Raw genomic sequence first — 133742 nt, 5'->3', positions numbered from 1 at the left:
CCCCGAGTTCATTCAAAATACTTCAGGGAAATCCGAGGGCGGTTAGTCCAGATGATACAAAGGGCTGGCTTGTGTGACATGTCCCACTGGCTGTCTTAGAGGAAAATATTCTCCCTTTGGCCCGTAGAAGCTCAGTTTATTCTAGGGCTGCCCCCCCTCCCCCGCTAACTTGAAAAACAGGAAAACGTCCCCTTCGTGTTGGCCTCGGGTTACCACCCTCCTCAGTGGACCTGATGGCTCAGTACGAAATTGTTCACTGAATGAGGAAATTAGTTGATAAGTACTTGTTGCCATTATCATATACCGTGTTCGCTCTTTTGCCCCCAAAATTTGGGAGTACAAGAACAATGACCAATCTTCTTATGGAGGACTGGCCTGTACAAGTGAATACCTGTTTGTAATTTTAGCCAGTATTATTAACCATCAAAGCATAAGCATTTATGGAATAAAACTATAAATTACATAAACAGTATGATACACAACTAACTATGTGGGCATTTCCTGGTTTTAAAACTTAGCGTTGGTGAGGTCTGATTCACTTCAAGTTGCTTTTTCTGATTGACTGATTAGCTCAAAAAGAGGAAGACAGGACACTACAAAATAATACCTCACTTTCGGGTAGTTCTTTATGGTTTGCAAGACCCTTTGACATACAATAACCCCCTTAATCCTTCCCAACTCTGTGAGGTAAATCTCTGCAAAGCTTAGAGAGATTAAATGACGTGTACATGTTCACACAGCTGGTATGTGGCAAAGTTGTGCTCAAATCCTGGCCTCCTGACTCCAAATCCACCTCTAGCTCTACGACAATATTAGTTTTGCAGTCATAGAATTTTAGAATTCAAAGGCTCTTTGGAAATCTAGCCCAATTCTCTTTTATATATATATAAAGATTGTAAGAGATTTATCTAGGGGCCTAAAGCTAATTATTGGCCACATTTGCACTAAACCTCAAATTTCATTCCAATGCCTTTCCCACTTGGCCACCCTCCTCCCACCTTCTGGAGATATTTTTAAAGATTATACAAAATGGGATTATATTAAACTAAAAAGCTTCCACACAGCAAAAGAAACATTAACAGAGCAAAAAAGACAACCAACAGAGTAGGAGAAACTGTTTGCAAAATATGCATCTGACAATTAATTAATATCCAGAATATACAAGGAACTCAAACAACTTAGTAAAAAAACAAGTAACCTGATTTAAAAATGGGCAAAGGAGCTGAATAGGCATTTCTCAAAGGAACATATACAAATAGCCAACAGACACATGAAAAAAATGCTTAAAATCACTAAGCATCAGGGAAATGCAAATCAAAACCACATTGAGATATCATCTCCCTCCAGTTAGACTGGCTATTAACAAAAAGACAGAGAATAACAAATGCTGGAGAGGATGTGGAGAAAGGGCAACCCACCTTTGCCCTTTCTGTTGGTAGGACTGTAAAATGGTGCAGCCATTATGGAAAATGGTACAGAGGTTCCTCAAACAACTACAGATAGAACTGCCATGGGCCGACCCTGTGGCTCACTCAGGAGAGTGCAGTGCTGGGAGCACAGCGGCGCTGGGAGCACCGAGGCCGCGGGTTCGGATCCTATATAGGGATGGCCAGTGATCTCACTGGCTGAGTGCGGTGCGGATGACACCATGCCAAGGGTTGTGATCCCCTTACCGGTCACAAAAAAAAAAAACAAAACTGCCATATGACCCAGCAATCCCACTGCTGGGCATCTACCCAAAGGAGTGGAAATCATCATGTTGAGGGGACACCTGTACTCCCATGTACCTTATGGAAGCTCTATTTACAATAGCCAAGAGTTGGGGCCAACCTCAATGCCCATCATCAGATGAGAGGATAAGGAAAATGTGGTATATTTACACAATGGAATTATTACTCTGCCATAAAAAAGAATGAAATTCTGCCATTCATAGCAACATGGATGAACTTAGAGAAAATCATGTTAAGTGAAATAAGCCAGGTACACAGAAAAAGGAACACCGCATGTCCTCAATTATATGTGGGAGCTAATAAAAAATAATAATAAACTAATAAATAAAAAAAGAAAAATATAACAATCACAATAATGTCGAGCTTTTTAAGAGAACAGAACTGAGGTTGCTGGGAATGGGAAAGGGGGAGAGAGAGGAGGGAAAGAGAGGAATTGGTAAAGGGACATGAAAATCTGTTACATTGTATAATGATGAATATACTAATTATCCTGATTTGATCATCACATACTGAACACTGGTATTGATATTCAATACTGTACCCCACAGATATGTACAGTCAACTATGTCCCAATAAAACATAAAAGTAAAAATAAAGAGGGGTTATACAAACTAAAAGCTAACAGTATACCTAAAAGGAATGGATTTTTATTTGGCTGTCTTCTTTAAAAAAAAAAAAAAAATTCTAATAATGGAGTTATCTTAAAAAGGAGATCTGTGCCTTTTGATCTGATGCACTTGGAAAGGACACAACATCACTTGCCCAAATGCCAAGAATGTTTAACCTGAATCTGATCATGAGAAAACAATCAGACAATTTCAACTGTAGGACAAAGTAACTGCTCTGGACTCTTCAAAAGAGCAACATCATGAAAATAAAGGTAGTAGAGCTGTTCTAGAATAAAGATGACTAAAGAGACATAACAGCTAAATATCATGTATGATTGTTGTTTGGATCCTGAATCAAACAATAAATAAAGCTACTACAATGACAATTGGGAAATTTGACTTTTTATTAGGTTGTGTCATTGTACCAATGTTAAATAATGAGGATATTTCAAACAGTTCATGGAAAGATTCGTATTTTCATTCTATTTTCCCATGAACTTTTTGAAGTACCCAGGTATGTGGAGTGTGATATCATGGTTGTGTAGAATGTCCTAGTTCTTGGGAGATACATGCTGAGGTTTTCAGACATAAATTATCATTCTGTGTTTGCAATTTACTTGCAAATAGTTGAAAGAAAGAGAAAGGAAGTGTGGCGATATGTTACCAATCACTAAAGTAAATGTAGCAAAATATTAATAATTGTGGCAACAAATGTGGCAAACTGTTATGGAGATAATATATTATTTAACTTTTAACATTCACAATATTTAATTTTGTTATTTAACCTATTACTCTTGTTTTCAAATTATTTATCTAAATAATTCACTTTTTCAGCACCACACTCTCCTGAGTGAGCCATGGGCCGGCCCTAAATAATTCACTTTTTAATGAATGTTTCTCTAGTACAGTATATTTTTTTCCTGTTTTCATCTCTTAGTGAAAAAAATGTAGGTAAAGGAACATGATAATTTTACTCAATATTCAGCTTATTATTTGGATATTTCATTTCTCCTAAAGCTAACAGTCTTATCTCCTATTCTTTGCAAATGTGCTAGACAGTGTATGGATGAGACAGACTTAAGCTAGTTTAAGAGCATAGACTTAGGAAATGGAAGATCCAGAATGATTCCAAATCCATTGCATTTTTTAAATTATAACATCTTGTTTTCCATCAAAGTTTATTTGCATTCCCAAAGACAGTTTTCTTCCTTTCTCCTAATGCTAAGCCCCAATTTATACTGTTCATTCATTTCTTTCTTTCTTTCTTTTTTTTGAGAAATCTTATACTCTGCTTACCATCTTCCTATCCAATATCATTGTTCCTTACCCCTACTTTCAAATAGATTTTTAATTTTTTAAATTTTATTTATTTATTTATTTTGTCTTTTTCGTGACTGGCACTCAGCCAGTGAGTGCACCGGCCAGTCCTATATAGGACCCGAACCCGTGGCGGGAGCGTCGCCGCGCTCCCAGCGCCGCACTCTCCCAAGTGCGCCACGGGCTCGGCCCTCAAATAGATTTTTAAACTTCTGTCTTGAAACATCTTTATTTAACCCAGCTGTTTCCTATTGGCAACAGTTGCATTAACGTATCCTTCTCCTAATGGAAAGTGCTTAGCTTCTTGTAATGACAGAGAAGGTAAATCAGATAGATACCTCTCTGAAGAAAACCAAAATGCTTGACAAAATATCTTTTTAAAGCATCGTCCCTGTACTGGCCAGCTGCCAAAAAACAAACACATCTTTTTTTAACGCATCCACAGCATCAAAGAACTAATAATGTAGTGAGAAATCACTGGGCCAAAATTTGACCAAAAAACTGAAAAATAAGGAGATGAGCCTACTATTTAAAGTAAAGGAAAGCATTTGCTAATGCTGAAAGGCAACCAATATATAGCACATCACACTTTAGAGTGATTTGGGGAGCAAAAGGTAAAAAAAGCTGAAGTCCAGGGTCTGCCAATGAAAGATGACCTGGTTAGCCATCTCAAGCTTAGTTTTGAGACACTAAAGGACTGCTCTCTAGAAGAAAAGGTGAATTTGAAGTAAGAAAACTCTTGTATGGACTGCAGCCATGCTTGATATTATGTTAGTGACATGAAGTCATATTCTAATACTCATGTCATATTAGTGCCACTGCTACCTGGCAGAAGCAAATGTAAATTATCCTTGAAGGAAGATAGGAAAACATTACCTATACACACAAATTATTTCCACAAACATTTTTAAAAATTACAGTGCATAGCATTCCATGAAGCTCACAAGGAGACAAGATCCCATGAATGGAAATTAGCACAAACAACAGACAATAAAAACAGGCCTTAGGTTCTTCAAATACTAGAAATACTAGATATGGGCTGCGAACAAACAAATAACTAAAACTAAAAAAACAAAAGAACTTGAAATTATAGAGTGCCATTACAGATTTGAGAATGAATCAGTAGAAATCCTAGAACTTAAAAATGATATAAATAAAACTAAGAAATTAGTGAATTTGTTTTTCAGTAGACTAAACACAAACAAAGAGAGAATTAGTGAGCTGGAGGATGGGCCAGAAGAAACCATCAAGAATGAACCATGGAAAGGCAAAAATATGGAGAATATAGAAGAAAGGCTCAGGGTCTTAGCAGGAAAGAGACTGCAAGTTCAAACTAGATAATTTAAGAAAAGTTTAATAAAGGGATTATTTGCAAAGGTATAGGCAGGGCTCAGTAAAATCATGAAAGACAGTGCACTTGGATTAAAATCAGTGCAAGCTGTTACTACCTCTAAGCCTGAATAGGCAAGGAAGGAATGATTACCAGAGCACAGAAAGGGTAGTTCTATGGAGAGGCATACATGACAGGCCTATGGCTCCAACAGAGGGATACAGGCAAGGTAACCTCACAGCAAGGAAGCCATGGGGGAGGGGGAAGGGGGTAGCAATAAATACACAAACTTCAATATTCTTTCACACTGTAATTTTCTACCAATGCTCCCATTGGCCAAACCCAGCTGAAAGCCCTGAGGTGAGAGTAAGAAAACCAATTAATTTGGTCCATAAATATCTGCCCTTTGAAAACCAAAATAGAGGATAATGGAAGGTGGAGACGAAATATCTTGCATAGAGAGTAAGATACAGAGAGGATACAGAGAGAAAGTGCAACATAATTTTAGTTGAATTTTCAGAAAGAAGAGAGAGAATGGGGCAGAACCAATTTCTGAGGAGATAGCTGAGAATTTTCTAAAACTTATGAAAGAAATTGATCCATAGATTCAAGGTGTTCAACAAAGCCCAAGTAGAATACATTTTAAAATCATATATCAAGTAGTATGGATTGAATTTTGTCCCCGCAAAAGTTTGATGTGCTGGAGGCTTGGTCCCAACTGTGACAGTGTTAAGAGGGTGGGAAGTCCTATTATGCTAATTGAAAGGTGGAGCCTTGAAGAGGTGATTAGATTGTAGGACCATGACATAGTGAATGGATTAATAGTGCTGGTCAGGGGCATGGTTCTGTGGACTTTAAAGGAAGAGTGCATGAGAAGTTCTCTCTCTCTGCTCTGCCATTTTCTGCCATGTGAGACCCCTGCATTTCTGAAAAGCCAACACCAAGAAAGACCCTCACCAGATATGTTGCTTGGACTTTGGACTTCCCAGCCTCTGAAACTGTAAGCAACAAATTTCATTTTCTTATAAATTACCCAATTCAGGCATTTTTGTTATAAGCAACAGAAACAGACTAATACTGAAAATTGGTACCAGAGAAGTGAGGTGTTGCTTATAACAAATACTTGAAAATAAGGAAATGGCTTTAGAACTGGATGTTGAGGAGAGGCTGGAGGAATTTGGAAGAACAGGCTAGAAAAAACCTAGATGATGGTGAAAGTTCAGAAGACAAGAAAACCGGGGAATGTTTTAGAGACTGGTTAAATGGTGGTGACCAGATGCTTATGGAATTGTATATGGAAAAATGGTCTGTAAAGACTATTCTAAGGAGGTCTCAGATGTAAATGAAAAGGGACTTATTGAAACTGGGGCAAAGATCACCCTTGCTATGAATTGGCAAGGTACATGGCTGCATTCTGTTCATGGACAAAAGTTTTATGGAAAGTGAAACTTAAAGGCACTGACCTAAAGTATTTGGCAGAAGAAATTTCTAAGTAGCAAAACATTCAGGAAGCTGCATGGCTCCTTGCAACAGCATATGCTGAGTTATGGCAGAAAAGGCATGACATAAAGCCAGAATGTATAATTAAAAGGGAAGCAGAGTGTAAAGATTTGGAAAATTTGCAGCCTGACCATGTGGTAGAGAAGCAGAGAGCATTTTCAGGAGAAAAATGCAGTGGTGCAAGAAGATTAGTACAAAAGAATTGTACAAAAGAGATTATCAAGAGAAAGGGGGAAAGGCCCTGAAAGCATTGCTTACATCTCTGGGGCCAGCCCCTCCATTACAAGCCCAGAGGTCTAGGGAAACAGAATGGTCTTGGGGAACAGGCCTGAGGTGCCCTCCATGGGCTCACTGCCCAGGGTGACCTTGACATGCTTCTCCCTACACCTGCACCCTAGCTGCTTCAGCTGTTCCAGCCTTAGCTAAATTGGCCCCAGGTGTGGCTGGACCTGCAGCTTTGGAAAATATAGAATGGAAGCCTTGGTGGCATCCATGTCATGTTAGGTCTGCAGGCTCAGAGAACGCTAGAGCTGTGGAGGTTTAGGAGCCTCTGCCTTGATTTCAAAGGATGTAAGGAGAAGCCTGGGGACCCAGAAAGAGTCCCAGGGATGGAGTCACCACATAGAGCCTTTGCTAGAGCAATGCTGAGCAGAAACGTGGGGTCAGAGTTGCTGCAGAGAAATCCCATCAGCACCATGCCAAGTGGAGCTGTGAGAGTGGGACTGCCATGGAGACCCCAGAATTGTAGAGCTACCAGTGTACAACACCAGCCTGTAAGAGCTAAAGCATCATCTGAGACCAGGAAAGCCATAGAAGCAGAGCTTACTGAGGACTTCGGGACCCAACCCCCACACCAGCATGCAGAGGATGTTGAACATGGAGTCAAGGTACATGATTCGCCAGCTTTGAGATTTAACACCTGTCCTGCTGGGTTTTAGACTTGTTTAGGACCTATTATCCATTTCTTTTGGCCTATTTCTCCCTTTTTGAACAGGAATATGTACCCTATGTGTATTAGACCATTTTTGTGTTGCTATAACAGAATACCTGAGACTGGGTAATTTATAAAGGACAGAAGCTTATTTGGCTCATGATTCTGGGACAGATGCATCCAGTGCCGGCCTCAGGCTGCTCTACTCATGACGGAAAGCAGCAGGCAGCCAATGGGTTCAAGCAGATCACAGGGCAAGAGGAACCAAGAGAGAGAAAGGAGGTGCCAGGGTTTTTTAACAACCAGCTCTCACGGGAACTAATAGAGTGAGAACCGACTCACTACCCCCACCCTCCGGGGAGAGCATTAATCCATTCATGAGGGATCTGCCCCCATGATTCAAACAGCTTCCAACAATGCCAACATTGGGGATCAAATTTCCACATGAGTTCTGGGAGGACAGTACATCCAAACTCCATCACTATGCTTGTTCCACCATGATATCTTGGAAGTTGATAATTTGTTTTGATTTCACATCTGGGACTTTGGACTTTGGACCTTTGAATTGAAACAGGTTAAGACTTTGGGGATGAAATGAATGTATTTTATGTGAAAAGGACATGAGTTTTGGAGGGTCAGGGGTGGAATATTATAGATTGAATTGTGTCCCCCGAAAAGTTTAATGTGTTGGAGGCTTGGTCCCAACTGTGACAGTGTTAAGAGGGTGGGAAGTCTTATTATGCTAATTGAAAGGTAGGGCCTTGAAGACGTGATTAGATTGTAGGACCATGCCATAGTGAATGGATTAATAATGGTAGTCAGGGGCATGGTTCAGAAGGCTTTAAAAGGAGAGCACATGAATAGTCTTTCTCTTTCTGCTCTTTCATCTCACAATACGATACCCAGACATCACTGAAGTCACCACCAAAGAAAGCCCTCACCAGATGTGTTCCCTGGACTTTGGACTTCCAGCTTCTGAAACTGTAAGCAGTAAATTTTGTTTTCTTATAAATTACCCAGTTCCAGATATTTTGTTATAAGCAACAGAAATGGACTAAAACACCAAGACTCATCACAATGAAACTACAGAAAACCAGAAAGAAAATCTTAAAAGAAAGCATAGAAAAAATTAGATTGCCTTCAAAGGGCTGAATGCTGACTTTTCAAGAGTAAAAATAGAAACCAGAAGATAGTGGACTGATCTCTTACATGTATTTAAATAAAATAATTGCTAATATTAAACAATAACTGAGAGAATTAACTATGAGTAAATCTGCAGTAAAAGAGATACTAAATGGTACCCTCAGATAGAAGAAAAAATGATCCCAAGAAGAACATCAGAGATGCACACCATATTTTCTAGGGTAACCACTAATCAAATATCAAAAGATTATATAACTTCTAAACTAACAGGAAAAAAGAAATCAATCCTAAAGAAAACAAGACAGAGATAAGAGGGGACATAGAACCAGTGGGAAAATAAAAGCATGCTAAAGAATAAATGTTTAAATCCAAACATAAAAGTAATTACATTAAAAATTAATGGGTTAAGCATTTCAGGTAAAAGATGATTGTCAGTCTAGATTTTTAAAAAACTATATGCTAGTTAGAAGAATACATTTAAGAATCATACAAAAATGACAGCAAAAGTTTGGAAAAGACACACTTTGCAAACACTAGCCAAGACAAAGCTGTCATAACATTTAAGGGGGGAAAACCACTAAAGATAAAAGGCTTACTTCATATTGATGAGTAATTCCCCAGGAAGATGTAACAATTGTACATTCATGTGCACCTAATAACAAAGACTTAAAATACATAATTGACCTGTACCAGCCAGCTGCCAAAAACAAACAAAAGAAACATAATTTAATATTTGATAATTCTACAAAACAAAAAAAATCAACAAATCCACAATCTTTGAGGGAGATTTTTAACACTCCTCTCACAGTAACAGTAACTTATATAACAAGTAGGCAGAAAATCAGTAAAAACATAGATTTGAACAACATGGTTCACAAATTTGACCTAATAGAGCATTGGTCCCAACAAATGTAGAACAAACATTTTTTTTTTTTTTTTTTTTTTTTGCGGCTGGCTGGTATGGGGATCCAAACTCTTGACCTTGGTATTATAACACCACACTCTAACCAACTGAGCTAACCAGCCAGCCCAGAACATACATTTTAAAAAATATCCACTAACAGTTATAAAATTTGGTCATATACTTCCCATAGAACAAACCTTACTAAATTTCAAAAGACTGAAATCAGAGTGTGTTCTCTGACCACACTGCAATTTAACTAGAGGTAACAGGCAAAAAGATAATTAGGAAATCACCATATGTTTAAAATTAATAAATACACTTTGAAGTAAACCAAGGGACAAGAAGAAATCACAATGACAATGAAAATACAACATATCACAACTTGTGGAAAATATCTGAAGAAGTGGTTAAAGGGAAATCCATAGAATTAAATGTATTTATTAGCAGAAAAGAAAGACTGATAATAAATCAAGCACACAAGTCATTAAATTAGGATAAGAATGGCAAAATAAACCTAAAAGAAGTAGAAGGAGGAGAGAAAAGATAAGAGCAGAAATGAATGAAATATAAAATGAAAATGCAATAGAGTGATCCACAAGGCCAAAAGCTGATTCCCGAGTAAATTAATAAAATTCAGACTGGCAATTTAAAGAAAAAAAGAGAGACAAGGCAAAAATAATCAATATTAAGAATAAGAAAGAGACCTATACATGCTGTAGACACTAAAAAATAAGAGGATATTAGGAACAACTTCAGGCCAAGTTTTTGAAAATTTAGGTTAAATAAAAATACCTAGAAAAATGCAATTTACAAAAAAAATGATGCAAAATATTAGGAAACTGAATACTGCAATATATTTAAAAAATAATTCATCATGGCCGGATTGGCTTTATTCTAGGAATGAAAAGTGAGACATTTGAAAAATCAGTCAATGTCATTTGTCACATTAACAGATTAAAGAAGGAAAATCATATTATCATTTAAATAGATTAGGAAAAGTCTTTGATAAAAGCCAAATCCATTCAAGATTTAAAAATCTCCTAGCTGGATCCCCATACTGTCCAGCTACCGAAAAAAAAAAAAAATCTCCTAGCAAAGTAGAGGAAAACTATTTAAATCTGATAAAGAATTTTTTAAAACACCATAGTAAATATTATTAAAATTATGATTTTTTCTTTGATATTGGCAACACAACAACTGTCCTGCAGTACAATGGGATATCCCAGCCAGTACAATAAGGCAAGAAAAGTAAAAGATATAAGATTGAAAAGAAGAATTAAATCATTATCTACAAATGACATTATCTACAGAAAAATTATTAGAAACCATAAGAGAGTTTTGCTAGTTTTCAGGACACAATATCAATATACAGCAATCAATAACACTTCTATGTATCAGTCATAAAAAATGAACTTTTGAAAAGATTCATTATTTAAAATTATTAATATTCATTTAAACTTAAACTGGTTATATATTTCTATACCACAAAAGAAAAAAAATACATTTATAATACCATCAAAAACGTCAAGTATCTGGAACAAATCTGATAAATATGTAGATGACTCCACATGGAAAACTACAAAATTACAAAATAGTTCTCTTTATTGGGAGAATTGAAAAATACCTGAATAAACCGAGAGATAGAGTAATGGATTTAAAAAACTCAATATGGTAAAGAAGTTTGTTCATCCTAACTTGATTTGTTTATTCAATGCAGTCCCAATCAAAATGCTAACCTTTTTTGTAGTGGAACTTGAGAAATTCATTCAAATTTTATATGGAATGCAAATGTCCAAGAATAACCAGTAGCTTTGGAAGAAAGAAAACAAGATATCACCACTTGCTATAGAGTACATCAAGCATTATTTCAAAGTGTGGTATTAACAAAGAGATCTACAGATGGACCAATGGAATGGAATAGAGGGACTCAGAACAGATCTTGGTTTTTGACAAAACCAGCCCTGTAGAGCAGTGATGTGAAGACGGTGTTTTCAATAAATTACACTGGGATTGCTACTTTACACCAAGCACAAAAAATCAATTTCATGTGAATTGTAGACCTGTGATGCAAAACAATAATGTTTTTAGAAGATTATCTTGCAAAGAATGCATGGACACACATACCACTAGTATAAAATGGAAAATACAAGTGGAAAGACATACAAGGTCAGAAGTAAGCAAAGTGCACACAATGAACCATGGAATGGAATCTAGTAGGAAAGGACATCATCATCTTAATACTTCACATTTTTCTAGGGCAAGTGGGGACAGCAATTAGGCTACTGTGTAACAGTGGAGGGTTTTTTTTTTTTTTTTTTTGGTCTTATTTTGCAAAGGAGGATTCCTTGGAGTTCAGTCTTTGATATCAGCTTGCTTTTCCATTGAACTAAGTTACCAGAGGGAGGAGTAAATGAGTCTTCAGCTTTGTCTTTCCTCAAAGATAATATTAGGAGAATATTGTCAGAAACTTGGATTAGGAAAAGATTTATTTATAAGGATACAAAAAGCACCAACTACAAAGGAAAAGATTAATGTAAATGAGTACATTAAAATTAAGAATTTCTACTCATCAAAAGATACTGTTAAGGTCAAAGATTCAGATCCCTGTACCAGCCAGCCAGAAAAAAAATAAAAATGATACCATTAAGAGGGTAAAAAGGGAGATATTTGTAACACAGATAACCAACAAGAGATTTGTAACCAGTGTATACAAAGAACTTCTATAAATCAAAAGAAAAAAGTCTAGTAGAAGAAAATGGCCAAGACTTGAAAAGGCACTTCACCAAACAAAAACTTCAAATGGTATATGTGTGTGTGTACAATAAAAAAGATATAAATATGAACAATGATCAAACATTAATAATCAGGATATTGCATATTAAAACTGCAGTGATATGAGGGTACCTCAAAAAGTTTGTGAGAAAATGAAATTAAAAGATAATGAATCCTTCTATGAAATTTTTGAAGACTGATCATGCATCTTTATACCCCAGCAGAATGCCTAAATCAGAGAGGTTAACAATACCAAGTTCTGTCAAGGGTATGAAGTAATTGGAACTCTTCAATAATGGGAGAAAAAATGGGTACAACCACTTTAGCAAACAGTTTAGAATCACCTGATAAAGTTACAGAACCACATATTCTTTGACCAAGAAATTTACTTCCAAGTATATGTGCTAGAGAAAAACAAATAGACTTAGTAGCAATATTTGTAATAGTCACAACCTAGAAACCACCCAAATGCCAATTAACAGTAGAATGGATAAATAAATTGTGGTATATTCACAAATGCAATACTATGCAATAATTAATATGTAGCTATTATAGTTTTATGCAACAATGTGGATAAATCTAAAAAATGATGTTGGAAGAAACCAAATGTAAAAGCATACACATTGTACCATTTCATTTCTATGACCGAAATATAAGCAAAACTAAATTATAATAGTTATGGATATATACTTAAGTGTTAAATCTACAAACAAAAGCAAGGAAGGGATTGCCATAAAAATCACAAAAGTGCTTAATTTTTGTTGGGAAATTAGGTCTGGGATTAGGAAGAGTCATGTCTTCTGGAATGCTGAAATATTCTACTTCTGATTCAAATGGTGGTTATATGGACACCTTATAATAATTTCTCACTCTGTACATTTATGTTTTCTAAAATTTCTCTATGTATATTATATGCATAATACAAAAGTTTAAAAATTGAAAGCATGGGCTCTGGGACCAAGTAAACATGGATTCAAATTCCACTTTTCAGCTTAACACAGTGATATCCTCTTATATTAAAAAACTTATGTAAAAATGTCTAACATCTAATGAGTGCTCAACCATTGTTACTTCTTGTTTCCATTAAACCTCTGACAGGATAAATGCTTGTATGCTAATCTTCAAAGAGGGTGTGATAGTCAGCCTCTAAGACGGCCCCCAGTGATCCTTCTCTCTGATATTCACACCTTCAAGTAGTACTGTAGTTCTGTCCATGTTGAATAGGGCTGACCTATGCAGCCAATAGGATATTGAGGAAATGATGGACTGAATTCTAAGCCTAGGCCATAAAAGAGATTGTGGCTTTTATTTTCTCCTCTCTTGGATCATTTGCTCTTGAGGAATTCAGCTGCCATGTTGGGAGGATACTTAACTAGCCCTAAGGAGAAGTCCACATGGCAAGGAACTGAGGCCTCCTGACAAAAACCTGTACTAAGTCCCCATCTGTTTGTGTCAGCTATCTTGGATGGGATTGTTCAGCCCCAGCCAAGCCTTAAATGACTGCAGTCCCAGCTATCTTGACTGCAATTTTATAAGAGATCCTGAGCCAGAACCACCCACTTAAGCCACTCCCAACCTCCTGAGTCACAAAAATTGGGTAAGATAATAAATTTTTATTTTTGTGTTATGTTTCTAAGTGATTCGTTATGCAGCAATAGATAACCAATACAAAGTAGCAAGAAAGTAGGGAACTGATTAATCTGTGACTTGGCTGTAATTGTGAAACTTGGCTTTAGAGGAGAGGATTTCCAAGGAATAGACTAGGGAGCAAAAAGTATAAAGGCTCAAATACTAAAGCAAAGAAAGAAAAGGAGAGTTCTCAGAGCTGGACTGGGCTAAGAAAGGGCTGTGCATTGGGGATGAGAAGAGTCTAGGCAAAATTCTCCAACAAGGCTTTATCAAGAATGCAGCATTTGTTCTCAAGATAGGTTATTGGAATGCCAACTCCATACCAGGCATGTACCAACTGATAAAGATATAGAGATAAAGACATATGAGGCCATGAAGGACACAGTCTGGTGGAGAGACAAGCAAACTAATATTTACAATACAATATAAATGACAAACTACTATAAAATGACAGAGATAGAAAAGAGCTATGGGCCCGAAAATAAATTTGGGACACTTCCTCATGAAAATGACATCTAAGCTGAGTTTTAAAAGATGAGCAGAATGGAAGTGATGATGGAGGAGGGAGCAGAAGAATCAGTGTATGGGACTGTAAGGAGGGAGTATGTTGCACTCAAGAAATTGCAAACAAGATGCAAGGGGAGAGGAGTGTTGAGAGAGAAGACTGGAGAATTCACCTGAAGTTTCCTGTGTGTGCTGCAGTAAGAAAGGAGGCAGATGGACCAGTTAGGGAGCTACTGGTGTGTTAAGAGTGAGGTAGAGTAGGAAGGGATGAATTACAGAGGTAATTGTATAGGTTTTAGTCATCAGATGGATATGGGATCATGATAATCAGTGAGATGCAGAATACAGAATGAGGAACCAATTCATGATGAGGAAAGGATTGTAGTTGAAGTTAAAGTTAAGAACCTTAAGGATCAAGACTATGCAGGGAAAGAAAAGAACTGGCAGGGAGAGGAATTCTGAACTTCTTTTTCTATTCCTGTCTTTCCTTTGACAGTTAAGCTTTCTAAAAGAGGTGTCTACCTTTGGTTTGCTGTTTCTCCTTCCTCATCTCACATTTCCATCTTAACCCACTCTGGCACGGCTTTTCTCTCTACCACTGTACTGAATTTGCTCTTCCTAACTTCACCAATGACCTGTTAACTGCTCAATCCACATACAGTTGACTTACAAAATCCATATCTCTGTTCAGACCTCTTTGAGTTTTGGACCCATATATTCAATTGCCTACTGAACATTTCCACTTGGATGTCTGCACCACTGAAGTTCAATATATGCGAATTTTCTTATGCCTTCCAGCTTAAAAATGACAAAATTGATACATTTTTAAAGCATAACACTTCAAATAATAAACATACGTAAGTTACTTCTAGACAAAACACTTAAATGAATATTCTAGATCTGATTTTTACTCAATTACCTCTAAATTTTCTCTAAGCCTTCCCATGGTTATAAAGTCACTCACCCAACAGTGGCGGTGGAAATTTGCCATCTCAGGGAAGCAGGAATTTCTGGGTAGGAGAATATATGGCTGTAGAATTGTTACTTACTGCCAAAGGTTCTGATTGGGATGTGGCACCTGAGGACTACACGCTCGTAGGATGATTCTGCCTGACTCCCAGAAAGCAGACTGTCCTTTCCTATAATTACTATCTGAGTAGGCAACCTTAATTCAACACATCTCAGCTGAGATTTTTATCAGCCACCTCTTTTTTGGGGGATGGGGGTCTGGCTCTGCTACAACTGTATTGCTATTTTAGAAAAGATACAAGCTTGAATATTTTAATTTAAGACATAAAAATGTTCACCAATCTTTTGATGTATGATTGAACTAGCCTGAACTGAAAGGCTTGTCTAGGTTCAAAGATTAATGAGAGTGATTACCTAAGTGATTCACTATTCACTATTAAACCTGTGAAAAAGCAGTGAACAAATAAGTACAAGATCAATGATATGAATAAATGTGGTTCCCCAAATCCTACCTTTATTTTTCATGGTGGTACACACAAAGATCAACAGTCTGAGATGCCCATGGAAATGAAAAATCTGCCAGGTCAGGGATGCCAGAACAATGGACTAGCTGCCTTTTATGTCATTTAAAGCTGGAGTGAGGCCAGGTGAGGCAACCACAACCATGCTCAAGAGTCCACCCTATTACCATCTGAGGAAATCCCTGCTGTGCCATAATTTAATACTCCACATTCCAGTTCATATGGCTTCAACTAGTCTACTCAAAGTTTCAGTATATCAACCCTAGCCATGGATTTTCAAAGAGGTAAAGCCTTTTCTTTGAATTTTAGAACTCATATTTCTTAGGCTTGACTAATATTTAATTAAATTACATAATTAGAATAACATGCATAACTGGAATAACAGGTTCTGGAATAAATCCATCTGACTCATGGCAAACATACAGCCCAATTCTTTTTTTTTTCCTTTGGTAGCTGGCTCACAGGGGGATCATACAGCCCAACTTTGGCAACAGAAGTACATGGCCATGCTTGAGAGTAGCCTGCTAGCTGTGTTTTGCCATGGGTATCACCCTGTTTTCCAAAAGGAACAGTGACTGTAGTTTAATACAGTAAGTTAGGTAAGAGGAGGTAGGTCAAAAACACTTCTCTATGTAGGTATGTAAACAGTATGAATTTGTTCTATATTGGAGTTTGGGAGGATCTCTCCAACTGTCCCTAGTTTCTGTAATTACTTTGTATAGCTGCCATATCCTTAAAGGGAACTTCCTCCATTGTTATCATGGATTCCCCATCAATAACCTTAGGTGGATACCCATGGCAGAGATAATGCTATATGACTCTTCCTGGGTGCCCAGGAAGTTAGGTTGCAACCTCTCTAGCAATTTGGTTAATGGGGTGTGGGTGTAACTGATGTATGCCATTTTTATGCCTGGCCCTTAAAAATTCTTGGGCAGTCTTCCATTCTTGTCTGTATCACTGTTACCTTGGAGACCTCATGATCCTGATGACATAGCTACAAGATGGTGGAGGGCCACCTGAACCACAAATCTGTCACAGGACTGAGAAATAAACTTTTGTGGTATTAAGTCACTACAATTTTGGGGTTTGTCAGCTGTGGCAGACAATGTTGATTACTGTGAATAATACAACAGCTCACATAATACCAGAAAATGGTCAGATTGGTTACCTATAGGGAGAACTGGATCATTACAGGACAGTTGTGAGATGGAAAACTTTCATGACATGCCTTTTGTGATATAAATATATATATCTGTGTAAATATACCCAGATCATGATACAGAACATTTTTTGCATTCAGGAAGAATCCCTTATGTTACTTTCTAAATCAATACCCACCCTCCCCAAGATAATCACTATTCTGACATATAATGATCCATTAATTTTGCTTGTTCTTGAAGTTTCATAAAAATCAATTTATACAATATTCACTCTTTTTCTGGTCTCTCTTATTTTATACAACGTAACATCTGTGAGATTCATTCATGTCGTTGCATGTATCAATAGTTTGTTCTTTTTAACTTGCTGTGCAATATTTCATTGTATGAATTTACCATATTTCTTTGTTTTGCTCTTAATGGACGTTTGGGCTTGTGATATTGTGAAATATATACAGTTAAGTGCTGCATAATGATTTTTCGGTAGATGATGAACCACATATATGGTGGTGGCCAGAGCAATAGTCTAAACCATATAGCCTAGGTGCGTAGTAGGCTATACCATCTAGGTTTGTATAAATTCACTCTATGATGTTCACATGACAAAATTGTCTAATAATGAATTTCTTAGAAAGTATCCCCATCCTTTAGCCACCCATGACTGTACAGTATTTGGTCTTACCAGTTTCCTGGCATACAATTCCTAAAATCCTTAAAATCTCCAAAGTAATAAATGTTTTTGGGGGATGCTAATGATTGATTGCTGGCTGGCTGCCCTAGGTAGTTTCAGGGTGGGGCTGGTCATTGGAAAGACCAAGCCACGATTAAAAGATTGGAACTTTCAGCCCTACCCCCCAACTTCCAGGGAGGAAAGAGGGGCTGAAGGTCAAATTGATCACCAATGCCAATGATATAATCAATCATGCTTACGTAATGAAGCTTCCATAAAAACCCAAAAAGACTGGGTTCGGGGAACTTCCAGATAGCTGAACACATGGAATTTCCTGGACAGTGGCACAGGAGAGTGCATGGGAGTTCCCCACCCCTTCCTTCATGCCTTGCCCTATGAATCTCTTCACCTGTATCCTCTGTAATATCCTTTATAATAAATCAGTAAATGCAAGTAAAGTGTTTCCGAGTTCTGTGAGCCGCTCTAGTAAATTAATCAAACTTAAGGGGGAGATCGTACAAATCCCGATTTATAGGTAGTCGATCTGAAGCGAAGGTAAAACAACCTGAAGCTTGTGACTGGCATCAGAAGTAGGGGTCAGTCTTATGGGACTGAGCCCTCAACCTGTGGGATCTAACTCTATCTTCAGGTAGATAGTATCAAAATTGAACTGAATTAGGGCCGGCCTGTGGCTCACTTGGGAGAGTGTGGTGCTGATAACACCAAGGCCACAGGTTCGGATCCCTATATAGGGATGGCCGGTTCGCTCACTTGGGAGAGCGTGGTGCTGACACCACCATGTCAAGGGTTAAGATCCCCTTACTGGTCATCTTTAAAAAAAATAATTGAACTGAATTAGTGGGCACCCAGCTGGTGTCCTCTGCAGAACTGGTTGGTTGTTTGGTATGGAAGGAAACACCCCCCACACATCTGGTCATAGAAGTATTCTGTGTTGAGTATTGAGTGAGAGTATAGGGAAAGCACTTTGGTTTGGTTTTTTCCCTATATTCTCAAAGGGCTATTTCAAGTTTGGGGCTCTTACGAACAAAACTAAGAAATAAAGTTATGGAAATTCTTGTATATGTCTTTTGGTAGACATAACACACTCAGTTTTTAAAAATGTATCTAGAAGTAAAATTACTGGGCATGGAGTAGGCATATGTTTAGCTTAAGTAAACTCTACTAAACAATTTTCTAAAATGGTTGAAACAATTTACACGACCACCTGCAGTGCGTGAGACTCCCTATCCTCTGCATTACTTGGTATTTAGCCATTCTAATAGTTATGTAGTAATATCTCATTGTGATTTTAATTTGCATTTCTTTGATAATTAATGATGTAAGCACCTTTTCCTATGCTTATTGGTGATATGGATATTCTGTTTTGTGAAATACTTCTCAAGTCTTGAGCCAATATTAATTTTTTTTCCTTTTTCTTATTGATTTCTAGGAATTCTTTACTTATTCTGGATTCAAGACCTTTACTGTAGTTATGTTCTCTCAATTTGTGACCTCCCTGTTTGCTTACAGACATCTTTTGATGAACAGAAGTTCTTAATTTTAATGAAACCCAATTTATTATTATTGTTTTCTTTTATGGCTAGTGCTTTCTGTGTCCTGCTGATGTCGGAGGTAGGGTCCGGGGGCGCCCGATAGTCGGCCTCAACCCACCCAGACCTCTTACCAGGTTCTTGACTCTGCCACAGGAAAGAATTCAATGGCAGAGTCACAGGAGAAAGAGAGAACAAGTTTAATATAACAGATAAGAAATACAGGTTCCACAGAGACAGTGTGGCATAGCTCTAGAGACTGAGCAGGGCCTACACAAAGTTTAACACAAAAAATAAGTTCAGAACACACATCTAGTCTCACAGAAAAGCAAGAAAAACAAACTCAAAGTTCAGTACAAAGTGCAGGCAGGCCTAAGAGAATGAACAGCTGCTTGCTGAAAGTAAGTTAGATACAAAGTAAAGTACACACGCCTCAGCCACTGAAGTGCGGGTTGCCTCCAGGAAAAGGAGCAGCAACAACCCTGCCTTCAGCTGGGATTCAGCTTTCATAGTTTCTCTAGCAAATATTCAGTTAAGGGGGTGGTTCCCAGTTGTATGCACCAGAACGTTCTGTGCTCTCTATTGAGCATGCCCAGCCACTGATTGTATAAACCAGCCCCCTGCAGTCTCATTTCCCCCCTGTTAGTGCTAAAAATAGGTCTAACTGGTAAGTGTAACTTTCCCCCAGGGGCCAGCTCAGAGGAGGGGACCTGAGACCTCAGGGAGAGGCTGGAATCCAAGAGGCATGTCCCCAAACCAAGCCCAGGGAAACTGACCACCTTCTCTATCACTAGTAGGAAATTTTTGTATCATAAGAGCATGATGATACCCTCTTTTGTTTTCTCTACAAGCTTGTGTTACCAAACCAAATGGAGTTTGTTTGCCCGCGCAACACAAAGCCAAACACCAAAGCACCAGTCTTTGCAGCAGAGAAAAAGGTTTATTCAAAAGGTGGCCAAGTGATAAGACAGGAGATAAATCTCAAAACCGTCTTGTTTGCAGCAGGAAAGGAGGCATAAGTATGGGGAAATGGATGGGGGTGGCGCAAGGCGTGGGGATTGCAACTGGTTAAAAGGTGTGAGCCCTCTGCATGCCTCTGCATGTTCAGAAAATGGTGATGTTAGCAGGATCTGGCACCCATCAGACATTCATGCAGGCTCGGTAGAGAGGTTTGCGGGCTCAACCAGCCTTGCCTGGTTTGCAGAAGCTCTAAAGAATCTGAAAAATATCATAGGTGCACAACTCCTGACTTCTGTGCCAGAGGCATTACTTCTAAAAGGCAGACAGGAGGAAACAGAATGAGAGTATAGTTATGGAATTTTACTGAAAGAAGGAGCAACTTAAATAGGGAATACATTTTAACTGAAAAGCCACGGTTACACTTGGTTGTTTTAGATTTCACATTTAGAGATGATTGAATTGTGATCTATGATCTATATTGAATGAATTTTAATATGGTGTGAAGTGGGGATTAGGGTTCATTTTTTATCCCTTTGAACATACAAACTGATCCAGTCTCATTTATTGAAAAGAGTATTCTTTCTTTGAATTGTAGTGGCATCTCTATTGTACATCATATGATTGTACATATGTGTGCCTTAATTTGTTCGTGCTACTAGAGCAGAATATCTGAGACTGGATAATTTATAAAAAAACAGATTTATTTCTCACAGTTTTGGAGGCTAAAATTCCAAGACCAAGGTGCCAGCAGGTTTAGCGTCTAGAGAGGGTCTGGTCCCCACTTCCAAGATGGTGCCTTGTTGCTGCCTTCTTCAGAGGGGGTGAACAGTGTGTCCTCACATGGCAGAAGGGAAGGAAGGCCAAAAAGGGCCTACCTAGTTCCCTCCAGCCCACTTTACAAAGCACTAGTTTTATAATGTGGAGCCCTCATGGCCTAATCACCTCTTAATACTGTTGCGTTGGGGATTAAGTTTCAATATGATATTTGGTGGAGCCACAAACATTTCAGCTATAGCAATGTGGGTCTATTTCTGGACTCCCAATTCTATTCTGTTTTTTTTTTTTTTTTTTGTCTTTTTGCCAATACCACATTATCTTAATCATTATAGTTTTATAATAAGTCTTATCTGCTAGCATGGGCCTTCTAGCTAACGTCTTTGCAGTCTAATCTCCCAATCCATTCCGAACATACACACACAACTTGCTGGGATTGTGACTGGCTTTCTTGAATCTGTAGATCAATTTGAAAATAAATGTCGTCTTAAAAATATTGAGTTTTCTGATCCTTAAAAATGGTATCTCTTTCCATTTATTTAAGTATTCTTTAATTTCTTTCAGTATTTTTTGTAGTTTTCAGTGCAGATGTCTTATATATCTTTTGTTAAATTTATTCCTGGGTACATCATTTTCAAATGCTATTGTAAATGGTATTAAGTTTCAGTGTCAAATTGTTTGTTGCTATTTTATAGAAATATAATTGATTTTTGTACATAAACCTTGTATCCAACAACTTTGCTAAAATCAGTTGTTAATTCTTAATTGTAGGAATTTTGAAATTTCTGCATACAAAATCATGTCATCCATGAATAAAGACAGTTTTGCTCCTTTCAGTCTTTATGCCTTTTATTTCTTTTTCTTGCCTTATTTTACTGACTAGGATCTTCAGCATAATGTTGGAAAAAAATAAATGGCAGTGGACATTAGTATTTTATTTCCAATATCATGGGAAAAGTATTTAATAGTTCATCCTTAACTATGATATTAGTGAAAGGGTTTTTGTTAATACCTTTTCTCAGATTAAGGAAGATCCTTTTTATTCCTATTGCAATGTAGTTTTAATTTGTATTTTTATGAGTGAGGTTGAGTAGATGTCTTCAAATATTTTGTCCTATGTGTATTTCCTTTTTTGTGGATTGTCCTTCTTATCTCTAATAACTGTTTTATAGGTTGTTGAGCTTTTTCCTATTGTTTTATAGGAACTATTTATATATTAGGAAATTCTTTATGATATGAGTTGCAAATATTTTATCCTAGGCTGTCCACATGGTAGAAGCTTTTAAAAAAACTTTTAAAATAGTTTTTTAAAAAACTTAAAAAAATTTTTTTAATAAAGATAATTTTTAAAAATGTTGACAAAATGAAGACTAAACATAGTTTTATCAACAAATGTAAAAGGGGCTAAATATATTTAATTTTAAAAAGCCTCTGAAATTGGTTCACAAAGTTAAACCCATCTGTAATCTGTTTATAAGAGCACATTTAAAATAAATTACTAGAAACGTTGCACATAAAAGGAATAGTGTGCCAGTTTGTCTGAAAATATGGCCACCATTAATTTCTTTTCCCCTTATATATGCACAACACTTCTCCATCAAGAGGTGGCATCTATTCCTCCACCTCCTTTAATGTGAGCTACTGTGACTGCTTTGATGAATAGAATATGGCAAAAGTGACAATATGCTCATTCTGAGCCTAGCCTTTAAAAGGACTGGCAGCCTACACTTCTTTTCTTGGTACACTGGCTCTAGGGGAATGCAGCCACCAGGTAAGATGTCTGATTACTCTGACAGTGCCATGTTAAGAGAAAGCCCAATTTTGGTTAGCCCCCATCTACTTTTTAAAAATTGAAATGACATTCACATAACGTTAGCCATTAATCATTAAAGTGTGCAATTTAGTGGCATTTAGTACATTCTCAATATTTTGCAATCACCTCTATCTAGTAACACGACATTTTCATTGCCTCCTGCAAAACAAAACAAAACAAAAACCCATACCCATTAGGCAGTAGCTCCGCATTCCCCATTTTCTCCTATTTCCAGCCCCTGGCAATGACTAGTCTGCTTTCTGTCTCTATGGATTTACCTATTCTGGATATTTCATATAAGTGGAATCATGGAATATGTGATCTTTTGTGTTTGGCTTCTTTTGCTTATCTTAATTTTTTTGAGGTTCATCTACACCTACATTTGTTTTAACTATCCTACTCTTGTCACCACACATGTGAATAAGAAGCCATCTTGGACATTCAGTATAGTCATGTCTTAAGATGACTCCAGCTTTAACTACCATCTGATTGTAACCACATGAGAATCCCCAAGTGAAACCTGCTTGGCTGAGCCCAGTCAATCCACAGAAAGATAAGAGATAATAAATTGTTATTTTAAGCCACTAAGTTGGGGGATGGGGGGACTTGTTACACAGCAACAGGTAACTGAAACAAAACAGAAGTATCTAAGGCAAATGTAAACAAAGAGGGACTGTGATCTTAATAACCAACCAAGTTGAATCAGGAAGTAAAACTAGATAAATAAGAGAATTTCATAGTTATCATAAAGAGTAGAAATTATAACCCAAACTCTAGTTTTGAGTATTTATGCACCAAATAAACATTCTTAAAGCAAAGTCATTAGGAAATATAAGGAGAAATAAACAAAAATGTGTTATTATGAAATTTTCCAAAATTGGCACGAGTAGAGAGAAATTTTTAAAAGATCAATTGTCATAGAAATAATATAGAAAATAGTTATTAAAAAGTATCCCACAAGGGCCGGCCTGTGGCTCACTTGGGAGAGTGTGGTGCTGATAACACCAAGGCCACGGGTTAGGATCCCTATATAGGGATGGCCGGTTAGCTCACTTAGGAGAGCGTGGTGCTGACAACACCAAGTCAAGGGTTAAGATCCCCTTACTGGTCATCTTTTTTTAAAAAAAAAGCATCACACAAAAAATATTAGATTCAAATGGTTTCACACAGAAATATTATCAAATCTTTAAAGAATGGGTAATTCCAATGTTACTTAAACTATTCCATCTTCTTTTTGTGGAGGATATCATTGGTTCTCATATCTGAACAAAACTTGTCTCAGTAGAAAACTACAAACCAACCTCTTTTATGAATATGATGCATGAGTTTTAAATAAAATGTAAGCAAAATCCAACAGCATATTACAAAATCAGTACGTTGTGATCCAGAGGAGTTTATGCCAGGAATTCAAGGGTATTTTCTTATTAGAAAATTCATTAGTGCAATTCATTATATTAATAGCACTAAGGAAGAAAAGCATGTGATCATTTCTATAAGTGCGGAAGAGTATCTGACAAAATTCAACACTCCTTAATGTTAACACTCTAAGTAAAATAGGAATTGATAGGTACTTCCTCTGTATGACAAAATTTATATGCCTCAGCCCAAAAGACAGCGTCTACTTAATGAAGAAACTTTAGAAGCATTCCTCCTAAAGTCAGAAACAAAGTAAGAATGCTCACTATCTCCTCTATGTTTAGCAATATGTAGGAGGTGTTAATAAGAGAAAGAGAGATGAAGATTGGAAAAGAGAAAGAGGTACAACTACCTCTATTTGTATATGATCTAATTACATGTCTGGAAAACTCAAAAGAATCAACTACTACAAACAATTGTATAATAAGTAAAACAACATGTTATAAAACTAATACATAAACCAATAGCTTCATATATACAGACAAAAGTCAGTTAGGGACTGGCTGGTTAGCTTAGTTTGTTAGAGCACAGTCCTGATAATCACCAAGGTCTGGGGTTCGATCCCTGTACCACCCAGTCAGCCAAAAAAAAAATTTTAAAAACCCTCAGTTAGAAGACATAATAGAAGACCTTCTTTGCCATAGCAAAAATAAATAAATAAAGACTCAAGTTTAAACTAAACAAAAACTATTAATACACATATAAGGAAAATTATAAATGACTCTGAAAGACTCATTAGGTGACTTAAATAGAAAGGCTTAACATCAGAAAGATGTCAGTTTACCCTATATCATCTCCTGTATCATAAGTCTTTCTTCCTGGAACATGACAAATTGGTAATCAAGTTCATTTTGAAGAAGATGGAGGTTTAGGTTAGTATGGAGATAAAAGTTTGTGAAGTTGTTGTATTGCCAAGAATATATTGTCAAGATATTCTCGTGCATTGTGAATTGAAGCACAAGGCACTTCAAAAAGTTCTGGAAAGATTTGTTATTATCTTTTAATTTGGTTTTTGCACAAACTTTTTGAAGTACACTCAGATAAATGAACATTTATGGAGATCAATTTGAAAAGTATATAACAAAATTACAATGCATAGACACTTTGACCCAGAAATTTCACTCATAGATAATAATGTATTCTAGGTAATATTTATGGGAAATAACATATACACCAAGATATTTATTGCAACATTGTTTATAATAGCAAAAGTGATGGAAATCTAAACTTTCATCTATGGTCATATGGTGGAATACTCTGCACCTATTAATAAGAATGATGGATCAACACATATACTGCTATAGAATGGGCTACAAGATATATCTTAAAAATCAAACAAAGTTAGATGCCAGAGGATAGTGTGTATGGTATGTTATTATTTGCAAGGGAACAATAATATGGGTGATTATATATATAAATATATAAACATATCTGGAAGAATACACAAGAATCTGTTGATAATGGTGACTTCTGCAGAGGGAAACTCAGAAGCTAGGGGATATAAACAGGACAGAGGCTTTCATTTCCCTTAACAATTTTGTACCTTTTCAATTTTTTAACATATACATGTATTGTCTATTAAAATAACTAAATATATTTGTGGCTTTTCTTCAGTAAATACTAACAGCAAATATCTCCCATTAGTGTGATTTTTGTCAATTTCTCTTTTGTAGTTCAGTTTTTGCTTTATTGCTTTATATATTTCAAGATTATTTTATATTTAATACAAATAAATGTTTGATTTATGTGGCTTGTTCCTTTGATCATTGTGTACTGCCCCTCCTTATCTCTATTTTTGCCTTAAATTCTATTTTATTTGATATTATTTACTGTTAGCCACCTGTTCACATGTATTTCCTGTTATTTATTATTGTATCCATTTTATTTTCAATCTTTCTATGTTGTTTTAGGATTATCTTCTGTAAGCAGTATGTGGTTGGATATTTTATATTTAATGTCTGACTTTTATTTTTTAATGGGTGAGTTTAATGCATTTGCATTTATTATGATTACTGATATCCTTATATTTTATATAAGGATTTATATTTTGTGTTTATTCTGTGATTCTGGTACTATCTTTTTCTTTCTCATTTTTTCTCTTTCTCTGCTTTATGTTGGATTGTTAACATTTTTTATAGCTCCCCATTGTTTTTCCTCTGCTGGTTTGAGAACTATAAACTATATTTCTATTCCTTTAGTCATTATCCCGAGATGTTTAACTCACCTATTTTTATCAGTTATCCATTGCTGCCTAATAAATTACCCCAAAACTTATAGGCTTGACACAACAATAAACATCTATTATCTCATGCAGTTTCTGTGAGTGAGAAGTTCAGGAGCGGCTTAGTAGGATGCTTCTGGCTGGTAGTGTCTCATCAGGTTGTGCTGAGATGTCAGCTGGGTTGCAGTCATTCAAGACTTCACTGAGGCTGGAGGACTCACCCTCAAGGACCCACATAAACGGCAACTTGATGTTGAGGCAGGAGGCCTTAGTTCCTCATCATGTGAACCTCTCCATGGGCTGTTGGAGAGTACTCACAACATGGCATCAAGCTTCTCCTAGAGCAAGTTTTCTCAATCTTAGTTCTATTGACATTTGGTACTACGTAATTCTGTGTTGGGGGAGGGAAAGGTCGTTCTATGCAATTTAGGATATTTAACTGCATCCTTGACCTCTACCCACTAGAGGGCACTAGCATTCCTGGTTGTGACAATTGAAAATGTCCTTACATTGCCAAATGGCCCCTGGGGTGAGAATGGGGGACAAAATCATCCCCAGTTGAGAACCATTGCCATAGAGCCAGTGATTCAAGAGAGAGACCATGTTGGAAATTGCCGTTTCTTTAATGACCTAGCCTCAGAGGTCAAAACCCTGTCACTTCTGCTATATATTATCAGGTACATTGTTGCTTTTCCAGTGATTCAGTGATATGAACACCAGGAGGTGAGGATATTGGGAGCCATCATTGGAGCTGGCTACCACACTACTTAATTATAAATTTTTCCAAAAGTCTAAAGCTCTTCAGTATCTCTATCCTTCTCCTGAAACTTTGCATGCTGTAATTATCCATTGAACACTTCCTATCCCTACCCATCTTCTTGTTATTTTTGTCTAGTGTTTTATTTAGTTTTTCTGTTTGCTTGTTTTAGTTTTAGTTTCACCTAAGAAATTGTTATTTTTATAGCTAACATTTAATTAAATTTAACAACGTATTTTACCAAGTTCTATGTTCTATATTGTGTCTTGCATCGCACTCCTTTTAATGTTCACTTTTCTTCGTAACTTACACTCTCTGATAGTTCTTTTAGTGAGACTCGGAAGAGAATACTCTCCTATTCTTTGCATGTTTTTATTTGGCTCTTACTCTTGAATCTATACTTAGCTACGTATAGATTTTCAGGCTGACAGTTATTTTCTTTCAGCAATTTGAAACAATTATTCCTGTAAGTCTAATGGTCTTTCTTTTAGAGATCCTTTCTTAGAGAGGCTTTTTAAAATTTCTCTATATCTTTGACGTTCTTCAGTGTTACTTATATTTGGATATAAAGCTGTGGATTCTTCTTTATCCTGTGGAAGTGCCCTTTCAGTCTGAAGATTCATGTTCCTTCAGTTCCTGAAACTATTCAGCTATTAGAACTTTGAATGTTCCTTTGTTCTCTTCTTCTGGAACTCCTACGAATCGTATATTAGGAGTCACTGGAACTCCTATTAATTGTGTGTCACTCTTTCTGCCCTGTCTCATATTTTTATCTCTTTTTATGATGTATTTTGAACTAATTTCTCAGCCTTCCAACTCACTAATTATCTCAGCTTTCTCCAGTCTTAAGTTGTTCCTGTTTTTTAAATTTACATACTGTTTTAAATGGATCCAATGATTTTTAGTAAGTTTATGAAATTGTGCAGCCACTATCACAATACAGTTTTAGAACATTTTTGTCATATCAATATGATCCCTTGTGCCCATTTGTAAGTCTACCTTTGTTCCCATCTCTAGCTCTAGGCAACTTACTAATCTACTTTATGTTTCTATAGATTTGCCTTTTCTGGACATTTCATATAAATGGAATTACATAATATGTGTTATGCATCTAGCTTCTTTGAGTTTCACCCTTTTTGTTCCTTTATATTGCTGAAAGTATACCATTTTATAGATATACCACATTGTGTTTATTCCTTCACTAGTCATTTGGATTATTTCCACTTTATGGCTATTATGAATAATGCTGCAATTAACATTCATGTACAAGTCTCTGTGTGGACTCTATCCATTTTAGAGTGTTCTAAAATGAAAAAATGAAATATATTTTCATTTTTTTGGTAGATATCTAGGAGTGGAATTTCTTGGTATTATTATAAATTTGTTTTGTTTTGTTTTGTTTTGGAAACTGCCAGAGTTTTTCATAGTAGCTGCACCATTTTACATATCCACCAGCAAAGTATGCAGGTTTCATTTCTCTGCAACCTAACACTTGTTATTTTCTTGTCTTTTGTATTATAGCCATATTAGTGGGTGTGAAATGGTATCTGTGGTTTTAATTTGCATTTTCCTAATGACTAATGTTGAGTGTCTTTGCATGTGCTTATTCCAGTCATTCATACATCTTTTTTTTGATAAAATGTCTACAAAATTTTTCCCCATTTTTAATTGGGTTGTTTTGGGGTTTTCTTTAAATTTCTGTCACTATTTTTTTTATTTCTGGAATTTCTAATTGGGACATTTCATATCCATCTACTCTTGTTTTTGTCGGTCTGTCCTATAATTTTGTTATTTTTCATAAGTGTTACCTCATTAATCTCTTTGAGGATCTTCAACAAGATTATATTTTCTTTCCTTTTCTTTGTTTTTTATTATGGAAAATTTAAAACATATTCAAAAGTAGAAAGAGAGTATAGTGAACCCTCATGAACTCACCACTCAGCTTAATATCTCCTACCACTTACAGTTGATTCTCTAAAAAACCTAGGCTACTCAAGACATACCTAATGAAATCTTTCCCATGTATTACAAGTGTCTCCATGTTTATGGTACTGGTGGAATAGTAATGCTTGTTTATGTCATGCAACAACTGGTCTCTTTATGACTAGGTGTAGAGTATTCTAAAATCCATGGTCTTTGTCTTACCTCGCCTCTGGATCTGGGAAGTTATATTTGCAGGAAGTTATATCTATCTACTGAAGAATATTTCTTGCAAAGCTCCTGTCTTGACTTGGTGAGAAAGTAGAAAGATGGCCCTCAACCTCCTAGAAGGTTTTTGTAGGAAGAGGTTATAAGAGGGTTTATTACCAGATTCATACTTTGGCTTCTATATCAGCCTCCTCTCATACCTTTACTTTTAGTTGGGCTCATCTTTTTTCTTAAGGAGTTATAGAAGGATCTCATTGTGAAGATACCTCAAGGTCTCCTCAGCTTGCTTCCCTTCATGAAAGTCACCATGATAAGTATTGTAGGGATGTTGTTACAAATATTGTTTACTGTCACACAGTGTCCCTTTAATGATGACATTTCTTTCAGGTCTCAACGTAAAGAAAATTTATACATCTTCTGAGACATGTTACCTTATTGACACTGTGAATCTTGTAACTGATTACATTTCCCTGTTGGCTTTGGCTAAAAGGAATCTGAAGCTAAATTTGTGGCTCACATTAGAAATTGCACAGGATTCTATGGTATGTATTTTTGCGCCATAATTACCTCTGGCTGAATTTTGCCATCCTGACTTCGTTTTCTTTTTTTTCCCCCCTAAAGTTTTAATCCATTTAGATTTTTACCCTAATGATTGCATGTGTTCACGTAAGCTATCACAAATACTGTTACAGAATAGGGTTGAGAATGTTTGCATAAATAAGCAAATATAATAAAAGATGATTCATTCAAAGTGGCACTTGTGGCAAGGAATTGGTGAGTATTCCATATTTTAAAATATGGGTATAGTTCCAGATCTTTAGATTGTGTCTCTAAGCTCATTTTTCTCATTGTTAATAACTTAGGTTTTTGTTCCACAAACCAAAAGTGAATCAGTGGAAAATATTCTTGCTCCAAGAATTAAAAAGAAAATTTTTTGTGTGTGACTGGCTGGCACAGGGATCTGAACCCTTGACCTAAAGATGAAAATATTTTAAATGTGAAACTTCTTGTCTTTGTATACTCTTCACTTTAACACTTAATATTGACCTTGGGCAAGTAATTTAACCTTTCTTAGCTATAATTTTCTCATTTATAGTGGGAATAAAGCCTATTTCATTTAATGATCAGTTCAAGGAGGCAGTACCTCTTGATGAAAAGACACAGTTGATTACGATTGCTAACTAACTTGCTGTGGGATATTGAACAAGTTACTGGACCTCTCTGAGAATTGCTTTCCGGCTAGAGGTGCCGTTGGTCCTTGAGAAGCCACTGCCGAAAGGTGAAGGGAGTCTTCTGGGACCCTGGCCACGGTCAGGCGTCACTGGGTGTGATCTACCACCTGGGGCCTAGTTTCTGTCCTCACTTAAGCCACCAAGCTAGATTGTAGCCCCTGGATTTTAGGCTGGGAGATACACGCAGCAGCAGTGAACTTGGGAAGCTGGGCTTGTAGTCATGAACCAGTTAGGATCCCAGACCTTGGACAAGTGACTCAGCCCCTCAGAATATCAGTGTGCTTACTGCTCGATAGTGCTAGCACCACCATATAGGAGTGCTGCCCTGTGGCTTAGTATCCCCAATAAATTATAGTCTCCATTGTAAAAAAAAAAAAAGATGGCATCCCAGTATCATTTGGCTTGCATTGTTTCTAATGAGATTAGGCTATCTTGTATTTTTTTCTTTTGTATGTCTTTTTCTCTTTCTTCATTAAAGATCAAATCATTGGTTTTTAGCAATTTGATTTTATGTGCTTTGGTGTGGTCTTCATATATCACTTGCTGAGGGTTCATTGAACTTGTTGAAGCTGTGAGTTTATATTTTTAGTCAAATCTGGAAAATTTCTGGGCCACTACTTTTTCAACTTCCTCCATCCCATATCTGCTTCTGGGACTCCAATTATATGTATCTTAAGCTGCTTGATATTTTCTCGCTGCTTATGGTTGCACTGTTACTTTGTTTGTCTGTTGCTTTTTAATTCTTTTTTCTCTCTGTGCTTCATTTTGGGTAATTTCTATTGCTTTGTCTTCAAGTCTACTAATCTTTTATCGGGTAATGTCTAATCTGTTGGTAATTTCATTTAGTGTATTTTATATTTCAGATATCGTGTTTTCATCTACAGAAATTTGATGTGGGCCTTTTTTAAATTTCCCATTTTGTTCTTTGTCATGCTCACAGTTTTCTCTACCTTCTTGATCAAATGGAGGTTACAATAACTATTTTAATGTCTACTAATTGTCTACTAATTCTATCATTTGTGTTATTTTGGGGTCTGTTTCTGTTGACTAATTCCCCCCTTCCTCCAGTTATGGATTCTATTTTCCTGTTTCTTTGCATGCCTGGTAATCTTGTTTAGACTCCAGACATTGTGAATTTTATATTTTGGGGCGCTGGATTATTTGTGTTGTTTTAATAGTTTGGGCTTTATCATAGGACGTTGTTAAGGAAATTCGAATAAGTTCAATCTTTTCAAGGCTTGCTATTAAGCTTTGTGAGGATGGTTCCAAACACTCTTTATTTGGGGCCCAATTTGGCCCCCATACTGAAGCAATATCTTTTTGAGGACTCAGCTCTTTGCCCCCACATGTTTGGAGGTCTTTGCATTCCAGCTGATGGAAAAAGAAGTGTTTACAGCATTGTGTGAGCTCTGGAGATGCTTTGCCTACTCTTTTCTGATGGTTCTTTCTCCATCTTCAGTAGTTTACTCATAAATATGTGTAGATGAGTACCCAGTCAAACACTGAAAGAGTCCCTCTGCAATTTTTGTGAGCTTCCCATCTTTCTCTGTGCAGCTTTCTCTTCTCTGATTGTATGTCTTACAAATGCTAGCTGCCTGGGCATCTCTGAATCTCTGTCTTATAAACTCATTAAAAACCACTGGGGTCTGTTTGGGCTCCCCTTCTCTATGCTGCAGCCTGGAAACTCTCAAGACAGTGAACTGGAACACCTGAAGAGCTCTTCTTGTTTGTTTCCCTTTTCCCAGGATCGCTGATTTGTGATGCCTGTTGTATAGTATTTGAAAACAGTTGTTTCAAATATTTTGTCTGATTTTCTAGTTGTTTAAGGCAGGGCAATGATGCCCTGTTATTTCATCATTGCAGGAAGCAGAAATCTAGACCTGGCTTTTTAAGTACAAATTTTGACTTTGGGAAAATTACTTATGCTTTCTGTCTCTTTCCACAAATCTGGCAAGACAGCAAATGAAAAGTATTCAGTCCCAGTAGGGATCAGGAAAATACAAACTAAATTTTTGGAAATAATCTGTACCTTAAAGATGTAGACATTGAATCACTGACACATAGATATAAATCTAATTCTATACATGTTGGGTTTGGGGTTCCAATGAAACATTCATGTGGAGATGCAGAATGGGCAGTTAAACATTAATATCTGGTACTCAGAAGAAGGATCTGGACAAAGACATAAAATTTTGAGATATCAGCATATACATGAGTAGTATAAGAAATTACTTAGAGAGAGAAAATACAGTGAGAAATAAAGGGGAGCCTAAGACTAAACATTGAAGTAAGGACATCTGGGATTGAATTATGGTGGACTAGATAATTTATACCTACCTTCTCATTGAACGTAACTAAAAAATCTAGATTACCTATAAATATATCTTCTAGAAATCATGAAACAGATTTTAGTGAGAAATGACAAGGCAAGTTATGGGAGAGGACTGGGGCCCAGAGAAGTGAACCATTCAGAAGCATGTTTGTCCTGGGTATATATGCCAATCCTAAGAAGGCAAATGAGAGACTGAGCTGCCCCTTTAAAAGCCTAATTGGGTCAAAGGAATGAGGGTTGGTATATGGTGCCTGCCAAGGATGATGACCCATCCCCAACTTTGGGCAGGGCCATGAAGGTCTGTCCTCTGGGAAAAAGGGCATGCATTGTGGTCTTCCTTCACATCATGTTGTGATGCAGCAAACCACACCCCTCGGTCCTGCACTCCTGGCCACCTTGAGCCCCTGGCAGATACAAACAAAAATCCTTTGTGGAGGAAGTTACAGTCATAACAAATCTCAGATGATTCCCATAAATTAAATTTCAGGCACAACGTTCTAAACACGAATAAAGACAAAAAGAAGCACACAAAAAGACAAAAAGTCATGAGTCAAAACCAGCAAGAAAAACAAAGAGCAGAAGAAATTTCACAAGGACTCTTGAAATTGGAATTATCAGACATAGAGTTTGTAAAACAACTATGATTACCATGTTCAGGGACAAAACCAAGCTTGAAAATTTCAGAAGAGAACTGTGAACTGTAAAAAAGTGACATAGATTTGGGAGGAAAAAAAAGAAATCCCAGAAGCGAAAAAAGATGACAAAGTTTTAACAAATGGATTAGTAGATTAATCAACTGAAGATAGAATTAGGTGATTGGAATAAAATTCAGAAGAAACTATCCAGAATGAAGCAAGGAGTAATTTAAAAATAGGTAATACAGTATAAATGGCAAGAGACATACCAGACTCAGTGAGAAGATCTGTTTAACTGAAGTCCCAGAAGAAACAGAGAAAGAATGGATCTGAGGGAATATTTTGAAATTTTGAATGATAACCCACTGATTCAAGAAGCCCTACAGAATAAATAAAGCCTGTATTAGTCCATTTTGTGTTGCTATAACAGAAATACCCGAGACTGGGAATGTATAAAGAACAGAGGTTTATTTGGCTTACGATTCTGGGACAGCTGCGTCTGGCACCGGCCTCAGGCTGCTTCTACTCATGGTGGAAAGTGGCAGGCAGCCAGCGGGTATGAGCAGATCACATGGTGAGAGGAAGCAAGAGAGACAGAGAGGAGGTGCCAGGGTCCTATAAACAACAAGCTCTGGCGGGAACTAATAGAGTGAGAACTCACTCATTTTCCCCCCACCCCCAGGGAGAGCATTAATCCATTCATGAGGGATCCGCCCCCATGACTTAATCAGTTTCCAACACTGCCACATTGGGGATCAAAATTCCACATAAGTTTTAGAGGGGACAACATGTCCAAACTCCATCAAAGCCCAAGCAGAATAAACACTCAACTAAATACATCAAAATGAAACTTTATTGTATACACGTATCAAAACATCACACAATGCTTTATATACTTATTATGTGTCAGTTAAAAAATTTTTAAATAAAGTAAATATTTTTAAAAATGAAGCTTCAGTGAATCAAGAGAAAGAGAAAAGTAGCCAGAAAAAAAGACAGATTAACTATGAAGAAGCTACAGTTACTTTCACCACTGACTTAATAACAACAAAGGTCTCAAAAGACAGTGAAATATCTTCAAGGTGCTATGAGGAAATAACTACTACCATTCTATAAATACTTCATTAATGAAGTCAAGTTCATACATTTTCAAGAAAAGTAAGAGATATTGCCAACAGCAGATAGCTAGTAAAGGATATTCTACAGGTTGTTCATCATGCAGAAAGAAAATAATTTTGCATGAAAGATCAGAGATGTAGAAAGCAATGAAGACCAAAGAAAATGGTAATTATGAGGATAATTCTAAATCATATTGACTGTAAAAACGGGGTATGAAAAACAAAAATAATGTCTTGTGGGGTTTAAATGCTATAGAATTACAATACATGACAAAAACATCATAAATGGGTTATGAAAAGGGTGGTGGTCTATGTGGTAAATGTTGTTAAACCATTTATAGATTCTTGCCTACAAGGATCATAAGATAACAGTATTAGGTTTTGATACGTAAGGATGACTGTGGCGATTTCTAAGGTAATCACTAAAAGAATAAAACACAGTGTGACAATGAGATGCCACTTCATACCCACTAGAATGCCTGTAATCAAAAAGAGAGACAATAGCAAGTGGTGAGGAGATGGAGAAGTTGAAACCCTCACGTATTGTTGACGAGAATGTAAAATGGTGCAGCCACTGTGGAACACAGTTTGGAAGTTCCTCAAAAACGTGGTCACAGAATTGCCATTTGACCCAGCAATTCCACTCCTAGGTATATGTGCAAAAGAACTGAAAACAGATACTTGTACTCAAATGCTCATAGCAGCATTATTAACAATAGTCAGAAGGTGGAAACAACTCAAGGGTCAGTCAATGGATGAATGAATAGACGATCTTAGAATTTTAGAACTCTTTTTCAATTTGGGGAAGTTTTTGTTATTTCTTTCATAATCTGTCTCTCCATTTTCCTTGTTCTCCCTTTCAGGAACTTTTTTTTTTTTTTACGTTTATTTATTTCTTAATTTTTTTTTACATTCTATGATGCTGTTGCGGAGGAGTTGGTGGGGAGGGGGAGAGAGGAAGGGGGAAGGAAGTAGGGTGGGAGAAGGAGAAAGGAAGAGGGGTTGAGGCCTGTGGCAGCCCCATCATTCTCGCAGGGGAGACCAGGGGGCTTTCAGCAGTGGCTCAGTGGTCATCGCTGGGCTGGTTGTGGGTGTTGGGGGGCATGGCCCAGCACACTTCCTTTCGGGAACTTCTGTTCGATATTTTCCTCTACTATTCGGCACTCTGTATCTCTTACTTTTTCTTTCATTTTCCTTTCCCTTTCTGTCTTACATCCTGGAAGATTTTCTTGCTTTTATCTTTTAACCCTTCCATTAAATTTTAATTTCAGAATCATAATTTAATTTCTAAACAATTTTTCTCCCTTTTTTCGTAACATCCTTTTCCTGTTATAAGAATGCAGTGTCATTTAAAATTTCTGAGCATATTAGAGGGATTAAAATATTTACCGCCTTCTGTTTGTTGAATTATTCCCATTTTCTGTAGTCATTTTAAAAAGCGTTTATCTTGATCTCTTTCATGTTACAGGTTTTTAATCAAATATCTCTGCATTTCTTGGTTTTCAATAAATATTTTAAAACTACGTAAAAACTAAATGTAAAGTCTGTGTAAAAGGGTGCTGCTTACTGCCCAGCAGGTGTGGGCAGGTGGGACCTATAAATATTAGAATGTGACATGTTTATTGCGTCTTGTCACACCAGCTGCTCTAATTCTCCTCAACTAGTTCAATTTGTTTTTTTACAGAATTCCCTGCCCCTGTTTTCAGCCTAGGACTTAAAGGTCTAGATGCTGTATATCCTTTTTGTGGTGAAGAGAGGAGTGGAGAGGTTTGACTCTGCCACAAAGAGACTTAAAATTCATCTTCTTTTTCATTTCTACATTTCAGTCTTGCCTCACTTGTGTTCTACAAGGCATAGCAGCTTGCTCATTGGTGCAGCCCCTCTTGTAGTAGTTTATGGTGTAGTTTTTTTTCATTCTGCTATAACAATCACTAGTTCTTTGATTTTTATCTTCCAGATATTTGCTGGAATAATTCACTTTCTGATGACCTGCTCCCATTTTCTTGTTGTTTTGGGTTTGTGCCTTTTAAATTCCTTTATCATATGTTGGGGTGATATTGGAAATGATAAACACATATGGCCAGCACGTTATCTTCTGCTGGAAGGGAAAATGTAGTTCAGTAAAATAGTATTTGCTATATGAAGATCCTCTTAAACGTACATCTCTGAGAAAAAATTGCTAGAGCTTTACATGTTCTGCAAAATGAACTTAATGTTGAGATGTTTAAGTAATTTTGACTCAGTAGGTGGCACTCTTTCATAGTCTAACTTAATCCTAAATTAGTGTTTGAAGGGTTCAGAGTAGAAAGATTTCATTTATCTGTATAATTCAAATAAAAAAGATTTCAGAGTTTGAGCATCATCAACTTTAATCAGGTGATATTTTCAGGATTTAAAAATAGTTAAGCAAGAAGTGGGGAGGGGAAACATAGTTAAGCAAATTTTAAAACTAAGAGATTATACTAAAATCTGTAAATAATCATTCCAATTTTGTGAAACATTAGCATAATAGTGACTTATGCTCTATCAAAAGCTAAAAATAATTAAAATCTTATCAGAATCCCTGAGGCATTCAGATTGAAGTTGTCAAATCAACAAGTTGAGTTTGAATTGAATTCAAGTTGTCAATTCAAAAAGTTGTCAAATATTTCAAAAATCCCCTTTTGGTACATGGTCAGTTTCATTTCATTCTCTTATGCCTTTTTCTATATCTTTATTTCTGAACAGTTCCTAAATATATGTCTTTTAGCAGCCCTGTAGTCCATAATCATACTAAAGATACACTTCATGCACTTAAACTATTAAACTACATTAAACAATTAATATAGTTTAGAGAAAGAATGTTTTTGGAAAACTTTGTATGATCCGTAAATAATAAGCAATGCATAGAAACATCTTTACCTCATTTTGAATTTGCAAATACCTGTAATTACCCAGTTTGTATTTTTTTTTTTTTTTTTTTTGTCTTTTTCGTGACCGGTACTCAGCCAGTGAGTGCACCGGCCATTCCTATATAGGATCCGAACCCGCAGCGGGAGTGTCGCCGCGCTCCCAGTGCCGCATTCTCCTGAGTGCGCCACGGGCTCGGCCCCCTAGTTTGTAAATTGCACTTGAAATTGTAATATTCACAGGGTTCACATAAATCTAATTAGGTCTGAAGCAAAACATGAAATCTTAGAACTCTAAGGGACTTTGGAGGTTATCCAGCCTAACTTTTCAATGATCAGAAACTTATGAATTTTTTATTGCTGACAGAGGTGAACACTTTAAAGACAGCATTGCAAAAGCATTGTAAGAGTTAAAGCAACTTAATGTAAAAGTTGCTTTTACATGGCTAACTTTGACCAAGTATATAAAAAATATTGGTAATTCATGGACTAAACTATTTCTGAGTATGATTGTCAATCTGTTGGGACTCCTCAGTTGCATCCTAGGCTATGTCACCAGTGGTCAATGATGGCTTTCTCTTTCATCTTTCTGTAGTTTTATTTAAAAACATACTTACGCAGAATGAGATGGCCTCAAATGCCCAGAATTTGGTCAGAAATATTTCAGGATATTTGAGGCTTCAATTACTCGTCTACAAAATTCCAGGCATTTTGTGTCCCTTGTTAGTCTGTAATTTATGTCACCTCAGTTTTTCAGAAACTGAGTCACACAGATAGTATAAGTTATTGATAATTTTAAATATATCTTGAAGGTTGCATTTCAAAGATAATCAGAGAAACTTACAAACTGATAAATACTCATCAAACTGTAGTGTCTTTTGAGGTTATCCTTCTACCAAACAGCTCAATTTTTAAAAATCTATGATTCTGTTGACTTCAAAACAGTTTAGTAGTAAGAAATAAAGGATGTGACTAATGACTCTTTTCTATGTCTCTTTCTCTGTATGTATAATAAAAATTACATATATACTACTATGTGTAGTATATGTTAAATCTGTGGACTGAACAAAGACTGTTTGCAATCATGCTAGCTGAAATCACATTTTATATATGAAATCTTACTGAGGAGCTGTGCTACCTCAACTAAACCAGGAGTTGTGGAATTTATAGCATTTTTCTTTCAGTTTCAAGTTCCAGTGATATCTTGGAATATCAATAAGAAAGTAAAATGTTGTGAACCACTGAGTGTTCTGATTAGTGCATCTCTGAGATCCTTTTAATTCTTTCCAGAGCTTTACATCTGAGGGAATTGTTCAGGAAACATTTTCAACAAGTTCCCAAGATCTCTCTGTTTCATTGCATTAAATCTCCAAACTTGTCTTCATTTTCTTCCAAAGAACTCACAAAGCTGACTACATAATTAGTTACTCTCACTTGCAAATTTTATACAATTGTGAAGTATGCAGTGGATGGGGGGCATACCAGTCTTTCCTTCTGAGTTTGATAATTTGTAGAAATTTCCTTTTTTCCCATTCATTGCAGGGAATCCATTAATCCAACTCAGTATTTCCATTGTTTAGACCAAACTCCTCAAATTTTTGCCTGGCAGATAGTTAGACGCTGCTGGCACATGTATGCAGGCTAATTTGGTAAATATTATTTTGCTGCAGTTTCTGGAAGGCAGAATTTGGTGTGGAGTTTATTTGGATAATCCTGATCTTTCCACAAGTGAGTAAAATTAATTTGCAGAGACTTCAAGGGATTTGATTAAGATTAAGGATTTCTGGTTTCTTAGCACAATTGAGACTAGAACCCCAATCTCCTTACTCAGGATAGTTCAGAAAATATGGAGTGCTATTTTTCTTCTAAAGAGAGAAAGACCTTTTCTTTGATTTTATTGTTTTAGAGGAGACAGGTATGTCTATAAATAATTATAATACTTATAATAAAAGTGTATGCAAGGACTGAAGAGAGTACAAATGTGGGAGTGATTATTAATTCTATTTTGGGTGGTGAGGAGAGAGGTAAGGAAATGCTTCATGGAGTAGGTTTTGGAGGAATGGATAAAGTTTACTAAGCAGATAAAGCATGGGTGGGAAATGTGAAGGGGGGGAGAGTATTTTGAGACAGAAGATTCAGTAAGTGCAAAGACAAGGAGATGGAAAAAGAAAGAGAGACACATATATAGCAGGATATTGAGTCAAGAAAGGGTAAGATGAATCCTATAGTTATGCTGAAGGAAAAAAGCCAGTAGAAAAAGTGGTGAAAGATAATGGAAATAAAAAGATGTTCAGTGGAGGAAAAATTCTTGTGGAGGCAGAGAAAATGAGATTCAAAGCTTAGATGGAAGGATTAGACCTGGGTGGGAGAAGGACCCTTCCAAAGAAACCAGTGAAAAGGAAGAAGTGATTGCACAAATGAAGTTAGGTTTGTCAGGTTCAGGGGGCAAATCAAGGGATGTATTGGAACAATACAAATTTTTTTCTGGAAAACTAAAGGAAATTTAAGAAGTTCACTGAAGTCTAAGCAGGGGCAGAGGGCAGGATTGTGGGAAAGGTGTGGTGTGAAATGGCACTAGAGAATATCAATTTTGAAGGACTTTATTTGCCAGACTAAGGACTTAGGACTTTAACCTGAAAGTGTAGAGGGTCACTGAAGGATTTTAAGCAATTTAGTGTCTCAATCAATTTCCACCATACTCTGTGTTAAATTGGGGGTGGTGTGGTGATGGTGTTGGGAGTGGAAGCTTGGGGATCAGGAAACTATTATATGTAATTCAGGTGAGAGTTATCTCCCACCCCTGTAATCTACCGTTATTCCTCTAAATTCAATTTGCAGCACCTGTCCTCTCAATCTCACCAGTTTTCTGCTCTGGGCTTTGATTTGTTGCTCTTCAGTCATTATGGTAATGACTGTTCTGATTTTTTATCTTTCTCTTCTAATCACTCTCCACCCAGCCACTTCCATGTGACATCTTAGTAGAAGGCCCTACTTCATGTTTGATAGAGAAACCAAAGTCATTCCATGAGCAAGCATTCAATTTATTTGTATAATCACTTCTTCTTTCTCACCTGTTTCAGTGGAAGGACTATCCCTTTTCCTATCCAATGCTAATTCTTCAATCTGAGATTTGAATCTCATTTCCTCTGCCTCCATAGGAATTTTTCTCCATTGAGCATCCCTTTATTTCCATTATCTTTCACCTCTCTTTTCATACTCATTCCCTTTAGCACACCAACAGGATCCAAGTCTCACCCTTTCTTGACTTCATATCCTACTAGATATGTGTCTTTTTTTTTTTTTTTTTTTTTTTTACCCATTTGCTGCCAATTCCATGAAATGGTATCAATTCTTGTCTAACTACGCTATCCAGTCCTTTCTAAACCAGGACTTCTCAACTTCGGTATTAAGAACATTTGGAGCCAGATAATTTTTTGTTGTGAGGGTCTGTCCTGTGTATTGTAGGGTGTTTAGCAGCATCCCTGGCCTTTATCCACTAGATATCAGTAGCATTTCCCTGGTTGTGACAACCAAAAACATCTCCAGATTTTGTCAAATAACATCTGGGCATCAAAATGACCCCTCATTGAGAACCTTTGTTCTAAACTAGGTATGACAGTTACTGAAGTAAACGGCTTACAGATCTCCTTATTGCCAAACTAACGGACATTTCATGTCTTTGATTACCCACTTCACTATTGAAATTCTTCTCTCTTGGCTTAGTATCTGTCTCGTGTGTGCATGTGTGTGTGTGTGTGTGTGTGTGTGTGTGTGGTGTTGTGTTCTGGCCCATCCATCTCCTGCTGGAACTTCTTTTCATTCTTCAGCTCTTAAAATATCAGACTTGTAGGCATCCATCTCCTCTTACTTAAACTCTGGGTGACTTCACCAAAATTATTGTTTCAGCTATTACATATGTTGAGTCCAAATCTCTGTCTTTTGCCCACACCTCTCTCCTGAGCTCCAGACCTGAGCTCCAGACCCATGTATCCAACAGCCAAATAAAACAGTCTATAGGAATCTTTTTCTTGGGTAAATCTTAGACACTTCAGACTCAACTTGTCCAGAAAAGACAAGTTTTACCCCAACAAAAAGTCCCAAACCCCAAAAGTTGGGTTTTGCAAGCCTGTCTTTTTCTTGAACAGCATCACCAATCAACCAATTACTTAACACTGTAAATATGGAAGCCTGAGTTTCTCCTTCTCCTTTATCGTCTATATTCAATTAGTTATTCAATCTTATCTCTTGTATTTGTTCCCTCCCATTTTCATTTCCACCATCCTTATCATTTTTTGCCTGTCTTCCCAATTGGCCTTCCCTCCCCCATCCCTGACTCTAGCCCTTCTCCAACACACCTTCTACTCTGCCTATATAATGGTGTCTCTAATAGTCAAATCTGATTCTTACTGCTCTGATTCATTTCCTTTAATGGCTTTCAATAGTTTTAAGCATAAAATAGCTCAAACTCCTTCTCCCAGCAAAAAGACCTTGTTTAATACATCTCTATCTACTTTCCCCCCTTCATCTCTTGATGATTCCCCAGCATGATACGTTCAGTAGATCACAGTAGAAAATTTGCTTCATGCTGTTCCAGGTACAGGATTCTGTATCTCAGCATGTGCTGATCTTTCTGCCTGGGATGCCATCTCTGTTTGCTTTATTTAACTGTCTTCTCTTATGTTGCAAAATTTGATTTAAGCATCACCTCTTCTAGGTTTGACTACAGCATTCTATCTTTGTGTTCTCAGAGCATAATTACACCATCTTAGCCCTTCCACATTGTAGTGTAAATAATGAATTTACTTTCCAAGTCCTGTAAAAACTCTGCAAGTCGGCGAGTAATCATGTATGTAGTACTTGCAGTGTCCAGGCCAACATCTAGCACATAGTAAATGATAAATGTTTACTAGACAAATGAACACTAAAGACACTGAAGGTGTCGACTGGTGCAGAATATGCAGAGGAAAGGGTGGAATTGCAATATTTGAAATATTTCAAAGTCAGAACTGGAAGGACTTATTGAATTGATTGGAGTTAGGGAATGAGGAAGAGAGTAGTCAAGGATGATGTTTAGTTGGATAACTTGGTGCTATTGAGTAAGTCAGGAAAAACTGAGATGGATGGGGCATAAATTTAATATACCTACTTTATTTCTTTTTTTAAAGATGACCAGTAAGAGGATCTTAACCCTTGGCTTGGTGTTATCAGCACCACATTCTCCCGAGTGAGCCACAGGCCAGCCCCTAATATACCAACATTTATTCACTTATTTTGTAAATAAGTAAATGTGTTAGAGAGGTCTATGTCCAATAGAAATATAATGTGAGCTATAAATATAATTCTTAATTTTTGAGTAGCCATATTAATTTTACCTGTTTCTTTTTGCTGTTTTAAAATTTAATAATATGGGCCGGCCCGTGGCTCACTCAGGAGAGTGTGGTGCTGATAACACCAAGGCCACGGGTTCGGATCCCATATAGGGATGGCCGGTTAGCTCACTGGGTGAGCGTGGTGATGACAACACCAAGTCAAGGGTTAAGATCCCCTTATCAGTCATCTTAAAAAATAAATAAATTAATAAATAAATAAAATTTAATAATATATTTAACCTGGGGTTTCTCAGCTGTACTATTAACGTTTTGGATCAGATAATTCTTTGTTGTGGAGGACTATCCCATGCATGTAGGATGTTTAGCAGCATCTCTGGCCTCTATCCACTAGATGCCAGTAGCCACTCCACTCCTCTCTGAGTTGTGACAACCAAAAATGTCTCTGGAGGGTGCTGAATGCCTCCTGGGGTGGGGGAAATCATCCTGGTTTGAGAACCACAAATTTAACCTAAAAAATCCACAATATTATTTCAACATGTAATCAATATTAAAAAGTATTGAGATTTTCACAATCTTTTTTTTTTTTTGTATTGTACCTTTGAACTTGGATGTGCATTTTTCATTTAGAGCACTTCTCAATTTTTACTAGCTGCGTTTCAAGTGCTCAACAGCCACATGTGGCTAGTATCTACCTTACTGAAGAGCACAGGTCAAGAGCTTTAGAAAAATGGTTAGGGCTGGAAACGTAGGTTTGAGAAGTCATGAGACGGTAACAGTTAAAACCATGGGAATAGATAAAATAGTCCAGATGGAATTCTATATTTAGAGTGAGAAAATAGGAAGATTGAGGAAAATCCCAGTCCAATGCTCCTTCAGTTTCTCTGCACAATCTGCTATCATTTCTTGTTTATCTTCATAATTTCAAAATATTTTCTTCACTGAGCGACATGGAGAACATGAGAGAACAAAAGAAAGAGTACTGAGAAAGATGAGTTGATGGCAAAGGCAGGGAATTAATGTTTTTTGAACACTTGATTGGTAAGTAATGTTCGGAGCATTATATAAACTGTGTCATTTAATCTCACAACAACCTTCTGAGATAACGTTATCCCAATTTATAGAGGAGGAAACTGAGATTTATAAAGGTCTAATAAATGAGACAGCTGTTAAGTGGCATCTTCGGGCTTTTGAAAGGAAGTCTGCCTGATTGACTTCAAAGCCCATGCTCTCTCCTTACATCCTCCTAACGCACATAATGAAGCATCTGCTATCTACTGATTTTTATAAAATAATTAAGGTTTATGAGATTGTATAACCAGAGTTCCCAGGATATCTAATACTACTTTTGATCTGACTCCGCAAGCAAATTCACCTTAACACTGAGGTGCCATGATCTTTGTCATTAGCGCGTATGATATGGGTATCATTTGTTGTGAAAGACACTAAACCATAGTTTTTGTTTACGAGTACTGTAAATAAAGTCAATTCTGAAGTTAGTTCTGATTTTTAGTTACAAACAATTAATCAAGATGTAGTCAAAATTTTGCTTAAACATTGAACGCATAATCACAGAAGAAAACAAAATAACGAGCTCTGTGACACCGTTCAGTTCCGCAAACAGACAGATAAAGCGAGTACAAAGGGGCAGGGCCGGGAAGAGGGGGCGGGACAGTGAGAAACAAGAATCTGAGCAAGCGCAGAAACAAACAGATGTTACTAGAGGCGTGAAGGCTATTGCGCTCTCACTTTCCCAACTGTCGTAAAGGCCCTGGGTGTCGTGATCGCCCAGTAGGGGAGGTATTGGTTAGGCGGCGGCAGCGGCAGGAGAGCAGCAGCCGTGGCGGCGACGGTGGCGAGGTGTTCGGTCTGCGGAGCACAGAAACGCTCGCAACTTCGGAGGAGGCGTTCCTGTGGGACCAAACTAGACATTCTTGCACCCAAGCCGGGTTAGCTGGGCCGAGTCCAGGCGCTGCCGCACATACAGTTTGACAGTCGCTGCTCTTGACTATAGGGGCCTTTTAGGCCGAGATCTGAGGCGCAGATCTCTGGCTCTCGACGCATCCTCTTCCCCCCTTACATTTCCTATCTTCCTTCCTGGGTCGGTGATTCCCGGACCCTGGGAAGAGGGTGGCTAATGATTAAGGTGAGGGGAACCGGGGGGAGGGGATCGATTGGAGGCCGCGCGTGCGCGCGACGGGGGAGGGGCCGGCCTGGACGCGAGAAAGAGGAAGGGCTGCGGCCGCGGAAGGCTGGGGTCGGCGACCGGGTGGTTGTTGCTGGCTCCACAGTGACTTAGGGTCTGGGTCCCCGCGGAAGATTAAATTGTGTTTGGGCAAAGCTTTCGTCTACCGACACACCCACAGCTTACACGGAGGGTGTGTGGGTGAGGGGATTTCTTTTCCGACTCTCCCCAGAGTCTTAGGATGGGGGCTGAGGACTGAGGCGTGGGAGTCGATTTGACAATGGAACGATGAAGGTAACCTGGACCCGGGAGTTGGAGGGCGCTAAGTCAGCCCTGACGGTTAGGGAGTTGTCTTCTTTGATCAAGGAAATGTAGTCCACGGAACAGCAGAAATACGGACGCGTCAGATTTTGTATGGAGTTGGCTTTTTGGTCATTAAAAAAGAAGCTTGATATTTCTATTATTGTCCTTAGGTAATTTATCAGAGCCAGTGGCAGTGCTGTAGTGGAAATATCTGTTCTGTACTGCAGAAATAGAGGTTTGTCACAATAGTTCTTAAATAGGTTATAGTACATCTTTACAGATATTTCTCAACGCAAGTGTAAGTTAGAACGTTTAAAAAAATACCAGGAAGTATAAGGTACTCATTTAATTTGTTCATGTTTGTAATATGGGGTGACTCCATTGTATTGTTGTAAGCTTTCCTGTTTCTTGATGTATAAAGTGCGGTGTGAATTTAGAACTCTTGAGTTACCGGTGAGATGCCAGCTGACATAGACTTCATTTTATGAGGAGTTTGAACCTGACTTAATCCAGACTTTATTTCATTTGGTATTTTATCTTTAATTTTCTTGTTTTAGGGGCCTTTTCAACCAAAGAGAACAGACTGGGGAAAAGATAAGCTAAGGTTTCATTTCCTTTCCCATTTTTGTTGTGTGTTTGTATGTTTGCTTGAAAATGCTAGAATGTGATTTTGAGATTACATACAAGTTCTATAATACTGGTTTTACTTAGCTTTATTAAGGTGAAGATCTACATTTAGATAGTTTGTTACTATATGTTGTTTCAATAAAAATGTTCATGTCAATATAAACCGTGATGTTTTTCATATTAAGCAGTAGTTTTTGGTTACATTTGTGAAACAAAATAGATGGGATAAAGAGGCCCTTTTACTCTGTAAGGAATCTTAAATTGTTTTTTTTTTTTTTTAAAGCCTTGAATTAATTTACTTTTGTCACTCTCTTGCCATTTAACATTGAACAGATGACTTTATTTTCTCTCTCCTGCTCATTTGTTTGCCACCGAATAGTAGTGTAAGAATTGGTTTGAACATTATTGTAGGAAAAATTGGGAAGAGTAGAGTCCTTGTTTATCAGGGGTGCTTTATCATATGTGTGTGGGTCCTACTGTCACATTTTTTCTTTTGTGTCTGTTGGTCACTTGTTAGTTATTTCACTAGAAATAGAGTTGGTTTTTGAAGAAAGGTATAATCAAAATAGCTTCATTTTGATGAAAAATGAATTACAGTGGAAGTTACACCTTAATGAATTTCACTTTGGTACTCCATTTCTGCAGATAATTGAGAGCTATAATGTTGAAAATAAGAGAACAGCAATTTACTTGTTTAAAGCAATAGGATAGTCATTCAGCAGATTTTTCCTAAATAGTTGTTTTTACTTTAAAATTAAAAATGTGTAATAAAAACTCATTGAATCAAACCATTTAGGTTTTTAGGCTTTTTTATTGTTGTGAAAAGATATTGTTGTTCTGTCTCATGCTTTACTTAAGGCATAATTATATGTGCCCCTCTTTTGACTTTTTTCCCGCCTACGGACTAGGACCTAAATAGAAAAAAAAAAAAAAAAAAAAAAAAAGTGATAGTCCTAAAAATTGATAGTAATTAAAATATGTTATAATTTGACATTAACATTGTGTGGGTGACGTTATCTTTTGAAAGAGTGTAAGGCTGGAGTAGTTGATCTGGATTTTAGATCGAGCTCTGCTTGCTGTACATTAGATCTGTGAGTTTATTGCTAAACTTCCCTGGGTTTCAGATCTCTCTCAGTTGTTAAAATGAGAAGTGTAAGATAACTCTGGTTTTCTCTAGGTCCCAAATTTAATGTTTTTTTTTTTTTTTTTTTGGTTAGGTGTTTTTCATATTCATTGTATTCATCATGATCAAATCTCTAGAAAGAAATGCTATACCGAGAGTAAATTCCTTCATGATATATACAAGTGTGTGTGTGTATGTAAGAAACCTATGCCGAGGCTATGTTTGTTGTTCCAGGTAATATTGCTGTCCTATTGTAGATATTACTCAAGCTTTAATAGCTCTTGGATGTACTAAAAATGAAACTTTCTATGACTGCTGGTAACGTTCTTTAAATCATCCCGAATAGTTTGTTTTTCTTTCAGAAATCTGTAATTGTTCAGTAAAAGTCCAGAATTACATTTCTTTCCTGTAATCCCACAGATTCTTGGTAACAGCTGGTCCAGGTTTCTACAACTACTCAATTTATACCATTACATGAGAAGTGAATTACAAATGTTTAAAAACACAGCTGAGCTTACGTTTTTAATAGAGGTACTACTGCATTATTATTTGATCATTCAATAAGTATTTATTGAATGTCTCATGTTCTAGGCACTGTCATTGGTCTTCAATGAAGGTGGCGCTCTGCCTTTGTGGAGCAGACATTTTATTGGGGGGAAACATAAACAGAATAGTTTCAGGTAATGGTCATGAAAAAAATAGGACAGTGTAATAGAGTATGAAGAAGTGGGTTTCTGCTATGGACTGAGTGTTTAGGGAGGGTCATTTTTTATAGGTAATAATATGATTTGTGATTTCAGTGACTACAAAGAATCAGCCATAGTAACAATCTGGAGGAAGAGTGCTATAGACAGCAGGAAGAGCAAATGCATTAGATTGGGTTTGATTCTGGAGAATCTACAAGTGTAAATTAATTGGTTTGTCTGTTACAGGCTTTTCATAATCACTGACAGACAATGTAAAGAGAAAGATTAAAAATATTTTATGTATAGTAACCAAATATAATATGTTGGCCTTGTTTAAATCCTGACTGAAAAAAAACCAACTGTAAAAAGTAATTTTGGGGCTGGTTCCAACTCTTGGCTATTGTAAAGAGTGTTGCGATGAACATTGGGGAACAGGTATACCTTCGACTTGATGATTTCCATTCCTCTGGGTATATTCCCAACAGTGGGATAGCTGGGTCGTATGGTAGATCTATCTGCAGTTGTTTGAGGAACCTCCATACCATTTTCAGCCCAAATGTCCATCATCAGATGAGTGGATACGGAAAATGTGGTACATCTACACAATGGAATACTACTCAGCTATAAAAACGAATGAAATACTGCCATTTGCAACAACGTGGATGGACCTCGAGAGAATTATATTAAGTGAAGCAAGTCAGGCACAGAAAGAGAAATACCACATGTTCTCACTTATTGGTGGGAGCTAAAAATTAATATATAAATTCACACACACACACACACACACACACACACACACACACACACACAAAACTGGGGGGGGGGGGAAGAAGATATAACAACCACAATTACTTGAAGTTGATACGACAAGCAAACAGAAAGGACATTGTTGGGGGGGCGGGGGGGAGGGAGAAGGGAGGGAGGTTTTGGTGATGGGGAGCAATAATCAGCCACAATGTATATCGAGAAAATAAAATTAAAAAAAAAAAAAAAAGTAATTTTTGAAACGTGGGGGAAATCTGAGTGGGGATGCGTATTAGAAGGTATGAAGGAATTATTGTAATTTTGTTGGGGATGATATTGGCATTATGTTTATGTAAGAAAATGCTCATATTTTTTAGAGGTGGAGACTGAGGAATGAGGGAGAAAAATGGTAGATATCTGGTATTTGTTTAAAAATACATTAGTGCAAAAAAAAAGTGGTGGGGAGAGATGAAGTAGATGAAGCAGGTGTGGCCCTGTCTTGAGAATTGCTGGGTTGGGATGATGGGTATGTGGGTATTAATATTGCCCTCTGCTTTTGTGAGGCTTGAAAATGTTTATATTTAAAAATATATTTAAAATTATTTACAAGAGTACCATGTTTAGGTGTATCCTCCCTGTTTCCCCCTTTCTCTCAATTTTGATAAAATGCAGTATTTTGTTTCTGTTTCTGAACATTCAGCTTTTATTCAACAAATGTGGGTGCTGTATTTCAGGCACTGTGTCAGTGCTTGAGTTACAACAAAGAGCAAGATCTTAAGACCTAACTAAAAGGGGCTTATGGTTTGCTGGAGAAAGGGAGAGTCCCTCAATGCGGACTGTATTAACATGAAAAACATAGATTTCTGTATTTTCCTGACAGTATACAGGATCAGCATCTTAGTTGAGTATTTATGATTGTATACTTAAAAAAACATTTTTTCCTTTTCTAGAGAATTTAAAATTTAAGAAATTCTGTCTAGGGCTATTTGTCAGTCTGAATCCCTGTTGTAGTCATTTCCCTTATTCATATGTGCTATAGGGCATCAGAATAAGTTACTGATTTTACTATCTTGATGCTCCAATTTACTTAAAAAAAATTTTTTTTTTATTTTAAATAATTTCAAGCTTACAGAAAAGTTTAAAAAAATAGTACTGAGAACTCCTGAATACGCTTTATTCAGATTTACCAATTTTTAACCTTTCATCACATTTGCTTTCTTTTTTTTTTTTCTGAATCATTTGAGAATAAATTGCATACATTATGCCCATTTTTCTCTAAATATTCACTATGTATTGTATTCTCTTGCATTATCATAGCACAGTTGCCAGATTCAGGAAATTTAACATTGATAATACTATACTGTATATCTTTATTTAATCTATAGTCCATATTCCAGTTTTGTCATTTTGTCTCAGTAAGAGCATTTGTCCTTTTGTATAGCATTTTCCCCATAGGATCCAGTAAAGCATCACAGATTGCATTTAGTTGTTATGTCTCTTTAATCTCCTTTCTTCTGGAACAGTGCCTCAACTTTTATATTTCCTTGCATTAACATTTTTGAAGAATACAGGCCATATATTTTATAGAATATTCTTCAATTTGGGTTTGTCTGATGTTTCCTCATAATTAGATTCAGGTTATATATGTCCCCAGCCAGGGGGTTTGTATCCTTCTCAGGGTATGATATGAAGGCACATGATGTCAGTCTGCCCCTTGGTGATGTGAATTTTCATTACCTGGTCACTGTGTTGTCTGGTTTCTCTACTTTATATTTATTATTTTTCCCCTTGCAACTAAAAAGCAGTGAATGGAGATAAGTTTGAGATACTCTGCTCCTCATCAGATCTTCCTGTTCCACATGTCCACTCCCAACCTTCTTCCCCATGTAGTAGTATCCATTGACAATTCTTGCCTATACTGGTCTTTACTCTGATGGTTGCAAAATGGTTATTTTCTAACTTCTCCATTCCTTCCACCAATAGGCATTCTGTTGTAAGGAAGAGGCATCCTTTTATCCATATCATCAATATGGGTTCATGTACTTCCTGTTTTATTCAATGGGTTATAATCCATTACTGCCTTTATTTTGATGCTCGATTTGTCCAGTGGGAGCCTCTTCACGCTGGTTCCTTTGTCTCTTTGACATACCTTCGTCATCTTTTTTGAGTATTTCCTTTCTTGCACAGCAAGATGTTCCAAGGTCGTCTTGTATCTTTCCTGTCTCAATCCTGGAGTCAGCTGTTCTCCAAGGAACCTTGGTTCCTTTTAGTGGGGAATTCAGTGTGCTTTTGAGTTCTCTTTATGTACAGAAATAATCTCTTTCCTGAATCAGGGCATCCTCTAAGAAATTAAATTTAAATTAGATTTTAATAATAGGCTTATATTTCTCTGAAGATTTTGTTTATGGTAGTCACATTAGATTCAGCAATTTATTATATTTACCATAAGGCAACTATTTTATTATTCTTTACCCTTTTTCAAATAATATTATGTTCTAATGTGGTCTTAATTGTAATCCTACTAAATAGAAGGAAAAAGATTACTTTGTGTGTATGTGTGTATAGGGTTAAAAAACTACTTAGGGTTCACGTACTTACTTTTTAACTAAATCATTAGACCTTCTGGTCTGAAGGAAATTGTTGCTTTTTAACTAGCTTTTTAAATGAAGTTTTTAAAGTTTTAACATAGAATTTTCATATACAATGGAAACTTACCACCGTGTTATCCCAGGCAGTTACTCTTGTTGTATCTTGGTGTATTTCACAGCCATTCTCTCACCTGTGCGTGGGTATTTGCTTTATTTATCTTTTAAACCTAACATTATAAGTATTTTCAAGCAGTATTTTGAATATTTGTTTTATTTTGAGTCAATTAATATTTTATTTTTGAGCCAATTAATATCTGTGCGTGATTTAAAAAGTCAGTTTCAAAAGGCTTGTTAAAAAAAAGTAGTCCTCTATGCCACTCTCCTAATTCCCTAGTTTCACTGCCTAAACAGAAACATTTTAGCTTTTAAAAATTACTTGTTTAGTGTAAATCTTCATATTTCTTAGTATACTTACATATCTTCTTACTTTTATACTTATTTCTACTTATATGCTTATATTTCTGCTTTCATGTCAGTTTACATTTGTGTATTAAATTAATTTTTTTTAGGGAAAAGTAGTACAGTAGTACATACAAAGTGTACCAAATTTACACAGTACAAAGGATGTACAGGGAAAAATAAGGCTCCTTGCCATTCGTGTTGTCTTACTACTCAACTCTTTTCCGTGGAAATAGATCTCCTTTTGTTATTTTATGTGTATGTCTAGAGTAGCAGTTCTCAAAATGTGGTTTGTGGACTCTTCAGGTGGTCTCCAGGTGTTTCAGGAGATGTGCCAGGTTGAAACTATTTTGTAATAATACTAAGTTCTTATTTGTTATATAACTAATGTCAACATCAATTGACATTTGCGCTGATGGTGCAAAAACAGTAGTATGTAAAACTGCTGTCACTGCAGCACAAATCGAGATAGTGGTAAAACTGCACTAATAATCATTTTATTGTTCATCACTACACATTTACAGTATAGTCAGTTTCACTTAAGAATGTCCTTTATGAAGCAGTAAGAATTGTTAATTTTATTAATCTTTACCCTTGAGCAAGTCTCTTCAATATTCCATGTGACAAAATGGGAAGGATGTTATAAGGCACTTTTGCTGCATATCAAAGAATCATCCTTATTTTGAGGAAAGAACTGGGATTGACTTGTGAGCTAGCAAACTAGTAACTTTTTCATGAAACACTATTTTTGCTTGAAAGAATAGCAAACTATAGTTATGTAAACTTGGGTATTTGCACATGTTTTCTCAAAAATAAATGAAATGAGCCTGTCATTTCAAGGAAAACAACTGATGGAATTTATTGTTTTTGAGCAAAATTAGAATTTTGGAAAACTTATTTCTGCCACTAAGAGCTTGACAGCTTCTCAGGACTTTTCTGATGAGATTGGTGGTGATATTAACCAAATAAGATATATTTTACTGTTGTATAATGAAATGTGTCAGTGTTTGGAACGTGTACATAACTCAGTGAACTAATATTTTTTGCATGACCAGTGCATGATGTTATAAAATCATGCATGGGTGAAAGGTCTACATAAGATATAAGATAGAGCATTGGATTTTTAATAAAATGGTGTAAAAAGTTTCATTGATATGGCTTCAGAGTCCACATTGCAACTGACCTTTATAAAATTATTCTTGTCGGGCCAGCCTGTGGCTCACTTGGGAGAGTGTGGTGTTGATAACACCAAGGCTAAGGTTTTGGATCCCTGTATAGGGATGGCTGGTTAGCTGACTTGGGAGAGCGTGGTGCTGACAACACCAAGTCAAGGGTTAAGATCCCCCCCAAAATTATTCTTGTTAAGTTTTGGAGAATATCAGAGAGGAGTAATATTCACACTTACCTGAAAGGTTATTAAAATTACTACTGCCTTTTTTAACAAACTGGATTTTCTTATAATTTAACCAAAATAACGTATAACAATAGATTGAGTACAGAAGCAGATATGAGAATCCAGTTTTCTTCGATTAAACTAGATATTAGACTTTGCAAAAATGTGTAGCAGTGCCACTCTTCTCATATTTTTTGAAAATGTATTCATAAATCTTCATTGTATTAGCATCTAATGGTTTATTATTGCTGTTTTAAAATAACTAATATATTTTAAAGTCAGTGTCAGTAGATATAACCCACATAGTAAAAGCTTTTTGGGGTGCTCAATAATTTTTAAGAATGTAAAGAGTTCTACAAGCCAAAAATTTTGAAAACTGCTGCTCCAGAGAATTAACCAGTTTTAAGCATTATATTTTGACTTATGGTAGATGAGTCCACACTTCTCCCTTCATCCTTTCTCTCAATATTTATATCACAATTTTTTTATTATTTTCAGTTAAAATTTTAAAAATGTTTACTGAGTGCCAACTGTGTGTTCTAAGCTTTTGGGCACAGAGTAGTGATCAAAACAAAGTCTGCTTTAGTAGAAAATAAGTAAATTTTATAGATGATGATTACAGATATAATTGAGCCGGAGAAAGAAGGATAGTTGGAGGGGTTAACTTTTTACTTTGACTTTTTTGCCTTTCCACAAAAATTGTAATGTTGATATTGACTTTTTAAAGATAAGGTAGTCAGGGAAGTTCTCATAGATAAAGAAACATTTGGGCACAAACCTAAAGGAAGTGAGTGAGTAAGCCTTGTGGATATCTGGGGGTAAAACATTGCAGGCAGCTTGAATAGCAGTAGCCTACTTGGCCTGCTGGAGGAATAGCTGAGAGGCTATTGGGGCTGGAGTGGAATGGGAGAGGAGGAGAATGGTAGTCTCTGAAGACAGAGATAGCAAGGGCTCATGTCCTTCAGTTCTAGGAAATATATGACCTTTGACAACTTCTTAGCCATTTTTTTTTCCTTCTGTACTTTTTTTTGAGTTCCTGTCAGATGACAGACTTTTGTTGCCATCTCTTATCTGCTCCTATTTTTTGTTGTTGTGGATTTTGAATAAATTCCTTTTGCTCTTAATTTAGTGGGGATTAGAAGGATATTTGATATAAGGATGTGTATAATTTACCATGTTTAAACAAAATGTGAACTTTTGCTTTTCATAAGCATGGCAGTTTTACCAGGAACAAGTTATGTCACTGATGTGGAACTGGGTTCTCTTCCCAACTCTCAGTGGTAAAATCATATTTAAATATATGAACAAATACAGTTTTCACATATTTGGTGAACAGGTTCACTTTACAAAGCCTTCGTCTACTTTAACAGCTATCTTCTTTAATATAAAATAATACTTTTATTAAGTGAAGAAAATCATCTGATAGATTTTTATTACAGAACACCTACAAAACGTGAATTATTATCATGAGTTTGTATTTTCTGTGAAATCAACATTTCTTTAAATACAATAGTACCCCCTTACTCGAGGCGGGTATGTTCCAAGTCCACCAGTGGTTACCTGAAATTGCAAATAGTACCGAACCCTGCGTGTACTGTGTTTTTGCCTGTACACACATACCTATAATGAAATTTAATTTATAAATTAGGCACAGTAAGAGATTAACAATAATAACTGATAATAAAATAGAATAATTGTAACAGTATACTGTAATAAAAGTTATGCAAATGTGGTCTTTCTCTCTCTCAAGATGGTTTTATTGTACTGTACTCACCCTTATCGTGATGATGGGATATGGCAAAATTCCTATATGATGGGATGGAGTGAGGTGAATGATGTAGACACTGTGAGGTGGCATTTAAAACTTATGAGTTGTTCATTTTTGGAATTTTACCATTTAATATTTTTGGACTGAAATTGACCATAGGTAACTGAAACTGCAGAAAGTGAAACCGTGGATAAAGACTACTGTATAATATTGGTTAAAACTCACCATTTTATTTTCATGACTGTCTTCCTGCTATTCCTCTGACATGCCCTTATCCTTATTCTACACTTGAGGAAATCTTACTTTTAAGGACCAGCTCTAAAACTTCTGTGATGTTTCTCCTCCGGAATCAGTAGCTGTCCTTTCTGTCTTCGCATGTCTAAGTACTTTCTTGGTACCAAATACATTCTTTAGCAGTTACTACATTTATTAGAACTTTAGCATTCTCCCACTGTGGAGACATTCCTGAAAATGTCTCCATAGTAAATACAAGAAGTTATGGTTGAGTCAAATACTCTAATAATCTTATGTAAAAATAAAGTCATGGGAAATGAAGTTGTGAGTGAAAACCCTCAAAACTTCACAGTTTTTTAAAAAAGAGACCAAAACCAGGAATATATTAAGATCCAGGATTTGGTATCGGGCCTTAGGCAAGTCACTTAACTTCTGTAATCCTCAGTTCTCTGGAAAGAATAGTTTTTAGTAAGGATGAAATGAAATAAAAACATGGCACACAGTTCCTTACAGGCCTTAACTGATCTAGCCCTCTGATCCCATTGTGTGCCGTTTCTCTTTTCTTCTGCTTCCCTTCTTTCTGGTCTTTGCACATGTTAGGCCTATCCCTGTTACACGGTCTTTTCTGACTTTTTCCTCTGCCAGAAATACTCTTCTCTGGAACTCTGTGGTTAGACTGACTGATGGCTGGTTCCATCTCATGATTCAGGTCTTTGGCTCCTTAGAGAGGAGCCTTTTGATGGTCAGCCTTTGCCATTTGTTTTATTTCTTTAATAGCAGATATTTCTCCCTAAAATTATCTTGATTGTTTGTATCTCCTCATTTGCATATAATTTCCATGAAAAAAAAGACTCTTTGTCCTGTTCATGGCTGATCCCAATGCCTAGAACAGTGCCTAGCTCATGATAGGCTCTCAGTAAATATCTATTGGATGAGAAGAATAAATTAATAAGTAATAGCTAGTATATTTTCAGTGATATTATGTCTTCTAAAATATTAATAAGCTACTGTAAAATTAATTTTTGTTACCTGGTTGACATTTGTAGGTCCTGTTCTCATCCCAGATACTTGGGATAGGAAAAGTTTGGATGACCTAACTTGTATTTATCCTCCTTACCATAGTTGATCTTTCTGAAACCTTCTTCTCAGACTCTTGGATTTACCTATTTTATTCCAGTGTGAATGCATGTTTTTCCTCATACATAGCAATTCTGGTCCAGCAGTTTTAATGCCTGGACTTATGTTTTAGTCATCTTCCTTTACCTTTCATAAGCTTTCAGTTTAGAATGTTTCTTCTTTATTCTCCCATCATATTTACTGATTCTGATCTTCAGTTGCCTCTTTTTCTGATTATTGCAGGATTATACAGGAGGTACTGATTATCACAGGAGGAACTCACAATTTGTGTATACTGAATCCAAAATTCTGATTATTGTAAAAAAAAAAAAAAAAAGAAATAAGTAAATGTGTGTAGACTAGACTTGCGTGTACAGGAATCCACATTAGGGTTAGGATTACTGTTTTTACCTAGAATATGAAATTCTTTAGGAAAGGGTAACATCTTAACTATCTTTTTAATTATCACCTTGAGCAGTGACTGTAGCAAAAAAAACCCCAAAAATCACAGCCACCAAAAAAGGTTTGTTAAATAGAGTGGCTGATATTAGCACACAGGGTAATAAAACCTTAGTTTCCCCAAACCAGTGTTCTAGAAATTGTTTAATAGCTTGCTATTTTTGTTTCTAGCCACAAGAATTTTTGCTTCACACCGATTCAAGGAAGGAAAAAATGGCATTTACTTGAAGATAACCTTGGAAATCCCTTAAGTTGCTCATAAAGTATAAAATACAGACATACAATCTCTCAAAGTCCAACATTCCCTGTTTTTCCTTTAGTATTGGAACAAATCATGTTTTCATTGTTAAGTACCAGATGAAATAGTAGGCTTGTGTGTATGGTCCATTTTATGGGGAAAAATAAATGGCTCTAAACATTAGAATCTGACTGCACAACGAGATGCTCATATCCTGGGTAGTGAGACCGACTGAAGAATAGCAAAATTTTATCTTCCATTTTGTGTTCATTCTGGGCATATATAATCAGTGAGCCAAGTGGCAAGTGTAGTCTCCTAAATGGTTTAAAAAAATTTTTTTCCCCTGTCTTCATATGGTTGAATTTACTTTATTGGTATGATGTCTCTCCAGAGGTGTTCTCCCTAATCCAGTTTTCACTGTGCCTTTACCTTCAGTCTTTAAAATATTAGTAATTCTTCCTGGTTTTTCTCTTGCAATTCATGTTCTCTTTCTTTAGGACATACTCTTTTATTAGTATTCTTCAGGTTACATATTTTAACTGGCCTAAATCATATATGGAGAGCCAAACCAAATTTTATCTAAATAAGCTTGTTGGACTTCATTCAAGGAGAAATTGTTTCCCGAGATAGTTTTGCGCCCCATTTTAGATCCAAAATTTTCAGGACAGCCACTATCTTTTCTAATTTAGTTTTCTGGCTTTATTTCTATTTATTGTGTTACTCCAACTTTTGCTTTGGGCGTTAACTACTCAGGATTTTGGTCTAATCTGCAAGGGGAATTTGAGGTTCTCTTGAACAAGACATGACTAGCTTGAGGTAGGTTTACCTAGAGAATTGAGACCCTGCCAAAAAAAAAAAAAGGATTTCAGGGAGAGGAAACTTACGGACTTTTTTGCCTGGATGATTTCTAAAAGCTACATGACTGTTTGACTTTAAAAACAACAGTAAAAGTTAACATGTGCATACATTATTTTGTTTCATATTTACAACAATCCTTTAAGGTAAATATTTCTATTTTCAGATAAGAAAATTTAAGCACAGACTGCATCAGTGATGGTGTTGCAGGGATTTAAGTCAGTAGGTTTCAAGTCTCCTGAGTAAGGAATTCTAAAATTGAGGAGTTCACTATTTTTATATTGCCTTCTAAGGAAAACAAGGTGTACTTTTATCTGTAGTGGGCATGGCCATTATCAGAAGAGAGGGAAGGATTGGTGATATTTGGGTGGTGAGGTTAGGGGGAACTTAGTCTCTCCTTTTTCTGTGTATTCCAGATTTTCTATAGTGAGTTTATCTTAAAAATCAACTAAATTGATGTATAATTTCTATAAAATATGAGGCGTTTTATTGAACATTTCGATGAGTTTTGGCAAATATATATATCCATTTAACCAACATTGCGATCAGGACATAAAACATTCTGTCATCCTAGAAAGTTCCTTTATGCTCCTTTGCCATCAGTCCACCCCCATCTCCTGCCCCGGGCAACCTCTGATCTGATTTTTGACACTATAGATTAGTTCTCTTTGTTCTAGAACTTCATTTAAATAAATTTATATAGTAGTACTCTTTTGTGTCTGATCTTATATCAAATGTTTTCCCTCTAGCATTTTATTATGGAAAATTGTAAACACTACAGAAATTTTGAAAGAATTGTACCCGTCTCCATGCCACCTAGATTCTATATTAACAATTTGCTATTTTTTTGCTTTATCACATTTCTAGCTATCTGTCTGTACCTTTAACCATCCATTAATCAAGCCTGTTGGTTTTTTGTCATTAACTAGAATAGAGTATTTGTTTGCTGTTCTTTGTTTTTAGAGTAAACTTTATATACAGTGAAATGCACAAGTCTTAAGTGTACCATGTAAGTCTTGCCGAATGCATACATTTTGTGTTACCTAAATCCTTATAAGTATGTCGAACATAGCTATCACCTCAAAAAGTTATCTCATTCTCCTTCCTAATCAGTCGTTTCCCTTATTCCTTATAGGTGTAAGCACTGTTTTGATTTTTTTTAACGTTAGACTAGGATTGCCTGTTCTAGAATGTCATATAAACGGAATCATATAGATACTTCCTGTGTAATTTCTTTCTCTCAGTGTGGTGTTTTCGAAATTCATCCATATTGTTGCAGGGATCAGCAGTTCCTTCTTTGTTGTTGCTATTGTTGCTGTTGCTGCTGTTTGGTATCCCATTGTATCTATATACAATCATACATTGCTTAAGAAAAGGGATAAGTTCTGAGAAATATGTTGTTAGGCAACTTTCTAAGTTGGGTGAACATCATAGAGTGTACCTACACAAATCTAGATGGTATAGCCTACTGCACAGCTGGGCTGTATGGTATAGCCATTATAATCTTATTTGACCACTATCTTACACATGGTCCATCGTTGACAAAAAAGTCATTATGCGGCACATGAGCGTACCATAATTTGTTTATCTGTTCACTTGATGGAGAATTTTTTTTTCTCTAGTTTTTGGATATTATGAGTAAAACTATGAATGTTCATATGCAAGTCTTTTTGTATACATGTTTTCAAACATAGGCGTGGAATTACTGGATTATCAGTTAGATATGTTTATAACTAACTTTATTACCAGGTGCCAAAGAGTTGTGTGTGGAGTTACAGTTGTGCCACATCCTTGCAAACATTTGGTGGTTTTGTTCCTTTTAGTTTTAGCCTTTTATTGGGTGTATAGTGTACTTTATTGTGGTTTTAATTTGCATTCCTCTGACTAAAGATATTGAGCATTGTTTCATAAACCTATTGGTCATTTGCATATGTTTTGAGAAATGTCTGTTAAAATCTTTTGCCTATATTTTTGTGTGGGGTTGTCTTATTAAGAGATAAGAATCCCTGTACCAGCCAGCTACTGCCCCTCCCCCCAAAAAAGAAGTAAGAGTTTTTTGTATATTCTGTATTTGAGTTATACATATGTATGTATATATACATATAAATTACATATATGTATATGTAATTTTCTGTCTTTAGCTTGCTTTTTCATTTCCCTAATGGTATCTCTTTATTAGCAGAAAGTTTTGATTTTGATGAAGTCTAGTTTATCAGTCTTTTAAAAAAATGTTAGTGCTTTTTGTGTCTTATGAAATCTTTCCCATGAGATAATCACATAAATTTTCTACTGTTTTTTTCTAGAAGTTTTATAGTTTTAGCTTTAGATTTAGGTCTGTGACCCATTTCAAGTTAATTTTTGTGTCTGGTGTAAGGGAGGGGTCGAGATTCATTTTTTCCCATATGGCTCTCTGGTTCTTCCACCACCATTTGTTGAAAAGACTATTCCTTCCCCATTATCTTGGCATTCTAGTTGAAAAAATCATTTGATGATATCTATGAGTCTATTTCTGGACTCTCTAGTCTGTCCTTATGCCAATAGCATCCGGTTTTGATACAGTTGGATTTAAATCTATCAGCTTGCTATTTGTTTTCTATTTGTTCCATCTGTTCTCTTCCTTTTTTTCTTCTGCTTTTTTTCTTTTGGATTGAAATTTTTTGTTTCAATTTTTTCTATTGCATTACATTTTATCTCCACTGTTGGATTATTAGTTATACTTACTTTATTTTTTTATCATTTGTGGTTGCTTTAGAGTTTACACTATACGTCTTTAACAGCCAGCCTTCAAGGAATGATAGACTGTTTCATGTATAATATAAGAAACTTAAAACAATGTATATCCATTTGTTCCCTTCCTGTCCTTTGTGTAATTATTGTCATACAGTTTACTGCTATATGTTACTAGTTTGGGGAAGATTTCTTTGTTCACAATATGGGGTTACAGCTAGAGAGTAATACTTGTGAGAGTGAGTATCTCCGTGAGGGAAGATGCTAGTACAACTCATTTTAATTTTATTCTGTTCTACTTTTACAAAAGTGACCAGATGGTGACTTTTCTTAAATTCTTACCAGAAAACTTTCATATTTGTGTTCTGAAAGAAGGTGGTTAGATCATAAACTCTTTTTCTAGAACTATACCAATATCAGGACTTGGAGCATTTGTGAATGGATGTCTCAGGATTATTATTACTCAGTGATTTGACACCAGGCAAATTATTCATTGAAAAAAACTTAAAAAAATAAAAAATCCCTCCTTGGCTATGTCCTCTTTTATATAGATAAGGCAAATTTAGTTGTAGGACTTTAAATTATAAAATAATTTTGCTAATTATTCTAAGCTTTTATGATTATTTTAAGATCCTGATTTTGTCATTCTGTTTATATGCAATCCTTTTTCAACTTTGTGTTATTTGAGAATATGGTAAACATTACATTATGCTCCTCACATGAAATCATGGCTAATAACAGATTTTGGAATACATTTTTAGGATAATTTCTAATTGTAAACCTCATTTTATATTGCTGATTATTTATTCATTTCTAGACAAGTTTTGGGAATGATTCTTACTATTTTAATTTTTAAAGAAAAATATTTATTAATTTTGATATTAAAAAAATAAACCCATTACATGTAAATGTAAATAATATTTTATGAAAGTAACTGTATTTTCCAAAACAAAACTTGTATTGAGAAGCGCTGCATTATTTTATGTTTTTTGTAAGTTTCTCTGTCTGGCTTGATAGAAGACAGCTGGATCTCACATCTGTTTTAACTTTTAAGTGTATTATAACTTGCAGTTCTCTCTCCTTGCTGAAGGGTAATAAATTGAGACTGTGCTGCCTGATGAGAGAGGTTGGGGAGCTTAGTGTTAATGTTGAAGATTAAAGGAGAACATAGTGGCTTATGGTCTAGTAAAGTAGGGTCCTCCCTCTATTATTAGATTGGAATGAATTCTGAGGGAAATTCTGTAATTCTGTGACCTTTGTGTAGTTTCTCATATGCTGGAAAGTATCCCAAGAAGTCATCTAATTTCTCCTTTTCTTTGTAACAATAATCATTCTAGATAAGTAGTTGTTTGAAGTTGAATGGCATCTTTAAAGATTAGAAATTGTCTATTAGAAGATGTATTTTGTCTTTCAGTCTTTCAGATAACTTGTTGTATACATTTTTAGCTGTACTTCACCATTAATTATATGGCTCATTCAGGGAACCTCTGCAGTGGAAAATAGGGTAGTCCAGTCTCCTTTCTTGCCATTTCACTCTTTCCTCTTATTCTTCTTGGAAAACCTTTCATTGTATACCCTCCCCTTCAAAATTGGATTAGGTTCTACTCCCATTTGTTTCAGTGCAAACCTCTATCATAACACTTACTATACTGCCTTTTACTTACTTACTGATATGTCTTCCTAACCACTAAACTACAGCTTTTTAAGGACCAGTCTATATCTTATTTATCTTTGCATCTATATTGCTTGGGACATTCTAGCACATTTAAGACACTCAGAAAGTGTTTATCAGATGGTGTATTAGTTTGCTTGGGCTGCCATAACAAAATACCACAGACTGAGTGGTTTAAATAGCGCAACATTTTCTTACAGTTCTGGAGGACAGAAGTCAAAGATCAATGTCAGCAGGTTTGGTTTCTCCTGAGGCCTCTCTCCGTGGTTTAGAGATGGCCACCTTCTTGCTGTGTCCTCACATGGTCTTTTTTCCTCTGTGTGCACCCCTGGTTCCCTGTGTGTATCTAAATTCCCTTTTGTAAGGACACCAGTCGCGTTGGATTAGGACCCACCTATATGACCTCATTTAACATTAATTACCTCTTTAAAGATCCTGTCTCCAAATACAGTGACATTTTGAAGTACTGGGAGTTAGGACTTCAACATGTGAATTTTGGGGAAACAGCTCATCCCATAACACATAGATACTTAGATTTAGTGTATGTTCCAGCTGAAGATGATTTCTTATGGTCCAACATCAAACGAAGGTTTTCTAAATTGGGGCCAAAGATTCCTAGTTTGTTTAAGAACAAGTGGCTTAATGTTAATGTTCTGTCTTAATTCCCACTTAGGTAATTGTATTTAATTATTAAGACCCTGTAGCCTTTAATGCTTTGAAGTAGTGCTTAGCTGTTCTCATTTAATAATATTTTTCCTTTATTCTTTATATCACAAAGAATAGATAAAACGTACATGCACATATACACATGGGCATATGTATGTTTTGTGTACATATTGACTAATGCATGATTGGTGAATATTTTAACCCAAGAAATATATGTTTATTTGCAAAATTTCCAGTGGTAATTTAGAAAGATGACACAGTTCAATAATTTTCCGGTAAAAATTCCCTGAATTATACATATTTTTCCAGCGTGTACAGATAAATGAATTGCTATCCCAGTGGAGCAACCAGATGGCTTTAGACCCTTTATTTTCCCATGGTAGTAGTCCCTGCTTTAGAGTCCCACCTCCCTCCTCTGTAAGATTTTTGGGGACATTGGCAGGAATGATAGATGGTGGGGTTGGAGAGCAGGGTAAGGTCCATAGTTACTCATTTGTCTTTGTAAATAATACCCCAGTGCTTCTTTCCCTTTTTTAAACAAATAATTTTATTTTGCGGTATTTTTATGTTTACTTTGTAAAGATAGAACAGAGTTTCCATATACCCCTCACTCACTTTCCCTTATTGTTAACATCTTACCATTGCATGTCTGTCAGGACTAAGATGTCAACTGGTACATCACTGTTAACTAAATTCCAGATATTATTTGAATATAGTTTCCTTTGGTTTCATATTTTCTCAGTCTTTCATTGTTTTTCATGACTAACAGTTTTGAAACAGTTTTGAGTGCCTGTCAGGTATTTTACAGACTGTCCCTTAATTTGGGTTTGGCTAATGTTTTCTTCATGTCTTGACGGTGGTTGTGGGTTTTGGGTCAAAATACCACAGGGGTGAAGTTCCCTTCTCATCACATCAGGAGTACATGATATCAACATGACTTATCACTGGTGATATTATCTGTGATCACATGGCCAACATAGTGTTTGTAAACTTAACTCTCCTCTCACCCACTTGAGGTTTGTGAGGGAGGGGTTGTTAAGCTTCAATTCCTGGAAGGGGGAATACCTACATAAATATTTGGAATTCTTCTGTAAAGAAGATTTATTTATGGACTCATGAATATTTTTTCCTTACTTTGGGTTATAATCCAATGCTGCGTTATTTATTTTGTTGTTAAAATTATCACCTTTGGCCTTTGCGAGCTCTTTCAAGTTGGCTCCAGTGTCCCTTTGACATGCCCCTATCCTTTTGGTTTTTTGTGTGTGTTTACTTTCTGACACTACAAGATGCTACAGGCTCATCTTGTATTTTCCCTACTGCAGCCCTAGAATTAGCCATTTCTCCAAGGAGCCATGATTCCTTTCATTGGGGAATGGTATTAAAAATCAGAATCTGGGTACTGTGTTCTAGTGCCCTTTTTATTTGACTCCTCATTTCCTATGCACAATGCCTGGAATGTTTGGATATTTGGAAGAATAGTGAAGAGATGTTAACATCACACATTCGTATCGTAGTACTTGATAGTTATCTATGTGTTGCTTTTGTCTTCTGCTGTGGAGCCATAGGAAACAGTTCTTTTAAAGCACTTTTAAGTGTTTAAAAAAGAAAGTTAAAAAAACTTCAGAAGGAATATATACTTGTAGTAGGGGCAAGCAAGTAGGGAAAAGTTCTTAGATTCTTCTTTTATATTCTGAGCCTAAGAAAAAATGACCTCTTTTTGGATACAAAAGAAAGGATGTCATCAGAAAAACTGCTGAGGACTAAGAAGTGTATTTGAGAATGTCAGTTAACAGGAATTTCAGACTTTCTTGAGTGTGTTCTTCTCCATCATCATCATCACCATCATTATCATCATCATCACCATAAATAATAGTCATATTATTTTGCCATAACTGCTGTTATTCCCAGCCTTACCTCTCCCATAATGCTTGCTTTTTAAATTTTTATTTATTTATTTTTAATATTAAAAACATTTTAACTTCTGCTTTTTATTGCACAGAACATTTTAACTTTTTATTTTGAAATAAGTGTAGAGTCACAGGAAGTTGCAAAAAAAAAAAAAATGGAGGGAGGTCCCACGCACCCTTCATCCAGTCTCCCCATTTTTAAAAAAAATTCAATTTTGTTTATTTTTGTGGGGTACAGTGTGTTGTTTCAGTATATGCACAATGATTCACTTAGGGTAGATAGCATAGTTGTGTCCCCATTAGTTCACCCTTAATCTTTCTCACTACCACAACCCCTCCCAGCTTCTGGTAGCCATTATTCTACTCTCTCTCTCTCTTTTTTTTTAAACACACAAATATTAACATCCTTATTGCAAAAAGAACTCTTAAGAATGAATTAGAAAGGGCCAGCCCTGTGGTTCACTTGGGAGAGTGTGGCGCTGGTAGCACTGAGGCTGGGGGTTCGTATCCTATGTAGGGATGGCTGGTACACTCACTAGCTGAGCGTGGTGCAGACTGCACAGGTCAAATTTAAAAAAAAAAAAAGAAAAAGAAAAAAACAAAAAAGAATTAGAAAGATCTAAGCAGAAATTTGGTGAAGGACATGAGCAGGTAAGTCAAACATCCAAAGAGATACATTTGGTTAATAAGTACATACTAGGGTCTGGTTGCGGGTGGGAGTGGGGCTGGCCTGGCCATTGTTTATGATCCTGAGCATCAGCTGGTTCTGTTGCTGGCCTACATGTGTGGCATCTCTTGGGGCCCCTGGGCAGGTGTCTGTCTGGCTGGTGGTGGGGGCAGTGCTGAGACCCCTGTCCCCTGTCTCTCAGGATACCCGGGCGGGTGTCAGGCTGGCTTTGTTGCTGGCTGCAGCAGGCGTGGGGCTGAGGCCCACAGCCTCCATCTCTCAGGACCCTAGGGTGGGTGAATGCTTGCTTTTTTGTCGTGATTTATAGACTGTCAGGGTAAGTAAAGGGTGAAGGGTGTTGGAGTCTCTTTCTAATTGCTTTAGCTGGAGTTTGGTTCCAGTTAATGGAAATTGAAACTTTGAATGTATTTCTGCTTTGAAACTTTATTAAACATTTTATTTATTTATTTATTTATTTATTTTTTAAAAAAATTATTTTATTTTTTTATTTTTGAAACTGTTTTTTTTTTTTTTTAAGTTTTATTTTGTCTATATACATTGTGGCTGATTATTGCTCCCCATCACCAAAACCTCCCTCCCTTCTCCCTCCCCCCCTCCCCCCCAATAATGTCCTTTCTGTTTGCTTGTCGTATCAACTTCAAGTAGTTGTGGTTGTTATATCTTCTCCCCCCCACCCCGGTTTGTGTGTGTGTGTGTGTGTGTGTGTGTGTGTGTGTGTGTGAATTTATATATTAATTTTTAGCTCCCACCAATCAGTGAGAACATGTGGTATTTCTCTTTCTGTGCCTGACTTGTTTCACTTAATATAATTCTCTCAAGGTCCATCCATGTTGTTGCAAATGGCAGTATTTCATTCGTTTTTATAGCTGAGTAGTATTCCATTGTGTAGATGTACCACATTTTCCATATCCACTCATCTGATGATGGGCATTTGGGCTGGTTCCAACTCTTGGCTATTGTAAAGAGTGCTGCGATGAACATTGGGGAACAGGTATACCTTCGACTTGATGATTTCCATTCCTCTGGGTATATTCCCAACAGTGGGATAGCTGGGTCGTATGGTAGATCTATCTGCAATTGTTTGAGGAACCTCCATACCATTTTCCATAGAGGCTGCACCATTTTGCAGTCCCACCAACAATGTATGAGGGTTCCTTTTTCTCGCAACCTTGCCAGCATTTATCGTTCAGAGTCTTTTGGATTTTAGCCATCCTAACTGGGGTTAGATGGTATCTCAATGTGGTTTTGATTTGCATTTCCCAGATGCTGAGTGATGTTGAGCATTTTTTCATATGTCTGTTGGCCATTTGTATATCTTCCTTAGAGAAATGCCTACTTAGCTCTTTTGCCCATTTTTTAATTGGGTTGCTTGTTTTCTTCTTGTAAAGTTGTTTGAGTTCCTTATATATTCTGGATATTAATCCTTTGTCAGATGTATATTTTGCAAATATTTTCTCCCACTCTGTTGGTTGTCTTTTAACTCTGTTAATTGTTTCTTTTGCTGTGCAGAAGCTTTTTAGTTTGATATAATCCCACTTGTTTATTTTTCCTTTGTTTGCCTGTGCTTTTGGGGTCGTATTCATGAAGTCTGTGTCCAGTCCTATTTCCTGAAGTGTTTCTCCTATGTTTTCTTTAAGAAGTTTTATTGTTTCAGGGTGTATATTTAAATCCTTAATCCATTTTGAGTTGATTTTAGTATACGGTGAGAGGTATGGATCTAGTTTCATTCTCCTGCATATGGATATCCAGTTATCCCAGCACCATTTGCTGAAGAGGCAGTCCCTTCCCCAGTGAATAGGCTTGGTGCCTTTGTCAAAGATCAGATGGCAGTAAGTGTGTGGTTTGATTTCTGGATTCTCTATTCTATTCCATTGGTCAGTGTGTCTGTTTTTATGCCAGTACCATACTGTTTTGGTTATTATAGCTTTGTAGTATAGCTTAAAGTCAGGTAGTGTTATGCCTCCAGCTTTATTTTTTTTGCTCAGCATTGCTTTGGCTATGCGTGGTCTTTTATTGTTCCATATAAATGTCTGGATAGTTTTTTCCATTTCTGAGAAAAATGTCTTTGGAATTTTGATGGGGATTGCATTGAATTTGTATATCACGTTGGGAAGTATGGACATTTTCACTATGTTGATTCTTCCAATCCAAGAGCATGGGATATCTTTCCATCTTCTTGTATCCTCTCTAATTTCTCTCAGCAGTGGAATGAGTGCTGAACTTTATCAAATGCTTTTTCAGCATCTATAGAGATGATCATATGGTCCTTGTGTTTGAGTTTATTAATATGGTGTATCACATTTATTGATTTGCGTATGTTGAACCAACCTTGCATCCCTGGGATGAATCCCACTTGATCGTGGTGAATAATTTTACGTATGTGTTGCTGTATTCTGTTTGCTAGTATTTTAGTGAGGATTTTTGCATCTATATTCATCAAGGATATCGGCCTGTAGTTTTCTTTTTTGGTTATATCTTTACCTGGTTTTGGTATCAGGATGATGTTTGCTTCATAGAATGAGTTTGGGAGATTTGCGTCTGTTTCAATCTTTTGGAATAGTTTGTAAAGAATTGGTGTCAATTCCTCTTTGAATGTTTGGTAAAATTCTGCTGTGAATCCATCTGGTCCTGGGCTTTTCTTTGTTGGGAGCCTTCTGATAACAGCTTCAATCTCCTTTATTGTTATTGGTCTGTTCAAATTTTCTACGTCTTCATGGTTCAGTTTTGGGAGCTTGTGTGTGTCCAGAAATTTATCCATTTCCTCCTGATTTTCAAATTTGTTGGCGTATAGTTGTTTATAGTAGTCTTGAATGATTCCTTGTATTTCAGATGAATCAGTTGTAATATCGCCTTTTTCATTTCTAATTTTGCTTATTTGAGTCTTCTCTCTTCTTTTTTTTGTTAGCCATGCTAATGGTTTGTCAATTTTATTTATCTTTTCAAAAAACCAACTTTTTGATTCATTGATCTTTTGAATTGTTTTTTGGTTTTCAATTTCATTCAGTTCTGCTCTGATCTTAATGATTTCTTTCCGTCTGCTAACTTTAGGTTTGGATTGTTCTTGTTTTTCTAGTTCTTTAAGGTGAAGTGTTAGGTTGTTCACTTGCCATCTTTCCATTCTTCTGAGGTGAGCGTTTAATGCGATAAATTTTCCCCTCAATACCGCATTTGCAGTATCCCACAGGTTTTGGTATGATGTATCATTGTTTTCATTAGTTTCAATAAATTTTTTGATTTCCTGCTTGATTTCTTCTTGGACCCATATGTCATTAAGTAGAATGCTGTTTAATTTCCATGTGTTTGTATAGTTTCCAGAGTTTCGTTTGTTATTAATTTCTAGTTTTAATCCATTGTGGTCTGAGAAGATACATGGGATAATTCCAGTTTTTTTGAATTTATTGAGACTTGATTTGTGACCTAATATGTGATCTCTCCTGTAGAATGACCCATGTGCTGCTGAGAAGAATGAATATTCTGAGGTTGTTGGGTGGAATGATCTGTAGATATCTGCCAGTTCCAATTGGTCTAGAGTCTTGTTTAGATCTTGTGTTTCTCTACTGATTCTTTGCCTAGATGATCTGTCTAATATTGACAGTGGGGTGTTCAGGTCCCCTGCTATTATGGTATTAGTGTCTATTTCCTTCTTTAGGTCTAATAGAGTTTGTTTTATAAATCTGGCTGCTCCAACATTGGGTGCGTACATATTTATGATTGTTATGTCTTCTTGATGGATCAGTCCTTTTATCATTAAGTAGTGTCCCTCATTGTCTCTTTTTATGGTTTTTAGTTTAAAGTCTACTTTGTCAGATATAAGAATAGCTACTCCAGCTCGTTTTTCTTTTCTGTTTGCATGGTAAATCTTTTTCCATCCTTTCACTCTTAGTCTGTGTGAATCTTTATGGGTGAGGTGGGTCTCTTGTAGGCAGCATATAGTTGGGTCGTCCTTTTTGATCCAGTCAGCCAGTCTGTGTCTTTTGATTGGGGAATTTAAGCCTTTTACATTAAGAGTTGTTATTGAAAGGTGTTGATTTATTCCTAGCATTTTATTGGTTGTTTGGTTGTCTTAGGTGTCTTTTGTTCCTTGCTTTCTGATTTACTGTTTGGTTTCTGTGTTTGTTGGTTCCTTAGGTTGTTGATAGTGTTTTTTGTTTGCTTGTTTTCTCTTCATGGATGCCATTTTTATTATACTATTGGGTATTGATTTTTCTTGGGTTTTTATGGCAGTGGTAGTTATTTTTCAGGAACCAAACCCAGTACTCCCTTGAGAATTTCTTGTAAGGGTGGTCGTGTGGTAGTGAACTCCCGCAGTTTTTGTTTGTCTGAGAAATATACTATTTGCCCTTCATTTCGGAAGGATAGCCTTGCAGGGTAGAGTATTCTTGGCTGGCAATCTTTGTCTTTTAGTATTTTGAAAATATCATCCCATTCCTTTCTAGCTTTTAGGGTTTGTGATGAAAAGTCTGATGTTAACCTGATTGGGGCTCCCTTATCGGTGATTTGACGCTTCTCTCTTGCAGCTTTTAAGATACTCTCTTTGTCTCTGAGTTTTGCCAATTTGACTATGACATGTCTTGGAGAAGGTCTTTTTGGGTTGAATACATTTGGAGATTGTTGAGCTTCCTGGATCTGAAGATCTGTGATTTTTCCTATACCTGAGAAGTTTTCTGCCACTATTTTGTTGAATATGTTTTCAATGGAATCTCCATTTTCCTCCCCTTCTCGAATACCCATGACTCGGATATTTGAGCGCTTGAGGTTGTCTGATATCTCTCTCAGATTTTCTTCCATGTCCTTGATTCTTTTTTCTTTCTTTTTGTCTGCTTGTGTTATTTCAAACAGCCCATCTTCAAGTTCAGAGGTTCTCTCTTCAACTTCGACAAGCCTGCTGGTTAAACTCTCCGTTGTGTTTTTTATTTCGCTGAGTAACTTCTTCAGTTCAGCAAGTTCTGCTACATTTTTTTTCAGGACATTGATTTCCTTGTACATTTCCTCTTTCAGATCCTGTATACTTCTCCTCGTTTCATCATGATGTCTAGCTGAGTTTTCTTGTATCTCATCCAGTTTCCTTAGAATTATCACTCGAAATTCCTTGTCAGTTATTTCAGTGGCTTCTTGTTCTATAGGATCTAGAGTTTGAAATTTATTAATTTTTTTGGTGGTGTACTTTCTTGATTTTTTGTATTTCTGGTATCTTTTTTTTGATGTTTATTCATTGTGGCAGGGGGTTTCACAGTCCACCGGTTTGAGACTAATGACTAACTAGGATGTTGCTGTGGTTGCCAATTTCGTATGGCTCCCTCCGTGACTGCTCAGTTGGCCTCTAGTGCCTTGTGTGTGGTTGCCTCGGGTCTTGGGCTTCTCTGGGGAGCCACCTTTCTGGTCAGCTTGGACTCTGCTGGTCTGGTGGATCACGTACCACAGGGTGTGTGATCTCTGTTGAGCTTTCACTTCCTGTGCAGGACTTCTCCCTGTTCCCTGTGCTCTGGCCCAGGCTGTTGGATCGTGCAGTGGCGACCACACCGGGTGTGTGGTTTCTGTCGAGTCTCCGCCTCCCAGGTCGCATGTCTCCCCACTCTGTGCGCACTGTGCTGGGCTGGGGCGTGTCTTCTGCGCCCCTCTTCTATCAGCTGGACCTTCAAGACCCTGCTCGGCACCGCCTCGCCCAGGAAGTCTACCAGGTTTCTGCTAGGCACAGACGACTGGTCTCTCTGGGTGCCTTTGTAGCACTGTGTAGATCTTTCTCGGGGCTTGTTCACCTTTGTATCCCCCCGGCATAGACCGAATCTAGCGCCCACCTGCAGCCTGCTCTCCGGCAGGTTCAAGTGGACCTGGGAACTCTCCTACCACACTATTCCCAACCAGAAATTGGTTAGGCTTTTTTTCCGAACTGGTGGCTGCAGAGCTGGTATCTGCCTCCCAGTAACAGGAAGTTTACTGGGGGCCGGAGTCCAGGGTGTGGTGGAATGACAGTCGGCCCGCCCGTACTTCCTTGCCCTCCCGACACTGGCTGGGGACTCCCCCCGCCACCAGCCCCGCCAGGGAACCACGGAGGGAGTGGGAGGGGGGTCGGCCCGCAGGCTCCAGAAAGCCCCGCGCCGGGCCAAGCAAGTGGGAAGGCTCAGTGTCGGCCGAGCCGGGCGGAGCTGCCAGCACCTGGGAAAATGGAGGCAGCCCCGGTGCGGTGAGTGGCCTGGTGGTGCAGGCGGGAGCTGGGTGGCCGTAATCCCCCCGAACAGAGCTGGGCCAGTGTCACTCACAGGGTTGTGTCAGGTCGGGTGTTCACTCTCTGTCTCTGGTTTGTCGCCTTCCCTGTTCTCGGCCGCTGCCGCCTTGGGCTGTTCAGTCGCGGCGCGGCTCGGGCGCTCCCAGGAATCTTCTTTAATGCTGGCCTGAAACCTCGAATCCTGAATAGGGCAACTGGCCGCCTTCAGTGTGGCCCCGGCCTCCCGGATCCTGTCTGCATCCACAGCAGCCCTGGCGCCGTGTTCCCTGTTTCGAGACTCGCTTTTGCAGCTAAGAAACAGTTCTTTTCCTGCTCCACAGTTCAAAGCTGTTGCCTGTAAATGAGGCAGCCTCTCCTGCCGGGGCAAAGTGGCAGTCACCCCCCCACGACCGGCCAGCAGCTGCGGTCCTCCCTTAAGAGATGGCAAGAGGAAGGTCCACAAGTTTCCCGGCTGCCTGAGGCCCAGTGGCCGCCTTTTCCACCTCAGCTACTCCGCGCCAACCGCTGCAGCCACCGCCATCTTGAAACTCTTTTATTAAACATTTTAGAACATGAGTGGTCTGGATCTAGGAAAGAATTATTGCTGAATTCTCTTTTGCAAAACTTAATTTGAAGTAGGAATTGCAGAAAAGGTTTTGGTCAAAACAGCAGTTTATTCTTGTCACAACTGAAGGAAGAGTAAGTGATATTTTCCAGGTTTTCTGAACTTCCCAATTTCTTATCATTTTAAAATTCTATATTTCAGCCTTTGATATTTAGCCTTAGATTTTAGATTTGGCACTCACTAGGGACCAGACTTGAAATTTTTCTTTTTTTCTTCTATTTGGTTATTTTGCTTTATAATTTTCTCAGAATAAAAGGGAAATAAAGAATAAAAATAAATAAAATGTTTTAGATCACATAGATGTCACCTGTGTTTTTCTTACCAGTTTGAAGGATCTCTTTACATATTAGCATATTATAGATATTGTCTGTCATGTTTTGCAAATCTTTTATATATTTCTATATTTTATTTTTTTTTACCATTTTTATGAATTTATATATATAGTTTTACTGTACTATTGAAAAACTTTTGTACATTTTCAGTAAAAGTTGAGATAATATTGTTAGACAAAATTGATGAGTTAATCTGGTGACACTGCTAAAACTGCTCTTTGCCTGCATTACTGCATGAGCTTTCTCCCTGATTTCTCTGACTTTCCCTCTAACCTACTCCCTTCAGCTTGTGAGTTAAATCTCTCTAAAACTATGTTAAGCAGAAACATATAATCCCTCACGCCTTGATAATTTTACCCCAGTTTATTTTCCCCTACTAAAAAAACAAAAAAGGAAAAAAGCCCACACCCCAAACACTAAAATATTTAGATGCTGCTATTTCTTGTCATTTCTGAGCATTGATTGAAATGAATGTCCTTCTCTGTCAACCATCACCTTGTGTATTCTTCATGATTTGGCTTGTGTGTTACCTTTTCTATGATGCCATCACCAGAGGCCTTGATTGTTTCCTCCTTTGTGTGCCTACAGGGAGTGCTTTTATTTATAGTACATTTATAGCATTCTGTGTTTTGGTTAATTATTTATATTCTTAAATTCTTTGTCATACTAAATTGTAAGCTTCTTGAAGGATAGGACTCTAAATTGAGCATATACCATATCAGTCAAAACTTTTCATCTTAATTTTTATTAGCCCACCATAATTTGGTTCCACCCTACCTATTTCAAACAGTATTTCCTGCTTCTCTGAAGGATGTGCTCACTGCTTCAGTGAGATTGTTGTCTTCAGAGTCCTGTGTAAGCCACAATAATTTTTATTTTTGTATTTTTTACTTTGATCTCTTTCTTATTTAGCGTCATTCAGCATATGTGGCAATGCTTTTTCATAAGAAAAAGACCAAACCATTTTATATTATAATAAAAAATTAGTTCAAAATGTTAAATGTGCTGCTGTAAAGATTTAAGACCTTATTTGGCAGTATGGTTTACTTCTATATTTACCTCTTACAGATTGTTAAATTTTAAAGGCACATTAAAGCACATTATTCTTCCCGTATGTTATAAAAACTTTAATCATCTTTAAGTTGGCTTCTTTCACTTTAAAAGAGAGAACTCTTCAGTTCACTGAGTTCCAATCTCCAAGGAAACCTGAAGGCCACTTAAAGTTCAGTTTTGGAAAAAGTTCAGTTTTGGAAACTGGAAGTTTAAATAACAGAAACCTTTGAGAATAGTTTGCAAGTCTGAAGCTTTGGAAGCTGGCAAGTTGATTACTTGAGGTATCAAGAACAAAAGATTGTGGAAGTTTGTTTTCCTTGTACTTTATTTTTGAGCTCTTATTGACGGTTTAGTTAACCCAACAGTAAAAGTTATACTTTTAATGATGAAAGATTTTGTGAAGTGGTTTGCTAAATTATTACTTTGTAAGCATTAAAATTTCTTCATAAATTGAGAAACAACATGCCTAAAGTCTTAGATTAGTATCAATAACTAAAAAATAATCAGCTCTCAAATTTGATAACTCCATTCAAATTTGCCAGCAATCATATGCCATCTCTCAGTTTCTGCTCTATTCTGTCATTAAGCTGTTCAGGATTGGTGGTTATTTCTGGTCACTAAGGAGGAATTTTATGTCTAGTCAAGAAGATTCTGTAAAAAACATGCTAGTATTCATTTGATTTGTATAGTAATCTATTAACAAAGTTGTATCCTGGAAAAATAAAATATACTCTGTTCTCATTACTTTTTCTTGCTTTAAACAATCCTTGTTCTTTGATTTCAAAATTGGCAAATGGTTGCTTTTTAGAAAATATAAACCATACAGAAATGTGTAACATAGAGTAAAAACCCCCAAACCAGATGGAACTTGCTTCCAGATACTCTTCAGGCTTGCCAGAATAGGTACACCCTTTTTGCTACTGGCTACGATAACACAGTCATGGCTAGAGCAGTAGATTCTTTATAACATATAAAACTCCACCTGGTTTGCATTGATAGGAGACTTAAGCAGATGTGATGTGTTTTTCTTTGATGACTAATACTTAAGGATTTTAGAATACTTAAACAAGACAAACAAGAATATGATTAAGTTCATTGAGAAATAGAAACCTATTATTTGAAGGAGATTTAATTTATCTTTTTCAAAAAGCAGAATGTCTTGTTTTAGAATTTAGGGAGCTGAAACATTTAGCTCCCCAAACTCCAATCCTCCATGGTAGAGGAAAGTCTTTAGAATTCTTGACTTTCATAGGTTTTGTACTAAGAAATTTAGTCCTTTATTTCTGTACTTTAAAGTTCTATAGGAACAGTTAATTTTATGCCCTTCTTGACCTCAAGGATTTCATTTATTTGGGGGTATAAAGGAAGGTCTTAAATGTTATATGCCGTATGTATGTACCTTCTTCTCTAGGAAAATAATTAATAGCCATTATGCTGTGTGCTCTGCTAGGTACTCTGATTTAACCCTTATGGGAATTTTATGAGGTGGATACTATTATCATTGCAGTTTTATAGACTAGAAGTAGTTTTACAGTTTAAGTAGTCTGCCCAAGATTATATAGCTAGTCAGGGGCAGAGTCAAGACTTGAATTCAGATCTTTTTAGTACCAAAATGAATGGCACTTACCTTTGCTTGACTGTTTACTTATTTTTTTTTATCAGTGATACCACTTAAAGATGGAAAGTCACCTTAATCACTGTTTATCACTAAGTATCCATTGAATGTTTTCCCATAGTGCTTAGGCTTTCTATAGCTTTTTGGTTATTGCAATGCCTTCATTTTCTCCAGCTTTCTAGAATATTTCAAAAATATTTTATGACTTCTTAGTCTTGAAATCTTCCTCTTGGTGGTTTTGTCACTCAGCTGTTTCTCTACCCTAGGTCTTTTGATGCCAAGTTTATACTCAGAGGGGTTAGAAACCTCTTATTTCATTCACAGTAAGCCTTAGCTGAGATAGTCACCTCATGTGAAAGTCTCTATCTAAATGTAACCATGGTGCTATCTGTGCCTCTCAGTTCTTCCTTACCCTTTCAGAGGAGATGGGTACCCTGGGCTGACCTTTCATAAGGTAACTTTTATTCGACATTCTGAATCTGACAGTTCTTACCTCCATTTTACTGTGTCTTTATTCCTTTTAATACCATGAACAATAATATCCGGAGCAACGTGGAATGGAGGATGTTCTTGAATCTCTTCACATGGGGTATGTCTCGTCTAATTCTTCTCAGCAACTCAGTTGTCTGTATGGATATCTGTTTAGGTTAAAAGAGTAAAGTGGGCATCATTGGATTTAGGTCCCTTAAGCTCTTCACACTCCATTTAAATCACTCTTATTCCAGTGACTTAAATGCAACCAAAAGACTGACCCAGAACGACTCCTCATAATATCTGTATAGATCCATTCAATAAAGAGACTCCCTGTCCTTGCTCCTTTCTACTCAAAGGGTATCTAGATTTTACTTTGAATCTGAGAAAAGTAAAAAACTCAGAGCTGCTTTTCATAGAACTATGAACAGATCTATTGTTCTGGTGGCTGTGAATAACAGAGAATCTTTGAAAGTGAGAACATAATTATTTTCATATAGGTCCTGAGTGTCTCTTGTTAAATTTGATACTAGGTATTCAGTCTTCTTACCCCTATTGTGAGTGGCATATTTTTATTATTCTGTAGTATTTTCTAACTAAGTTTGTTATTTTATAGTATTTTCTAACTAGCATTTCTACTGTTTGTATAAGGGAAAGTCATTGATTTTAGAGTATTATTGTGGTAGACATATTCATAACTGGCCTGTCTTACTGTTTCCGGTGGTTTCCCTGTTGATCTCATTTGTCGATGTCATGTGCAAATAATGAAAAAGAATAACCTCCTTTTAAATATTTATGCCTATTCTCTTATTTGATTGACTTGACTAACCTTTCCAGAACAATGTTATATAGCAGTGAGTACCTTTTTTTTTCTTTGTGATTTTCTGTAGTGTTTCACTCTTAGCTCTAATTTTTCCCCCCTGAATTGTGCAGGCCAAACAAAACATTGTGAGCTGAATCCAGCTCTTTCTCTGGTTTGAAGATTTACTTTTTAACCTTTAGCCTTAAGACCCTAGGGGATGTGAAAAGTGATCTTTATAGACTTTTTGAAACATGTAACCACTTTCCTGTTAATATTTATTATGAATCAAGAAGTAGTATGTAGATCAGTTTACCAGTTTTATAAAAAATCTCTTTATCCCCTACTGTTCTCTTTTATGCTCAGTTTCTCTATTTTAAGGGCCTGATGGACCTCTAACTATATGATATATGTGTTATATGGTTCCAGAGCTCCTGAAACTGAAAATTGGGTGATGGTAAAGGTGCAAGAAATCTTAGACATTATTACCTAATTTTGTTATTACTTTTGTTCTCATTCTGTATATTCTCTTTCCTATCTTAGTGATTGGCATCACCATGTTCTTAGTTACCCAATCCAGAAATACAGCAATCATTATTTTACTTCTTTCCTTTTACCAGTCATTTATTGATTAATACAATAAAAAATATTCATTGTGGGCCTACCATTGTGTGTCAGTCAACTGTTTTAGTTGCTAGAGATCAAGCAGTGAACAGGACAAACAAGGTTCCTTTCTTAGAACTTGCATCGTAGTGAGGGGACTTGTATAATGAATAGGCTAATAAGATCATTTCGGTTAGTGACAAGTATAAGGGCACTTCAAAAAGTTCATGGAAATATTTCTATTACCTTTCAATTCTATTTCTCCACGAACTTTTTGAAGTACCCTTGTACTTCACACAAAATAGGGTGTGATATCGAGTGATGGAGAAGAGGATGGTTCTTTAAATGAAGTATGTGTTAGTCCAGGCCCTCTAAGAAACAGACATCAAAATGGAGTTAAATGTGCAAGGATTTTTTTTTTTTTGATGGTGGTAAAATATATATAACATAAAATTTAACGGTTTTAACCATTTTTAAGTGTACAACTTGACATTAAGTATCTTCACATTGTTGTACAACAATTACTACCTCCAGAACATTTTCATTTTCCCCAAATGAAGTTCTATACCTGTTAAACACTAACTCTCATTTTCCCCTCTCCCCAGCCCTTTGCAATCACTGTTCTGCTTTCTAGTCAATGAATTTGATTACTCTGGGTACTTCATAGAGGTAGACTCATACAATATTTGTCCTTTTTTGTCTGGCTTATTTCACTTAGCATAATGTCTTCAAGGTTTATCCATGTTGAAATGTGTCAGGGTTTCCATTTTAAGGCTGAATAATATTCCATTTTATGTATATATCATACTTTGTTAATTCGTTTTTGGACACTTGGGCCACTTCCATCTTTTGGCTATTTGTGAATAATGCTGTTATGATCGTGGGTGTAAAAATATCTGTTCAAGTTTCTGCTTTCATTTGTTTTAGGTATATACCCAGAAGTGGAATTGTTGGATTGTATGGTAATTTTATGTCTAATTGTTTTGAGCAATCGCCATACTGTTTTCCACAGCAGCTGCACCATTTTACAGTCCCACCAGCAGTGCACAAGAGTTCCAATTTCTCCACATCCAAGCCAACACTTATTTCGTTTTTTGATGATAAGTACCCTAGTGGGTGTGAAGTGATATCTTGCAGACTTCCAACTAAGGAGAGCTTAATAGATCAAGAGCTCTGTTTTGATTTCTATTTCCCTAGTAACTAGTGATGTCATTGAACTTCTTTTCATGTGCTTATTGATCATTTGTATATCTTCTTTGGAGAAATGACTATTCAAGTCCTTTGCCCATTTTTTAATCGGGTTCTTTTTGTTGTTGAGTTCTAAAAGGTCTTTATATATTCTGGATATCAGTCCCTTGTCAGATATATGATTTGCAAATATTTTCTCTCATTCCGTGGCTTGCCTTTTCACTGTTGATAGTGTTCTCTAATGCACAATTTGCAAGGATTTTATTACGGGAAATGCCTGTGAGGGAATGAGGAGGGAGCTGGCGATAACTGTGAGAGCTATCAGACCATGATATAAATCTGATTCCAAGTGAAGGAAAGAGAAGCTGGGGCTCTAGATCTATTAAGCTCTCCTTAGTTGGAAGTGTGCAAGGCACATTCTCTTGGCTGCCACAGAGCAGTCAGGGAAGACCTCTCCAAAGGGATGACATTTAAGCCAAGACCTGAATGATGAGCAGAAGCTAGATAGCCTTTCAAAATTCTTTGAGAAAAACATTGTAGGCATGGGGAACACAAAGTGCAAAAGCCCTGAGGTCGAGAAAGCTTGTTATGTTCAAGGGACAGAATGGTGGCTAGTTTGGCTGCAGTCTAGTGAATAAAGAGGTGAGGTGGTGAGAGACACAGGCACATGAGATTATAAAGGGTTTTGTAAACTATGCTAAAGATGAGTTAGGATTTTATTTTTGGAACATTGGGAAACCCCTGAGGATTCTGATCAGGGGCTATGATCTGATTTGTGTTCTTAGGGCATACCCATGTTTAGAGATGGACTGTTAGTTGAAATAAGAAAATCTATTAGTCTGTTACAGTAGTAGAGGCAAAAGATTATATTAATTTTGGCTAGGATGGTAGCAGTAGGTATTTCATATACAAAGGTTAACAAAATCATCGTGATTCTGTCTTTCATATCTCTGGATTTTATGTTTACCCTGTTCCAATTGCTAGTCCCTTATTGTTTACCCTTGTATTTCCTTACCTTATAAAGCAACAACTTCTTAACTGGCTTTTTCTGCCTCTAGTTTTGGCCTCATTCAATCCTTTTTTCATATTGTGATCTGTCAAAAGTGCAGCTGTAAAACTGTAATGGTGTAACTTTCCTGCTTGATTTTTCAAGGTGTGCCTGTTTTGTTCAGAATAAAATAAAAACATTTTAGAATGGTCTGCCTCTTTTGCTTCATCTGTCCCCCTCCTGTACTGTTATCCCCTTTCCTGACTCTTATCCTTCAAATTACTGATTTCTTCTGAAAGCCTTCCTAGTCACCATCTATGTATCTTACTTAAATATCCTTCCAGTATCTTCCCTTTGGTGCCTTGTAATCTGTATTTGTCTCTTTTCAATATATTAATTCTTTGAGGGTTGGTACTGTGGGGCCCTTTTGTGTTTTTGCTTTTAGAATGTTGATATGCTGATTGATGTCTCATGTGGTTCCTACTATGCACTGTAGTAGACCTGATGCAACTGTTGATTCAACAAATGTGGTTTTTTGTGTTCTCTGATTTTATCCTGAAAGTCTCTTTACACGATCCTATTTTTTTCTGTGCTCTGACATTATATCTATACTTGCCTATTTTAGAGCTGTTAGTGAATTGTCTTTATTTCATCTTGATTTCCATGGTCGACAAGAATCCAAATGAGTCTTTTGGTAATGCCTAACAGTTTATTTTCTGAACTTTATTGTCTATTCAGGATAGATTGCCTTGATCGCTGGTCTGTTTTTATATTTTTATTTTAGATCTAACCTTCTATACAGAAATTGAGTTTGTCTTGCAGTTTCACAACAGTTATTCTGAGTATAACTTCCTCTTTCTACCACCTATCAGGCTGCAAGTTATTTCGTAGGAAGCTTATCAAGGTTCTCTTCCACCTTTTTATAATTGAATACATTATTAGATTATGTGCTTCTAGTGGAGATCTCTAAAAAATTTACGTTAATATGAGCACCTCGCTAACGCAGTTGCCTTCAGAGTGATGTCTTTTTTGGGGAAATACCTTTCTTGCTAATGAGATTTTGGCTATTTAGAATATGTATGAAAGCATATTATCTGTACTATCTGGTTATGAATAATGGTAGTGTTGGGAAAATAGAATAACTTAATCAGGCTCCCCTCACCTCAGGGCTGGTTGGCGGTCATTCAGTAAACATTGTGTGTGGGGGAGGGGGGGTGGAGTTAGTTCGCCTGCACTGCGCCGCCACGTTGGCTGGCATTTACCAGGGGCGGCTGCCATCAGCACGACCATGCTTTTCAAAACCTATGGCATCCAAGGACCTTTTGGCCAGTTACCTAGCTCATAGACCTGTGTGAAGGGGTCTGGTGACCCAGCCTGGCTTGTGAGGGGTCTGGTGACCCAGCCTGGCATGTGAAGGGTTTGTGGCCCAGTCTGTGAATGGGCTTGTTGAGGGGTCTGTGGGTCCAGACCCAGCCTTAGCTCAACAATTGGCCCAGTTGGTGCAGGATTACCAGCAGGTAAAAGAGCACCACAACTGGCATAGTTGTGGTCGAGTAGCTTTACAATTGGCGTCACGAACAGGATTAAGAGCAAGACAATTGGCGCTGTGAGGATTCCAGGCCTTAGCCTAGCCAGACAGGTAGTTATAAAGCATTTGGGAAGTAGTAGTTAATACACTTAAACTGGCATATAGTAAAATAAATATCAGTAGAAGAGAATTAAAAATTTAATAATAGCCTAAGTAATATTACTGTGGTACAAATACTATTTTTTTCACTTAATTTATAAAAAAAGATAGTTAAATAGCAGCCATATTTCTAGTTCATTTTCTGATAATTTCTAAAACTTATAGAAAAATGCCAAATTATCTATGGCTTTTTCTTTTAAAATCTTGTTCCTTTAAGGGCTCATCAGTTAACTCAGTTGGTTAGAGCCGGTGTTATCACACCAAGGTCAAGGGTTCAGATCCCTGTACTGGCCAGCCATCCAAAACGAAAAACAAAAAGATCTTGTTCCTTTAGAGTCATGTAAAATTAATCTTCAAACTTTTGTTTAAACTTGAGACAAGTATTTATATTTATCATTGGTTGTGAAGGGTCATAACAGTAATAGCTTTATCGCAGTTTAGAAGTAGAGTTCCTCAACATTCTGTGAGTAATCTTAATGGGTTTTTCCCCTTTATGCTCATATAAACTTATCTATAATGTAAATTGTCAAATCCTAACCCTAATTTTTAGTTTTGATAGCATTTTTTTTTTAGCTGTCAATGTTTTTTAGTGCAAGTTTTACTAATAGTGGTATATCTTCTCTGATAATACCAGGAGTAATTAGTATGTTGTCATCATGACATATAACAGTGAAATTATTAGATCAAGTCAACCAAAAAGGTGACTAGTATTCTGGTTTCAGTATTGAAACAGTGTATAATAGTAAACAAGTTATAATGTGGCCAAGGAGATATATCTCGTAGGCCTACTTTGTAAGTTAGATCAGTCAATAATTTTTACAGAAATAAATGACTAAATTATGATTTTGTTACATAGCAAATAGTTCAGAATATTTTAATCCTTAGTGTTATTTTTGTTTTTCTAGTTAAAAGATGTAATACTGGTATTTATTTCTTTTCATGATCTTACTCCTTTTTCTCAGTTCAAAATAGAGCATTAATTTGTACTCCCTTGGTGGGAACCACATGGTTAATATGGGATGTTAATTTTGCATTTAATGACTGCATGACATGGTAACTCAGAGAACAGTTACTTATGTACAAACACACATCACACCAGACACCAAACCACTCCTCCTTATCCCTCTTATCCCTACCTCATTGGGGAGACCAAATCGACCAAAAACCAGAGCAGACCAAAAACCAATAACCATAAAGTGTTCATTGTTTGGCTTTGGGGCATAAAATGATGGAAAAGATATTGCATTTAGTAAATTATTTTATGAGTCACTTTTTTGTAAATTCTTTTATGGATCAGTGTTCCGTAAAAAGGACAGAATTTAGCTGTCCTTTTGGCAAGTTTTCATTGTCTCTCAGGATCTCTATTACTATGACCCAAGAATGACTCAGTAATTAAGGATGAGGAGTCTAAAACAGATTTTTTTCTTCAGCAAATAAAGACTGTCTCCTCAGGTATCCAACTCAATCCAGCTCCTGGGAGACATGGACTTCTGGAGGAATCCTAGATCTTTCCAGAAGACATTATGACTTTTCTGTTAGGGTCCATAATTATCTGATACCCAGAAATCTTGGTACTTTTCCTCTTGGCTACTTGACAACAGTTTTATTGAGATGTGATATCAGTGGTTTTTAGTATATTCAGAGTTGAACAGCCATCACCACAATCAACTTTGGAACATTTTCAATTCACCAACAAGAAACCCTATACTTTTTGGCCATTACACCCTAATCCTATCATCCCCAACCCTAGGCAATCCCTAATCTTTCTGTCTCTCTAGATTTGCCTATTCTGGACATTTCATATGAAATGAATCTTACACTATGTGGCCTTTTGTGACTTTTTTAAAAAAACATAATGTTTGTTTATTCATTATGATGAACAATTTTGTCATCATACTGTACATCCATAATGTTCATCCTGTTGTAGCTTGAATCAGTACTTCATTTCTTTTGACTACTGAGTAATAATCCATTTTGTAGATTTATTCATTCAGCAGATAAATGTTGTTTCCACTTTTGGGGTGTTATGACTAATGCTGTGTGTAAGTTATTGTGTGGATATATCTTTTCATTTCTCTTGGGTGTATACCTAGGAGTGGAATTACTGGTTGATATGATAATTCTGTGTTTAATCTTTTGAGGAGCTGCCAGAGTGCTTTCCAAAGTGGCTGTACCATTTTACAGTCCCACCAGCAGTGTGTGAATGTTCCAGTTTCTTTACATTCTTTTCAACACTTATTATCTGTATTTTCTATTATAGCTATCCTAGTGGGCCGCCCTTAACTTTTTTTTTTTTTTGCGCTGCTGGCCAGTATGGGGATCCGAACCCTTGACATTGGTGTTATAATGCTGCACTGTAACCAACTGAGCTAACTGGCCTGCCCACCTAGAACTCTCAAATCACGTGCGCCTGTGCCTTATTGTTGTGACTTGTGTTTTCTTTCCTTTAATTATGGTGATCCTTGTCTAACTGGCTGCCTCCTGTAATTTGCTCATTGCCATCCCCATATTTTCACTCATCTTTGTGTTCCTCCTTTGCTATTATTGATCCTGCTGAACTCCAGACAGGGCTTGATGGCTAATCTTGGAAATAGCACTTGCCTGTCCTTGTAAATAAGAATAATAGAAGGTAGGAGTTTTGATAGCTTTTTATAGAAATAGGCTATTCTATTTTTTTAATTACTGTCGTTTGTTTGGATGATAAAGTTATACACTAAAAGTGGGAGACCTGTGAGATTGTATATTTCTGTAACTGTTATTTGTGGAGAGGGAAAAACTTGATACTAAATATCTGTTTTCCTTTCTTTTTAGGCAGTGATTTAAAATATATGTTGGGAAGACAACAAATCTGTGGTGTTAGAAGTTAGGATAGTGGTTATAACTCTTGGTGAGTGGTAGTGATAGGAAGAGGATTTCTGGGGTACTGGGTTACGTTGTGTTTCTTGATATGGGTGATAATGATGTGTTCACTTTGTGAGAATTCATCAACTTAAGATATGTGTCTATGTTATACTTAATGAAAACTTAAAAAATATGTCAACATTGTTTAGATATTCATATTTTGCACTAGTAAAGCTCTTTATTTGTCTAATGAATGTGTTCCATTTGAGTCGTGATATTTATAATTTTACAATATCACCATTCTTGTATGTACATTGCATTGATGGTAGATACTTTAAATTCAAGTCCCTTGTTCAGCAGCTTATAATTTCAGAGGGTGAATGATTTAGATACACTTAGATTAGTGTTAAAAAGTTTGTTTTAATGTTCTGTTTTGTTGCTTATTTAACTGAATGATCTTCAGCAACCCACAGTTTTGGTTCTAGTTTTCCTGTATCTAAAACTGAAATGCAGTAGTTGTGCCTACCGTCTATCAGGGGAATTCAGATTCTCAGTGGAGAATAAAGTATTATGAAAGAAAGAACCATACGAAAGAAAAGCTATGTTCATATTAGTTCATTATTTTTAGTAATCCATCTAATGTAGTAACCATCTAGATGTACAGAAAATAAAATAATTACAATATTAAAATGTTATACCAGGAGAAAAACATGTTGACTAACCAGTCATTTGAATTCTAATCTCTTTATATATTTTTACTATAACAGGTTTTGAAGAAATTTTTTGATTTTGACCAAATATGAGGGTACTTCAAAAGGTTCATGGAAAAATAGAATTAAAAGATAATATGAATCTTTTCATGAAGTTTTTGAAGTACCCTTCTATCTTATGTTGCTGAAGTTGGCAAGATATATAGTAAAATCAGTTTTTGGTTAATAGAAGTGTACAAGTAGGTTTATTTTCTGTGATACTGTATTTCTAAAAAATTGGATATATGAGTAGTATTAGGGAAAAAAGTTTTATAAGAACAGTAAAATGGTCTGGCTGGTTAGCTCACTTGAGAGAACGTGGTACTGATAACACCAAGGTCAGGGGTTCAGATCCCTGTACCAGCCAGTCACCAAAGAACCCCCACAAAAACAAACAAACAAAACATAACAGTAAAATGACTCATTACAACCATTTAATATCCTAATGAGGAAAAGGCAGTTCTCCCCTATTACAAAGGATATTTTCAGTGGAATTTGAGAACTCTTACTTAATTAAATAGTGTAATAAAATATGTTAATACATTTTTAATATTTATTTGTGTCTTCTAGGCCTTCCTTAAGTTTTCCCATGTCTCAATGGACTCCTGAATATAACGAGCTCTATACCTTAAAAGTGGATATGAAGAGTGAGATTCCTTCTGATGCACCAAAGACACAGGAGAGTCTGAAAGGGATCCTTTTGCATCCAGAGCCCATTGGGGCAGCCAAAAGTTTTTCTGCAGGAGTTGAGATGATTAATAATAAAGTGGGGAATGAATTCTCTCACTTGTGTGATGATTCTCAAAAACAAGAGAAGGACATGAATGGTAACCACCAAGGACAAGAAAAAAGTGTTGTGAGAAAAAAACGGAAAAGCCAGCAGGCTGGCCCTTCGTACATGCAAAATTGTGTTAAAGAGAACCAGGGAATATTAGGATTGAGGCAACACCTAGAAACACCAAGCGATGAAGATAATTCCTCTTTTAGTGATTGTCTTTCTTCTCCTTCATCTAGTCTGCATTTTGGAGATTCTGATACTGTGACTTCAGATGAGGATAAAGAAGTCTCTGTAAGACATTCCCAGACTATTTTGAGTGCAAAAAGTAGAAGTCAAAGTGCACGGTCCCAAAAGTGGCCTCGGACTGAGACAGAATCTGTTTCGGGTTTGTTAATGAAAAGACCCTGTTTTCATAGTAGTTCATTAAGGAGACTTCCATGCAGAAAGAGATTTGTAAAAAATAGTTCCTCACAGAGGACACAGAAACAAAAAGAGAGGATATTACTGCAGAGGAAAAAACGAGAAGTGTTAGCCCGAAGAAAATATGCATTGCTACCCAGTTCTAGTAGTTCCAGTGAAAATGACCTCAGCAGTGAATCCTCTTCCAGCTCATCAACTGAAGGAGAAGAAGATTTGTTTGTTTCTGCTAGTGAAAACCACCAAAACAATCCAGCTGTTCCCTCAGGTAAAAATGTTTCTTGAGTAAAACATGGAAGCTATTGCATTGTATTCGTGCTTATTTTCTTGTGTCTGTATCTTAGTGATGTTGTATTTGGAAGGAATTAACTTATTTTTAAGCCATATAAAATACCAACTGCAGTATTAAACCATAACTGTAATTGTATTATAAAAATTTTAAAATTTTCCAGTGTCAAAAATAGAATTTTTTTAGACTAACCATTTACATCATTTTATACATATTAAATTATATTTTATATGAGTTGTTGATTTATTATAGTTTTTTTTCCCTGTGGTGCTTCTTTAATATGTTTAACTTTTATGAATACTTTTTCAGATGCCTATGTACTTTTTCACATTCAACCATAGTAAGAACAATTCTTTTTTTTTTTTTAAAGATGACTGGTAAGGGGATCTTAACCCTTGACTTGGTGTTGTCAGCACCATGCTCTCCACAGTGAGCGAACCGGCCATCCCTATATGGGATCCGAACCCATGGCCTTGGTGTTATCAGCACCACACTCTCCCAAGTGAGCCACAGGCCACCCCGTAAGAACAATTCTAATCAGTAAAAACTGCTTAATATTTTTCCTTTTAGTACACTGTTCTCGTTGTTTGCTGTTATTTTGTCATATTCTTTATAGCTAAAAAATAACTTCAGGTATTTGAGTACTAACTTTTATTCTAATACTAGGACCTGTAAACTTTTAGTCCTGACAGTCCTCCGTAGAGCATATGAGTCATCAATTAAAATTTAATCGATAGGGGAATAGCTCACACATTCTCATATTCTCTCTCTCTCTCTCTCTCTCTCACTCACTCTCACTCTCACTCTCACACACACACACACACACACACACACACACACACACACACACACACACGCACACAGTAAATGTTATACAGTATTTAAGTAGAATAAGTTTATGTGCAGACAGTCCTGAAGTATAATTATGCTCCATGTATACAAACCATCCTAAGATAATGCATCATTTTTACAGTTGTATTTAAAGGAAGTTGTCAAAGTGAGCATTGAAGAGCTAAGTCTGAACTAAGGGAAAAAGTTAATTTCTTGTGGAATCTGAGAATGGGGGAGAGGGAGAGCTTTTTAAGGGTCTAGAATCATGGTTTCTCACAATGACAAAAAACTTCCCCCTTTACTTTTCCGTTTTATTTTTCTATCCTTTCCAGAACCCTAAAACCTTGTTCTTAGTTAGAGGGTTAGCCATGTTTAACAGTTCATTTTTTTTAACCTACCCAAATATTTAAGAAGAGTTCATTGAGATCACCTACGACTGGTTGTAGTGTACAGCACTCATTCCCTGCAGTCCCGTGAGAAAGAGGTGAGAATAGGAGTTCTCTTGCTTAATTGTCACCCTTTTCTTAGGTGGTCAGAATGTAAAGACTCTGGTTTTGAGAGAGGGAGCAGCACAGCCCAATTTCTTCTTAAAATTAAAGAGGCAGGATGATTGGTGATTTAGAGCAGAAACTCTAATATTTGTGGAACAATGAGAATATAGTAAGTGAAGAGAATGAGAATATAGTATTTTTTTGTGGGAGAGTGAGAATATAGTAAATGATGGTCAGTATCAGTGTCTGTTTCTGAGAAGGAAGGAGCTCATGTATTCTCAAATATTCAAGGTAAATGCAAACAATTCATTTTTTAATCTTGTTTAATGCTTATTGTAGCATGTGGATTTTTACTTTCTTGGCAGAATTACATTATTTTCAGAGTTTATCTCTGGAAACACAAATCCAAGTATCCCTGATGTTTTCTGGTTTCTAGATAAGTGTTTTGTTTTAAACTAGTTTAAAAAAAAAAAAAGATTGAATGACAATGTTCACATAGTGTGGAGCTTAAAAAGTACCAAGAAAGCATAAAATACGTAAGTTTTTCTCCTCTTCAAAGATTTCAGTCTTATTATCCAGAAATAATCACTGTTAGCAGTTTCTTATCTCTTTCAGAAAATGTGAAAGCATATACAAGGATAAATAAATAATGTGGGTCTTTTCTTATCAGTGTTATCTCATTCTTTTTAATAGTTGCGTAGTATTGCCTTTATATGGATCTTCCATAATTAACCAGATTTTGTTGATGGATATTTGCTGCATTGAACAACCTTGTGCACACATTTTTGCACACATGTGCAAGCATATCATATATCGGAGTGTATATGCTTTTAAAATTTGGGAGTTCTTATTACCAGAATGCCCTCCAAAGAGTTTGCATCAAGTTCCCCATCAACAGTGGATGATGATGTCATGATGATAATAAAAATACCTAGCATTTGTTGAGTATTTACTGTGTGCCAGTAAAGTTCTAAGTGTTTTATGTATATTCTCATTTAATCCTCCCAACACTCTTATGAGGTGGATTCTATAACCATCACCCTTATATTACAGATGAGCATTTGGAAAACCATTTTAGAATGATTTATATTTAGAATAAACTGAAATATTGATAGGACTTTGCTCTATTATCTAGAAACCTCATCTCTTTCAAGGAATTGACTTCCTTTAATCTCCTACGAGATAGGATTTTCTTTAGACATATTTTGAATTCTGGCATTAATAGAAGTACTATATTGCCATGTGAAGTGACTTGCAACAAATTGTACCTAATTTAGATGGTAGAATTAGAACTTGGACCCAGGCTTTCCAACTCCCAAGTCTAGTATTTTTAGTATGTGTTAGGATAGGGTTGGAATGTCAACTTTTAATTAGATTTATCTACTAAATGTTAATATGATTTGTGTGGATGGCTATAACTCTAAGGCACAACAGTTGTTGATAATTAAGTGGTTTACTAAAGCACCTAAAAATTATTTTAAGTCAGTATTTTACATTGTTTAACAAACATCAGTTAGTTTGTTATAATCAACAGATTTCTGGGAAATATTTGCCTCTTGCTTCCCCATTATTAATTGACTTAAATTTATTAGGGGTTTCTATTCATGCACAGAAAGCCAAAATGATATGTCACTTGGGTTGTTAGCAAGCTTATTGGACATTGAGTTATTCCCAGTTGCCAATTTGGCTGAGAATTTATGCATTTTGTTTTATTTGTCAAGAACTTCACATATTTTAAAATAACCTAATAGAAGCTAGGTTTCAGAGTAGATGTTAATTTAATGATATGTTTCTGTGAATCTATTCAGCAAACTTTATCTGAACTGCTGCTCAACTTTTTATTTTATAACACTAAAGCTTTGGTTTTCTAATTAATTGTGAATATGAAGACTTCCTCATATTAACTTTTCAATTAATATATATTTATAGATTATATCTCCTCCAGACTTGAAGGAAATACAAATACTGTATATGCTCTTAAATAAGAGAGCCTAAATATATCAGTCCTATTTTCCCACTGAGGAGAAAATAAATTTTCAGCTATCTTGAAATATGAACTTTTAGGACTGTTAAAATAGTCATTTGTCTTATAATTAAATTATTAATTTATTTACATGTAAATATTGAATGTACGTTAACTCAGAAGTAGTGCCCATTATTGCCCACTATTATACCTACATTTCCTGAAAATAATTCTGTTCACACAGTTAGGAACCTTTTTTTAAAAAAAAATATGACCGGTAAAGGGATCTTAACTCTTGGCTTAGAGTTGTCAGCACCACACTCAGCCAGTGAGCTAACTGGCCATCCCTATATGGGATCCGAACTTGTGGCCTTGGTGTTATCAGCACCGCACTCTCCCGAGTGAGCCACGAGCTGGCCCTAGGAACCATTTTTTAAGTCATCAAACACAGTTCTCCCCATATTATCCTCATCTACTTTATGTGGGACATAGCATTTGCTGACTCCATACATGACACTGTCACTGGAACTTTTATCTCAAACTACAAATTTCATTTTACCTATAGTAGGACTATTTCTAAAAAATTATCCAGTACATAATTGAAAATACTGCATTGACTTTTTAAGTGTTTTTAAAGTTTGGTTAAAAAGATAGCCAACCCTTGGAATTGTAAAGTCCTAATACTAGGAATTATATCTAAATCTGAGAATATTCCTTTCCCTCTTTTTGTAAAAATAACATTGATAGTTTTTTTCTTGGCTTTATGATTTATATGGACGTTTTCAGGCATACACAAAAATGGAAGCATACAGTGAACTCCCACATATTCATCATCTCACTTCAGTTTATTAACAATCTGCCATTCTTATTTTATCTTTCACCCCTCGTTTTTTTTTTTTTCCCCTCGAGAATTTCAGAACAATTCATAGACATAATTTCACTCATAAACACTTCAGTACATATGGTGGTGTTTAATTTGTTTCATATACCACATATTTCATGCAGACTGGTAGTTTGAGTTCAATTGAAAAGCTTGATTAGATTCAGTTTCAGTTCAGACAACACTTCATTGGTGATGCCATGTACTTCCTGTTACATCACATACTAAGATTGATCAGAGCATTCAGATGGTGATTCTTCTGTTATAAAGTTCCCCATCAACATTTTATGTAATGTTTTTTTAGCTGTTAATGATCTTGTGCAGGTCCATGATGTCACTAAGTGTTGCAAAATATTGATTGTCTAACTCTTTCATTCTGCTTACATTTATTAGCTGAGGTTTTTCTGTAAGGAAGAACTCTTCATCAGCTAATTCAGTCCATACAGGAAAGGCAAATGCTTGGTTCTTTTCCTTTGGTTACTCCTTTTCAAAATGAGTTGGTACTCTAGCAGCATCTGAGGAGGTTTTATCATTTTCAAGTATCATTAGAACTTATGGGTTTTAGTATATTTGATGTGTTTCAGTCTATTGGCAGTATTTTAATTTTTTTTCAATACTTAACTCGTTTCATCTTTGGCAAGTGGGAGCATCTTCATGTTGGGTCTTTGTCCTTTTGATACCACTCTAGTAGTAGTCTTTGATAACTTCCTTATTCTCTGGTATAACAAGATGGTGCAGATTCACCTTATATATTTCTTGCCCCAAACCTGGAAACAGCCATTTCTTTACATACTTCTAATTTCCTTTTATTGGGAAGTGATATTTTAGAGATTATAGGCTGGGAATTAAAGGTGTTTTTTGCTCTTCTGGGCTGTCATTGCTTTTTGGCTTTTTTAATGGACAAAGCTAGGAATGTAGAGATTTTTGAATATAGATACAGTATTCATATTTATGTGAATATTTTCATTTTAAGTTTAGGGTTAGGGTTTTTATGTAAGTTTTGTTTTATATTTGTATCTCTTTACTCTTATGCCGAAAACCTTGGTTCTTAACAATACTAATTATTTATTTATTTGCTTTGTCCTATACATACTGTAAGCACATTCATATAAATGAACTAGTTTTAAAATAAAAATATTTGCAATTATTACCAAGAGTAATTCTAATGAATACAATTTAAGATTTGTGTGTGTGTGTGTGTGTGTGTGTGTGTGGCGGGGGTGGGGTGGGGGGAGTGTCTTTTTTGTCCTTGGTGTGTGTGTGTGTGTGTGTGTGTGTGTGTGTGTGTGTGTGTGTGTGTGTGTGTGTGTGTGTGTGTGTGTGTGTGTGTGTGTGTGTGTGTGTGTGTGTGTGTGTGGCGGGGGTGGGGTGGGGGGGAGTGTCTTTTTTGTCCTTGGCCAGTTTTCTGTGTGATTATGCCACCAATTTAATATGCATTTAGGTTCACTTGTTTCATGTTTATTTTTTTTAAGAGTTTTTTTAAAAGTTTCATTTTGCTTTTTAATTATGTAAAACATTTATCTAGCTTCGAAGTTCACATTTTAAAACAAGATATGTTCACTGAGGTCTAGCTTTCTATCTCTGCTCTCTCTTCCTATCTTTTCCTCTCTCATGGATAACCATTTTTATTAGTTATTAGTTTTGGTTCTCTCATTTTTTTCCTCTTCAAATATATAAGCAAATATATGTGTGTGTGCGTGTGTGTGTATATATATATACACACACACGCACACACTTATATACACACACACACCCTTATTTTCCACTTCTCTTACTCAAGTCTCTTTTTCCCCTTATATATGTTATTATTGGCATATGTAGAGATATTATAAAAGAATGATAGTATTTATATGTGTATATTTCTATATACTGTCATCGCTCTATTCATTTTTTTAAAAACAGCTTCACCATAGATTGTTCAGCCAGTTTCCTATTGATGAACAGTTTGCAGGGCTACAAGTAGTAGCACTGCAATAAATAGCTTTTTGTATATGTCATTTCATTTTTTTTGCCTGTTTGTCTTTGGGATAGAATTCCAGAAGGAGATTGAGTCAAGGATAAATGCATATTTATTTTTGTAAGATATGGTCAAATGTTTCTCCATAGGGATTGTAACCATCTCTCATGCCCAACAGCAAGTATAAGGGTACCAGCAATGTACGAGGGTGCCTGTTTTCCCAGAGTCTGTCCAACAGAATATGTCAGATTTTAGGGCTTATTTTTTTTTTCCATCTGATAGGTGAGGAATAGTATATCTACATTTTAAATTTGTATTTCTTTTTTTTTGTGTGTGTGTGTGATGTATAACTTTTCATATGTTTTTAAACCTTTAGGTCTTTTGCATTTCTTTTCCTGTGATTGATCTGTTCATATCTCTTGCCTGTTTTAATAACAGGATGTTGGTCTCCGTTTTTCTGCCCATTTTTAGGAGCTCTTTTACATATTAGAGATATAAATCCTATATAATACACACATTTTCCACAAATCTGTCCTTAGTTTCTTGGCTTTTATTATTTTTATCGTGCCAAAAATTTTTTTATAAATCACATTTATCAACTTTTATCCTTATGCTTCTGGATTTTGAGTCATAATTAGGAAAAATTTTCCCACGCCAAAGTTAGAACGGAATCAACCCATTCTTTCCACTACCCCTTGTATTGCTTAATTCTTTTTTTACATTTGAAGCACAGATCCATTTGGTGCTTATCCTTGTGTACGATATGAGGAATGGGTTCAACTTTTTTTTTTAAAATGTGGCTATACAATTGTCTCAAAACCAATCATTAAAATCTTTTTACTATTGACTTGAGATGCCACCTTTGTCATATGTTAAGTTTCCGTATGCATTTGGGTGTATTTATGGTATTTTCATTCTGTCCCATTGGTTTATCTGTTCATACAGTAGAAGAGTACTGTTTTAATTATAGAATCTTTAATGTTTTTCTGGTTATTTTTGCTTATTTCTTCTTCCAAGTGAACTTTATAATCAATTTGTTTATATAAGGATGATTGGGAGACACCTGATGGTGTTTTTATTAGGATTGTAATTGTAGATTAAATTAGGGAGAACTGACATTATAGATGATTATATAGATTATAGATGCCAAAATCTTGCCTATTGTGATTATGCTTTACTTAATTTTTATGTATTATGTTTAAGTTATGCATGTAAAATTTCTTTTTAGAAAAATGATGTTTAAGAAATAGAATAAGTGCCTAAATTAACTACTTATATAACCTTTAATTACATAATCTGTGTTCAAAAAGTTACATAAATTGAATTTTAATGCATTAGCAAAGTTGGCTTTGTATCATTTATCATTGGGCCTTGAATATGTTACATTTGTATTTGGCTTTGCCTGGTGTGTAACATCGATAATGTTAAGTTTTGGGGTTTTTTTTAAACAGGCTTTTAAAGAAATTTCGTATACATATACATGGAGAGAAATCACTAAGAATGTTGATATGTAGATGTAGCTTTTCTCCATGTAGATTGGTAATGACCAATTGATGGGTTAAAATAAGGGAAGTTAAAAAAAAAAAAACAACTATGACTTTATACATATAATGCTTCTGATTTTAAATGTACTTTTACCACCATCAGCTAATTCTATACTTGACGATTTTAATTAACAACAAATAACATGTCTGCAAAGTGGATCATTGGCTAGATTGATATCTTTAGGGTCCCTTTGTACTTCTACCTTAAGCTGCGTCATGTATACGATTATGGAGCAAGAGTTGGATAGTAATTTGGGAATTGAACCTAGAATATTATTTTAAGTAGCCATTTGAGGGCAGTTTTTTTTTTTTTTTTTTTCTGCCTGTAAAATATATTTATGCTGTTAAAAATTCATTCTTCAATTTGTCTATGTGTGTGATCTTTGCTACTTAGAAACTACTTCAAAAATTTGCACCTCATAATTTTTTATCTTAATTTTTTCTAATTGATGTAATATTTGCAAATATTCCAAAATGTAAATACGATATTTAAAAATATTTAAAAAATAACTGTTTCTCCAAATCAGATTATCTTTTATTGTCTCCATTGTTTACCCATGCCTGCATTGTTACAATCTGGATTATCGGAGAGTATGTTGCAGATCTTTGTCAAGGGCTTGTACCTCCTCCAGGTACTGGCTGGCTTTTCAAGTAGTGGAGATCGTTTGATGATGTAAAAGTGTATTAAAGATGAAATTCCAAGTTGCCAAGTAATGACACCTTCAGTGAAGGAATGTAGACTGCATGCGTTCCATAGTGGCAGGAAGGTTGAACCATTTATTGTTATTGTGGTAAGCAAAGAGTTCGGTAAGAGTTGGATACAAATGAATATACAATATCAATGGTATACCTTCATACCAACAGAAAATATGAAAAAGGGAGCTCATTTACAAGAGCAAGAAAGAGAATAAAGTGTCTAAGAATAATCTTAATTAGGAGTATTTTGGGCTTCTGTGAAGAAAATTTTATAGCTTTATAGAGAATTACATTTGTAATAAAACCCAGCCCTGCAATATTGATATTGGTAGATGGCAACATATTTCTTAGGTGAAAAAATATGTATTGTAGGGATGTCGGGGTTTCATTAGTGTTGCTTAATGCCAGGCAGTCCAAATCTCAAGAATTTTTCTTTCCCCTTGATTTTATAATTATGAAGAATAATTAGAAAAACCTGAATCTGCTAGGTATCAAAATAGAATTATTAAGTCCGGCTGGTTAGCTCAGTCGGATAGAGTGTGGCCTTGTAACACTAAGGTCAAGGGTTTGGTTCCCCATACCGGCCAGTCACCAAAAAAACAAAAAACAAAAATAGAATTTTTCTAGGTCTTTCAACAAACAGTGCTGGGACAATTGTTTATTCATATGCAAAAAATATGAGTTTAGACCCGTTGCCTCTTGTTAGACACAAAAATTAACAAAATGGATTATAGACCTAAATTTAACTTCTAGAAGAAAGCATAGGAGATTTTGTGGATGCCAGGTAAACACGAGCATCTCTAGGAACCAGGCCAGAGGGGAATGAGAAGACCCATCAGATCCTGTGGATTTGAGCCTCTACATTTCTAAACCAGGATTTCAAAATGCATTGTGATTCCTGTCCATTGGACTGTAAGGTTTATGTAGGTAATCTTGGAAACAATGACAATAAGACTGAATTGGAACAGGCTTTTGGCTATTCTGGACCACTCTGAAGTGCTAGAAACCCTCCTGGCTTTGTTTTTGTTGAATTTGAAGATCCCCAAGATGCAGCTGATGCTGTCGGAGAGCTGGATGGATGAACACTATGTAACTGCTGTGTAAGAGAGGAACTGCTGAATGGTGGGAAAAAAAAGTGGGAATCGTGGTCCACCTCATTCTTCAGGTTGTCGCCCTCAAGATGATTATCATACAAGGAGTCCTCCACCTTGCTGCAGATCTCCAAGAAGGAGAAAATTCTCTTGCAGCCAGAGCAGGTCTCTTTCTAGAGACAAGAAAAGAGACAGATCACTGTCTCAGGAGAGAAATCACAAGCCATCCCTATCCTTCTCTAGACCTTGTAGCCAGTATAGGTCAAATGAAAGGAAGTGGAAGACCAGTTTGCAACAGAAGTGGTGTACAGGAAATAACCTCATTTGACAAGAGTATGTATAGAAAATTCAAGTTTTGTTTGAGACTTCATAAGCTTGATGCATTTTTAAGATGTTTTAGCTGTTTGAATTTGTCTCTTGGAACAGTGACACACACAAAGGTATAATTCTCTGTAGTTTGAAATGGATCATATGAGGTATGTAATACCAAGAATTGTTACTTTACAATGTTCCCTTAAGCAGAATTGAATTTGCTTTGAACTTTAGTCTTGTGTAGACTGATGATAAACCTCTAAATCCTGCCCAGCTAAATAAAGTGTGATGTTTTAATATAGAAATAAAACTGGCAAAAATTTAACTAAGATTTATTTTTTTCCATAGCTGGGATATGCTACACAGCTATAGGTGAACAAAGCAGTCTTTAAAAACTGCCGCGAACACAAAGCCAGTAGGTAAAAATAAAAGCTGCACCATTAAACTAAATTAGAAGTTTTTTTTTTTTTTTTTTTTTTTTGTCTTTTTCGTGACCGGTACTCAGCCAGTGAGTGCACCGGCCATTCCTATATAGGATCCGAACCTGCGGCGGGAGCGTCGCTGCGCTCCCAGTGCCGCACTCTCCCGAGCGCACCACGGGCTCGGCCCTAAATTAGAAGTTTTTAAAAAATTCAACTAGTCTTTATCCTGGGCAGAGGTTGCCTAGTTGGTATAGAATCTGTTAAGTTTCAAGAAAGTTTCCCATTGCTTTACGTCATAAGTTCTTATGTGATTACTATATATGAACACATAGCTGTTTATAACATTATTTGGAAATTTTCACAATACCAATGTCCTGTCAGTTTAAGGCTGCATTGTAGAGCTGAACTTTGAGTTACAGTGTAAGATTTTTTTTTTTCATGCTGTCATTTGTACTATGTTTTGTAAGAATGCTTGTGATTAAAGTTTTGGTTACAAAAAAAACAAACAAACAGAAAACCTCAAAAATATCACAGGAGAAAATTTCAGTGACCTTGGGTTAGTCAGAAGTTTCTTAAATATGTCAGCAAAAGTATTATTCACAAAAGAAATTGCTTAGTTGGACTTCATCAAGATTAAAGGCTTTTAGGCTTCAAAAGACACCATTAAGAAAATGAAAAGACGTGCTGCAAACTGGGAGAAAATATTTGCAAATAATGTATCTGATTACACTTGTATCCGGAATTTATAAAGAAGTCTTACAGTTCAACAATAAGACAAAAAATCTAAATGGACTAGAGAATCTGTGGACAAAAGAATAGACATTTGACCAGAGCAGCTGATGAAAAAGTGTTCAATATCAATAACTAATGAGATATCACTATGCAGAGAGTCTTCAAAAAGTGAGACAATAATAAGTATTAGCAAGGATGTGGAGAAACTGGAGCCTTCATTTTCCTGGTGGGAATGTAAAATTGTGCAGCCGCTTAGGAAAACGATTTAGCATTTCCTTAACAAGTTACACATAAACTTGCCATAGAAACCAGAAATTACTTTAAGTATTTACCCAAGATTTAAATGAAAGCACATCTGTGCAAAGGCTTATACACAAATGTTCATAGGTGCTTTATTTGTAATATCTAAAAACTGAGAAAAATCCAGGTGTCCATCAACAATTGAATGGATAAACAAATAGTGTTATATCCATACCATGGGATACTACTCAGCAATAAAAAATAATGAACTATTGGTACAACAACACAAATAAATCTCAAAGTAAATAGAGTGAAAGAAGCCAGTATATGTGATATATGACTCCACTTACATAAAACTCTACAAAATACAAACCAATCCATAACGACAGGGAGCAGATCAGTTGTTGCAGGGGTGTAAGGGTGGGTGTGGGGGATGATGATTGACTGAAACAGGGCTTATGAGGTCTTTGGGGGGTTTTGAAATGTTCTGAAACACTATGTGTAATTAGCTCCGTGGATTTTTTTTTTTTTTGAGAAAACTTTCATTTTGACAGATATATTTATTTTTGTAATTAATTTCATAGTCTTCAAAATCAAAATCAAAATTTTTGTCTAGCAATAATTTTTTTTTATTATGGTAATAATAGTAATATTACCATATTATTAAATGATAGGCAGATACCCTTTAAATGACTTTTCTTTTTGTTTCTAGGAGGTATTGATGAAGATGTTGTTGTGATAGAAGCTTCCTCAACTCCTCAGGTCACTGCCAATGAAGAAATTAATGTTACCTCAACTGACAGTGAAGTGGAGATTGTAACAGTTGGAGAAAGCTATCGGTGAGATTTTAATTCCCAGTTGTATATTTGAAGTTTTAAATATAAACGTTTAAACATATTTGTGCTGTAGATATTTGTAATCTTTTCTTTTTTTCTTTTTGAGTCCTGATTTGAGTATGCATATAGAGGTTGAGTATCTCTTATCTGAAATGCTTGGGACCAGAAGTATTTCAGATTTTGGATTTTTTTGATTATGGAATATTTGCACATATATGCTTGTTGAGCATCTGTATTAGTCCGTTTTGTGTTGCTCTAACAGAATACCTGAGACTGGGTAATTTATAAAGAAAAGAGGTTTATTGCTTACAGTTTCTGAGGCTGAGAAGTCCAAAGTCCACCTGGTGGTGGTGAGAGTGATCCAGGGGTCTCACATTGCAAGATGGTGGAAGCAGAGAGACAGACTCTCCTCTTCTTTTAAAGCTCTCAGAACCACGCCCCTGACCACCATTTTTAATCCACTCATTACAGCATGGTCCTACAATACAGTCATCTCTTCAAGGCTCCATCTTTCAATTACCGTAATAGGATTTCCCACCCTGTTAACAGTCACAATGGGGGCTAAGTTTCTAATACATAAAACTTGGGGGACATAATTCAAGCTTCAGTGAGTTTTGGAAGTACATAATTCAATCCACGACGGCATCCCTAATCAGAAAATTCAAAATTCTCCAATGAGTGTTTTTCTTGAGCATGACTTTTGAGCATTATATTGGCCCTCAAAGAGTTTTAGAATTTGGAGCATTTTGGATTTTGGATTTTGGGATTTGGGATGCTCAACCTGTACCAGATTAGTGGTTTTCAAACAAAGCTGTATTAGATTTACCTGGGGAGATTATAAAATAAAGATATATTGTTGCCTAGACCCTATCCCAGAACAACTGAACTAGATTCTTAAGGGTTGGTATTTTTTTAAGCACCCCAAATGTGCAGTGAGTTAAGAGTCATTGCTCTAGATAAAGAAGAATTTTACTTAATGTTTTACAAAATATAGTTTGTTTTATGTTACAGTGAATTCATTAACGCTTTTAAAATTTAGATATGAATGATATGCAAATATTGGGGATAGTACTGAAATTAAAAGTGAGATGTCAAAATAGCTCTTTTTGTTTCAATCTTACTTTTTTTGTGATCTTGCTCATCAATACCAGGGAAATTTGTGCTATTATTATGTTAGGGCAAACTAGTTTAAAGCATTTTTTGACTTTTTGTTCTTCACTCAGTAATTTCATCTAAGCTCTGAACTAATAACTGAAAGAAAAATCCTCATGTTTTGATAAATAACTGGAAATGACATTGCCCTTTTGCCAGAATCACTTTGATCCCACCCCACTACCCTCACCTCAAAATAAAATCTTAACACTGCATTCATCTTGTGCTTTAGGTGATTATAAGTATTTATAATGGTAGCAGTAAAGAGTTGCTCTGTTACATTTGATATACTAAATAAATCTATGGATGAATCTTAATTTTTGTGTTGGAATGAATTTAGAAATGCATTTGTTCATTGTATTTTAATGTGTGGTGTTCATTTTTTAAAAAGACATTCTCATATCTAAAACATGTTATAGACTCACCTAGAATGTGCTGCTCTGCTACTTTTCCATCAGAGTGCTACTCCTAATGGCATAAAAGTGAGCACTCTAATGTATACCTGTTTGTTTTAATTTTTAAATGATTTTTTCAAAGTCTGAGGAAAATTGATACTCTACAATGTGTGCCACACTTATCCTGTGACTGTGCCTAGTGCTTGGCACCATAGTGATTAAATTTTTATGAGCTATAAGGGCTGCTGAAATTAAGGACGTATTTTTTCTTGTGTGACTAGAGATCTTTCTTGTTATGGTGATGCTTGATGTCAAGCAGGTGCATTCACCTGAGCAACAGGCAGTCTTGAAAAAGACCCATAGTACTCATGATCCACAGTTATTGAGGCAGCATTCTTGAAACAGAATCTGTATTTTACACTAATCATTTGTCTAACGTAACATTTCTTGTGTTCTTAGGTCAGTTGATTGGTGATTCATTCATTCAGCAAAATTCACTGAGTGCCAAGCATTATGCTAGTCATAGTTTTTAATTCTATTACCAATGCTTCTTTGGAAAAGTCTTGTATGAAGAACTTAAAAGAAAGGCTTATGGGTTTCTGGGGTGACTAAAAATTTTGTTCTTTATTAATTTTTACTGATTTAATATTGATGTCATTTAAGATCTCGTTCAACCCTTGGACACTCCAGATCTCATTGGAGCCAAGGTTCAAGTTCTCATACAAGTCGGCCACAGGAGCCACGGAACCGCAGTAGAATTTCTACTGTTATACAGCCTTTGAGGCAGAATGCAGCAGAAGTTGTGGACCTTACTGTTGACGAAGATGGTAAGTTGGAGTAGTAACAGTGTAGAATTATGAAGTAAATTTGATGAGATGAAATGCCTTAATATGCTAGAAACTCCTACTGCTTACTGGTATATGTTATAAAACTACAGGGAAATTATCAGATTTCCTGATCTTATTTTTCAATTGATATAATTTTCTTGGTTTGTAAAAAGTGCCTAAAAATCTTTTGGTAGTTATTTTCTCAGGAAAAAAAAATTTTTTTTACAAGTGGAATTTAAGCTAACCTCAGACTTACCTATTAGTTTCATTTGTAACATTATCATCATAATTTAACTTTGTTTTGAAAAGTAGAAGCAGCACTTTTTAAATACAGACAAGAGAAAAGCAATATAACTGAATTTTAAATGATTAATGCTGGTTATTTGAAATGTCTAATTTTACTTTTAAAAGTTATGTCATCCTTTAATATTACTGGTACCTTTTGGTGCTGCTCAGCTTTTGTTTTGTTTTAGCTTATGGCTACACCCAAGTAAATGAGGAAACAAAGCTTGCTTTATTTTTTTAGGTATATGTGTTATTAGTCAAATTTCTGTTGCTTATAACAGAATACCTGAAACTGGGTAGTGTATAAAGAAAATGAAATTTATTTCTCACAGTTTTGGAGGCTAGGAAATCCAAGGTCCAGGGGGCATATCTGGTGAGGTCGATGGGGGCTCTGTACAGAGTCCTGTGGCAATGCAGGGTATCATATGGCGAGAATGGCAAGAGCATTTTCATGTGCTCTCCTTATGAAGTCAGTAGTCCACACCCATGATAACCCATTAGTCCATGAATGGGTTAATCCACTCATGAGAGCACAGTCCTCACAATCCAGTCACCACCTTTCAAATAACCACAATCAGATTTCCCACCCTTTTAACACTACTACAGTTGAGATCAAGTTTCCAACATGTGAATTTTGGGGGACACATTCAACGCATAGCATTCCTCCCATGGCCCCCAAAATTCATGTCCTTTTCTCTTGTAAATACATGCATTTTAACCCCAAAGTCTTAAATTGTTTCAGTTCAAAAGTCCAAAGTCTCATCTGTGAAATCAATTAAGTTATCTACTTCCAAGATACAATGGAGGGACAGTCATAAGACAGAAGTTCTCATTCCAAAATGGAGAAATGAGCCAAAAGGAAGGGGTAACAGGTCCTAAGTATGTCTGAAACCTAGCAGGAAGGCATTAAATCTTAAAGCTGGAGAATAATCTTCTTTGACTCCATGTCCTGCATCTTCTGCACACTGGTGAGAGGGTTGGGTCCCCAAGTCTTTGGGCAGCTCTGCTCCTTTGGCTTTGGCTCTCCCAGGTTGGTGCTACTTGTTGATAACTGTACAGTTCTGGGGTCTCAATGGCAGTCCCACTCCACGGCTCCACTATGTATATCCCTGGTGGGGGTTCTCAGTTGCAACTCCAACCCTACATTTCCTCTTGGCATTGTTCTAGTGGAGACTCTCTGCAGTGACTCTGCACCATGACAAATATCTTCCTGGGCAGCCTGGCTTTTCCCTACATCTTTTGAAATCTGGGTGGAGGCTACCATGCTTCTTGCAGTCTGTGAGCTAGCAGACTCAACACCACATGGATGCCACTTCCAGCTTGTATCTTCTGAATCAGCAGGTCTAGCTGCACCTGGGGCTAATTTAGCTGTGGCTGTAGCAGCTGGAGCAGCTGGGGTGCAGGGAGCAGCATCGCAAGGTGGCCCTAGGTAGCAAGCCCATGGAGGGTGCGTCTGGTCAGCTCCCCGTGATCATTCTGTCTTCTTTGGCAGCTGGGTCTGTGATAAAAGGGGCAGCTTCGAAGATCTCTGAAATGCCTTCAGGGTCTTTCTTCCATTCTGATGATGATCCCATCTTTTTGTATTAATCTCTTTAGCAGACAGTTGTTGGGCTACACCTTGGTTTCCTTTCCTGAACACACTTTTATGTGACTAGGCTGTGAGTTTTCCAATTTTTTACCCTCTACTTCCCTTTTAATTATAAATTCTGCCTTTATGTCATACCTCTGCTTCCATAATTCAGCATAGACCGTTAGAAGTAGCCATGCAGCTGCCTGACTGCTTTGCTGAATGGGAATCAAGTTTCCAACACATGAATTTTGGGGGGTATGTTTGCTGCTTAGAAATTCCTTCTGCCGAATGCCCTGGTTCATAACTCTTAAGTTCTGCATTCCATAAAGCCCTTTGGCATGGACACCGTACAGCTAAGCTCTTTGACAGTCTGTAGCAAGGGTGACCTTTGCTATAGATTCAAATAAGCTCCTTCTCATTTACATCTGAGGCCTCCTCAGAATTGCCTTTACTGTCCATATTTCTATCAACAGAATCTGGTTATCACTACTTAACCAATCTTTAAGACCTTCCAAACTTTCCCTGGTCTTTTTGTCTCCTTCTGAGCTCTCACTAGAATTGCCCTTAATACTTCATTTATCACAATCTAGGCTTTTTCTAATCTGCTCCTCCAGATTTTTCCAGCCTGTGCCCATCCCCCAGTTGTGAATCCACTTGTACATTTTCAGGTATATGTTATCAGCAACACCCCACTTCTTGGTATCAATTTTCTGTAACAGTGAGTTTTCTGTTGCTTATAACAGAATACCTGAAACTGGGTAATTTATAAGGAAACAACATTTATTTCTTATAATTTTGGAGGCTGGTAAGTCCATGGTCCAGAGGACACATCTCGTGAGGACCACCTTCTGGGTGGAAACTCTCTTCAGGGTCCCCTGGTGACACAGGCAATCACATGGTGAGAATGACATAAGCAAGAGAGTTAATGTAATTACTTGCTCTCCTTATAAAGCCATGAGTGCCACTCCTGTGACAACCCACTAAACCATTAACCTAGGATTAGGGCAGAGTCCTCAAGATCCAGTCATCTCCCAAAGGCCCTACCTTTCAAATACTAGAATCAGATTTCCCACCCTCTTGACACTGTTATAATGGGAATCAAGTTTCCAACACTTGAATTTTGGGGGGCACATTCATCCCATAGCAATAAGCAATTAGCATATACATTTGGATGTATTGTCATCCAAAGTACAGTGTTCCATATAGACTAACAAGTACTATCTGTGCCTAAGGAATCAGCATACCACACTGAATTGTATAGAATAGTTTATACTCTCATTCTATGTTACATTAAGAGAGTCCTTTTTTTCCAGATATAATTGTTGTGACAATGCTTTGGATGTATTCCTATTGCTTTCAATTGTAAGGAATCATTTTACAGTCAGATGTTGGAAGTTTAACTCATTCATAAATTGAGTCTCTGAAATTTCTTTTACTTTCTGCTACATAAATTTTAATTCCTATTAAAAAGTACTGATGAATATTAATATTTGAAAAAATTTCTTTTAAAAACATGCAAAAAGACATGGAAAAGAGATTAAAACAGATGCTGAAATTCATAACTAATGTTTATTGATTACTATGTGTAAAGCATCATATGAAGTGCATTATAAGTGTGATCTCAGTTCATCCTAATGACAGTTCTATGAAGAAAATTCTGTTACTTTCCCAGTTCTACAGATGAGGAAATGGAGAGGGGTTAAGTGACTTATCCATAGTCATACTGTCAGTGCTGACATCTGAATTGCTATACAAGGGTGACCCTAGGATTCCATACTGTGCCAGAGAAGGTACAATTTGTAATACTGTTCTGACAGCCTGTGACCATGTATGTGGGCATAGCAGAGGAACTTTTACTTTCCTTTTACTCTTTTCATTGTGGTAGATTAGAAAACTTAAATAGTAGTTACCCAGAAAACTGCTCAATCACCTAAATTACTAGAATATGCATATGTGTTGGATTTTTTAAGCGTAATAGTCATATTTTAGTAACATGTCAGTTTGATGTTGCAGTTTACCTTTATGAAAACTTTCTTTACTGTATATTCTTATTTAGAGAGTTTATATTTTAAAAATTTGGTTATTTTAATAATTATGATAAAAATGTTAGCTTGGATTAAAATGTAACTCTTTAATTTGTTTTGAAATGCTAAGTAGATATTTTGTATTTTTTAGAACCTACTGTAGTACCAACCACTGCTGTGAGAATGGAATCACAAACTACTAGCGCTTCCATTAACAATTCAAATCCATCTACCTCTGAGCAGGCCTCTGATACTGCTTCAGCTGTCACAAGTAGCCAGCCTTCCACAGTGTCAGAGACTTCAACTACTCTTACAAGCAATAGTACAACTGGTACTTCTATAGTAGGTATGTAAAAAAGTGGGGGAGGGTGACTTTTTGTCATTACTTTTGTTAGCAAAAGTATTACTGTTTTTAAGTTTAAATTTTTAGCTCTATTAACAAGAGTGTATCCTTATAATAAACTTTATATGTGAGCAAAGTAACATTTATTAGACTTAGACCGTGAGTTCATATTTGAGTTTGTGTGCTATATGTAACCAAAGTATTGTAGGTCAGCTAAGAGAGTTTGGGGAGAAGTAAATGGCTGACGCCAAAAGCATGAACAAAAGAAAAAGCGGTAAGTTGGACTTGATCAAAATTTAAAATTTTTGTGCATCAAAGGAAATTATGAAGACAGTGAAAGACAGCCTACAGAATGGAAGAAAAATATTTGCAAATCATACATCTGATAAATGTTCTGGTATTGAGAATATGTGAAGAACTCTTAAATCTCAACAACAGAAAGATAACCTAATTTTAAAATGGGCGAAGGACTTGAATAGACATTTTTCCAAAGAAGTTATACAAATGATCAAGAAACACAGGCAGAGATGCTCAACATCATTAGGGAAATGCAAATCAAAACCACAGTGAAACACCCCTTCACACCCACTACGGTGTCTATAATTAAAAAACAAATACACAAAAACAGAAAGTAACCAGTGTTGGCAAGATATAGAGCAATTAGAACCCTTGTGAATTGGTGGTAGGAGTACAAAATGGTGTAGCTACTGAGGGTAACACTTTGGCAGTTCCTCAAAAAGTTAAATATAGTGTTACCATATTACCCACTAATTCTACACCTAGGTATATGCCCAAAATAATTGAAAATAGGGACAGGAAATTTAAAATTTTTGATGTCCATTTTCTCTATATTTGTTGTTGCTGCTGCTTGTTCTTTTGCTGTCTTATTTATGAAACCATTGCCTAACGCAAGATGACAAAGATTTACTCCTGTGTTTTCCTCAAAGGGTTTTACAGTTTTAGCTCTTATCTCAAGTTACTATGTTCCAATTAGCAATGATATCTCTGTCTCTCTCCTATCAGCTGTCTAACTGAGCCTTACACTAGCTTTCTTTCTCTTTTGGACAATGGTATAGGGATAGGAACTTAATTACTTACTAACAGACACCATAGACCCTATAGCTTGTAGATTAACTATATCATTATTAATAATGAATCCATATTATATTTTCTATCACTTTTTGCTTTTACTAGTGTCTCATTTAATTCTTATAATATCCTTATAATTTACATTGGGCAGATTGGAAAACTACTTGTGGCTGGATTAGGAAAGGACTCCTTTTTCTGGAAAACCAAGGGTAAAATTGAGAAACATCCTCAAGGAGATTTCCCAGGGGTGTCTTTTAAATACTGTATTCTTTGAAAAAAATGTAGGCAGAAATGAAATGGGTTAACTTTTATTTCATTTATTGAGTGCATACTTTTTCAGCACTTTACTTTGATATCTTAAATGTTATTTTATATATTATCATTTAATCCTTAAAAATTTTTTTGATGTTGGCATTATTCTTCCCATTTCACAAATGATGAAATTTGGGAAGTTAAATACCTTGATCAAGATTAATAGTAATCTTTGAGGCAAGAATTTGAACCTTCTCATTCAATTCTCTCTCCTTATAGCTTTATGTAGCCTATTCTTACCTAAATGTTATGTGACATACTCCTAACTTTAGTTCAGAATAGTTCCAAAGCTTTTATGTATTTATATATGTATTTATTTTAAGATCCTTGTTTACTCACAACTCACATTTAATCTCTTAGGTAGCACCTTCACTACAGTCCTGAATGGCCCTCTCTTGATATTATTCTGACTATACTGATGACCATCTTTGAGATAAACTTTCTTATGTTGTATTTCTCTAGACCTGTTTGAGGCCAAATTGCTTTTCTCCATAAACCTGATAGAAGCAGAACAGGTGGTCAGACTACATTAGGGGTGCTGAATTCTGCTTCATTCTTTACTTCCTTCCAGGACACTATGGAACATCAGTTCAACTATTTTCACACAACCTGTCCTTATCTTGTACATTTTTGCATTTCTTTGCATTGCTTTGTATTTTGTATTGCTTTGTATAAAAAATAACTTTGTATTGCTGAAGTCGTGTAACTTCACTCTTTTTTGTGGGGAGGGGGCCGGCTCGGATGCATTTTATTTCCACCAACCCAAGGGCGTGTTTGTTAGGGTAGAGACCTGTGAACTTTTTCTCTGGGTTAGGAGCTCAGGCACACAACTCAGCTGACCGGGCTGGTCATAGGGGGAGAAATGGGAGAGGGAGTCAGCCTGAGGAAGGTCTGCCTGTCTGATCTCTGGCTGGGAATGTGGTGGGTGCATCATTTCAGTAGGACTAGGGTTGGCTTCCCAGATTGCAGAACTAGAGTTGCAGCCACTGTGAGCCTAGGCTTCACGCACCAGGATCAGCTTTTCATGTGAGTTCAGTGGGACGAGGGCAGAGTCTTACTGCTTGCCCCAGGGCAGGGCATGCCTCATGAAGGGCTCTGGTTTCAAGATGGCACCATCCTGCATCAGTTTGGGTCATGAGGGTGGGGGTGGTGAGTGCACAGTTTGTCCTAGTATTCTAGAGCAACATGGTGTGTGTATTCTAAGTCTCCTTCCCACACTTAGCTCTGGGCTTGTCCTGCCAAAGGATCTGTGGGCCTCTAGGGGGTTGGTGTAGGTCCTTTGCCTACCTTTTCACCACAAGGGAAAGTTCTTCTTGCACTGATCCCAGTGTCAGAGATGTGCTGGCTGAGGCCATGTGCCTCTCTACTCTCTGTGCTACCATCCTGGGCTTTCGTGCTCCACAGAGATCTCATCAGTCTCCTGCTGCCCTCCTGCACTGTCCCACAGATGCTCCTGTCTTCTGGTCCTTTTCTGGGGGAGGAACATGCCTTGGGCACCTCTAGTCCATCATCTTGCCCCACCTCAGTTTCATCTTCTTTTAAACATACTTTTGAAATGCCAAGAGGTTTGTGGTAAATGTTCAACAACTGGCCTTCCAGGAAGAAGAAGGAAGAGGAGGAGGGGGGTAAGTGGGGTGAAAGAGAAAAAAAGGAGGAGGAGGAAAAGAAAGGAGGAGAAGGAGAAAAAAGGAGGAAGAAAGACTAGCTTCAGTCTTATCCAGGTTCTTATGTGGTGCTGGTAAATATCATATAACCAAGCAGATTGGTGTCTCCATAAATTTATGGTATCTAATCTTGGGCTTTTGTTAGTAAATCACCGTAGTATTATATATCTCAATCAGTTCCCTTTCTTTCCCCTCCAAAACTCTGTCCTTCTCCTCAAGGCTTTCATCCCCCAGGGGGACTTACATAAAAAATAAACAAGCTGGCCAGGTTAGCTCAGTTGGTTAGAGCATGGTGTTATAACACCAAGGTCAAGGGTTGGGATCCCTGTACCAGTCAGCCACCAAAAAAATAAAAATGAATGAAGGTTCTCAAGCATGAACTCCGGCAAATTCCAGTGCCTCCATAAAAACTTTTGTATATCTGTACCTATCTTTCTGTCCTAACTTCTGGTCTAATTCTTTCCTTTCCCCTTCAGTTCTTTTATCTGTGCCCTATCTCCTATCCTTTCTTGTGTCCTTAACCTTGATTTAGCAATTATCTTTCCCATGCCTTCAGCATCTTCACTGGTTTTGTTCCTTTAGTATATGCACGCACACGTGTACTATGCCTGCATACATTTAAGTGGGTTTTAATTACCCTAAACTCTTTCTTCTAACTTGCTTCTGACTCCATTCAAAAGGAACAAACATAATCTTTAAAAATCAGGCAATAATCTCCTTTTCATATTTATTTTCTTCCCAGGACTATGTTCTCATCCCTTTTCTCACTGGCCCATCTCATAGCTGCAGGTGTTTTCACCTATCACCAGTATGCTGATTGTCTCTCCCTTCTGTGCTTCTAGACCACTGTACTTGTTTTGATTTATTTTTTAACCTCTTTTTTTAAAATTGTGATCAAATATATATAACATAAGGTTTACCATTTTAAGCATTTTTAAACATATACTTGCATAGAATTAATTATATTCCCAATGCTGTGTGATTACCAACTCTTATCTATTTCCCAAACTTTTTCATCATTCTAAACCACTGTCCTAGTTTTAAACTTTCTTATCCAACTGCCTCTTGGACGTCTCCTGTGGACCATTCTGCAGTCACCTCAAACTCAGCATGCCCAAAACAGCTCATCATGTACCTGACCTCTCCATGTGCTCCTTGCATTATGCATACATGATACCTTATACATTTATTTATTCAACCAATATTTATTGATTGCTTATTATGTATCAGGCACTCTTCTAGACACTGGAAACAAAACAGATAAACTTTTGTCCTAACAGAGCTTACATTCTAGAGGATAAACGTTTGTTGAGTTTATAATATTGGTTAATGATTTGTCTGTATTTATTAATTGTTTATATTACTCTGATTTTTATAGTAACCAATGAGTCAGAATTTATTACTCTTACTATTTTATAGGTGAAGTAATTTGCCCAAGGTTATATGATAATAGAGTACAAATTCAAATTTAGGCAAGATCTGGCTTGGAGCCTGTCCTTTTCTTTTATGCCAGGATTTCTCAGCCTTGGCATTATTGACTTTGGGCTGGATAATTAATTCTTAGTATGGGGTCCATCCTGTGCATTATAGGATATTTATCAACGTCCTTGGTTTCTACCCATTAGATACCAGTATCACCACTCACCCTTCAGTTATGGCAGTCAAAAATGTCTCCAGGCATTGCCACTGAGGGCAGCATTTCTCTATGCTGTACTAGACCCCACTGCTTCTGTTGTACTACTGGTTGATTTTTATCCTAAATTGTCGCCATGCTTGATGATGAACTCCTTCAGGACCAAAGATCAAATCTTTCTCTTCTTGGCACTAAGCTCCATGTATGCATGTCTTTCTTCCCTTGTGATGTTAACTTAAATTTAGCAGTACTTATTGAGCCACCTACATTGTGCAGGCATATTTCTAGTTGCTAGAGGTAAACAACCAAGGCAAACAATATTATAAGTTACTTTAAAGGCTAGGGCTTTCATTTTTACTTTTACATTTTCTCGTGCCTTTTATAAAACCTTTACCATGCCACTATTATGAGTAAGACCTGTTAAATGAATGAACAATTGCATGTACACATCTCAGTAATCCTCCTGTAATTACAATGAAGGTACCTTAACCAATTTAATGTCACTGGGCTGTGGAGTTAATTTCTGTGGTGCAGATTTGTGATTGTTTCATTTTTAGTGGACCCTCAATAGATTGTTTTATTTACCTAATCAGATATCTTTGTATTTCACTTCTAATTTGTGGCAGTTTCCTTTGGTCAATAACTCTCGAATGAGAAGAGAATCAATTGTCTTTACTTCAGGTTGCATGCCTATTTGAGAAACAAAGAGGTTCTGGACTGTAGGAAAATAAACTTTAGTTGGAAGGCAAGGTTTTACCCTAGGAAGTAGAGCTATAAGGTTAGTCTTCTTTTTGAAGGTGCATTGCTAATGATTTGACCCCTTAAATATGTATTTAGCGTTAAATATATTGTAGTCAATGTGCTTCCTCTTCGCTCACTCTTGATTTTGTATGCAAAATATTCAAAGACAAAAGTGGACTAGTTATTTCTGAACAGATAACCGTCATATCCATTACTTTAGTCATGGCCCTAGCAGTCCATAAATCTTTTGTTCTGGTTACAAACTCATACCCCGAATCTTAAAATCACAATATAATCCTCACATAACTTGGTTTGTAAAACTAAAGTGTCAGAGATGGAAACAGGAAGGTCATTTAGTCCATCTAGTGGATGGATTTTATGTCCTAAGGGTTTTCAACCTTTTTTTTCTTGTAACACACAATAAATGACACTCACTTTTGTACAACACTTTTTCATGGGGACTGAGATAAAACCCTAAAAATATTTCAGGAAGTAAAGCTACTGTAATAATGAGTAATCGCTACAAATATTATAACATATAGGAAATGGTTACTTAATGTTAGATTCAGCATAGCTAAGATAAGTTATTGATCATGGTCAGTTCCTGATATACTAGTTGTAACTCTGTCCAGGTTATTCAGCACATTTGGAAGGCAGCTATGCTCACCACTATACCACCAATGCCTACTTATTCAGCACATTTGGAATGCAAGTGAATGAAAGTGATGTAATTATAGAACTGACTTTGAATGTGCTATGACTTATGTTTAAAAATATATAATTTGTTGGCTTTAATTGTTTTTGTTATGAATTATTTGGAATACCTGTTAACTAATGCTGACATAGTACTAATCCCAGGAGGCAAGTATAGGTTAGTAAAATTTGTACAGACGGTCCCTGATGTTTGACTTATGAGTTTTCTACTTTAGGATGATGTGAAAATATTGCACATTCAGCTGTACTTTGAGTATCCATACAACCATTCTGTTTTTCACTTTCAGTACAGTATTCAGTAAATTACCTGAGACATTCACCACTTTATTATGATGTAGACTTGGTGACTTTTCCCAATTGTAGGCTAATGTAAGTGTTCTGAGCACATTTAAGGTAGGGTAGGCTAAGCTATGATATTTTGTAGGTTGGGTATATTAAATGCTTTTTGGCTTAGGATATTTTCAATTCATGATGAGCTTTTCAGGATGTAACCCTATCTTAAGTCAAGAAGCATCTGTATTTTTTCTTCTCATCCAAGTTCACAGACCCTGGAATTCTGGTTCCTAGGTTAAGAACCTTTATAAAAGGGTTCAGAAGATTATCCCAAATAGGCCAGACTAGGAGCTTGGAATAAAATGGATATGAAGAAATTTAGAATAGAGATACTACATAAGAGTTTAGAGCACAGAACTTGCACAGAAGAGAATCAGCAAGGGCAGGATAGGACATGTATGGGAAGGCACAGCCAGCAAAATTACAGGGAAATTTGCTGGAATCCTGTCAACCAGAACCTGAAGTACCCCTACCCAGATTCATTTATGTGAACCCATAAATTCTCTTTATTATTTAAGCTGTTTTAGTTGGATTTTTATTTTATATTATTTGAATTATTTTATATATTATTTTTATTTGAGATATATATATCTCATATGTATATTTATATATTATTTTTATTTGAGATATATGTTATATTTGAGGTGTGTGTGTGTGTGTGTGTGTGTGTGTGTGTGTGTGTGTGTGTGTGTGTGTGTGTGTGTCTTCTTTTTTTTTTGGTTGCTGGTCGGTTCGGGGATCCGATCCTGTGACCTTGGTATTACAAGGAGGTGCTCTAACCAGCTGAGCTAACTGATCAGCCCTTATTTTATATTATTTATATTATTTGATTTTTATGTTATTTGTAACCAGAAGATTCCTAATTGATACATTGGCTCAGAAGATATTAGCTGGGTACTGTGAGCCACATAGTAGCAGAGTATCCCTGGTTTTGGTTACTCTAGAAACAAGCCTAGAACAGTGGTGCTCCAGAATCCTAAGGATTCCAAGGAGATGCCTCAAAAGCCACTGGGAAGTGAGGCGGGTTACACGTAGGGGATGGGGAATGCAGGGCTCTGGCTTTGGGCTCTCCACTCATCTAATTTAACCAGAAGTCCCTATTTTTATGTGTTTTATATAGTTTTCATGTAATACTTAGTTTGAGGAAGGGGTTCTGTTTTTTCGATGAGTTTGAAACATGGGTAGACTTTCTGGGTACACTTCTGCAGTTTCTCTGGTCTAGAACAACGTATCTTCAGAATAACTGGGCACGTGGTAGAGAGCATAATCAGAACTCAGATGTTTCATACTTAATAAATTATCATCTAGAGTTCCTAACAGCCATTCACAGCAATTATACCACATTTTATACATGAGAAGGAGGTTAAATAACTTTCCTAAGGTCACATTGCTAAGTTTCAGACTTAGGATTAGAACCCAGGTCCACCTGACTCCATGCTTTTTTTCTCTACTATGCAAAACTAAGTCACTAGATTTTTATAAGACATTTCATTTTCTAAATGTTAGAGTCTTATATTTCTTATATTTCTTATATTGATTATATTCCATTGATTCTGACTAAAGAAGCCAGAGGAGGGGAAGTGGGACTCAGCCAGATACCCTCTGAGTTGGGTGGTTATGTCCTAAGAAGGTGAGATTTTAAGAAGTACATAGCAGACTGCATTATGTAGTAATAATTATGGTGTGGTTCATGGAGCTCCGGAGAAAGTCTTTTGCTTTGTAGTATATAATGGAATGACTCGGTGATATTTCATTTTATTTACTTATTTATTTATTTATTTATTTTTGGTGGCTGGCTGGTATGAGAATCTGAACCCTTGACCTTGGTGATATTTTAAAATTTTTGAAGTCTAATTTTATTGATAGCCATATGTTATGGCCTAGGAAAAGATGATATGTCACCATATTTACACTTCATGGTAAATATAAGCCCTCTGAAGAATTTAGGCTTTCAGGAAAATCCCAATGAAGATCACTGCCCCAAATTATATGATGTGTATGTTAAGAATGTGGCATTCTTATTTACAGAGATTTGAATTCTTAATTCTTTATTTTTTTATACACAGTACATATTTTTTACACAGTGATATTCGATGGTTTGATTGTTTTATACATTTTTTTCCATTTCAAGATGACTCAAGGAGAACTGCATCTAGTGCTGTAACAGAAACCAGCCCTACTGCAATGCCAAGGTTACCTTCCTGCTGTCCCCAGCACTCGCCATGTGGAGGGTCATCACAGAATCACCATGCATTAGGACATCCACACACAAATTGTTTTCAGCAGCATGGTCACCATTTTCAACATCACCACCACCACCACCATACTCCCCACCCAGCTGTCCCAGTTTCTCCTTCCTTTAGTGATCCTACTTGCCCTGTGGAAAGACCTCCACAAGTACAAGCACCTTGTGGAGCAAATAGTAGTTCTGGAACCAGCTACCATGATCAGGTATGTGGAATTTGAGTCAGTCTTTCTTTCCTTCCTTCCTCTCTGCCTCCCTTTCTCCTCCTCTCTTTTTCTCCTGCTCCTTCCCTCCTTCCACACAACCCCGCCTCACATCCCCCGTTCCTTCTTCCTTCCTCCCTCCCTCCCTTCCTTTTTTAATTGTGGTGCTTTCAGGAGGAGAAAACAAACCCTATTGGTAAATTTTGCATACTAAATAAGTCATATTCTTGCGTGCAAAAATGGCCTGATTTAGTGGTTTGTGTTTTTTTTTTTAATCTCTGGGATTATTCAGATGGTCTAAATTATCGCAGTTAATTGAGAGGATCAGGACCAGGATGTGGAAAATCAAAAGTAATACTTAATCTAAAAATCACTTTTTTATTCTGGAATGGTTTGGGGTGGTTTTTTTTTTGTTTTTTTTTCTTTAAAAGATGACCGGGAAGGGGATCTTAACCCTTGACTTGGTGTTGTCAGCACCATGCTCACCCAGTGAGCTAACCGGCCATCCCTATATGGGATCTGAACCCGTGGCTTTGGTGTTATCAGCACTACACTCTCCCGAGTGAGCCATGGGCCGGCCCCTGTTTTTGGTTTTTTAAATTAAACACAGGTGAATCTGATCTTTGGGATTTTATTTCAAACGAAGTGTTGAAACTATGGTGTCAACCTAATTCATGAAAAATTGGAAAATTCTCCCGGGTTTTTCCCTTCTACTTCTTACTCTAGAGCTCACTATACCCTCCACTCATCTAGAAATAAATAGCCTTCTCAAATGCAAACCAGTAGCGTAGTTTCTCAGGAGCAGATGAAGTTTTTTAGTTTATGGAGAATTGAAATGTCAGTAAAAAATTATAATTAAGTAAATTAGTTGATATTATTGAGTGCTTGAACTGTCAGGTAATATTAAATTAGTCTCGGTGATCACATGGAGTAAATGAAGTTGAGTATTATATGCTGTTTTAATTTTTGGTCTGTTTTCTTTGTGTATAATTATGATATAAACCTGAGTGCTACATTCTTTAAAAACCAAAATATGTAATTTTAGGGGAAAATTGTGTTTTTTCCATTCCTCAACTTCCTGCTGTGCCCAAATAAGTCTCAAGTGGAGACTATCTGAGGTTATCTCATGGGCGGGTGACTAATTTCATATGTCTTTGACATAAAATATGCTAGAAAAAAGAAAAAAAATTCAGAGCAACTGCTTTTCTATATCACCTGGCCTTTCCTAAAGTACCACCTTCAACTTTTAAATTTTGGTGGTTATCTCCTTTGGGTCTGAAAAATTAAAAACAAGAAGGAGGGGTGTTCTTTTAAAATATAAAGCTAGCTACTATTGTCAAGAGGAAATTTGAAAGGGTGCAGTAGAAAATGTGATTTAAAGAGATTTTAGATGTTGTTTTGGTTCTGGTAACAGTTCTAGGTATTAAGTGATTGTCTGGACCTCTTCTGCCTCTTGGGAATGAGGTAGCATCAAGAAAAACTTTGCAGTGGACTGAATGAAAGACCTTGCTTAAAAGTAAAACTTCCTTTTACTAAAAATTTGAATTGAAAGGAGGCCTCAAAAGTATCTTATCAAAATGAAGTGTGTCTACCAGCCTCTCCTGCATTCACTAGAGCTACCAAAAGGTGGGCTTCTCATTCACAGAATATTCTGTTGTTGAATTAATAAAATAATACAGGTGGTTTGAAAGATGAATTATGTACACATTTTTTTTTTCAACCTGAGTTAGTTAATTATGGGTAGAATCCCTTTTACAGTTCTGTTCAGTGTAAAATAAATGTAACCTATTTACCCATCTTTAAATAGAGGTGTTTGGACTGCAAACAAAACTTGGGAAGAATCAAGCAAGATCCCAGGTATTCACTGTTGATAATGGGTATGAAGGTGAACAGAGAGTGAGATATTGAAAATAACAATTTGAGACTCAAATACACTTTTGTTGTTGTTGTTGTTGTTGTTGTTGGCTGGCTGGCACTGGGATGTGAACCCTTGACCTTGGTGTTACAACACAATGCTCTAACCAATTGGATACACATTTGAGGGACTCTGAAATTAGCCAAAAACTCATGAGATAACCTCAGATAGCCTCCACTTGAGATCTAGTTGGGCACAGTAGGAAGTTGAGGAATGGAAAAACCAGACAACTTATTTGAGGATTTGTGATTGTGCAAGGTGTCTTATGATTGAGTGCCAGCTTTCTTCATCTCCAGTCCCTTAGCATTCAGTATTGAATGGTTCTTGTATATAATTCCATTTATAACATCTGGTCTTTAATCACATTTTGAAAAGTACAGCTACACTGAACCTAGGCAGTAGGCTTATATTTAAATTATTTAAGAATACAAAGAAGCAATTCTTGTTCTCTAGTCTGCTATGGAGTAGAAGATGAAGAAGTCTACTTAAGACTTTTCAAAATGTTTTTAGGGGAAAAACTTAATTACTGAGGAGAAGCGAAGGAATCTAGACTCTTGTTTATTTCCCAGTCTAGTAAAGGGGCCTTCCCCCAAATAATATTTCTAATAAAAGGAATCAGTGGTTGAATTAAAAAACTTTTTTTTTTTTTGGCTAAACAGAAAGGTTAAGAGGCAAAGCTAACTCATGATTTAGCCTGAATAATCTTATGCCCTTTTATTTTTGGGTGATATGGGTTTGTTTGCATTTTTAGAGTTTCAGTTGAATGCTTTCTGTATAAACTTTAGAAACTTGGGGTAGACAAGTTTCTACCTAGAACCTTAATGTTTTCAGTGGTATGATTATACACTTTCTAAAGGAGCCCTAAATTACTGGTCAGAATTTTTGTGCAAAGGAGAATATATATATAAGTATGATTTTAAAGTTTTTTTCTCTTTAAGATGTAGATAATGTAAAAGAAATAGACTTTATTAAACTTTTGTTCATCTTATGATATAATCTTAGGCTTGATTTTTTAAGAATTGATTTTAGATTTTAAGTATAAAACCACTAGTGTCACAATCCAAGATATGTATTATTTCTTGGTGCTCAATAGGTCTTCACACTAAGAATCTTACCATTTTCAAATTAATTAAAAAATGGTATTTCTCTAGGTTTCATTAGAAGTACTTTTATAATACAACATGACATTGTTTTGACCAAACTTTGGGAAAGATAAAATATAGTTCCTCTTTATACAGCAGGCATTGCCAGTAGACCTGAGCAACAGTGGTATCAGAAGTCATGGAAGTGGTGGTTTTCATGGAGCATCTGCATTTGACCCCTGCTGCCCTGTTTCTTCTTCCCGAGCTGCAATCTTTGGCCATCAGGCTTCTGCTGCAACCCCGAGTCAGCCATTATCAATAGATGGTTATGGATCAAGCATGGTTGCCCAGCCCCAGCCCCAGCCCCCTCCACAACCCTCTCTCTCATCATGTCGACATTATATGCCACCTCCTTGTAAGTATAAATGTAATAGGCAAATAAAATAACCTAGAGGCATATAGATGAAGCATTCTGCATTCTTCCGTGAAATAGTCTTTCATTAATCCTAATTCATACATTTTTAGTATTTACTTGGCTTAAGAGTGGTAGTGTATTTTTCCCATTAAGATTTATGAAATTGAGGTGCATCGAATGGCACCTTAGGTTCTTATAATTGGAAGTTTTAAGGAATTTAGATTTATTCTATAGAAGTAACTGAAGAAATGTGAAAGTTTAGTAGTATTTCTAGGCAAAGTAAACTTTTGTCTAAGAATTCTCAAGCAATTAACTGAGGCTTAAGAGAGAATTCTTTCACTGAAAGCTGCCAGTTGGGAAAAAAAGGTTTTAAATTGATTTGGTGCAGGCAGTTATAAAAGAACCGGGCATGGCTTTTCTTTTTTTTTTGTCTTTTTCGTGACCGGCGCTCAGCCAGTGAGTGCACCGGCCATTCCTATATAGGATCCAAACCCGCGGCTGGGAGCGCGGCACTCTCCCGAGTGCGCCACGGGCTCGGCCCGGGGGGATGGCTTTTCTAATGAAATTGACATCCATTCGATATTGTAAGAAATGGTAAAATATCCTTAGGCTATGTAACCTATTTACTACTTTGTTAGATCGTAAGCTAGTAATCAAATGGAAACTTAATACTTTTATCATGAACATTGAAAATTTATGCCAGGTAAACCAGGAAGTTTGCAAGGAAATTTATCTTTTGTTCTAATTTCATGCAAGGGATAATTTTCAATTATATATCTTCTTCAAGTTCTTCTTCCACTCCAGTAATTTAAAAAATTTAAATCCTGCAGATACAACTGGAATCAACCCAGAATTTGTACAGTGTTAACTGGTGGTATATTATTTACCTTTTCAATAATGCAACTTAACATTTAAAGTATAAGTTGGAAAACAAATTTGGAAACAGTTTTTGTAAAACACTGACCAGTGGGTGGATTCTATTTATGAACACTGGCATGATGTACAGGCTGTTTTGTAATACTTGTTGACATTCATTGTTAATCGATCATCTTTCATTAAGAACTCAATTGTGTGGGTTTCCTTTAAAAAATAATATACTGAAGCAGTTTATAAGTCTATTCCTTTTTAATGTCCTAATAAATAAGTGAGACATTAAAAAGCCACTTCTCTCCACATCTCACTAATCTTAATACCTCAAAGGTAGAACTGCTTACAGCTTATTATAAAAACTTTCAGAAATTTTCTTTCTATACACATCTATGTGTGTATATATGTCTCTCCTTAAAAAAAAGGGATGATTCTGCCCCAGATTTTTTCAATATTAGCACATAAAAATCAGACTCACTGGTTTTTAATACCATCATAATATTCTGTTGTATGTTAATCAGTCCTCTGTTGATGGACATTTGAATTGTTTATAGTCGTTTGAGTCTATCTATAGGGTAGCTTCCTAGGAGTGAGATTGCTGTGTCAAAGAGATAAACTTTCAAATAAATACTCCTAAATTTGTTTCCAAGGGGTTGTATCAATTTATACTTCTCACTGGGGGTGTATGAATGAGAATGAAGGTAGGAAATCTGAATTGTATTCTATTCTGTTAGAGACATTTTGACTGATAACCCTGCTCTGGACTGCTTTACCTATGTGGAATGTGTGTGTGTGTACTCTCTCACCCCACTCCCCCGTACTTTAAAAAAACACTTCCAGTATACTTTAAATCACATGTGAAACATTTACTTCTTAAATCCTTTTTTATTAAATTGAACTGAGGAAGATGGTGTGACGTAGTAGAGCTCTGGCTTTAAAATTAGACAGATCTAAGTTTACCTCCCAGCTCTGACTAACTAGGAAAGTTATTAATCTGTCTGTCCTCAGTTTCTTCACATTTGTAAGTTGGAACTATTTCTTATTGTCTATAACTGTGAAAATTTGAACACGTGAATAATTTGCTGTTTTATAAGTACATTTACACTCATACCAATAGTACTGGTGAAATAAGAAAATGTGTCCTTGCTTTTGAAAAGTTTGTGGTCTTGAAATGATAAAACAATGTACTTGAAATGCTATTATTTAAAAGTTTTTCTATTTATTAATAAGAAGTATTGGTAAGTCATATAAATAAGGCTACTTATGATTAATCATTAAGTGATTGGTGTACACTGTAAAGCTATGAGAATTTAGTGAGCAAATGTTGGAATAGATCATAATAGTGCATCTGCAAATGACATATTGAACTTTTAGGCGTCCATATCAAGAACATATAATTAACCATTATGTGATTGGTGTACACTGTAAAGCTATAAGAATTTAGTGAGTAGGGCTGGCCATTTAGCTCATTTGGTTAGAGTACGGTGTTGGTAACACCAAGGTCAAGGGTTTGGATCCCCTGCACCAAGCAGCGGACAAAAAAAATTTTAAAAAGACTCCTAAGAATTTAGTGAGTAAATTTTGGAATAAATCATAATATTGCATCTGCAGGTGACATATTGAACTTTTAGAAATCAATATCAAGAACATTTTTTTTTTTACTGGCAGTAAGACACATTAAATAGAAAAGGAAGAGAAATGGTCTAGAACGTGTGTTCTCAATCAGTTTAGTTTAGATAAACAGTAAATTAAAATGATTGTTGAGTTAAACTTACTTGATTCATTCTGAAACAAAACTTTAAGATTTTGGAATATTTGTGAATATTATGTTTTGTGTAATGATTATAGAAATAGAAAACTTTGAAGTGAAACTGGGAAAAATGTTGAGAATTTGAGTAAAGATAATGATAAAACATACAGACTTTTTTTTTTTAATGGCCAAGAGATACTGAGCTTTGTACCTTCTTGAAAAGTAGCAAAACATTGATTTGAAAACATAACTTTTAGAAAATTCATTTAAAAATTTGTCTCAACTTATACTGGGTTTAGTGAGTTTCCTTTAAATACATGCTGACAAGGCTTCCTTTGAAAATATGGCTGAGTTGAGTTATGGTTACCTAACTTTCACCCTTGCTGAATGAATCAAAAGCATTAAAAATGGAAGAAAACACTTCTATAATGAAACTAGAGAATATTTTCCAATAAAATGAAATTTGGGCTGAAATTCAAGGAAGACACAAACATTTTTTGCATGTCAGGTAGATATAGATCTCTTGGAACAGGAGACATGTATTTCTCAGAAGGGTCTCTCACCAGTCACTTTGAGACATAAAGATTTGGAATAATGAGATGGAGGGAACCATTTTATTAAGGGCTTACTTTCATGGGAGTTTTCCTGACAAATATGTCTCTTTTATCTTAATGTAGCACTGGAAAAATGACATGGGGCAGAGAGAGATAGGAGCAGCAATAAAAAAATATCTTTGCAGTCATGTCCTGAAGGGCTTGCAAATTCCTTTCTTTGCTGTAGCTACCTATAACCAATAAATCATAAAGGAAAATAAGATTTATGTGTTTATCAATATATAATTTATACAATTTGACTGCACAAATGCAAAAAATTTGTGTGTGGCAAAAAGTAAAAAACAATTTGGAGCAATGTTTACACCCAGTTATGACAAAGCTTCCACATATACAAAGAATATTTATAAATCAATAAGTAAAAGGTGAATAACACAATAGGCTAAGAATATAAATAGGTCATTCTGAGAAGAAGAAATTTAAGTAGTCAATAATTAAAAGATTCTTCTCAGATTGGCATTTAAAAAATTTAGTGATAGCGTGGATGTAATCAGGCATCCCTGCATACTGTTGATGAAACTATTGATTATGGCAACCTTTCAGAAGGGTATTTTGTCACCAGGTATCTGAATTTAAATTATTCCCTCAGGCTCACAAGTATTTATAAGAATTTATGCTACAAAACAGTCTACGAGTATATACAGTGTGTATATGAAAGAATGTGAACCCAAGAGGAGTATGCACAGAGATTATTATCACATCATTTGCCTTACTTCCAATTTTTATCAATGAGGAGTTCCTCAATAAATTTTGGTACATTCCTATAATAGAATATTGTGAAGCTGTGAATGAAGTAAACTATATGCGTTGACATGAGAAGATATCCAAGATTATTCAAAGAAGAAAGCAGATTTCTTGAGCAGACTCAGGCATTAATACAGTATTCATAAAAATTAAATATGTGCTAATATGTTTATAAAATACAACAGGAATATGTGATGGCAATGTATTCTCAATTGCATGGTGCCTATGTAACATACCTGAAATGTTTTTCTTGCAGATGCTTCTTTGACAAGACCACTTCATCATCAAGCTTCTGCCTGCCCCCACTCTCATGGAAACCCACCTCCTCAGACTCAGCCTCCACCTCAAGTGGATTATGTTATTCCTCATCCTGTACATGCTTTCCATTCTCAAATATCTTCTCATGCAACATCTCACCCTGTGGCACCCCCACCCCCAACTCATTTAGCCAGTACAGCTGCACCAATCCCTCAGCATCTTCCTCCTACACACCAGCCAATTTCACACCATATTCCAGCCACAGCACCTCCAGCACAGAGACTGCATCCTCATGAAGTTATGCAGAGGATGGAAGTTCAAAGGAGGAGGATGATGCAGCATCCAACGTATGTTTTATGTTTTTAAACGAAAATTATGCTTGTTTTTTCTTCTATTTCCATTGGTCTTTAAAACTATGAACTCTTTAAAAGCGATGTAACTATACTAAATCCTTAGTTCACTAGGAAATTAATTCTTCACTAATCAGAATCTTCTGACTTAAACTGAATTGTGGGTGTTAACAAGTTTATATCAAATCATTTAATGAAATCAGACCACTTTCAACATGAGCCAGGGTCATTTCTTTATGTAAACGAATCTTGATTGTCAGTTTCTGCAATATCCCATCGTAAGGATTAATGTTAAAATTAATGATCCTCAGGAACAAGATCTAAATGTTTCAAAAATTTAACTTCTTTTATTTATTATGTTTTACTAATCAGAGGGAAGAATAGGAAAGTATTAATAGAATTTTCAAAAACAACATTGAATAAAGTTTTATTGGAAAACAGTTATACTTGTGGATTTATATATTGCCTATGGCTGTCTTCACAGTACAAAGGCTAAGTTGAGTAGTTGGAACAGAGACCATATGGTTTGTAGAATCTCAAATATTTATTATTTAGCCCTTTACATAAAATGTTTGCAAAACTCTGTCTTATTAATGATCTAGCACTTGTGTAACTTCTTTTAGTTCTGTAATTTAAGATTATATCCAGAATCTCTGGCTATTACTGCCATTCTAATATAGTAACGCTTTATATAGAAAGTTGCCGATTTAACAGTCATATCCTCCGTAGCTATAAAATGGTTTGTTCTAAACATGCAATATCGGCAAATGTGTTAGAAATTGATGGAAAATAATTAGATTATAAAAATGAATGCCTGGGACTGAGCTATTTTTAGTGTCCTTTGTTTAGAATTTTATAACCACTTGCATTTGTAAATTTGACTGACTCTAGGGAGAAAAAAATACAGTGAACTGAGATACAGAATAAAGAGTATGAATGGAGCTAAATATCAGTTTCCTAGTTATGTTAACCTGTACTGCATATGCTTTGAAAAAACTCACAAGCTTAAACATTTTTTTTCTTAAACTTTTTATCCATTAAGATAGTTGAATCTTTTACAATGTAAGAGTGAATGAAGCAAAATAAAATAGTTTCCATTCCTATTTTATATGTTTGTATAAAATAACTTGTGCCTGCAACATTTTCTGGGGTGTTTAATTTTCTAAATTTTTATTTCTGTTCAATTTCAATTCTATTTAAAAATATCTGTTGTAAAGAAGGTATACAAATAATGTTACAGTTGCCTTTTTCTTTGGATATTTGGATTGGAGGCATTGAAATAAATGAGCAGTTGGAATTTATGGAGAAGGTTATGATTTACTAAATAATTTTATATTACATTTTTATAATTGTTATAAAATTAATTTTATGATTAATCTATAGATGCTTATAATATTAATACTAGGTTTTTTCTACATTAAGAAATAACCAATTATTCAATTATTTCCAGTGGTCTTTTTGTGTTCTGTGTTTCCAGGCGGGCACATGAACGCCCCCCACCCCATCCACATAGGATGCACCCAAACTATGGTCATGGGCATCATATTCATGTGCCTCAGACTATGTCCTCACATCCTCGACAGGCTCCAGAAAGATCTGCCTGGTCAGTATCTTGTTTATTTCAAAGCTATGTCCAGCAGCTTGTGGTAAAACTCCCTGAAGAGATGCTTTGTAGTGGAATGCCATACAGAAGAGTGCCATGGAGAAACCATATCCCCAGTTTAGCTGTGAGGCACTGCCTCTGGGCAAGTAGAGGCCTGGGGAGGAAAGAGTAGGACCTTGAATTCTGTGGCAGAGAACTATGTCAAGCAGGAATAGAGCTTGTTTTTTTTTTGTTTGTTTGTTTAAGTTTTATTTTATTTTTAATTGACAGATAATTGTATATATCTGTGGGGAACAATGTGATGTTTCAATACATACATATGTTGTGGAATGATCAAATCAGGCTAATTAGCATATTTATCACACCAGATATTTATCATTACATACTACATTTAAAATCCTCTCTTTTAGCAGTTTTGAAATATTAATTATAGTCAATGTGCTGTACAGTAGAACACCAGAAACTTATTCCTCCTAATTGAAACTTTGTACCCGCTGACCAATATCTACCCTTTCCCTGCCCACATCCCCCAACCCTTCTGGTAATCAACATTCTACTCTCTGCTTCTGTGAGTTCAACTTTTTTAGATTCCACATGTGAGAGGAGTGTAGATTTTTTCGGTTTTTAGGGGTGTCTGCCACCAGAGTTAACTCATTAAACTGATCCTACTTTTCCCAACTTCTGTATCTACCTTCCAACTTTGTGCTCAGATTTGCTTCACCAGTCCCAACTCCTGTCATTATCAAGGGAAATCTACTTACATTCGCCTGTGCTTGTGGTCTTTCAAGAAGAAAGAAGCATATTTTCATTAAATTTTCCTTTTGAATCCATTGTGTGTAGGCACGCATTGAGATCTTGAGCCATGGTGACTTTTGAGGCAGAACGTAAAATGAGAATAAATAAATGAACATTTAGCATATACAGTTTTACCCTCTCTAAAATTTTGTTTACCCTTCCTTTATTTATAAGGTGTAGAAGAGTTTGCTATTCTAATTATCCTTGATGCCAACAATCCAGAGACGATATCCAACAAACAAAAGCTCCAAGAGCATCTGTAACATTCAGATAAACCAAAAAGTAAACTATTTTATATGCTGCTCAAGTAGAATCAGGGTTTTAGATTGGAAGGGGCCTTAGGAGCCATTCGCTATATTTCCTTTCTTTGTAAGTTCTGAAACCAAGTACAAATGCTTTGCTCCTCAGGGTCACAAAATTGGGTTTTTTTGAGTTTTCATTTCTGAAATGAATGTGAAATTATTCGTTAAATTTTGGGGGCTAACTTTTTCTCAGTTTTGTAAGTTAAGAAACCTTAGATTACTTTTTAAAATGTAAACATACTTCCCAATTTCTGTTGTTAATAAAGAGACTGTAAGGAGGATTAAAAGTTAAGCTGTTCTCATCCTTTGTCAGGGAACTGGGAATTGAAGCTGGAGTGACTGCAGCTACTTACACACCTGGTGCATTGCATCCTCACTTGGCCCATTACCATGCACCTCCTCGACTTCATCACTTGCAATTAGGAGCTCTTCCTTTGATGGTAAATGGAAATTTTTCAAAATTCTGACATGTTCTCCTTCTAAAAGTAGTCTTTTTTTTCTAAACTTAATATTTTATTGGAGATATTTTCTTATAATACATTAGTTGTTATTGGTGTTTTAATAGAATTTGAGAATAATTGTTCTAATGAGGTAGAAATTGTGCTATAAAGAGGTGTTAAATATATTAAAATCTGTATTTGTAACTTGCATTGTTAAATGTACTCTTAATGTGCAAAATGACTCAAAAAAGGGTTTTTGTGTGTACTAAGATAATCTTGACTCATTGTCACAAGGACATGGGCTTTAATTATTTTGCTGTTAAGTGGTATTAGATCTGTTCTGATGCATTCGTACTTTATTTTTTAATCTGCAGAAGGACTATACTAATCTGGTTTGAATAGGTTTAGATTTTGTTGATTGATGCCAAGTTGATTGCTAAAGAACAAGTTCAGCAAACATTTATTGAATTTGCTATTGGTAATACATACTAGTTATAAAAGTGGTACAGAAAAGGGAGTAGTTTTGTTTTTCTGAGGGGTAGGCAACTGCAGAGAAAGTTTCAGAGAAACTTTAATGTACATGTGACTTCTAAGCAGGCTTTGGATTTTGGAATGGTACACTTGCAGAGGTTACAGCATGTAAAGAGCTATCAAATAGCATAAGCATAGGGACTCCAACTAAGCTTGTGTTTCTAGATCTTAGGGTGGAGGGTCAGAAATAAGAAATAAAGCTGCCTTGCCAAGAAACTGGAACTCAGGAACCATTGAATGGGTAAAGTCCTGATCATATTTATACTTTTATAATGACTTAATCAGATTGTAGTTAGAAAGACTACCTCCTCAGTTATGTGGAAAATATATTTAAGGGTGGGAAGAAAGAAACTCATTGGGACATTCATTAGAACATTGTAGTAGAAGAGGTAAATGTTGATGAATGCCTGAACAAAGGCAATGGCAGTCAGCATAAAAATGATGGGACTCATTTGAGTAATATTTAGGATGACTCCCAGATTTCTAGCGTGGGTTAAAAGATTTATAGTTGTACCAGTCACTGTGTTGGAGAACATTAGGTGAAGGTTTGAGGAAGGAGTTAAATGAGTTAGGTTTTGGACATATTGAACCTGAGATAACTATCAAGGTCAAATGTCCAGTAGGAAGTTAAGTTTATAGTCTGGACCTCCAAAGATATCTGGTTTAAAGATATCTATCAATATACAGTGATAATGAATCAATGGGAAAGTATTAGATTTTCAGGAGAAATGTATTTAATGACAAGGGGCTGAAAAAACCTTGGAGAATAACAATACTGTATTTAAATGGTAATACCCTACTTCAAACAAAGGATTCTGAGAACTGGCTCAAAAACTTGAGAAACAAAAGTTAGGATTATGTCAGAAAGTAATATAGTAAATACTGTCTCATCACAAAAAAATTAAAGTTTGGAAAGCATTGAATGCATTTGGCATTAGAGTAGTTGTTGGTGGCTTTTGTCAGAGTGGTTTCAGTAATGGTGAGGGATGGAGATGAGGTGCTTCTTAGATTACAGTAATGAAGGTGAAAATATGGATGTAATCTGAATAGAGACTACTTGCTTTATAAGCTTGGCTGTGAAGGGAAAATGAGATATAGAGTGGCCAATAATTCTAGGATTAAGATAAGAATTTAGGTTTGGAGAAACTTAAGATATTTTTAGGTTTAAGACAGAAAACCATTAGAGAGGACTTGTTGGTAGTTGTTGAAGAGAGGGATGGGGAGTAGTTAATTGAGCATGATCCAGGATGGGGAAAGTAGGAGATGGAAGCAGGTGATAGGGATTAACTTTGAATAGGAGAAAGGGGAAGCTCATCTACAAAAGCTAGAGGGAGGATGCTAGGAGGTTTCAGGCTAAGTGAAGGTTTAGAGAATTTGGGAGGCAGGAGTTCCTTTGTGATTTCCTTGGAGATGTGTAGGAGGTTATCTGCTGAGTAGTATTGATCTTGGTTATAAGGAGAGTTGCAGATAATTTAAGTAATAGATGGCTTGAGGGTTAAAAGCAATTGCTTACTTTAAATTTCTTTTCCACATATGAATTATCTGTTAAAACTATAAAGCCTACAAGAAGTATGTTGTGCTTCAGTGAAAGCTAATTAAAAAGTAGTGTTGGAGATTTATTTATAAAGCTGGAAGAATGATGCTGTATTCCAGAATCTCTCTTTCCTAACTTGATATTCATGGTAGTCCAGTTGCTGCAAACACTGAGTTAGTGAATATGGAACCATTACACCTAGGGTAAATACAGGGATAGATTACTGCAAGCCTCTGTTGACAACCGATTAGTATAAACCTTATTTTATGTGTGTTCTGTTTAAAGACAGCTTATTTGATATATGTTATTGATTCATTAACATCGAACTCATAGCCAACAACACTATCGCTCATGCGTGAGCAAAATTTATCTAATGCATTTTTCTCCATAAGGTGTGTCACAGCCTTCTTGGCTTAGGAACACTAGACAGTACTCAAGCACTATACTTGGGGGCCATTTTAATTAACAGAATCAGCAATAAAAAACACAAAAATGTGAAAATTATAGCACTAAATAGACTGTAGAAGGAGTACTTGTTTACAGTATGAACTGGAAAAAGAAGGCAGAGCCTTGTTCTGCCTCAGGAATATGCATGTTGGGCAACTCAAATTTTTGGCCACTTTGTGCATGTCCACAAATGACTGTGAAAGCACAAGTGTTGATTTTGAGGTTACAAATAAATTTTAGCCTGCAGGCCAGTTCACAAATATGGAACCAACAAATAATGAAAATTGACTATACCTAACGAAAAGTGAAGATGGATGTAAAATTTTTATCTTGAAGTACATTTTGTTAGAAAATTCTGTGTATTTTTATTTGTCAATAAAGATCTTACGAAAATTTACCCTTTTCAAGTTTGTACCACTAAGAGCATCAGGCTTAAGTTTGAATATTTTCTACATAGGATTCTTTGTGCAAGATAAATCAAGTAGAAGAAATCTGTTATGAAATAGCTATGTTTCCCTGTATTTCTTTTGATTATATTTTAAGAAGAATCTAACTCTGTTACAGAATGCTGAGTTGGAGTTATGTATTCTTATTGAAGTTAAATTTTACGAATAGTTGGAGAGCATTGAGTGTCTTGAATTATTCAATGATAGTAAACCACAAGACTATTCTTAATTGATTTAGCCTATCTTTTCTATTAAAATAGGTTCCAGACATGGCTGGCTATCCTCACATTCGTTACATTTCATCAGGATTGGATGGAACATCATTTAGAGGTCCTTTCAGGGGCAATTTTGAGGTATGTAATAAGATAAATGAAGATATTTGCTATATCTTTAGTGCAGAGATAGTATATACCTCATATGTGCTATTAATATTCACAATTGTATAAGGCTGCTGCAGTGGCTGGGAATCAGAAGGCAGTAAAATGTCTGATTTTCTGTTATTGCTTCTGGGAGTTACAGAAACATTTATAAGCAGTGTTAATCTTTGGTGGTAGGGGGGTGGTGGCTGGCCAGTATGGGGATCTGAACCTTTGACTGTGGTGTTATCAGCACCATGGTCTCCCAAGTGAGCTAACCAACCAGCCCTAGCAATATTAATCTTAGAGTCAAAAGTTACCCAAGTATTTAAAGAAGAGCAAATGAAAATATCTAATGTAAAAGAATGTAAAAATGTATTAAATCTATATAAATATTTGATTTTAAAAAAATACCATTAAATGTGGGGGGGAAACCCTTAATACTTTTGATGGAGCTTAATTTTTAGAGAAACATTGCTAGAGAAAAAGAAATATAGGTAATTCACTTTGTAGCTAAATGTTTTCTCATTTGAATTTTCAGGAACAACAAATCATTTGAGTATGATTTAAAGTTTTTTGTGGTTCTTAATGTGAATTTGGAAGTTGGAGTAATATGACTTACTAGACCTATTGTTGATTGATTTGTTTCCCTAGTGTACTAGAATGATTTGATCTTCTACATGCATACGTACTCACTGACCTGTATAGTATGATGTGGTAATATTGTTGCCCTAATTTATAAAGTTAATTTTGCTATACTGCTTCAGTTGGCTGGAAAAAAAAATTATGAACAATGATTTGCCCTACCATATATAAGAAAAATCTATAAACAACCATGTATCTTGTATATAAGTTTTTATGTATGTAAGTTTTTTGAACACTATATTTATATTGCAAGTTTATAAGTACAGAAGTTACTGCTTTTACAATATTAACAATACCATTTAAGGAATAATCATCCTGGCTTTTAATACTAGTTATTACTTTCAGGAACTAATTCATTTGGAAGAAAGATTAGGAAATGTTAATCGTGGAGCATCCCAGGGGACAATTGAAAGATGTACATATCCACATAAATACAAAAAGGTAAGAATTTATCCTATGAAACTTCTAGAATATTACTGAAATGCATAAAATTTAATATTATGGGCCATCCTTTAATTTGTGGAGTTTAGCAACTACATTATTTATTATTAAAGCAACACACACATATGGTTTTAAAAAAATTTGAAAGTACAAAAATATGTACTCTGAAGGTTCTTTCCCTGAAGACCCTAGTTTTCATTTTTAAAAGTAAAATCATAGTTATTTCTTAGGTATTCTTCCAGATATTTTTGTTCATTTTTTAATAATGTGCATATGTATGTTTTTTTTCTTCCACTTTTAAAAATAACACAAAGGGGATGATGGGCACACAGTTTTGCACATCGCCTTTTCATTCCACATTGGCATCCACAGATCACCTATGTTCTTTTTAATAGCTTATATAGAATTCTATCGTGGCAGTACCATAATTTTTTTTAACTAGCCACTTAACATTCATGGATATTTAGTTGGTCTATATTTCTTATACTCTACCCTCAATCCTTTGTTTTGTAGTATTATATCTGGAAGTTACAGAGTAGACACGTTAAATAAGTTTCAAACAACAAACAATGCTCTATGCTATACAGAGAATAAATAAAATGTGAAAATTGCTCTTTGTATTTTTCATCTGTTTTCCAAGAGTATTAATGGGTTTTTACCACTAAATTTAAGTCCTTTCAACTATCTAAGCTAATAGATACTATAATGAACATTAATTTATATGTATGCTATTTGAAACATTCATTAGTAAAATAAAATTTGTTTATCTGTGCTTATGACATCCTCGTGGATTAAAGGTAATAGATTTAAACTAATGAATTTCTGTTAAATTTGATTTTGCTTTTTATGGTGATTATTAGAGGGTCATAAAAGAATACTTAATTGATTATAATCACTTAATCCATTAATTGATGGCACTCTCCTCTGGGAAATAAGTGTGGGTGAATATGTGGTTTTGTTTTGTTTTGCTTTGTTTTTCAAATAAACGCAGACTTTACTCAGTTCAATAATGTCATCTCTACTAATAAGGTAACAACTGATTGGTTCTCACAGAGGAAACTGCACTGCAAACAAGATGGGGAAGAAGGGACTGAGGAAGACACAGAGGAAAAATGTACTATCTGTTTGTCTATTTTAGAGGAAGGTGAAGATGTGAGGTAACTACATATTAATTCTGTAAAATCCATTGTTAAAACTGTACAAGGGATTTTGTTTTAAAGTAAACTAGAAACCAAAGAAAGCTTATTCCTGGCATATCCCATTACCAATCTCTGACATGTAGAACTGATTTCTTATAGTGAGTGAAAAAATAAAATGGTTAAAGTCTCTGTGTTACCAACAAAGGGGTAGGAGTAGGAAATATACTCTCTATTTTAGGGTCACACCAAGATTGGGAAATTTTATAATCAAAATTGTCTTCTGTAAATCTTGAAGAAATGAGAATTTGAGAAGCTTTGGGGACCTACACAGTTATAGTAATGTATTCTCCAAAGCCTAAAGGGGGATCCAGATTAGGTCTATGCAGTTTGTTTTATAGCATCTTTTATAAATTGATTTTGTCCTAAAATTTCCTTTCAACTCATAGTACTGTTCCCTTCTTGTATCTTTTTGATTTAGAAAATGTTATTATGCTAACCCAATATTAATTTTAGGCATTCTCTTTGTATAATCTCTCAAGTAATTATTTTGTTCATATTCTGCTTTTTTTAAAATATAAAATAATGCCATATGAAACATGTTCTATAATAATAATATATTAAATATAATAATAATGCCCCAATTTATAAGGATAACTTTGTCATACCTGTTCAATTGGCTGAAAGAGAAAAAATAATTATAAACTCTTGTCCACATATAAGGTTATTTGAACACTGTATTTCCAGTGAAGGTTTATAAATATGTAAGTTAATCAGTTTAAAGTATTGGCAATACTGTTTAACGAATAATTGGAACACCTCTTTTTAGCTACTGTTTTTACACAAAACATTAGGGAGTCCGAAAGTGTATAACAACTCTTAACAGTGTATAGAAGTAGAAATGGACACTTGAGTCAGTAACTTTTGTCCCACTATTACACTTAGATTTCGTGTTACCGTCTTGCTTGGAAGCTTTATTTCTCAACCTTGAATTGTTAATTTGATACGATGTCCTAAAGTAAAGATCTCCTTTTAACCTTCCTGTAAAAGAGTAGTACAGTGTTAAGTGGATATAACATCCTGTGAAAACAGTGTTATTGACTATTAATCAATCATGTACTTAAGTTTAATGTATAAAAATCCTCTGGATAGAAAATTATAACATTGCATATTAAGACATTTCTTAATTAGTATACATGGCTACTATATATTTATAGTATGAGTTCTAATTTTTTTGAGAGAATTAAATGAGATAATATATTTTTTAAAGAGCTTCACAAATACAGTGATGATTTGATATTAAAAAAAAAAATGTTTGCAGTATTATGTGACAGGGAGCATACTGCCAGCTCTGGTGCACTGGCAGCTCACGTACAAAAACAAAACTAGAGTAATTGCCAGTGTAATTCTTTTTCTTGGAATTATTGAGATTTTATATAATTTGTGACAATTAATTATCTTGGTCATTTATACATTGTATTGTCCAGACTGCTAATTTAATATATATGTATTAAATTCCTTTGAGAGGTTGTTTTTGTTTTTGACAGATGAAAAAGATGCCTACTAACTTTAAAATGCTATTGAATTATTACATGTATAGTTTGTTTAAAAATAAATGCCACATGTAGTTGTAATAAAATTAATTTTTGCTTTTTGTTTTCTTTGCCAATAATAGACGTCTTCCATGTATGCACCTTTTCCACCAAGTGTGTGTTGACCAATGGTTGATTACCAATAAGAAGTGCCCCATATGCAGAGTGGACATTGAGGCCCAGCTGCCAAGTGAAAGTTGACACCATGTTTCAGAACTCTTGCCCTCCCTCTCATTCCCATCCTTCCTGGTACTGCAGTCAACCAAAGATGGCATGACTTACCTGTGCAGATTTGGAAGCATTGAACTTAGAGTGCTGGCTCTGCTATATGGTACAACTAATGCTAGACCTACAGTTTATGTATACAGTTGATTTTGGTGTATTTATAGAAGCTTTTTTTTTCTAGATTTGACATTTTTCCTGTATCATTTTACTGTATTTTTGCATGGTTCCTTGTATTGCATTTCTTTGCACATATTATGGGCTTATGACCCTAAACTTGCAGGCAAGATTAGCTGCTTTAGTAAGTAGAATTTTGTGGTCTTTTTGTTTTTTACGTAGTACCAAGCCTTGAAAATTATGAATTTTTTTTTATCCATTACTAACCTTTAATTTAATCAATCATGTACTTTAGTTTAATGTATAAAGATCCTCTAGAAAATGATAATATTGTGTATTAAGACATTCCTTAATTAGGACAAAATGGCTGCTGTATATTTACAATATGGAGTTCTGAGTTAAATACCATCCTTAATACTGGGAACAGAATACAACACATATTCAGTCAGATGCAGGTGGTATTCACATCACCAGAGTGATCAATATAAATTTTCTTGGTGTGTCCTTTTCCTTTCAGCACAGTGCAGATAGAGTTGAATATTGATATCATACATTTAGACTGCTGTTCTGATTGTATTTATCTTTTCTACATCATTTAGAACTTTATTTCCCTGATTCAATTTTTGCTGCTGTGAAACAGCTTTTTTGAACACTAAATATTAATTTCAATTAGCTGGATTGTACATACTTGCAGATTTAACAAAATTTTAGGGAAATTGAAGATGACATGTAGAATTTGGTTCGGTTTTCTGCTAAGCACGAATAGTTAAGATACCTGCTTACGTTGATTTTGTAAACATATTCAGTCAAGATTTAGAATTTCAGTCATTGGCAGGTATCCATGCAGTCATAGAACTTCTAAAGGTCCCAGGATCTCTTTTAAGGGATTTTTATTAGTTCAAAGATAAATAAAGTTAGCTGAATCTACATGTCTCTTGTTTTATTTCTCTCTAAACTTGAAAATAGTAAATCTGCAGATACTGTGAGGCACAAATTATACTGTCAACCTACTGTTGCTATGGTTATAGACTCCCACTTCATACATTACCAAGAGTCGATCACTGATTTAAAATTTTTAATTTCTATAGTTAAGATTTACTGCTTAATATAGAATATAAAGTTAAGTTAACATACTAACATTTCTCCTTTGGAGGAAGTTTTAATCCACTTCAGGATGCATATTATCAAGATACTTTCATATACAGGATAGTCTAATTTTATTTGTTTAAATATGCTTAATATGCCCCAGATTGCAAATGCATCCAGCCAGTAATATCACTGTCTGTATGTGGAAGACATGTTCCCATGGATCATATGTGAAGATGTCAATAAGCTTGCATTAAGCCACCTGCTTTGTAAGTGGATTGATTAATAAATAACTTATATTTCTATTGTCTTTGTGTTTCATAATTAGTTTTTATAATATAACAGTTTACATTAAACATCTTGGAATTCAAAAATAGTGGTATTACTCAAATTGACATTTGCATAATTTGGTGTTTATATTCATTCAATTGCAGCTAACTTGCTTTTTTCATTTTAGTAAATGTTACACTGTAGTAACTGTCAATATCAACATGCTTCAGTATAGTATGTGTGCAGATGGAAGATAGATTATGGTTAAGAAATTTAGATACAAAGGAACATTTCTAAAAGTATACTTGATGATTAAGCTACAGATGTAGAA

At 35.9% G+C, this 133742-nt stretch overlaps 1 protein-coding gene and 1 pseudogene across 5 annotated transcripts; both read left to right on the top strand.

Annotated features, from left to right (window-relative positions):
• Nucleotides 1–44679: 44679 nt before the first annotated feature.
• Nucleotides 44680–133423, top strand: RNF111 (ring finger protein 111). 5 transcript variants are annotated; one of them, XM_063089101.1, is made up of 14 exons: nt 44680–45002; nt 85018–85910; nt 97803–97929; nt 100137–100300; nt 104331–104525; nt 113140–113459; nt 116610–116868; nt 121097–121445; nt 122926–123051; nt 124462–124588; nt 127807–127899; nt 128893–128988; nt 130042–130145; nt 131800–133423. In XM_063089101.1, the coding sequence occupies exons 2-14, from the start codon at nt 85037–85039 to the stop codon at nt 131915–131917; spliced, it is 2952 nt and encodes a 983-aa protein (XP_062945171.1). In that variant the 5' UTR covers nt 44680–45002; nt 85018–85036; the 3' UTR covers nt 131918–133423. The 5 variants fall into 5 exon arrangements, with proteins under 5 accessions (XP_062945171.1, XP_062945170.1, XP_062945169.1 ...); XM_063089100.1 differs by having other exon boundaries at nt 130018–130145; XM_063089099.1 differs by having other exon boundaries at nt 122899–123051.
• On the top strand, nt 95178–95712 carry LOC134371717 (serine/arginine-rich splicing factor 3-like; annotated as a pseudogene).
• Nucleotides 133424–133742: the final 319 nt, after the last annotated feature.

Source organism: Cynocephalus volans, chromosome 3, assembly GCF_027409185.1.
Source record: "Cynocephalus volans isolate mCynVol1 chromosome 3, mCynVol1.pri, whole genome shotgun sequence".
Classification (NCBI taxonomy): Eukaryota; Metazoa; Chordata; class Mammalia; order Dermoptera; family Cynocephalidae; genus Cynocephalus; species Cynocephalus volans.
This window is presented reverse-complemented; position numbering and strand designations above follow the sequence as displayed.

Coding starts and splice junctions, on each gene's coding strand:
- RNF111 (XM_063089098.1), top strand. CDS start 85,037: ATGTCTCAATGGACTCCTGAATATAACGAGCTCTATACCTTAAAAGTG. Junction 97,930..100,136: donor ACAGTTGGAGAAAGCTATCG/GTGAGATTTTAA, acceptor ATGTCATTTAAG/ATCTCGTTCAACCCTTGGAC. Junction 104,526..113,139: donor AACTGGTACTTCTATAGTAG/GTATGTAAAAAA, acceptor TTCCATTTCAAG/ATGACTCAAGGAGAACTGCA.